Consider the following 144,179-nt stretch of genomic DNA (forward strand, 5'->3'; position numbering starts at 1 on the left):
CAGGTCTGGGTACAAGATGCAATTTGATCCAGTCACAACCAGGTGTCATTTCTGGAAACTCTGAGAAAGAGGAATGCTCTTTGTGCTGGGGTTTCTATGTCAGAAGAATGGAAGCCTGGAGGGAGTAGCTTACTCTAGTAAAGGGACAACCAGACTGAGGATAAAGTGAAAACAGAAGAAAAGAGGACCAAGAGATAGTTGGTGACATTATTTGAGCAGCTAGATCTAATTATGCCTAAAGCAGTCCTTACACTGTATTTTCCAATTTATGTGAGTATGTGTGAGAATATGTATGTAGCAGGGAGAATAAACAATGAAACAAACTTTCCTTTTTGAGTTGGATTTCTGCCCCTTAACAGCCCAAGTTTCTCAAATCAATGTGGATTGCTGGATCCCAGATTATTTTTTCTACCGAATCTGAATTTATAGACGTGGAGCCAAGGAATCTGCATTTTAAATAAGCATTCTATTTACTTCCGAAACACATTAAAGTTTGAGATCTACTGCTCCAATTTCATGGGTTAGGAAACTGAGACTAATAAAGACTAGGTGTCTTTCCCAAGATCATTCAACAGCATATATTTATTCTAGGTAGGTGGGAACAATGGGTGGGAAGACATAACAAACTAGCTGATTAGTTATAGAATCAAAACTAGAATTCAGTTACGCTCTTGTCTTCCTGGTGACTTTGATCTTCCCAAGCTTCTGCTCTAATACCTTTCTTCCCTATACCAACATATTTTTCATCTAGAATAGGAACATTGGGCAGCGTTCACAGTATATCAGTATAGGAAGTACTTTAACAATCTTAGGTCAGTGTTACTAGTATGGGTGGTCTGGAATTTGGAAACATTTCCACCAAAGCAAAGGAGAAGGGGCAGCGGAGCTAAGCAAATGCTGTCTCCAGGCAGTCCTCCCCCCTCCCCTTCCAAGTCTCAAGATTCTTGTTTTCACTAAAAATGCATGCAAGGGGACTTCCCTGTTGGTGCAGTGGTTAAGAATCCGCCTGCCAATGCAGGGGACACGGGTTCGAGCCCTGGTCCGGGAAGGTCCCACATGTCGCGGAGCAAATGAGCCTGTGGGCCACAACTACTGAGCCTGTGCTCTAGAGCCCGGGAGCCACAACTACTGAGCCCAGGTGCCTAGAGCCTGTGCTCTGCTACAAGAGAAGCCACCGCAATGAGAAGCCCACGCACCGCAACGAAGAGCAGCCCACCCACTCGCTGCAACTAGAGAAAGCCCACGCACAGCAACGAAGACCCAACGTAGCCAAAAATAAACAAATTCATTAAAAAAAAAAACGCATGCAAAACGTTGCATTCAATTCTAGTGTATGTATAACTGTTTTAATAGGAAAAGAATTTCTTCCAAAATCTTTAAGTAAAAAAATAAGTACTCCAGAAATAGTGGCCATCATTATTCTCCGGCTTTGTGTGCCCTTGGCACAGCAGCAAATCACCCAGGAGGGACTTGCTTCTACCCCACTTACATTCCAGTCAATTCATTTTCTATTCTTGTTTAGATCCCAGGATTTCTTTTCTACTAGAATCATAATGACAGCAACAACATTAACAAAAGAGGCAATTGTTAGCCTGTATTGAGTACTAGCTGTTTTGAAACCCTGGGCATTTACTCTGTAGAGGAGGTGAGTACAACTATTATCCCCATCATAAGGATGAGGAAGTTGAGGCAGAAAATTAGGAAATTTGTTCAAGGTCATACAGGCAGCTGAACCAGGATTAGAACCCAGGCAGTCAGACACCCAAGGCTGCTTTGCCTATATCTATTAATTTACTCTGAAATTCACGTCAAGTATTATGATTTGCTCATGCTGATCCTTTGTCTTCAAAACACATGGAACATATAAAACGGGTGAACTTTATTGTATAGAAATTATACCTCAAGAAAGCTGAGTAAAAAAATGACAATTTGTAGAGCGAGCTGTTGAGAATTTAAAGATTTGATTGTCCGGTGAATTGAGTGGCTGTAAGAATCTGGATGTGCCCATGGGAACAGAACCTACAAGAAACCAATCACATACCTTATGAGAGAATACCTAGTGTTTCTAAAGTTTTACAGGCGTTAATGGGAGAGGTGGGGTGTTCTTGCAGACTGCTGACTGTGGAATGGCGGGCAAGTATGCTTTCAAAGCAGGAAAGGAGCTGGGAAAACGGAGGGTTTAGTGCACTCAATTTTTTTAATTGAAAAATTAACATCATTGAGACAGTCTTAGGCACATGGATATAGGACAGACTGAGTTGTAATATACTCTGAAGGACAGTAATAAAGAATTTGGTTTTCACTAGAAACATACATAAGCTATACAAATGGGTCTCTGTAGTTCCACAGAGCCTGAGAATACAGTTTTAGGGCCCAGTACAAGATCCATCTGTTTAGCTGGCATTCCTCAATAAGGTGGAAAGATCAGGAAGTTTAGTCCCAGACAATACATATTCTGATGCCTGCTGATCTTTGTGTCTCGCATTGAATGATTTACGCATTTTAAAAATCCAATAATATGTATCAGAGAATGATACAGAAAAATTACATCTGATCAAGAAAAGATCATTGTGCATCCATGTTGCTGCAAATGGCATTATTTCGTTCTTTTTTATGGCTGAGTAATATTCTATTGTATATATGTGCCACATCTTCTTTATCCATTCATCTGCCAATGGAAATTAAGTGAAGTAAGTCAGACAGAGAAAGACATATCTTATGATGTCACTCATATGTGGAATCTAATTTTAAAAAATTATATAAATGAACTTATTTACAAAACAGAAACAGACTCACAGATTTTGAAAACAAATTTATGGTTACCAAAGGGGGAACGTGGCAGGGAGGGATAAATTAGGAGCTTGGGATTAATGTATACACACTACTATATATAAAATAGATGAACAACAAGGGCCTACTGCATAGCACAGGGAACTCTACTCAGTATTCTGTAATAACCTATATGGGAAACGAATCTGAAAAAGAATGAGTATATGTATATGTATATGTATATGTATAACTGAATCACTATGCTGTACATCTGAAATTAACACAACATTGTAAATCAACTATACTCCAATAAACTTTTTTAAAAAGTCATTAAAAAAAAGACTGTTTTGCTCTTGAAAAATAAACAGTCTAGCAAAGGAAGTGTATATAACATAAGGAGCACTCAAAATATGTGCTCCCCTTCTAAAACATCAGTTTTCTTCTCTTTCATTTATTAGTTCTGCAAATATTTATTGGGTACCCCCTATATACATGGGAAACTGTGTCCTATAAAATGGGCAGTGTTATAAAGGGCTTTGCATCACCGCTCAGATGGTTATGTGGTATCAACTAGACCCTCCTGGCTCCAGCCTTTTCCTATCCACTCTGCCACCACAGTGACCCTTCTAAAGAGATCTGATGGTGTTACCCCATCCTTACAAGCTTTAATTACCCCCTACCTCATAAAGTAGGAAACATGCGACTGACTGGGGGTCCTTAAGCTGATTTTGACCTGTAGACGTTTTCCCCCTACATGGGTTCTTTAAAATGTGGATAAGTCCTCAACATTTAAGATTTCAATTTTTCATAGCAATCTGAATCAGTAGCTTCTCTTTAAAAGCTGGAAAAGCTGACACTTGGTACCATTGGCCGTCACCATTCCATTTAGGCAGAGGATCTCTCTCCTGCTTGCCATCGTCCCAACCAATGCTTATGGTCTCAACTCCATCTGCTTTGCTCAGTTACATTCGTGCTTGGACCAAGGTAAATGTAAGAGTTTGCAATCCCTTGATGCCTAAACTCTATAGAGTATGTCTTCAAGGTCCTTCACAATTTGAAGCTCTTTGGCTTCATCCTTTGCAAAGACCCCATGTTCCAGCCACACTGAATTCCCTGTAGTCCCCTAGATGACAAGCTTTGTCATCCTTCGTGCTCTGACTCCTGCTGGACTCTGCTTGAAATACCTTCCCTCCATCTTCCTTTTCTGCCTAAAGGAATCTCATACATCCTCAAGACTTAGTTCAATTCCTCTATGGAACTTTCCTCAATCCTGCCAGAGAGTTATTTGCTTCTACCCAAGTGTTCCCATAGCACTTTGTGCCTCTACTAGCATTGCACTTCTAATAGAATTCAAAATTCAAACTTCTTTCTGCATCTGTCCAATTGGAAAATGTATTTCTTGAAAAGGAGGACTCTACCCACCTCTATATCCCCAACCCTTAATAGGGTGCCCGGCATCTAGTAGGTACACGATGAATGTTTACTGAATGAACAAAAATATGGATGAATGAATGAATGCATGCATGCGTGAATACTTCCAAGAGAATTTTTGTGTGTGTGTCACAAGATTGTGACATTTAAAATAAGGGAAGTAGTGACTCGAGACCAAATTTCAAAGTTTGATAATGATCATGACATCTTCTGATAGCAGTTCTTAAAAGTTCCTGTTCATTGTACCCTTTCCAGGAAAACAAGTCTTGAGAAAATACAGTGTATATAATATTAATAAATATATAAAGAGTGACTTAAAACTGATAGGGTGCCAAATTTTGGTGGGGGAGGGGTGGGTTAGAGGGCTGCATTCAGAGAGTGGATGGTGAAAGAAATCACAGCATGTCTCCCTTTAAGCTGTGGTCTCTCTGGCAGCGTTTACCCTGAGAAGTGGAACATTTGGGCCACACAGTGGCAGGAAGAAATCTGTTAGCTGGAGGCGATCATGTGGACACAAGTCACTATGAATATATCAGGTTTTAGAGCTGTGTACCATAGTTCTCCACTTTGGGGCACAAGGTAGGCTGCTCTATTTGGCCTTGTTGGGATGATTCCATGGAGCCATGTCATCAGTCTTGGACAATGAGTTGTGAGTCCAAATGATGTGTGTCACTTCTGGCCGCAGCATTTAAATACCAGTATGAGACTCTCCAGAGTGATCTTTATTTTTACCATAGCAACATGAAACATTCAAGGTGGCAACTGTTCCATCTGCCTGCGACCCTAAATGAGGAGACATGGAACAGACCAGTAGACCTGCAGTGGACTCATCGCATAACCAAGAAGACAACCTTTGCCATTACAGGTCACTAAAAATTGGAATTGTTTGTTACTCTGGCATAACATAGCCTATCCTGATGAATACAATAGATTTGCTCTGTTTTGCAGCAGGTGGTAGAACTAAGACTAATGGCTGGAAGTATTAGGAAGACCGATTCCGTGCAATTTAAGACAAAGATGTCATAAAGTGTACAAAAATGGAATTAACTACTTAGGATGTTATTCATTCACACAGTGTACACTGAACTCTACTCTGTGATAAGTATTCTGTAGATAAAATCCTTGCCTCTATGGAGGTAAGTGGTGAGTTTCCCTTCACTCAAGATGTTTGTATTGATGTCCCTAAAGTTTTCACTGAACAAATCAACTTTAAAGATGCCTTCCAACCTGGAACTTCAGGATGTCTATTTCCTCCGGTCTAAAAAGGAAAAAAAAAAATCTATTTAAAAAAATATTCCTTTGACTCAAACCATTTACTGATCTGCTGAGTTGTCTTTTCACATTATAATGTCATTTTCCCAGCAAGTAAGTGCCTTGCAGGCCAATACTGTTTTATTCTTCCTTTGCATCTTTCTCATACTATTTAGTAGGTAATATTTTACTGTCTGTTCTCCTAGGAAGATAATGAGCTTTTGACACTAGCTATTATTATTGACCAATTGATATGTTTCAGATTTAGTTGTCTTTCAACCATTTAAATTAGGTTTGGACTTGTTAAAAAAAAAAAAACTAGGAGCACAAATGTATTACCCTAATAACTTTCAGGCAAGATGATTTTTCCTTCTGAAAAAAAGCCTTAGCCCTGTACTATTGAATTTGTGGCCAATTACAATATTTCATTAACTTCTTAATCCAGTAAGTATTTAACGTATTCCTACTATGTGCCAGGGGGCAGGGTTTACATAGAGTTTACCAAGATATGTTATTTCATGCACTGTACCCATCATTACATCATTCTATATTATAACAGTGCCTATGAGTTCTCTGTATAAGACTATTTCCCCAGGGGAAAGCAAATTCAAAAGGTTGGGGCAAAACGTTCCCTTGGTTTAATGCAGATGACCATATCACACCTTAAATTCTGGGGGCTTGGTTGATAATTTGGAGTAGTAGATGAGTACATAAGAGTGTGTAAGGGAGGAGAAACAATCCTTTTTTTATATTTCGATTTCTGCTAAGCTTCATTTCAGGCTTTCAGAATTGGAGAATCAGCTGCCTGCTTCAAGAAATTGCTAATAAGCAGTAATTAAAGACTGAGAATTTATTCTTTCCATTCCAAACCTGATGTCATTCCCAGATGGAGATATTGGTACTAGTTAGGCAATTCAGCATTTTGGTAAATGAAGGCAGGAGGATTTGGTGTCTCTTGGACCCTGTGGAGACAGAAAGTGGTCCAGGAAGGAAAACTTGTGTTTTATTTTGTTTTGCCCATTGCAATCATTTATACCTCTTTGCTTTAGAACCAGAAGCTGAAGTGGGCACCTGTGTCTTAAAAAAAAAAAAAAAAAAAAAAAAACGAGGGGCTAGTTCTCTTAAAGAATACTAATGCATAAACTTTCTACATTCTTATGTGTTTAGAATTGTCGACTCTGCATAAAATGACAATCAACTGAAAAAGATAGATAAATTCCAGTGAATTCAATACCCATTGATAGAAAAGAACAGGCATATCAGAAACCAGAGTGAATACAGGCAGTATTATCCTTTATTTGAAAACCACACAAAAATACAGCACAGTTGATGTGCTGTCACCAGGACTTGAAAGTAGAATCAACCACTGTGCAAAAGGTAAAACAAGAGGGCACAGATATCAGGATTTTCCCAGCGTGCTTTATTCATAGACATCTGACAGAAGAGGACCTAACAGAGCTTTGAGGAAAAACTGAATTTTCAGCCCACTGCCACTTTCCAGGAACTTCACTGCAAAACAGTGCTCTTTTGCGCTGGCGAGATGGAGATTTTAGCAATCTCCGTCCTGCTCCCATAGTTTCCTGCTCTCTAAATACAATTATTTATGGGGTCTTCATAAGAGAGCGAGCCTTGTGTAAAAGGAACTCAAAGTGCAGCTTCTAAAAATACACCGAGGCGCCTCTACCGTCCTTATTGTTACAAACGGACGTTTTGCAGTTCGAGCTTAACGACTACACACACACACACACACACACACACACACACACACACACACACACGTACGAAGAGAGAAAGTAAAGACTGTGTTTTTTCTTTCTGCGATTCTCTTAACTTTGAGTAAACAGTAGTAATTTCCTATTGTCATACTCAGTGCGCATTTCCCAAAGCCAACACAACACAAAAGACCTGTGAGCTCCCTTAGAGCTGGGGGTAAGAACGGCAAGAAAAGAAAGCAAAGTTGACCGAGTTCCAGTTTCTCCTTAGCCTGGGGTCCTGAATCTCCAGTCACCCAGACCTTGCAGAGGTGTCTGGAGTTTCACTCCCGTTTTGGAAAGGTTTCCTCGCCCCTTCTCCTCTCCGAGTCCGCTGTCATTTAATCCTCCTCACTTGCCCTTTTTGCTTCCCGCTTTTTGGAGAAATTGGACCTCAGTTTACGCGTCTTTTGCCAATGGGTTGAAAAGAAGTACAGCTGCCGACGGGAGGATATTAAATAAATGAGCAGGGGCGCGGCGTGGGGGGTCTGCAAGAGGGTCCCCGCCTCCTCCTTCCGCCACGTGCTCCGCGGTTGGGGTGCAGCGCTCCTGGATGGGGTGCTGAGCGGGGCGAGTGTGGGGTGAAGAGAGGTGCACCGAGCAGGCTGGAAGGGAAGGAGGCCCTCTAGGAAAGATCGTCTCGACCGAACACTGACGAGAGAAAAAAGCTGGCCCACATGCCCCTAGTGGGGAGCGATCCACCCCACGGAGGCTGGCTTGGGGCGGGGGGTGGGGGTGCGTCGGGGCCTCTCACCTGACTTCCTCCTCCGCTGGCACACAGCTACAATCATCCCCTTCCCGCTCCCCGCTCCCCAACCCCCCAGCCAAAAAAAAAGCCCAGCCAAACAACGAACAACAAGAGGAAGCCGCAGGCGGCTGGAGGAGGGGTGCGCGCGCTGGGGGCCCGGGAGAGGTGAGGGGGGGTGGTTGGCGGGCGTCAAGAACCGCGCCGCGCACCGCCACGCGCTCCCCCAGGCGCCCACACTTACCCTCGCGGCCGAGGGTCCGGTCTCCGGCGCCGATCGCAGCGCGCGCCCCTCGTCCGCCCGCGCCCCTCCGGCCCGCTGCCCCCCACACCCGGGCCGGCGCGCTGGGAGGGAGCCTAGGAGCGGCGGCGGCGGCGGCGGCGACTCGGGCTCGGCTCGGCTCGGGCTCCAGCGCGCCCAGTGTCGCCGGCGGTCGCCAAGGCTCCACCGCCAGGGGGAGAAGCCAGGGTGGGTGCCGGGGAGGCGGGCCGGGCCCTCGCCGCCCCGCCGGCCACCTCGCGCCGCACACGCTCCTCGGAGGCGGCGGGCGGCGGCGGCGGCTACGCGGGGTCCGCCGAGCCCCCGGGCGCCGCGTGCCCGGCCCGGGAGCTGTGGCTGGATGCGCGCCCGGGTTGCTGCGGGCTCCCGCGGGGGGCGCCCCGGCTGCCCCGGTGCGCCTCCAGACTGCGGGCGCCGAGACCGCCGAGCAGAGAGCGACTCCCGCCGGCCCCTTCCCCCTCCCGCCCCCGCCGCCGCCCCCTCCCTCCCCCCGTTAACATCTCCTCCCTCCCCCCCCTTCCTTCCCTCGGCCCCGCGCGCTCGCTAGCTCGCTCCTCGCCTCTCTCTCCCCTTTAAACGCCCACTTCGGATGGGAAAAGAAGACAACTTAAAGTCAAGTTGCAATTAACTTCCGCGGCAGCCGCAGCTCCGGCGGCGGCGGCACCAGAGGCAGAAGCCGCCGCCTCGGAAGTCCGACGCCGCCGCGCCCGCCCGGGAAGCCGCGCCTGGTCTCGGGCCGTGCTCGACAGCCACCGCCGCCCCCAACGCCCATGCCTGAGTGAGTTCTGCTCCTTTGCCTCTCTCTCTCTCTCTCTCTCTCTCTCTCTCTCTCTCTCTTTTTCCTTTTTGGCCCCTACTCCTGCCCTTTTATCTCTGTCTTTCTTTTTTCGGAATCGATCTAAACTTCACCGTAGCGCCCACCCACCCACCCGCGGTGCCCGTCGTTGGGGCGACTCGGCTCCCCTCTCGTGGGCGCCCGGGGACAGGGGTCTTCCGAGCCCCTTCTCTCGCTCGCGGCCGGATCCGGAGGGGTGGCCGGGAGAGTGAGGGAGAGCACCCGGGACGGGAGACTTGAAGATGCCATTCGTTTTTTCTCGGGGTGTGGACACCCTCACACACACCTGCCCGACAGACCCCGGCTGAACAAGCTCCTTCAGGTCATGGGTATAGAACCCCTTTGGGAAGAGAAAAGGGGGATCGAAAAGACCGAAGGAAGCACACGAGGAAAGGGAGACCCTCTCTGTGCGCCCCGGGGCCGGGCTGGCAGAAAGGTGCCGGGCGGAGTAGGCTGGGGAGTGGAAACGTTCCCCCGCAGGATCGCAAGTTAAGCTCAGCATCCTTCCCCGGTCCATCTGCGCCTTCCTCCGCCCCCCGCCGGCGCGGCTGGTTGGGAGCAGTGGTGGAGAGGGGCCTGAGAAGTTTGTGTCAACTCCTCCATCCCGGGAGCCACTCGGGCCCCGGGGTGCTCAAGTTGGAGCCGGGAGTTTGAAAGGGGCGGCAGTCCGCGTTTCGAGCCCTCGCCGGTTGTAATGAGGTCGGTCCTGAAGGCGCTGCTGGAGGGAATGTGGGTTTGGAGTTGGGCTGGAGGCCGGAAGAGGTGCTGCCCTCTTTGCAGGGACAGAGACATCACAGGTGCGGCCTCGGGGTCCGCGCCGTGTCTCCCTCCTGCGGCCCCGACCCGAGCGTGGCGGCCTTCTCTGAGCGCTCCACTACCGAGGCTCCCGAGGCGGCGGAGCGTGGGTTTGGACCACCACGGTGAGAAGGACAAAGCAGGCGGGTGGCAGGTCCGGGGAGTGACAGGCGCGTACCGGGGAAATCCACCGAGCTGGACTCTTGGGGGCGACCCCAGAAGGTGGAGAGGGGCTTAGGGCTCGTGCTGGAGATTTTGGCCCTGACCTTAATTAGAGCGTAGCAAATTTCACTTACAAGCGTCAACCACCGGATCGCCTCTCAAAAGTGCCCTGGTTGGCAGCTTGGACCTCTGCGCCTTTCCTGGGCGAACTTTCTCAGCAGCATTCCGGATTTCCAGGCAAATGCTGTTAAGACTTGGACTCCACATGGTTGTAAAGAGATAGAAAAGCGAAAGACGTCCTGTTCTCAGGAGAGAACCTTTCTGCCCCGACTGGCTGGGGTTCCATCCTGGGAGGCCAGGGGACCAGAGTTTCCCAAGAGGACAGAAGAGGGGGTAAGAATGAGTAAAATGCGACTTGCTGGGTGTCAGGATTTGTCCTAAGCAGTCCCTGAAATCTACAGTGTTTGTGCTGCTGACAGAGTAACTCATCCCGCTGAAACTTTCTTGAAATTTACACCCAATCGAAAGTGGATTTTTCTGAGTTGTCAGGAATTAAGATTTATTCTGTCGTCAGAAGTAGCTGGGGGAAAAAAAAATAAGTAAGACTGGAGAAAGCCAAGGTTGAGGTGTTTGCTCTAAAAACCTTTAATCTGCTGTGTGGTACTCGTGCTATGATTTAGCAGCGGTCCTTTATTTCTATTGCATATTATTTTAGTAGAACAGCAGTACATTCGTATACTGGCTGCTCCAGTCTGCTGGCAAACATTAGCATTCAGGCTTACATTTTTGACAAATGTGCAGACAGGAATAGCATGAATAGGCATCTTAAATATTAACAACCTAAGCATCTGTTGTGGAACAATTTTAATATATTTACTCTGTTTTTCTCACATTGTTAGAAAAGGTTATAATAAGCGCATAATTTCAACTTTAGTTAGCAGGAGTAACTGGCTGTATCTTTCACTACCTCTCCAAGTGTTTAACACAATCACCAGACATAAATACTTTAACTAACTCGGTTAGGCACATTATTAAATACACTTTAGACAATGTGTATTCTATATAAAATGTAACAGTAGCAAAATATGTATCCTATTTGTGCACATTTTAAATGACTATACATTTTATAAATATACCAGGCATGTTTATTCTTCATCTCCATTTGACACTTATTACTTCATATGTTTCCTAATGGAAACAATATTTTAAATGTAGAGTCGTTCAGTCATATGTAATACATAATATGTAAACAGTAGCTATAAAATACAAAGCATTGTTAAATTTGAGTATGGCTACATGTAACAAGATTATACAAGAGAAATAAGAATCACTGCACAATTTTGTATTCCTTTCTAAATAATGAATACAAATGATGGATGAAAAAAGAACAAATAGGGATTTCCTTCCTAAAGTACTAGTGCCCTAAAATGTGTGGGGGGTGGGTATGGGGGGACAATGGGGGGATGAAGGGAGGAAGCAGGAAAAAAAAAAAAAAGATCAGCAGAGAAAGAAGACTTAAAGAACTTCCAAAAGTCTGAATAGTTATTTCCAGAATCAATGCATTCTTCATTTTCCCACAAGCTGAAATATGTAATAAATAATAGTTCTTTGTATGTAAAAGTATTCCAAAGGAATGCCTTTTGTTCAGTTGTTGTAATAAATTAATATATTCTTTGGTTGATAATCTACAAAAGGAGTTCTTTTGTCTCTCAGCATCTTAAACAAGAACAACAACAAAATGAATAATGGTTTATTTCTGCAAAGAAGTCTGTTGCCAAGCTATATGAACCTGCGATTGAATAAGATGATGTGCTGAGTGATGGTTAGGCAAGTCTGCATTAAATTAGCAAAGACTGAAATATCTGGGAGAGATTTTCAATGATTTTTTTCATGTGACAGGTTGCGGATTGTAAATTAGGCCTAAAAGGTCAGGTGACAGGCACCTGTTCCTCATTATTGTTAAAACCTTTTGGTTACAAACACTGTTAAGCTAAATACAACATGGATATACAGCAGGGACTCTATAAAGCACTCTGGTGGTTTTTCATCTGCTCTGTAAATTTCCAAAAGGGCCATACACAGATATGCCCTTTACACAAACACATCTTTTCTTCTAAGACGTGTTGTCTCAGATGACTCTTGTGTCATGTTCGTACTTGGGAGTGATGAAGTATATAAAATAAATGCATATGACCGAATCGATCTTCAGACTCTGTCTGGACCTGTTGTAGTCAGATGCAAAAATGTTGGGTGTTTTTGCATTTGACTTTTACAGTCCACTGATTAATGATCAGAATTTGTTCAGGTTTTAAATAGAAACCTCCCCAAATTACCTTTTATACTTTTTAGATAAGGTAAGTTCTCATCTTAAATGATGCCAGGAGATATTTTGCTTTGTGCTTATGTATAAGGAGAATATGAGTTGCTCTATACTGTCAGAGCTTTGTGGTATATAGAAAATGGGAAGAAAACCACATTTTACATGAATGCTGTCAGGAGGGGTATCATCATTTGCTCTTCCTACTTTCCACTTCTCTCAGGGGAGTTCAGTAATATTTTGATTAGAATTAAAGAATGTGATCGGATTTTTATGAATGGTTTACCTTTAGATATTTCAGAGAGCAGAATAAGCACACACATTGAACAGGCCTAAGTAGCACAAGGTTGCAAAATATGAAAGGTGCCAGCTGCTTTTAATTAGCAAAAGAGGAGGATTTTGAGTAAATTCGGTAACTGAGATGATTAAATTCTCTATTTAAATATGTTCTTTGTCTTTTTTGGTTTTGTATAGTTTCTGCTTATTATACTAAGTAGTCATTTTTAGCATTTGTGATCAGATTACAGACCAGTCATCCTTCTTGCGTTTCCAGTTGGTTTCCAAAGTCCAAAACTCTGGGATGCTTTTAACAAATTGGTTTACATTTTGACAGAACAGAGTTAAGTTAATTAATAGATCAGGCACGAAAATCCTCCACGGTAGGGTGTCTTTTCTGGTAAAATGAAAGTTATGTTTCAGCACGATGAGCATCAGGCTTCAGTAATCTGTTCCTCGTGTGGAATGAACACTTCCTACTTCAAGCTAGCAGGCACCTACTGTTTATTTACGCTGCATTAAACTGACAGCTCAGCAATCAGAGGAAAAATATTACTTACCTTCCTGAAGTAAATACCGGTTTATAGGTTAGTGCACGTATTTATATTCCTGTCACCACTAAATAACGGCTCTGTCTCCATTTTAATATCTACCTGTACTATAATCCAGGGCTTTAGACTCTTTCTGGTTGGGGGTAGGGGTCGAGAGGAGTTTTCTTATCATTTCCCAGTGGCTAAAGTTTTAAAAAGAGTCATTTTATCTTCTCATTTTTGTCCTGCGAGAATCAGTTGAAAGAAATATTATACATTTTTCCTTTGCATACTTCAACTATAATATCCAAATCCCCAAAGAATCCACATGCCACTTAAAATAGTCATCTTAGAGCAACCTCAAGACAAATATGTTCAGACACATTCAAGTGTACGTTTGCTAAATTAAACTCTCTACAAAACTCCAAAGAGATAACTTCAACTATTTGATTTCTTAGATAATAACTTTGACAAAGTGTCTTCTATTCCAAGCCATAGATGGAATGCTTCAGTTTTTAATGGAGGTCTGCAAATATGAGTATAAAGTGGGACACATTGATTGATTGATTGATTGATTAACACTGTTAACTTTCCTCTGAAAATATTCTTGCCTCCTTTGTCTTTTTGTTTAATCTGCCAACCTTGAATTTCAAATTTTTTACAGTACTAAATGCATTTGTTGTTTTTCTTTTTAAGTTGAAAGCCCATTCTCTTTGGAGACCCCTAGAAACTTCAAAATACTGTTAAAGTTGAATTCCAAAACTTATTATTAACTTGAGAAAGTGCTCGTTTTCAAGTATGCTCTGTAAGTAGCTCTTACACTCATCCTGTACACACGGTTGTTAATCTCTAATCACATATTCCATTGACATCAGAGCAGAATGTGGTCTTAATACAGCATGTAAATCAAATCTGTTACACAAGGTTCTTCTCTTTCTCTCCCAAAGAAAAAGTGTCTACTATGGTAATTTATATATCATTCCTAAGTGTTATTCTCAATGGTAAGTCTCTTTCAACTTGATGTCTTCATAGAGTGTGATCAACACATTAACACACATTATTTAGTACTTTTGAACTTATGCCAACGGTACCTTTTGCTGTTTATTTTTTTAAAGTCTTTTTTAAGATCAGATATTTCATTTCAGAGTAAATAGATACAGATTGTGTGTATATATATTCAGGGTGAGATTTAGTAGCGTAGCATTTCTCCAGCATATTGGCCTATTTTTATTCTTTCAAGTTATTCTGTATCACTTCCACAGTTGTTGCTGTCTGAAGGTTCGTAAATAGAAATTCTCATCACCTCTTTCAAAGGGCTCTCAAGGATGTAATTTAGCTTATGCGGTGATCCAGTTTAGTTATGAGAGATGAAAATTAGTTAACCGGTACCCCAGCATTTATGTCCCTAGATTCAGCTGAAATTTATTCAGTCCAGTTATTTGATATTTGGTAGTGAAGTGTCTTGTAATCAAACATTAAGAGTTGGTTCAGTTTCCAGTGGAGAAACGACCTTGCTGGATAAAACATTTAACTGTGCAATATTTTATTACACTCGTCACTCATTTGAGAGCCTGCTTATTGTGGCACGAGTTGTTGCTGCACCTTAGGGGTGCAGGTCCCCCAAATGAAGCTGAGATGCTTGCAGAAGAAGCAGGTGTCAGGCTGCACTTGGTCCTGCCTTTGCTAGGATGTCTGTGGACCTGCATTTCCCTCCACCCCTTCCTCGACACCCCTTCCCCCCAGGTGTGCCGGAAATGGAGGGCGTTGTACCCGGTGAAGTGGGTGGACCCTACCCAGAGCTATGACCTGATTTGTGACGTACCCTCAGAACTGCAGTAATGGTCCAGCTGCTTCACAGGCAACTGGGAACCACTTCATTTGGGGATGCTTCTGCCTTGCTAGCAGTGCCAGAGAGAACTTCGTCATTGTCACCTCGTCAAAGACTACTTCTTGAGAGCTCTCTTGTAGGGCTAGATTCGGAGAGCAGCCTCTGATATTTGGAGGGTAAGTGGCAGAAAAGTTCCATATGGGGAATCAGGGCTATAGCCACAGGGAGAGACCAGCATTTAGTGTCCAGGGGAGGTTTCTGTGTTGGGATGTTGCTTTTTCTCAGCGAGAGATGATTTGGGACCAGATACCAACAGAAATTCTGCAGTGTGAATTCTACTCTGGGTGGTGAAATGTGGTAGAAAGCTCCCAGGAGAAATTACTAGATCTTCTTTCCCTGAGATATTTAAAGAAAAGGTAGTCAGTAATCTGTGAGAGGGGGAACTCTTCAGATGCAGTTTTCCAGGAAGCTGGGCATATAGTAGAGTTGATTGCTAGAGGTTCTTTTCTAGTCTTACTCAATGGTTTCTGATATGCCGTTAAGAGCATGCAAAAGACAATTTGGCCTTTTAATGTTTATAATGTTAAGGACTTTAAGGTAAAAGAGGTTTTCTGTTGTAGATATTTTATTGTAATAAATACTATAAATAAAATAGAACCTAGTATATGCAGATATCTTTTAAACTTGAGATAGTCTTGAATATAGTGTATCCATAATTAGCTGTTTGATGTTGAATGCAATTGAGTTTTCCTGTTCCAGTGAACCAGACAATGGAAATCACTGGGGATTAACAACAGGGCTATGTGATCATTCTTGATATAGCAGACCTTTTTTTCCTGTTCACTGATAAAAATATTTTATCAGTAAAGAAAGCACTCAGTTCAAATGCTTACAGTTTTAAATTTTAAAAGAATATCTAGAATTAATAATCCAAGTGTTTCTCACTATATTTTCACCAACTGAAATAAATGATACCTAGATGTTCTAATAGTAGACAGATATCTCCAGGCTGTGAGAGGTTGGAACAATATTTGAATAACTGTGCTTTAACTTTTTTTTGTTAGAGGTGGGCTGTCTTTGGGGTGGTTTAAGAGGACTCAAAAACAATTTAGAACATTATCTTAAAAGTTTAAAAATGACAGTCTTACTTTGTAAGGAGTCATTGTATTTTAATAATACTCTACACATATTAGTGTTTTTGGAGCAGTAGACAGTTAATTACAGCCTTTTCTGAGACATGTTAACTGTATATTAACAGTCATGTTAAAAAAGAATGATGTATACTCTTACATACAAGCTGCTGCTTGCTAGACTCTTTTCAAAATAGTCTTTTAGAATGTATGGAGTCAGATTTTGGGTCCAGAATTATCAGAGTGTTTTCTACTAAAGCAACTTATTTTAAAACTTTTCACTGGGATGTAAGATTTTCAATTTTCTTCTGCTTCTTTTTTTTTTTCCTTTGTAATTAGCATTGGCTTGATCACTTTTGCCAGTGGCTTTAGAAATCAGTGTCCCTCAGTAGTTTTAGCCTTCCCACATTGTATTTTGAGATGCCTACATTTTTGTTTTGTGATGACTTTGGCCAACATAAGCCATTAAAAGCTTATTGAGTTGATTTAGCACCTCTTAGTACTACTCTTTGTGGAATCGTTTTAGTCACTGTTTCTTGAGCCAAGCTATGTTTTCTTACAATTCTCTGTAACCTGATATTTAAGATACATTTGAGCAATTGATCATAGCAGCAGTTCTAAGAATATTTTATTTTCCAAATCTAAAGCCTGGGTTTTTGCTTTGGCTTCTGGTATGGCAGAACAATGCGTGACTGAAACTAGTGAGGTTTAAAGCTGGACTGAGCCTGCCTTAGACAATTCTATCAAATTGGTTAACTATTTGAACTCCCTTGGTTAACCTGGATATGTTGACCATGTAACCTTGTAATACAGCACCTAAAAATGCACCAGGATTCCCACTTTACAAATCTTTAGGTGCTGCCCTTATTTATTTCTACAAGGTATTCAACTACAAGAAAAAAATTCAATGTAAGGTATAGAAAACAGTCTGTGTTATAGAAAACAGTAGAAGCTTCGCACTTAGCATTCTGTCTTGCGTGGAGAGCACTCGTTAAAGATTTGCTAAATTAATAATAAAATAGTGAATTTAGCTTGTGCTGATATGGTTTAATGGGAAAAGACTTTCCTCTCTAATTTTCTGTTTTTACTGGGGTTATCTGCACACTTAATCTACACATGCCCGTGTTCTGGATAATTGAGTGTTTTTTTTCTCTCTGTGCTCTGTCATTTTGGACAGTAGCACTGGGGTTTGTTTTATCCTCACTGACCTTGAGGATGAGGCAAAGTCTGTCTGATTAGGTTCATGGTCCTTTGGTGTTCAGTTATGGTAACAACCTATTCTGGTATAAGCACAGAGCACTCCCTGGAGGTCCTTGCAGTTAGGCTACCATGTAATGGTTTTTCTGATATTCTGGGGCCAAAAATACTATGTGGCCCAAGTCTGATTGACCTCTATCTGTTCTTTTCTACAATAATGATTTTTTTCAGGACCCCACTGGATAAATATCCGCCATGATTAATTGCATAAATAGATTTTTTTAATTGTAGCTGTATCCATTATTTTAAAATGTTTTGAGAGTTAGGGTATTTATATTAATGAAGATTTCACTCCATTCCTTAAGGGTTGTGTTAGGTGCATCTAAAACATTCTGAAAATTCTGGCCATTCTAGGAAAGTTATCTTTAAAAAAGACACTTCCTCTTTAAATTGATTTTCATGTGTGTGGCTCTTTACAGGACAGTGTTAGTTACACAAAGAAAAGTATTCCTGAAGCAGTACACTGCTGTGTGACCTATTCCATTATCATGCACATTCTGTCTCTTTAAAAGCAGTCTCCTCTATTTGCCCTATTAATTGTTGATATGTTGCCATCCACGAGACAAAAATTAGAGCTGTAATTAAATAATCATGTGATGCTCCTTTAGTGCCAGTGAGAGCAAACTCATTTTTCCAGGCCCTGATGGTCACTGATTATTGTATTACTACTGGCTTGTTTTATTTTTTTTTAATGATTCTCTATCTGTAGATTACCTAACTACTGTCCTTTGCAAAATTAAAGAACATAGAGAACATTCAGCCAGTTAATTGGCTGGAGGTCCTCAGGGATGTAAGGTAGACATACCTTTTTCTGCCTTTGGTCACCTGGTAGGTTCTTTGGGGAGGCTATATCAGTGGTGTGGTTGCCTGCCATTTCATTTACATTGGTGTTTTGGCTGGGTTGGAGGCATATGGGGAATGCCAGGAGAATTACAAAAGGAGCCGGGTATTAAAATTCAGAAATGATTAAAATTGAAATAAAAGGATGCTGCTTCTTTGCCAGTACTCTGGCAGTCATAATGACACATAGAGATTAGTTTCCACCTTCATCTTTTCCTTCTTTTTCATTTCCTCTTGTTTATTGTTAACACATTTTCCTTATGTCTGTCTCCCGTCTCTGTATCTTTTTGCACTACTGTGCATTCCTAGTTCTCCCTCTTTCCTTAAGCATGGAGAAGCCTACTTAACCTTATTATAACAATAACAGAATAGGTTATTAATATTTAATATGCACATGATTAAAATTTCTCTCCCTTAAACATAGGTCAGCTGTATTATTATTAACTGGCATGTAATTTTTCATTTAAAATATTCTTATTCTGCCCTTGCTGTTTCTGAAATGTAGTCTACGTTACTAGTGATTTAATACATAATGTTTAGAAAACTGTGGTCGGCTAGTGAGAAAAGAACTTACCAGTCATGGATAATCAATTATGCATGAATTCAGATGTAACAGATGGAATCTGGTGAGTTAAAGTTTCCCTTTGCCTTAGTGGTTTTTTTTTTTTTTTAATTTGTTTGTTTGACACCTGTCTCATATATAGATAAACATCTAATGTAGCATGTGACAAATTTCCTTATACATCTCTACATTCTCTTTAAAGTGAACTTGATTTTTTAAATTGAATTTAAGGGCAGAGAATTTCTTTTTTTGTGTGTGGTCTTAAAGATGATCAGATTCTTTTCCAGCACTTTGTAGGTACAGAACCGGGTTCTGCTTGGCTTATGAAGGGTAACTCTTCTAGTTGGTAGAGGAAGAAGCAAGACCTGAATCTAGGCTTCCTACCTTTTCTCCACTTCTTTTCCCACTATGTCATTTATCCTTTTTTTGTAGGAGTTGCCTAATGATAGAACACTATTACACTAACTCTGGGTTTTAAAGACTTTCTGATGAAAATTGTGGTTGTCTAGTTTTAAGTTGTGTGACATTCTCTTGTATGACATGCAAATAGTATCTGTGAATGTATATATCATGTTATGCTATATGTATATCATACGTACATTTATTCATACTAGGTTGTTGGCCAAACAGTTGGATTTTTCAAATCTATTGAGAATGCCCCAAGATTTGGCTTATATCTGAAACTACAGCATATGCCAGCCACAAAGATGCCTTTACCCTAGCTTGCAGTGTTGTAAATTCTTAGTGACAAAACCCCTTTGTGCAAAGTGAACCTAAAAGTTATTTTTGAGAGTCTTGTTACCTCCACAGAGAGATAAGTTTAATTTTCATTAAATATGATATGAATGTGTAGTATTTTTTTCAGTTGCAGAAGTAATAAAACAGTGGGTATTGTCCATCTTTAAAGCAATTACAGTCTCAAAACAGTTACAACCTGGTCCCCATCAAAATTTTTCATAAATATGCTGTTTGTTTCTCTTCCAAGTGTATTTATATATAGATAAAAAAATACAAATGAAAATAGTCTTTACAGAATAAACAAAAATAAATGATTAAAAAATAGCCTGAAGGCTCACTAGTTCTGTTTTTAAAATTATACTGCAGCATTATTTATCAACTTTTTGCTTCATATCAGCTGGAAAGTTGCACGTGTATTTATAGTCCACGTTAGTTATCTAATGAATTAAATTCCACAATAAACACACTAATAAAGAAGGCCACACCTGCAAAATAGGTAACTGGATATGCTCTAGCTACAGTTATGCTGTGAAACTGTTTTTTAGTATTTTATTTAGGCTTTTTTACCCAATAAATATGTAATTTTACTTTGGCTTTACTATGTAATCATATTCCTTAGTCATGCATCAGAAAAATACATATATATAGGAATGAACTTCAATGAGATACAATTTATATATGAATTTCCAGTACATTAAAAAAACTCCATCATTAATATAAAAGTCCCTAATATAAAATCAGTAAGAATAGATGATACAAAACAGAATATCAGACAATATACTGTAAAAATAAAAGATGATATTACAAATTATTGCATGCAGAAATAAATACTTCAATTGTAATTACTATCACAAAAAAGTGACTGATAAAAATAAATTTGAAAGCCTTTTGGACTTTTTATAACAAAAAATACACTCTTTTATTAATAAATAGGATCTAGAATCTTTATATAGAGATAGTTTATAAATTATTACATTGACTACATTTATACAGTTGTTTTACCTCTGTGGCTGGACTGCATGAAAGTGTCCTACAGATGTTCCCCTGGGATGGTCTACTGTTTCATGAGTATAGTTAATTTTTACTCATTTGAAAAATATCCAAAAAGAATGTTTGGATATTTGAATGTTGGATATTTGGAGTGTTTGGTTTTGGTCTCTCCTTCCTCTTCTTTTGCTAAGATACAAGAACATAGAAGAAAATCTGAAAAGAGAACCATTTTCTTGCATCAGAGGACCATCAGATTACCTACTTTGGGTGAGATCTTGGTCTCTCATTATCAATCCATGTTACTTATCCTTGGGTCAGGTAATCATCATATGAATTAATTATCCAGCATAGACTGGACTGTGCTGTCAGCAGGTAAGGACAAAGCAGCGGTGGGTTGGCATCAAGGAGGCAGTTGTCAGTGTGTTGTAGCTCATTGTTTTTCTGTGTGGCATGATAATATACGTCTGCCAATCTTAGGAATAGATGAAAGATTGTTTTGCTTTAGTTTTGTTGTTTTTACATTTTTTTAATTGGGGTAAAAGATATATACCATAACATATGCCATTTGGACAGTTTGTAAGTGGCCTTAATTACATTCACACTGTTGTGCACCCAGTGCCACAGTCTCTTCCAGATCTTTGCCATCATCCCAAAGAGAATGTGCTTTAGTTTTGAATTACACTTCTCCTTTGCTTCAACAAATTTCAAGCATTATAGGGGTATTTAATCATTGTCCAGGTGTGTTGCACTTGTTTCTGGTGTGGTGGCTTTTCTTCCCAGTGAACAACTCCTTTCCACTGCTTTGTGGCGACGGGCACAGCGGTACAAAATCAGATGTTGCCCTTGGCTGGTCCTCTCCCCCAAAACAATCTGAACCCGGATTCGGGTCTATTTTAACCTCAAACTCTTTTTCCCTTTAAGTAAGCCGAGAAAGATTAAAATAGCATTCACATCACTAAGAAGATTTGGTTGATATGTCTTGGCTAAATGTTGATTGGGAACAGTTCCTGTTTGACTTCATTGGAACTCAAATCCCCTAAGCTTCCTGAGAGCACTACACAGCAGCTAGGTGCCCTGCCACTAGCTCCTGGGCACGGACAACGTGAACACTTCAGTTCTGCTTAAGTGCAATGACTAAGTCTAGAAATGAGTTGAACAGTTTTCAACTGTTGCAAAGGGAATCCCACTCCAGGTTGAAATTTTCTGGGAGAAAAAGCCTGCTGGACTATGTTGAAGAAAAAAAAAGAATTAGATAAAACTGGGATGGTTCTGGCTGCAGTAAATAATAGACCGGTTTTGGAACTTTACTTCCACGTGTAATTTTGTGTTTAGTCGCTTATGTCTGTGATGATAAATCATATACTTGCACAGAATTTCTGGCACCCCCGTTAAGTCTCACGCAGGTGCCCAAATGCTAATTTGTCATGGTTCCTCAAACAGCAGACTTATATTCACCAAATCAATGATCTGATAGCTTGCCCCCTACCTTTTTTCTTGTTTGAAGCAAGTAGCTTGCCTGCACATATATTTCTTAAATTGGGCGGTGAGTGCTGGTTCCTAGAAAAGCCTTAACTTTTCCAAGTGACCCCAGGATCTTCACCTCACTTGAGGATGTCCTAGCAGGTATATTTGATTTCCTGTCTTCAAAACATTACCTAATCCAATAGATGCCAAACTTGACTGTACCCTGGAATCGCCTTGGTAACTCTCAGCCACCGCACGCCTGGCTCCTACCCGTGGCAGTGGGGTGCAGCCTGGACATCTGGGTTGTTGAAGTAGCTCGCAGGTGATAACATGCAGCAGATTTGAGGAGCCAGCGAACTAACTTCTGATCTTGCACCTGGCTTTACTGCCCAAGATTGCAAGAATCTTTCTAAGATTCTCAGCAGCATTCACTTGTAAGAGCAGTTCCTGGATTCCTTTCCCTGAGAGGGCAGGCACTGTGAGACACTCCTGGAATACAGACAGGAGTCCACTCTCAAGATGTTGACACACTTCCAATTGGGAAGGGCAGACATGTAAATATGAAATGCCACACAGAAGGACAGGGGCTGGGATGGGGCATCGAGAAGGAAGTAGCTAATAGCTGGAGGAGGCTTTGGACAGAAGAGGTACAATCAAGCTGCATGTTAAAGGATGTGGCAGAGGGAGAAGCTGGAGGGCGGGCACTCAGAAGCAATGGGGAAAAGACGAGGCAATCTGAAACTCTTAAGTCGTTTGGTGGTGATAGCTACATAACTATGTGAAGGTCTCAATAGCATTGCTTTTGGAACCTGGCCCCCTCCCTACTCAATTTTGGACCTAGGTCTAGATAGAGATGCCAGTTTTCATGGAATTATTACCATTGTGCCTTGTCAAGGTTATGCTCCACACCGACATCTATGGAAGGAAAGGTAGCTTTTTAAAAAAAGTTGTCCAATAAATTCTTGCTTTAAAAAAGATAATATTTCTGGGTGAAAGGCCCCGATAGCCCATCAGGTTCTAGAATCCAACTATAATGGCTGCTCATTTCCCTTAGCCCACTCTCTCCAAACTAGCTTAAACATTGGCCTTTCTTTGCTTAGCTTTAATACTGACCTTTGTCTATTAAAACCATAATCCAAATGACCAGTGGGTGTTTACATCCACCTTAAAGTAATTAGGAAACAACTTTTGGTCACTCTCAGTCTGACTATGTATTAGGGAAAAAACAAAAACAAAAAAACAAAACAAAAAACCTTAGGCCCCCTATTTAGAGTTCTTTATTATTTCTCCTTTGTCCCTCCGGAAACATATTCAAGCCTTTTGCTATGATTTTCTGCAGTACACCATTGTTTGTTTGGTGTTTGGATGCCCTCCCGGTTTGAGTAGGTATCTACATTAAAGCTTCCAAAAAAGCCATTTCTAATGGCAACTATGCTTATTTAACGTGGGGGTGGGAGAGAGGATGGCAAGTGATTCTGTGGTTTTTAGCTTCACCTATGAGCTATTTAAATGTTCATGGAAAGCAGCATTTGGGGTAAATGCATATTATTCCAAATGTACTCTAGGACCCTTTCACATACAGACAGGTCTAGAAAGTTGTCTTAAATCTGTGTGCAGCGGTACCCAATTCTCATTCCATGCAACCTTACAGATCTATGGGCTCATTCTAAAATGGAAAATTACTTCAATTTGGACATGATTAGAATGTCTGAAAGCCATTCAGCATCTCTAAGACTCCTCCTGGCTAGGTCCTGGATTTACTTAGTCATCTTTGATAGAAGTTCTCCAGATAAATGCTGTCCGATAGAACTTTGTGCAATGGTGGAAGTGTTCTATAATCTACACTGTCCCATAGGATAGCCACTAGTCACATGGGGCTATTGAACACTTGATATATGACTGAGGAACTAAATTGTAAATGTTATGTAATTTCAATTAATTCACATTTCAATGATATAGCCACTTTCCCCTCTGCTAACTCCATCTCACTTCCGCAATCTCTAAAAGGAATTGTCGTCGCAATTAGCAGTGGAATTTGGTTGCAAGTGACACTGTGAGCGTTTGGCTCTCATTTATTTATTCAGCATGTAAATATTGCAAGGACGCTGTACAAATCCCTGGTGATAGGGCAGTGAGCAAGACGAAGCCGCTGCTCTCATAAGGATTACAGTCTAGTGTGGGAGATATTTATTAAGCCAGTAATTATCCAAATTGTTCATTGATGATAACTGTGACAAAGGAGAATTGCCAGAGGCTATGAGAGTGTAAAATGGGGACCAGACCTTCTTGTAAGATTAGTCAGAAAGTTTAATCAAGAGTTCTGTTTATTCACTAAACGAGGAAAGCGTGAGCCGGCTTCCCCTTCCCCAAGTTCAAGGCTAGGTCAGGCTGACTGCAGGACCCAGAGCTCTCAGAGTAGGGCAGCTACCATGTGCCATGCCATGATCTCCAGAGATGTGGGGTCTATCTGATTCAGCTGCATACACACACACACACACACACACACACTGCAAACTTCTGAACTTGATCAAATAGATCCTCTCCCCAAGCTATGCAGTTGTGATGATGTCAGTCACAGATAAGATGTGAGAAGAAGGGTGCAGATGTTTACAGGATATTGCATTTCCTCTCCTATATATGTTTTGACAAAGTTGTTTGGGCTCCAGCCCCAGTTCTTTTTTCCTCTCTGCTCTTACAAATTTGTATTTGGTCCATTCAAGAAACGATGTGGAAATCAGTCCTGACATCCCAGACAGACAAAATGAGACACATGACAGCAGAACATATGGCTCAAAGAGACATCCTTATATGGCCAACACAGACCGTATTCCCAGAAATTCATATATGGAAAACACCACCTGCAGCTAAAGCCAAAAAACAAAGAGTTGACACGACAAAAAGAGCAATATGCCACGTAAAATGTGCTGTTTTAAGAGTGTGGAGAGATAGCCAACAGTATTTGAATTTAAAAATTTGAAAAAAAACCCAAAACCCACCATGTCCTTAGAAAGTGCTATGGTGGTAAGCACTGCTTTGCTAACACAGTCGCTGGCGGAGCTGCCATATCTTAAAAACGTTCAAATTCTAAATACTTTCTCTGTTTATTACAAATGTATGTGCTATTCAGAACTCTGAATGTGTTTTAATGCTTTCGGATATCTGCCTGCATATTTATCTTAATATGTTGCCATCTGAAACATGCAGTAGTCCTTTTATTATTCAACTTAAAAAAAATCTTGTCATCTGTTAAAATATTTTATCTCTGCTACCTTTGTGTAGCCAGTCGGAATGCCTTCTTCTGTGATAAAAAATTGATGCACTGTTTTAACTGTACACCCACATGTTAAATAGTTCATGTATTTGACTTGCAATATTTCATGTTCCTGAGGTTTTCTATTTTTATAGCTAGATTTATTAAGTTTAACTTTTTTTCAATACTCTCTTGCATCTTTGTTGCCAAATTTAAGATGCCTGTGTAGAATAAAATTGATGCCCCCCTATTATGATAGTTTATTTTCACATATGCCTGGAAAGGTGGCATTTTCCTAATTACCTTTCTTTTCTTCTTCTTTATTTTAGAATGAGTATTCTAAAGGGGTACATAATATATAGGAAGTTCATCAGTGTACTGTATCACTTGGAGACATAAACCTCGGTGCCATTTTACTTATGTCATTTCTTATATAGTTCCTAAATAAAGAAATTATTGCTTGGGGGAAATTAGGTATGTATATGTGATTAACAGATTTATAATTGTACTATATTGTTTTTTTTAAATAGTAAAGTCATTATTAGATATCTTTATCCTCATTTATTCTGTTCATCATTTTCCAAGGCCACGTCCATCCTTACTACACATTTTTATGTTTTATGTTTGAGAATTAGCTTATAATTCCTGGATAGAAGGTGTTATTCAGATTTAAAGATTAATATTTTAATCCCCACATCATTAGGAGGCTAAGGCAATCAGGAAACTTTTTGTCTTGTTTATTTGTGTAAATAATGGGATAACCATCATTTACAATATTTTATGCCAATGTGTCTTAATATTGATATTTTCAGTCACCCTTTTTTAGTCTCCTTTTCTCTTTGCTCAAATTTTGTTCTGCCCAACAGCTGTCTTCCTTTTCTTTCTTTCTTTTTTTAAACACTCAACTTGAGTTGCATTTGCATGGATAAATGATTTTTTGCAGTCCACTATACTTTTTCTCTATTTTTAAATTTTGCTATTGTTTATAAATTTGTACACTTGTGATGCTAGAATGCACTGTCCCTACTGAAAATCAGGCAGGTTTCAGGGAAACATGTCAGGCATCACCAGTTGGAAGCAACTATTAAAATATACATCTTGGAAATTGCTAATTTGACCTACCATATTGCAAAAATCATTGTCATTCTAAGGATAATTGAGTGTTATCCATGTTTTTCTTTTTGAATATCAAACATTAAAAAAAATAAGTTTACATACATCCATCCACAATACCAACTCTGACACCAGTGCTGTGTTTTGCCATGTTTATATATTTCCTTATTGACTGTATTTCTTATACTTTAATTAAAATACCCACCTCCATACTTCCCCACATTTCAACTTTTGAAAATATGTTATCATTTGAGCTTTTTAGGAAAGATGGCCTTATGTTTATTTTCTTGTTTTGGATGCTGGGCTTTGTGTTTTATTATCACGTTCTTTTGCCCTAGGCTTGGGTTTCTATGCGCCAAGATTCACTGTTGCCTTCCTCAATTTTCACTAACCTTTCTGGTTTTGTGGGTGAAACGTGGGTGCCATTAGAGTGATATATTTTCATTGTGTTTCTCCTAAACTTATCCTCCCTGGGAGGCCATTATTTCCTATACTTTATCTCCTGCTTTACCTTCTGCTTTCCTTAGATTTCTAATGTACACACTAAGAGTGTATTGGTAGTTCTAAAGAGCTTCATTTGCATATTTTCCTCTTATCTCAGTACTTGTGCTAACTTGTTGCTTTTTTAATGTGTAACAAAATGTTTCTCTGATTTTTCTCTTTTCCCTCCTAGTCTATTCTGAAAAATGATTCTTATAACATTTTTGTTTTTGTTTAACAATTAACTGCCTTCAGGGTTCTAAGATGTTAGTACTAAAACCTAAGCATCTCTATTTTGGGCATGACTGTAATGTTCTTCATTTTGTTAGGAACTAGATTTAATAGATTATCTAAATAAGAGGATCATACTTATGTGCTAATGACCATTTATCTACCTGGGTAATTCACCGTAGATTACAGAAGTATTTATTGCTACAACAGAGGTTCTTACCCACCCCAACTTTCTTGTCTTTCACCCGAGGTAAATTAAGAATGGTGGCATGTTTTCTTTTGTAATAACTAACTAGTCAGGTCTCTTTCAAGTGACCCAAATTTTTTTTCACTCGGCCACCGTGGGCCACGTACTTCTTCCTCCGACGTGTTCCCTGGCTCAGAAGGGACGGCGTTTTGAATCTACTAGTACAGAAAGGCTCCTACTCATCTTTTTTGATCGCTGGCTCTTAATAGTTTAGGATTCCCCCGCCTTTGAGGACAAATAGTCGCCAGAGCGTTTCAGGGACCCTGGCCTTTATTTCTCTGCAAACGCCTTATACACCTTCCGCGCTTCTCCTGAGAGCTGCACCTCCCGATGGTCCCCTTCGGCCACTTCCTTGAAGTCCCCCCTGCCTCGGTGCTCGGCGCCCGTCACCTGCCCACCCGGGCCGCTCTCCCGCGGGCCGGTGCGCCCTCCCCGCCTCGCCAGTCCCCCGGGTGCCCGCCTGCTACGCTCCCGACGTATTCCTTTCGGTGGCTTTTGTGGCGCGCTGGTGGGGTGGTTAGTTTCCCCCGGCCCTCGACCTCTCCTCCCCATCACTTTCCTCCCCCGACACCCCCCGCCGGCCCTGTCCCTCCTCCCGCCCCGCAACCGCGCACACCTGCCCCCGCCGCCTGCGCGCCCGGCGGCCGCGGCCCGGGCAGCGCCCCCCCCCCCGGCTCCTCCTCCCCGCGCGCCCTCCCCGCGCGCGGCGCCCTGTTATTCTGGGTATTGTGTGTAATAAACGTCGGGCCGCCTCACTCTAATCAAGCTCATTACAAATTCTTGCGCGCCCGGGGCCGGAAATCGTGCGCTCCCCCCTCCCCGCACTCATTCACTAGTTACTTGTCTCGCTGCTTTTCTAACTCGCCGCCCCCGCCCCCTCCCCCAATCCCGGCCCTCCAGCCCGGGTTTTAATCCCCATCCCTTTTCCGCCTGCTCCGTGCACCCTGCCCCCCCGCCCCGCGCCGCCTTCCTCCTCCTCTCCCGCCCCCTCCCCCTCCGCCGCCGCCGCCACTCGCTAGCTCGCTCGCTCCCGCTCCCCGGACGCGGCGGCGGCGGCGGCGGCGGAGCCGGCCCCGCTGGGGAAGGGCTCGGGGCGGCGGCGGCGGGCGGCCTGGAGGAGGCTGCGTGCTCGGGGCTGGGGCTGCGAGCGGGGTGACTGTGTATTAAAATGAGGAGGAGGAAGAAGAGGCAGCCACAGCGGCGGCGGCGGCGGCAGCAGCAGCAGCGGCGGCGGCAGCAGCGGCGCGGAGGGCTGCAGCGCGGCCGGACGCGCGGAGCCGAGCGGGGCGCGGCGGCGGCCACCGCGCCCGGGAGGAGTCCGCTCCGAATTTGATGGGGGCAGCGCCGGCGGCGAGGGGGAGAGCGGAGCGGCCCCGTCCGGGGACCCGCGCCCGCCAGCACGCACACACACCGCCGCGCGCGCGCCGCTCCCGGGGCCACCCGGCGACCGCCGGCCTCGTCGCCACCGCAGCAGCCGTGGCCGCCCTCTAGCCCGCCCGGGGGCCCAGGCGACTCCGAGGGGGCGCCTGCCACCCCCCCACCCACCCCCTCCGCTTTCGGGAAACTCCTGCTCAGTTGTGTCGGGGTTTCTGTCTTCCTTTTTCCCCAAGTCCTAGTGCCATTGTGGAGCTCGTTGTTTATTTACCTCGGACTCCGGCTGAGTGAGAACTCGGCGACTTTTTGGGGGGAGGGGGTGGGGAGTCGGTGGCGGCGGAGGCGGCTGGGGTGCCTTCCGATCCCCCCTCCCCTCCCCCCAGCCCTCTTTCTCGGCCTCACTCTCTCGGCTCCCCAGACGCTCGCAGCCCCGCGTCCATGGGCAGGGAGGGGGTCCTCGGGGCTGTCGTCAGCGAGGGCCGAATCAAAAGTGGCATTTTAATGCCTTGCCGGGGCTTTTTCCGCGACCTCCTGCCCCCCACCCTCGCGGCCCCCCGGTAGATGCCCTGGTCGGGGGCGCGAGGCTGTGGGAAGAAAGTTGAAGGTTTGTTACTATCAGGCGCAATTGTTGGGGAGGAGGAGGGGGCGGGGGCGATCGGAGGGGAAGAGAGCCGGCCTTCCTCTCCCTGCGTTCTCCGGGGTGCCTGGAGAATAAGATTACAAGTGACAGCCAGAAGTAGACTTTCTGTCCTCACACCGAAGAACCCCAGCGAGCAGGAGGGAGGGAGGGAAGCGAGGGGAACCTTTCTTGCCTTTCTGGAGACCTTGTCCGCAGTGATTTTTTTTTTTTTTCTTTTTAAGAGAATCCCCAGTCACCACCTCGCCTCCCCAGCACCGCCACAGTGTACTGCTCTTAAGGGGTTTTGCTTTGTTTTTACGATTCTCCCCCCGCAACGAATCACTTGTCAGATCAATTTTATCTTCTCTCTCCTCCCACTCTCCCCTCCTCCCCCATCGAAAACCCCATTCTCTGAGGTTAGACATTTTACAAACCATATATGTTGTTTTTCGAATTGTGTGTTTTTTTTTTTAACCCTTCTCTCCCATGGCTACTCTTCCAGACGTTTATCGGCCCTTCCCCCGCTTAGGGGGGCGGGGGTGAGGGAAGAGAAAAATAATACAATTTAAGGGGAAGTCGCCTTCAGGTCTGCTGCTTTTTTTTTTTTTTTAATTAAAAAAAAAAAGGACGTAGAAAACATCATACTTGAACTTCTCTTCAAGAACCCGGGCTGCAAAGGAAACCTCCTTTGTTTTTGTTATTTATATGCTGTCAAGTTTTGAAGTGGTGAGTTTCAGGTCGGTTTTGCTAATTTCACTCAGTAAAACTGCAGTGTTTCTGTTTCTAGATAGTACTTTGCTTCTTTGTCTCTTTAAAGGGTCACAGTGAAAGCTTGGCCTGGATCGTGCCGGCCATATGGAATGGATAAGGGCACAATCTCTTAAAATGTGATTATGAGGTTCTGTGGGCCGAGGGAGGCGATCCAGCACGGAACTCATTGAAAAGGCTCCCACGCTGCAAAAAATAGGTTCTTGAAACCGGAATTTCGGGCTTTGCTTTTTCTTTTCAAAGGAAATAATTGCTGTGTCTGAGTTCACTGTTTATTTCGTTGATTATCATATATGGACTTCGTTTATGGACAGGGAAATGGGGTTTTGAGAAAGTAGCCTGCTTTCAATGCGCCAGCCAGACGTTGCAGTAAAATGGGTTGTTTAAATGTGTAACTTAAAAGAAACTCTTCAGCCTGGCATCTGTTGAGACTGTAGTTAGTTCCCGTGCTGTCAGTCCAGCGGGCCCCGTGGAGGTTGCTCTTTGCAATTCCAAACTCAGGTTTGGTGAACTTTAGCCTTGGGCGTAGAGTTTAAATGAGTAAATTGGGCGTTTTATGTGCATGTAATTTTGCTTTATAATGTAGAGCTTTTTACAAGATGACTGAGTTTGATAGCTGCTTATAGGTGGGTATTCATTCGAAGGACAATTTTGCATGACCTATATGACGTTTTGATTGTCAATACATTAACTAAATTATCATCTAACACTTTACTGTACAGTTCATAACGCTGTTAAGCCTCATGACTACTTAATATGTTTTGTAGCATTAACTTTGATGCTTTTATCTACTACCCCCTCTTTTTTTTTTTTTTTTTTTTTTTTGCTCTTAAGTTGCCCCGCGGGTTAAGTATTTTCTTTTCAAGTCATATGTTTTAAAATTCATCTTCCGCTTTAGGGTAAGGCAGCCAATTTCAGGAGAAGCAGTTCTGTACTGTAACCCATATGAAGCATTATAAAGCGTGTTTTGAAGAAGTTAATAATCACCACTAATTTTGGCTTTAGACTACAGTTTAATATTAGTGGAAAAGAGTAATCTTGATAAAAAAGTGGTTAAAACAGGCACATTTATTGTTAATGAACCTCATAACCAAAAACAGATGGGACCTCGATCAACGGTAGACCTTTGGTCTCAGTGTGCCACCCTGGAGTACAAGGATAAATAGCCATTATTTCTCTAACTTTATAGTTCTTCCATTGACATTCTTAAGGTTGCTTTTAAACCTACAGATTATCATTGCTCTCCCCTCCCCATCACCTCTTTCCTTGATTATAATGGACAAAGTAATCTACAGTTAAACAGGGTGAAAAAAAAATGCTTACAGAAAGGCCATGCTAATAATACAAGCTGGCTTTCAAATCTGGATCTGAGTAGCTTCTTCAGTATAGTGTGTGTGTGTGTGTGTGTGTGTATATATATATGTATATGTATATTTTTTTAAGGGAAAGATATGTCGAATTACCAGACAGCTGGAGAAAAGTGATAATTGTCATATTGTCTCTGTTTTTTCTATATATGCTCCCCTCTCCCTTAGTGTCGGTGAACTCAGTACTTCAGGTATCATGAAAGTTCATAAAAGAATTCTACTCATCTGTTCGTATTAATGCTAGTTAAAACTGTATTTTAGAAGTGAGTTTGATAATGTACTACCTACTTTATTATAAACAGTATGAAAATTGATGTCCAGTGTATAATACAACTGAAAATAATTATCTGTTAATTTTTTCTGAAGTTAATTGAGATGTTGACTTTGCATGCTGAGATTATTTTTGAACACTGTCAATTGTGTTTTACCGAAATTATCAAGATTTTTTTCAAAGTGAGTTTAGCGCTTCTATCTAATGTGTGTATTATGAAATATTTTCAGAATTTTTGCTATTTAAATTGTTAACAGCATTCTATTACTAAAGGACCCCTAAATATTAACCCTAAGACACGTGAGTTCTAACACTTCAGTACCAGGGCTATTTGGAGAAATCCTCCACTTCTATCCATTTGCTTAGGGGTGGAATGATTCAATCACATGTTTGAGACAAGACTTGACTAAATCTTTAAAACAGGTCATGTAACTCTTGATACTTTGACAGTAGAGAAGTTTTTCTACAAATTAAATGTAAAGCCAATAGTTTCAAAAGCAGAAGTTTGCTATCTTCCTTTGAGGTGGTGTGTATGTATGTAGATATATTTTCTTCATGAGAATTAAATTGCATATAAAAATATAAGCAAAGACATCAGATCTAACTAATATTTTCGACTGTGATAATCTTTCCATCTTTGATTAAAGTGTTGTTATTGTGTTCTGTATTAAGTTTCTAATTTTTAAAAATTGGGACTACATAAATACAATTTGTTATTTTCTCTTTAGCTATACTTGTAAGTTCTTGTTCTAAAAGTAAGCCCATTCCCCCTGCACCTCTCTCCTCAGTTAGTTTTGCTGGTAGGTGACAAATTACCTTTTTGTTCATGTGTGTTGGTACAATTTCCGCAAATTATTCTGTTACCTTGAACGGAAATATAATGATGTGATCTAGAAATAGAGTAACGTCTGCATTATATTATATGTCCAGTTAAGCAATCTTACAAATGAGAGAGAAGCATCCAGGGATAAAACATTTACATGGCGTTATAATACAGAGAGAGAGAGAGAGATGTGGAGACCCCCACCCAATTATAACATGTCTTCTTCTTTTTAAATTCTGGCAGGTGATCTTTAGAGAGTAACTGAGTATGGATCATTTGAACGAAGCAACTCAGGGGAAAGAACATTCAGAAATGTCTAACAATGTGAGCGATCCGAAGGGTCCACCAGCCAAGATTGCCCGCCTGGAACAGAACGGGAGCCCACTAGGAAGAGGAAGGCTTGGGAGCACAGGTGCAAAAATGCAGGGAGTGCCTTTAAAACACTCGGGCCATCTGATGAAAAGCAACCTTAGGAAAGGTAAATACTTTCGATCCAAATCCTGGAAGGCTGCAAGCCCTGTGTTCACCCAAGGCCACTTGGTGTCGGGGTGGAGAGGCAGAAGGCTTCTTTGTTACGTTCTTTTCCTTGATTCTCTTTCTGATCTAGTTACATTTCTGGCTGTAGGTTCAGCCACGTTTGAAAGTGTAGGCTCCGTGCCTGAGCCAGAGCATCTTACTCCCCCATAGACTGGAGTCTTTGGATGTTGTGGACAATAAGAACTGAATTAAATGTCATTGTCTCAGTTACACAAGGCTTCCATTGAGAAGATGTTATTGTAGTAGAGCATACAGAGGTGGCTATTGCTGAAACTAACCCTGATTATGCAGAAGACATGTGGGACTTCCCTAGTGGTCCAGTGCCTGAGACTCACGCTCCCAGTGCAGGGGGCCCAGGTTCGATCCCTGGTCAGGGAGCTAGATCCCACATGCTGCAACTAAGGCCCGACACAGCTAAATAAATAAATAAATACTAAAAAAAGAAAAAAAAAGAATAAGACATTTCAATTGTTTGAGGACCAACCTAGCTTTTTCATACGATTACTGGTTGTAAGGCAGTTTCACAGATAATGAAAGTCTTCTGCAATATGATATAAAAGTTTTGTGATGGTTTTTTTTGGTGGTTTGTTTTCTTCAGAGCAAATTCATTATTTAGTAGCGAAAAACCTGATGATTCTAGTGTCTCCCTTTTGCTGTAATTGGGTATTTTTGATAAAAGAAGGGCAGATCTAGACAAGTTTATAAGGAGAGGGTATGTAACTGTGTGATTCCTTTCTACCAATTTTATATTCCATTGATGCAGTTGAATAACTTTGCGTTCAGCACTGTTGTTTCTATAAATCATTGCCTATCCTGGGCGTAATGTGTGGGCCTTAGAAGGTCTTTATTTGTCTCCGAATAACTGTGTATAGGATTCAGATTTTCCTTACATTTGCTAAAGCAGAGGATAAAAATGCCATCTTGTAGCAACCAAGAATATTAAGTAGATAAAGTTAGCAGGCAGAGGAATTTCATTGTGTTTGATGCATAACATTTATCATACAATCATTTATTTTTTCCTTGGTTTGGCGAAAACAAAGAATATATTGATCCTGAAATGAACAGACACAGCAGTCCGTATTGTTAGATCTTTATCTATTAAAAATGGAAAAACAGCACTTCAGCAAATTCTTTGGCCTCTTCTCATGATTACCCTATTTATTGATTGTTTGCCAAGAATGTATGCATCTTAAGAAAGCCAGGGTAAGAGCATTAAAAATATAATTTATTACGGCTTTTTCAAACAGAGTGCATTAATATTGTACTGCGAAGCACTGGGGCTCTATAAAAAAGACTTTCTGACGCCTGCAAACATGTAAGTTCCATAAATTCCTAAATAGGAGATTTCAGCTGTCTCTGGTATTATGTGATATTTGCACAGCAAACTTTAATGCCAGGACAGTTTTAGACAAGGATTCTACAGACTTCACTGCTCCTTATGGCAGACGTGCTGTTTACACAGGCTCATAAACCTTCAGCAAAAGCTCCTAAGACTGCCTTCAGGTTTAAATCATGGGGTATTTTTAGCAGTCAGCAGTGACCAGCGCACTCCCCTTTCCATGCTGGAAGGTTATGAAGTTGGTGGAGTTGGAAGCCTCATCCAGCACTTACACAAATAATCAGACAGTTCAGAGAAGTCCCCTGTTCAGCTTGACTCCCAGCATCCGGCGGACAATGTGACAGTTTGCTGGAAGGTTTAGCAGCTAGATTGGGAATTAAAGGCTACTGTTGTCGCTTTATCAGTAGCCACCTTAATGACCTTACAGGGCCCCTCTAAATAAAGTCCAAAACAACTCTCATATATTTCAACAGTTCGAAAAACCTACAGTTAATTTCATAGGTCTCAGGAGAAGCAAAGCGCAGAACAGGTCTGTATCATTCTATAAGAGGAGAAATCAATGTGTATGTTTTTGTTGTGTTAGTAACCCAGTTCTTTGAAGACCTCAGGACAGGGGGAGGAGAAACCAAAGTACAGTAATTTCACTTCCTGCTCAAGTGCTTTTTTTTTTTTAAGCATTGCATTCATAGTGCCATTTTAAAAATGCAGTTTAATTGTAGAAGTTTCTCTGCTTACTTCAAGCAACAAAATTCCTACAGCCTTTTGGTGGTGGTGGTAGTATTTTTTTAAATCTTTTTCAAGTGCAGGGTTTCTGTTTGACATGTGCTAGGTAAAAAGGCGGGCCGGGATGAGAAAGCACACCTTAAGCAAAGGGGTTGGAGGTTTTTGTTTATTTGTTTAGAAGGTTTTGCCAAAGTGCCTTCCAGCCAAGGAAGAAATCACCAGTTTGCACACCGCTGTTGTTGCTGTGGTCTCCCCCGTCTCTTTCTGATCCCTGATGGGTTCTCTCTCTGGTATAAAACAGCCGAATGAGTGACATGAATATTGGCAAGCTCCACAGCTTGTTTTTCCTCCCTAGCCTGTTGGGTCCCTTCAAATGAGTTTGCGAGCCTTTCTAAGTAAACCTAAAGGGGTTTATTTGTCAGAGCTAGAATCTCTTGTGAACAGTTCACTGAAGCTGTGGGGTAGATGCACACGTAGAAAAATGTAGCTGCTTTTACTGCCGGCTTTGTTCAGCAGCAGCAAGCAAAGAGGGCGTTTTTAAAGGGCATCCCTAGTGTCAGGAGGAAATCCTGATTTTTATCTCTGCTTGGCAGGCACTCGACACCTTCAGAAGTTGGTTGGATTCTGTGAGTCCAAAGGGCAGAGCTTATAGAGGCATTCATGTGAGAGCACTAATTGGGGATCCTGGGTGCCCTGTTAAAGTAACCCTAGTCACCATTTATGCTAAAGATGATACCTCCTGGCAGCTTGCCACAGTACAGTTCAGATGCATCTGCTTTTAACCCTTTTCCGTTTATCACTGGAAGTCTGACAGTGCGCTGCATAAACACCTCGAGTACTACCACGTTCCGTGATTTCTGTTTCTAGAAGCCTCTTTGCTAACAGTGGTGTGGCCTGTGTTTATTAATCATCTGGCTACTGAGTTATTACGTGCGATTACAGTAAATAAAGAGAGAACACCTCAAGTCTGTGCAGATTCCTGTATCCTAAGACGCCCTGATGAGGCCAGTTTCCTTTCCTCTCATTTTTATCCCATTTGCTATAGCAAAGATTGTTCATTTTAAAGACGTGGTTACTGTGATATCTTTTTAGTCGGGTAGATTAAATGAGTAGCCATCAGAGTAAAATCTTATTCATCTACAGTATGCACGTATTGAAATCATGTATTTTGAACATCAGTTTGGTTAAGTTTTGTGTTTCTTCTATGGACTCGTTAAAGTCAAGGTCTTAAAAAGGGAGGAAAATGCTAATAATTTTATCATCAAATATAATTTGTTTGGATACAGACAATGAACATTTAATGTTAACAAAAGTGTGTAGCAAGCCCAAAGGTGGGTTCTTTTGAGGACAAGTGTAGCGAATTGCGTTTGCATACCGGGTACCACTCACAGCAGGTCAGACGAGACCCTGGCTCCCCTCTCATCAGCCTTATGATTTGATCAGAAAGGTAGTTCTGCATTAACTGATGTGGGGAAACGCACTGTTAAAATTAAAGCAGAGCCCAAGTTACCTCAGGACCAAGTTCACATTCTGTTTCAATATTTCTCTTACAACTTAAAAAAATAAAAATAAAGGCAGGTGTATGTGTGTGTGTGTGTGTGTGCACGCCTGGATCTCTGTGCCCTGTCTGCCTTGGAAACACAGCCGCCCCTTCTCTCACTGTGTTGAAGATTTATTTTCACGGCTTCGTTTTTCCTCCCCCCAGACTGTATTTCTGAAGATCGTTGGTTTGCGTCTCTTTTTCTCTGTGTCCTTGATAGGAACCATGCTACCGGTTTTCTGCGTGGTGGAACATTATGAAAATGCCATTGAGTATGATTGCAAGGAGGAACATGCAGAATTTGTGTTGGTGAGGAAGGATATGCTTTTCAACCAGCTGATTGAAATGGCCTTGCTGTCTCTGGGTTATTCGCATAGCTCTGCTGCCCAGGCCAAAGGTAAATAATGCAGACGTGGGGTTGGAAAAATTGCTTGGCATCCTTTGTTTACCTTGCAGAGAAAGCAACTGAATATTTTCATTCAAAGAACTGTAGCCTGTGTGTTACATGGGTTCCTTCTAGACTGTGGCTTTAAAAAAAAATTGGCTTAATTCAGTTTGGTTTAGTTAACACACATTTTGCTCATGTGGAATGTCGAGGTAGATTTTTTTTTTTTAAATTACTTCAGCTGAATCATTAGTATGCTTATTGACCTTAATAATCTGCTCCACTGAGGACCCACAAGGAAGTGAGGAACGTATTTGAGCAGATGGACTGTTGAGAGTCAATTTGCATTTATGACTGAATATCTAGTTCTGTTTCTTTTATTCTGTTTCTGATGGTTTTATGGGCTGTAAAGTATTTTTCAGTGCTGATTCCCATTGCAGTAGAGAATCTTATCTAAATCGTAAAGCCATTTAGAACTGGTTCAGCTATGTCTTATTAGAACTTCCTGCAAGTTAGGAAAATGTGGCCTCTGCCTAGGTTTTATTGATGGGGTTTTATTTCCAAAATAATAAACAACCCCACCGTCATTTACATAATTTCACAATTTGGAAAGCTAAGCTGTGAATATTTTCATTGACCTGCCTTTTTAGAGGGAAGGGAATCATTCACACAAATAACAATATTGCTTGTGGTGGGGGCAATTAAAAAAGAAAAAGAACAAACCTTCTACTAGGTATGTTATCTGAAGGGTAAAATAGTTAGTGACATATTCTCTTTATCTGGAATAGGGCTAATCCAGGTTGGAAAGTGGAATCCAGTCCCACTGTCTTATGTGACTGATGCCCCTGATGCTACGGTAGCAGATATGCTTCAAGACGTGTATCATGTGGTCACACTGAAAATTCAGTTACACAGGTGAGTCAGGACAGCAACTCTAGGGCAGAACATTCTACTTACCTGATCATCTGAAATAAAGCATCTCTGGTCACCCTTCAGTTGTGATTTACTCTGTGTTTCAGAAAGGTTAACCCAAATTGATTTTGTTACCTTACCCCTTCTGCTTTATTTTCCTAACTTCAATCTATCATTAAAAAGCAACCTTCCCCCCAAATGCATCGATCTGTGCGGGTTATCAGACGACGAGACTTTGTATGTGCAGTGGATTAAATGATGCATTACAAGAAGGCATTTTACATAAAGTTTACTTAAGAGAAAAATATTTTTGCATATCATGAACAGTGCCATCTGTGTACATTTTGTTAAAGAATGCCTTATTCGCTATTGCCGAGCTCTTCTTCATTTATGTATATATATTTTTTTTACCATTTGAACTTGTATGAACAGAGTCCTGAAAGGAAAGTGTTCCCACGTTCCCGTTTTTCACCATGGCTCGTGAGAAAGCAGCACACCTTAAATTGTCTTCCCAAGCACATCAGAGCAGGAAGGTAGAAGTAACGTGAAAAAATAGCCACCACAGGCAGCTGATGTATAATTCATGCATCGATACAGCAGATGTGTTGTATAAAGTAATTAACTAATCGGAACAATCAGGAGACCGAGAGCAATCTCCAGATGCATCTGTTTGATGCGCAAAATGAAATCTGTCTGTCTTAAAGGAACGTTCTGCAGCAGGATGCGATCTGGTCATAATCCCCTTTCTAATCTGTGTCTCCAATAGTTGCCCCAAACTAGAAGACCTGCCTCCGGAACAGTGGTCCCACACCACCGTCAGGAACGCACTGAAGGACTTACTGAAGGATATGAATCAGAGTTCCTTGGCCAAGGAGTGCCCCCTCTCACAGGTACTTGGCATTGCCTGTCCTAAATGATAGGACATTGTGGGCAGTCCTAGTTGGAGGTGTAATAGGGTTCCATAGTCTAAGGCAACTGGCATCGGAAGCAAGAATCTCCCCAAAAGGCAAAGTGACTTCACCGCTGGTGATTTTCAAAAATATGCCCTATTCGTCCTGAACAGAGCCTTTACACTTTTTCTCCCTTGGGGAAAAGAGCGGAGGAAAAACAGCTCAGCAGAACTCTACACTAGCTCGATTGTAGATTCCTCCTCTTGAGTGCTCTGAGCTTGGAAGCTACATTGTCCTGAGAGCCTTTATTTAAGGGAATAAAGGTGGTATAACTTCCAGGCACCCCTAGGTGAGTGGGAAGGGCACTGGAAGTGTTAATGTTCAAAACTGCACCATGCTACCTCAATAAAACAAGAGTATAGTATAGTTTTTGGATACTTTGTTCATTACCAAAAAAAAAAAGAAGAAGAAGAAATAGCATTAGTAAAAAAAAATTTTTTTACGTAAGAACAGAAATCTCTTCCCTGTAACTAAAGGTTAAATAGTTATTATTCATCAGGATTTTGTCACCAGTTTTATGGCATTGGTTTACCGCACCCGCCCCCACCGCCCCAGCTTTTTCTTTTTTTTTAGTGGGATCATATGTTTTCCTCTGAGACGCCTGTCATACCATCAGGGATTTTTGAAATGAGACAAAGATTTATTATTATTGTACTCGAGTTTTTAGAGTGAATTTTGGTAGAGGGGCAATTAAAACTCTACTGAGAGATTGCCTCTGTTTCTAAATGTAAAGCCAAACATCACTTTTGATGATGCAGAGCTGATTTCATATAAAAAAGAAAGGATGCTGTGAACCTGCTCTTCATGGGTTGCTCGTGTGGTCACGACGTAACTGTCGTAATGCCATCTCTCAGTGCCCACACCAGTGAAGGTCACGCCACCATAGAGTATAGCTGAAGTGCTGGTCTGACTAGATTTTTACTAAATTTTTAACGTTTTTTCTTACAATACAAGTTTAAAATGTAAGTGTGAATGTTAGTCTGTCAGTCATTTGGACTTGGAACTGTATGAGTGCTGTAAACATTTCTGCAACTGAGATAGTCTCAAAATGTGTTTCTAATGTGATGGCCGTGAAGATACATGGGTACCTTAGGAAGGAAGGTTGTGGCCTTTTGTGCTGCTGTTTCATGGAACCTCCATGCATTGCAGGTTTGCTGCGTTACAGTCAACAGCTTTACTTTGTTATTTGTTAGCAATTATAGGGATGAAGCAAATGAATTAAGTTTCAATTAATGATGGCTTTTTATATTCTTTTAAGGTAAGCTATGGCCACAGGTAAAATATTCTCTGGTGTTAAGTGTCCGTTTCTTGAAAATCAGAGCAAAGTCTTTTTGTCATTTTAGCTGATCTTCTCTTTCTCTCTCTCTCACCCTTGGAGTAGGCAGGATGTGAATTTATAACCATCGAATAAAAGTAATTTAAATTAATTAAACACAGTTAAATCAATAGGATGATATAATGAAGCAGGTGACTCTTACCTCTGGGGCTTTGGATTTTGCAGACAACTCCAGATAGTTTGTCACTTGGTTTCAGCATTTGAAAATTTGAAATGTCCTAGAATTAAAGGCTGGTTTGTTTGTTTGTTTGTTTGTTTAACTCAGCGTTAAAATACGTATAAATACCCAGTATAGGAATCTCATGTATCTTGATGTTACTAAGTGTCCCATTGATTTGGGAAGGCAGAGATTTAAGCCATTTACTGTGAGCCGGAGAAGAGGATGCTAGTATAAGTATTTATTGAAACAGGCAGTGAGAACTCATTGTTAAATGACATCAACATTCAACCAATAAACTCTACCTCACTATAGCTTATAAATACAATTGTGAGTTTACTTAACGTTATCATGGGAAATGAATTGAATACAAACTATTATAATGTTAAACAGAATTGACAAAATGAAATTCAGGACTTGGTTTTGGAGTCAGACATGGGTGAATTTCCATAGAGAGGCCTCGAGAGGAACATGTGGGCCTGGGTAGCTGGGGACCCTGCTGTCATCCTTAAGTGGTGAAACTAGGCTGTAACTTCAACATCAGTTGTAATTACAATCTTCCTTTCTTTAAAAAAAAAAAGTATACATCGTTCAGCAGTGGCAGCAAACATTTGAAATTAATTTAGTATTTAATATTATGAAAAAGTGCAACTTGTTCTCTAAATGAGGGGGTTATTTTATATTCTGCTGCATCATCTTCTATTTCTCTAGAATGAATTCCTGAATCTGATACTCAATTCGGAATGTTTTAATTATGGACTATTTTCCATTTGCTTCTTTATTTTCTCTTCTGTCAGAAGTTATTAGTTAGAGGAAATGCAGACACTCTAAGGCCTCAGCCCCAAATATATGATGAGCTTGGTAAAACTGCTCTTTTTTTCCTCCCTGGTGAGATTTGGTGATGAAGATGCTGTGGTGAAAAATGCCTAGCAAATAAATACGGCCTCAGTCTTGTACAAAATGGGACCTAACACCAAGAAATGCTACAGCTTAAGACTTTTTCCCCTCCCGTGGAGTTTTGATTCATTCACGTGAGAACTTTTAGCATACAATTCAGCACGCCCATTTTGCTGTACATTAAGGGTTTTGTTTTGTTTAATATGGTAAAATAGCCCAGTCTTGAATATAGCCATTGGGTCCCTTAATGATATGCTGAGCAGAATGTCCACCCTGTGGGCAAGGAGATTCCCTTTACTGAGGAGTGGCCAGGAGGAAAGGGGAGGGGCAGCCCCAGGAATTTGCCTGCGGTGTCTGGCAGGCCACGCCTCCAGTGCTCCCAGGAGGATTGTCCCCTACTTGCAAAGAGCAAGTCCAGTTTGCACTTCGAATCTTAGAACTAGAAGATGTTATCTTTCCCAGAGATTAAAGTCAAAATGCTGGTTAGTGACTGACCCCAAAGTCCTTTCCCAAGGATGCGTTTTAACGTGTTGATTTTAAAATGAAGACTTAGGTTTTCCTGCAGTAATGTTTTCTTGGATAATCTGCAAGGTTTTCTCTAGCCACAGAAATTCCATTAAGTGTGGGTGGGGTTTGATTTATAACTCAGACCTTTATTTCTGTGACTGATTCCCTATCATAAATCTGCCCAAATAGATTGACATCCATTTATTGTTTTTTCTACCACGTGTTTATTTTTGTAAACTGTTCTAAGGCATAAGAAACCCTTAGCTCATTATGGATCTGAGGTTGGGCGCTGTGTTGTTACTCTTGCTTTTTTCAGTGGATGTGGTTAGGTAAGGTGGGTGTTGTATTCTGACCTGCAAGTAAGGAAGGGAGAATAAAGTCTGACGTGCGGATAAGAAAGCTTATGGTCATGGGAACTTGGAGGGTATGGATTTGGAAGGTAAATTGGGATTTGAAAAAGTAAATATTTTGATGTACAATAAAAAAACATTTCATTTTGATTTAAGTTTCCCCTGAAGTTTTAGAAATTGAACTTGAACATTAGATAAATATATATACATTCAGTACAAGGATAGATTCATTTTGTTAAAAGTATCATAAGTAAAAGGTCAGTTATTACTTCTGCCAGACTAGCGTCTTCCTTCTAAAAATGTTTAGGTCACATATTCCTAAGGGATTTTAATCTGATATATGTGCATTTTTACCACCCTTCCCCACCACACACACATTCACATTTGTGTACACAAACACACTCACGCTCACACATCACCACTTTCATATTTTTAAGGTGCCGGTTCTTTCTGTTTCATTTCTCACCTGGGAAAAGGAGTTCCAAGCCCGAGTCCTCATAAAGTGAGAACTGTCATTTTTATTTTCAAGTAGCAAAAGATATATAAAATGAATTTAAATTTGAACATTCCAGTTACAAGTAACATGGAGAAAAATGATATTTTGGTTTTCCTTTTTCTGACAGCATCTAAGGATGTAGAATGTGTCAGACTTTTCATTAGGTATTGGCAAAACAGGCGAAAAAAGCAGCCACCTTGCCCTGCTGAAGCTTGGCGTTTTACCATGCCCATTCTCTGAAACTTGACAATCATTTCCATAGACATTAATAAACCCCTGTGTTCAGCTGGTTTTCGGTCTGTATTATACAAAGCACCAATTTTAAAAATCCCTATCTGTTAGGCTGTAGATATATATATATTTTTTAACTGTACTTTATATTATTTTTTTCATAATTTTTGGACCAAAATGACGTTTCTAAAAAAATTCCAATAAACATTAATAATCACATTTTCTCCAGAGAATATCCAACATCAGTATTCAAATATTGTATTTCACATGAGAGTCTAACCTATGAAATTTATTCACATATTCACATATTTATTCATTCAAAAATATGTATTGACAGTCTTCTGTGTGACAGGCATTCTATTTCCTATGGAGTAATAAGGGTGACACATCTTAGTAGTTGAAATAATAGTAAGTTTCATTTAGTACTTTTACAGTATCAAGAGTGTGTCTATCACCCTGTGTGGTATATGGTTTTATATCCCCATTTTCAGTTGAGGAACCCGAGCCATGGAATGTTTAATCAAGTCCCATGATTACGGAGCAGGTGAAGCAGAGGGGCGAGAATTCATACCCAGACCCTGTGAGCTTAATCAAGTATTCTCGGATGGATGGATGGAAGGAAAGATAGATAGATAGATAGATAGAGACAGAGGCCTTTTTAAAAAACCTTTCTCCAACTAATTTGATGTTTTATAAAATACATTTCTCTGAAATACTGATAACTACTTACAGTTTTCCAACTGTATTTATTCTTACTGCTGAAATTTTTCTTTAACGTATGTTTTGTTTTTGTATCTTTGATTCTGTCACTCTTACATTGACTCGCTTTAAAAATACCGTCATGCCCCTAATTTATAGTATTCGAGTGTGATTGAGACCACGGGGACTGATTCCTGGGATAATCTGGTATTTGGTAGGTTCCAAAAAGTTTGACTGTAAGAACTCTGTTGGCAGTCACTTCTCCCCGTCCTTACATCCTGTCTGGATCAGTAGGTATAATTGCGCTAATAGCCCTTTGTTTTGACCCCCAAGGCAATGTTAGATATTTACATGGGAAACAGTGGGCAATTTCTGTAGTCTATGTGAAAATATAGACCTTAGTCATTCACTGGCCCAATGTGATGACCAAGGGTATAACTGGCAGCTCTATTTAAAGTTTCCTGTTTGAGATGTGCTTGTAGGATTTTGTACCTGCCCCTTCCTAGCATAATATTGTAAATATTGTAAATCTTGTCATTAAATATCATATATTTTGAGGAAAAGCTCCACGTAGGAGCTTTTCTTTCCTCTTTTAAATGATAAAACTTTTCCCAGTTTTTACCGTACTGTCCAAGGTTATGAATATCTGCTTTGCCAGGCATGGAAGTACTTGATACTAATTGGATTTTATTACCACTTTCAGCGATTGTATTAATGGCGAGATCCATAAAGGAAATGGTAAACCAGTCTTATGGGCAGTTGTGTGAATTGCTAAACTTACATCAGATTACTTTTTCTGTCTCCCTTTTTTGAACCAGTTATTACTTCACTCTAGTACCTCTTTAAAATTAGACAGTGAGATATTGTTCTGTGTTAATAATGTAATACGTAGCATCTACAATAGACGTGTCCTCCAAATTACAAATTTGCTTTTTTGTGTCTCATCTATCAGGCTCATTTTTAGCCGGTTTATATACATAAGGGTTTTACTGTAGCTTGACATTAGTTCCCTGTAACCTTTCAAAAAAGCCAAACTTAATAAAGCATCTAACTTCAAATGGATTGATCTCAGATATTTTATGGCCACTATCTTTTCACAAGAATAAAACATAAAAGAGTTTAAGCCATGCCAATTTAGAGGGTGCTTTGACAATGTGTAAGCACTTCATTTTCACTTAATAGATTTTTACCTATGCTTTGTTTTAGATCTGAACAGGTTTCCTCTGACCTCAAAATCACTAATGCAAGGAAAATTACCATATCATGAGTGCATTTCCCCTATTTTTTTCTGATTTGCAGAATAATAAATACTGCCAAGGCTTAGGAGTAGACATGGCCTGAGAGAAAGCCTATTAAATGCTAGTTTGTAATTTTTTAAAAAAGTTAACCAAATCATGCTAATCAATCAGATTTTTTTACTCAAACAGCTAGTTTTAAAGTGCTTTTGGAGTGTCTTTTGTCGGAATGACTACGTAAATTTCAAGTTGGGCTTTATCTGGATTTGCTTTTTAAACCTGTTTTATTTCATGGCAGATTTTGGTCCCAAACAAACTCATAAACAAACAAACAGAAAACCCTAAATTCAGAATAATCAAAACAGATACTACACGCACCAGATTTTTTCCTCTTTCTTTGGAAACTGCTGGATTGTAAGGTGCTCTGAGTATTAAAAAACATAACAGAGCCTTTAACATAACAGGAGAGAGCGTCAGCCAGGCTCCGCAGTTCATTGCCAATTGAAATAAGGAACGCTCTTGCTGTTGGGACTTTTAAATCTAGACTTAAAAGTTATTTGTTCTGCTTAGCATTTTTAAAACGGTTCTATTAGGAATTGTATGTGCTTTAGTTTTAATTTTAACTCATAATGATTGTAAAGCACCCTGGGATCCTTGCATGAAGGGCGCTACAGAAATGTAAGATTGTAGTGGGTTCTAATATGCAGTATTATTATGGGGTGCTGGAGTTCCATTATGGACAATTCAGGAGGCTACAGAATTCCGCATTGTAGAGGAGGTGGCTGACTTGAGAATCTTTTTCTTTTCTCTCATTCTTACTCTAAAACTTCATCCTCTTTAGTCATCATCTTTTTCTTTCTCCTTTTCAAAAGACTATTCTCTTGTATGGCAATATTTCCCCATGAAAATGCTAATCTAATTTAGTTTACTCAAAGAGGTTAAAGAGGCAAATGATGTTGAAAGTTAAGAACGATTAAAGCTTTAATTGTTAGCACCGTTTGAGATCACATTCTTATCTAGATGACAAGACAGGGTATTTCCTCATTGGGTACCACCCGACTGTGCCAGGCTTGTCCCATTTTACTATCAATCCAGCATTTATTCCTATGCAACTGAAAAACGTGGAGCAAACCAAAACGAGTATTAACTTTATGAAACATCACGATAAATATTTCCCCAAATGTGTTGAATCTCCTCGATTATGTTAACATAGGGCAGAGCGCGATCTCATTTTCTTTTTATTTCTTAACGGAACTATCCTTGGAAGTGATATATTTCATCAGCAACTCTTTGCCGTCACATAATTAGTAAGCTAATAGCATTCGTTCCATGGGAGTCAAGAATGTGAGCTCTGTCGTTACCGCTCTGTAAACTCAGGCGAGTGACTCTCCATGCCTCATTTTTTAAATCTATAAAGTAGCAAGATAATAGTACCAACTTTTCAGGATTGTTAGGAGAATTACATGAGTTAATACTTGTAAAGCATTTAGAACAGCCCTCAGTTCTAAAGTACAGTATAACGTTACTTGTTTTTCTACAGCGTGGGGATTGAGAGTTTGAAATGGCACTTGTGGGTCTAAGAAACTTTGTTGCTAACATAGAAGATTTTGATACAAGTGTCACTTTTTATGGAAACAACCAAGAACTTTTCATTTGTGAAAAAATTAAAGGGCCGTTTTATAACTAACTCATTCTAACCTTTAAGGAATGCTTTTAGTGCCATCCTTAGAATCAGTATAAAGGTCTGATGCATCTTAAAATGCAAGTGGGAGAAGACTCAAGCATGATGCTTTAAATAAGCACATTTGAAAGTTAAGCAGATGTGGTATCTTAGACTGGACAGTGTCAAAGATGCCTGGTGTGGACTGTCCTCTGGATGTGAGTTTTCCCAGTGTTCCTTCCTTTAACTACCCTCCACCCCCCACTCCCTACATCCAAAGCTCTGTCCCTCCTTTATGCCCCCCCAATAGCACTTTCCACTTTGTTTTGTAATTATCTGTGGACTAACTCCGTTCTCTGAGATCACTGTAATTGATGGTCACAAAGGGACTAAGTTTTATTCATCATTACATTCAGAGATCTGACACATAGTAGGATCTCAGGCATATTTGTCAAACCTAAACAGCCTCATAGAATTTTCATCATGTTTATTTCGTGAGCCTATAAACTATGTCAGTAGTTTTGTTAGTAGTATTTTATATGTAGTCTTATCTGTAATATCCTACTTTACAAAATATTTTTCCTATTACACTTAATTCTGAATTTTTAATTTACCTTACCAAGAGCAAATTACTTCTACATTTTCCTCTAAGAAAACCTACTGATATTCCAAGCTGTCCCATATTTTTGCTTATATTGTTAATGTTCTTGAGTATATGTACAAAACTTCTATGTTTGTAAGCAGAACAATAGTCTTGGGAGGTACAAGGGACCCAGAGATCTAAAAACTGCTATAAAAGACCTAATTACACGTCACTGTTAAGCACACTCTTTAACAACATATTTCCGTGCACATGTAAAATTTTTCTCTTATAATCAACTATGTATTTCAGCTTGGCTAATAGGTTTCATTTTGTCTCAATTGCATTATATTTGAGATCCATGCTTTTTTACTATTAGTCTATTTATTTATGTTTGTCTATTTCTCATTTTTTAAGAAAAATATAAAGCGGGGGGAATGCCAATAGCAGAATCAAATGATTTATAGACCAAGATGCTGACACTGCCAAGCTGGAAATGCCAGCAGTTAGTACCACCCCGTGTTAGCTCACAATGTCCCTCCCTCAGCTGAGGTTCCAGAGGCCCCATTTGGCATTGGAGACTCCGTTTGGGGCTATAAACATATAATGAGTAAAAGTCAGCGGTGTGAAGGTCCAGAATCACCTGAATTTGGAGAGAGCTGCAAGTGGAGATAAGTGTTGAGCCATTCCAGAACAGGCCTCAGGGGCTTGGTTTGTCCACCCTTCTGCAGGAGTACCAGCTCAGCCTGGCTCTCATGCCCCCGGTGATGGACTGAGCTCCTTACTTCATGACGGACAGCCCGTCCAGCACATTTTTTTACCATTTCACCATAACTCCCAAAGAGGTGATTACCAGTATATGGCATTTTCCTAAACTGTAAAGCATTTTCATAATACTGATAGAGGTGAGCTAGGTTAATTTGATTTTTCTCTATGACCTCATCTAGAGGTGACATTGGTTTATATTTATTTAGTAGACGTGGGAAATCTCGGCTAACAGCTAACAACTAATAAAACACAGAAATCAAGGACATGGTTTAGCCCTCAGTCTCCTGTGAAATCTTGAATCAGATCTGGGTGTGATCTGCTGCCCACGCAGTGGGCTCCCAAGGGTCTGTGCAGACCCAGAATTTCCAAGCCTCTTTGGGGGAGTATGTATGTGGGGAGAGCTTCCATGGTTTCATGAGACTCCCAAAGAAAGTCTTTGGCCCCATAAAGCTAAAAAGCAGTCCTACTTTTCTCCCCAGTTTTTAAGCAGTGTGGCTTAAAAATCTAATAACGTTCATACAAGGAAGGAAGGCATATAAAATCTGTGAAGAGTTACAGAGTCTAATTCTAGTATTTACTTTTGGAAAAATGGATTGTTCAGACTACTTTAGTTCTTTTTTTCACTCTGTGGCTTGAAGTTTCTCAAAATGCTTTATTTAGGACCTCTGGAATTTAATACAAATTTGGTGTCTTTTTCTGCTATTTCTAAGTACAGATATGAGAAATCTTAATCTCCATAGAGAATGGGAGATTTAACCACACAAGGGCCATCAGAGAAAGAAGAAGCAAGCATTCCCAGTTCTCAAGATTTAGAATCTTAGGAAATGATTTTTGCTATAAAATCAAATAAAACTCATTAGATTTATCTAATGAAAAACTTGTGAAAATTCTATTTGGAGTAGCGTAATGTTTAATTTAATGATAGTATATTTTTAATAATCATATTATAAGCAAGATACTGAGGGACTCCAACCTTCCTAAAAAAATAAAACTGTAGTTGGGGATGTCTGCACAGTGAGTGGATGATGGGTATAACAATCGCATCTTCTTTAGTCACTAAAGGAGACCCTGTAGGACCTGTGTCTGGGAATGCCTACAGATCTCATAGAATCTTCAAGCTGTTAGAAGGGACCTTGCAGATTATCTAGCTCCTTGCAGATTATCTAGTTCATTTCCCTTCATATTGCAGATGAGCAAACCTAAGCCTCTATGTGCAGTTAGTTTGAAATATTACATGCCCTTAGTAACAGTATGCTTTTTAGCAAATATTTTCTAATTTAAGCTCTTTACCAACGTATTCGATTCCTTTGAATAAGAAGGTTTCAGTAGCGTTAAGAACGATCTAGACGGATACTTATACAAAAAGATAGAATAGAGAATCTGGTCAAAAGATATTATCTGGGCCTTATGTAAAATTACTTTAATTATGCGGAAAAGCCATACGAACTGTGAGCCAGCATTTCCTTTAAACATGATGAATTGGCTATTTAAACCATTACATAAAATTCCTGTGCTTCGAAACGGTCACATTTTCATCTTTAGGAAATGTAGTAAGAGAATTAAAACAGAATTGCCCAGGTTCTCTTTGTGCTTCCTTTTGTATTCCTTTGGAGCTTTGTACCGAGTTTCTATTTTTAGCACGATACAAGGGTGACTCTGTGTGACGATGCCATTTTCAGGCACCGGGATTGATCAAGATGGCAAGAGCCATAACTATGACAACTGGAGTTTAAGTAAAATTTAGAAGTGATTAGTCTCTTCTCAACAAATCGAGATGCCGAGTATGCCCCAGTTGTATCTCCCAAGAGAATAGCTTAGAAAGCAATAAAGGATCCAGAGGGAAAGATTTGGGGAACATAAGCTAACATCACAAACAGAATATGACACTTAGAAATCCTGCCATTTGCTTCCCATAAATTGAAACCCGATTCCCGTCCTCCCCTCCCCACCCCTCCCTCAATACCAGATGGGGACTACCTGTGAATTTTCAACAAATTCGTTCCATGTCACCATCTCCGATGATGCCTTGTTTGTAGTATTTGATATCCTTTGGGATGAAAAGAAAACCCCATTTACTGAGAATCCCTATTAAAACAGTGTTTGAATGTGGAGTTGATTCCATTTGATCTGAAGTTAAAATTTGACCTTTAAGTTTCCCACGCGCATCTAAAAACCTGCTGTGAAAATTCAGGCCATAGGCAGGCCGGACCTAGAGAAAGGGGAGGGCCAGCCGAGTGTGTGAAGTTACACTTGTCAAAAAATAAAAATGTGAAAGAATAGAGAGCCAGCAGTTTGACAGATTGTTCAGTAAATGCTCATTTTATTGAAAATTATAAAAAGGTGCTTAATGTCTCTGTGCCATTAATACAATACATAAAAAGGTTACTGTCAAGATTAGTGTTCCAACCCTGAAAATTAACTGCGGGGCTTTATAAAGCATCACTGTGTGTCGCCTGAGAAGTTAAAGGTTTCTGTATATACATTCTGCACGCACGGACATTTATTTCGGAAAACAATTATTTTAGACTTTATGCCAAAGACATTAGCAGTGATGTGCTTTCATTTAAGACGTGGATGTACCAGATATATATTACAGACAAGGTAGAACCATGAAAAATCGCCTTACAGAATTAAACCTGTGCAAGATGATTTCCCTTGTGTCTCTGGAGTATTCCGATTCAAAACATACATTCCTTCCTACAGAACAAGATATTCAGATTCCTTAGTTGAAATTAATTAGCATTCAGAAACCAGATAGCATGTTTTTGGGTATTCATGAGATCTCTGTTTGAAAAAAAAATGTTTTTAACTTGTAGAAATGTGTTGCAACACACAGATGGGAAGAAAAAGGAAAAAAAAATCTCTTTAGCAAGCACTGTGTGTAAAAGGAATATTACATTTTGCACACTCCTGATTGCTCTGTGTAAACAGTTTTTGACATCTGTCTTTATAGTTTTCGAGGAGAGGAAGACTTTGTTAAAAGAATCATTTTTATACAGCAGTCCCCATTTCAGTCTTGCTTTACCTGTATTATGAAAGCAGATGGTCTGCATGTCTTTTGAATATTTATAACTATCAAAAACAATCTCTTGCTATTCACCCTTAGGCTTATGAGATGTCAGGACTGTTCTGGTTGAAAAAAAATCATCTTGGGTGTTTACAGAAAGAGGATTACATTAAGCTGAAATGACTATACATTTTCCAGTTTAATATTTGTCCATCAGCTGTTTAATCGTATTTAGATAATTGTGTAAATAAGATGTTGTAGCTTTTGCCCTCTCTGCTGATGGAGCCTGAAAGCTTTAAACTTGGGTGAACCACCATTTTGTAGAGGCTCTGGCACCTCTTCCCACCTCAGTCAGACCATCCACAAGTCTTTAGTAAGTTTTGATCATGATATCATAGCCCTGTTTAAAAAAAAAAAAAAAATTGTGCATGGAGAGCCTGTATGGAGATCACATGAACGCTAGGGACCTGCTGGCTTCCGGTACAGGCTGTGTAGTTTATTAGAGTGAACTGTAATATGCAAATAGGGTCCAGCGCTCCAATTACCCTTTAAAGATGGCATGGCTTTCTCTTTCTTCTCCATGAGCACGCAGCGCTTTGAGGGTATTTTGGAAAACTTTTGGTATAGTCGGGGTTAACTGGTTTTTTGACTGGAAGCTGAGCAATCAGAGATAACAGATTTTGCTGTGGTTGGTTGATTTGGCAGAAAAGCATGAACAGTTTTGGTTTAAATGATTGAATAACCTGATTAGCATTGTTTGGGGGTGGGTTTTTTTGTTGATGTTAAAGGCACAGCAAAGCAATTTTAAGGGTAATCAGATCACTGCCTTTTCCCCAGTTGATGAACCTTTTTTTCAGAAGGCCTCACCTCTCCCCACAACCTCTTCCTTGGCTCCTAAGATGACCAAGGAGAAAAATAAAAAAAACTCTCTTCCTTCGGTTTTCTAAATGTGTTATAAATACATACTTAACAGTGTACGTCCTATTCTAGCGGGGGGTTGACAGGATAGAGTATTTTGAAAAAATTATGTAACCTCCACCAAATTCCTTATGGGTTTGGGGGTTGTTTTTTGTTTTTCAAACGCGGAGACCTGCAGTATTTGAGAGCAAAGGTTCAGAATGTTCTAACCATATCAAAGTCAGGCTGTAGAAAAATTCCACCCTTACCTTTTCACAATTAGAAAGGTTATAAATAATGTATTTGGCTGAAAAGGAAGCTCAGCCTGTGGCAGATGGTATCATTCTAGAGAACCAGGGTTTCTGTGAAGATGGCATTCTTTCAGATCGGAACTCGAGCAGACTCTCAGAAAGAGCCGGAGCTCCTCATAGGGCGCAGACATGTGCTTTATGGATCTTAGAAAAGCTTACAACTTGGCTCCTAGGACGAGAATATTGTGTCACACTGGGGTTAGGAGACCCACAGCCAATTTCTGCCGACTTCCAAACTGTATTTCCTGACGCTGGAAGCTGGGGCCTCTTCCTTGGTTTGTGTTCCTGGGTAGCATTTGAACTTGGGATTTAAACCGAAGGAGTTTTATCAGCCTGGTTATTTTAGTCCCTGAACGTGGATGCTTTCCCCAGACTGGCCACCAAATAAGAAGACTTGCCAGGCAAGTCGTGCCCTTTTCCCGGTGCTTTGGAAAAGCTCGTATAAATAGACACCCGGAGATCTGGGAGAACACGAGCACCGAGCTCCGTGACTTCCAAGACATCTGTGAGGAAGTAACTTCAAAAACCTGGAAGGGAGCTCTTGCAAATTCAAGAACAAAGGTTTCTCAAACTCTTTGAGTTCAAGCTTGACAGCTAAAACTGATGGATCGAAAAGATTCCCTGTGACAATTAATCTAACCTTACCTTTGACCTTTAAGAAAACGAAGAGAGAGGAGGACTTTCTGGTAGCCTGCAGTAATGACTTATTTCAGTGGCCTTTTATCGATCACCAAATAGGTGCCCAGCCCTGTGATAGGTCCAGGCTGTATGGAGATAAGCCCCAAGGCTCACCCACCTAGTAGGAAATAAACAGCGTGACAGGTGCCATAGAGGTTCTATGTACAGGATGTTTGGGCTGTCAGGAAGAGCCTTGCAGGAGTCCGCACTGAAATTGTATCCTAGGTGAGCAGCTGTTAGCTAGAGATGGAAGAGAGCGTGGATCAAATAAGTCAGAGGAGTGGTGTGTATCTTCCTGTTGTCAGCTACCACCTGGTACCTACTGGCCAGCTTTGGAAGATACCACCAAATTGGAATATTGAAACAAATGGAAATGCTCTTTTTCATTGATGTTTTCCCTTGTTATCCCTTGACCCGACTTGTCACTGAATCATTTAATTTGTATCCTCTTTGTTCTTTCATGAGAAAATTTCTTTGACTTAAAATACATCATTTGAAAATTGTATCTAAGACTCATATGTTATTTAAAGCATAGTCTTTCGACTGATCTGAAATGTGATCACATAATAAAAGCCAATGAAGAGGGAGGCGGAGGGTTGTCATAGTAATTAACTTCTCTTAAGTCCATACTCCGTATGTTCCAGGCTCTGTGCTAATTGTATCACATTCATTGTTTTATTTATTGGCAGTCCAAGTGGAGATAGTATGTCTCTTCAAGTCATTATTTTTCTAGTGACTTGGTCAGTTCTAGGCACATAGCAGGAGTTCCATAGATAGTTGCTGGATGAATGAAAAAAAAAATGTCCATATGAACAGGTTCTCAGAACAGCCCCAAGAGGTGACTGCTGCTGACATTCCCGTTTAGTACTGGGAATTGTCGTAGTGGTCAATTAATCTGACCGAGGTCACACTACCAGTGTGTGATACATCTTGGACTTGAATGCAGGTTTAGCTCATTCTGCTTCATCAAATGAACATTCAGTGTGTATTTAATACATGCCAGGCATTTGGGCTGGAAAGTAATACAGAGCCCCAGACCTGCATGGACTCATAGCTTAGTGAGTAATCTTTTTAGTTAGTAATCTTTTTAAACTACATAGTATCTCCTTTTGGTTGACAGAAGAATCCCAAGTTCTTTCTCAGAAACATGGATCTTCATTTACCTACCCCCTATCCATCCTCAGCCCATAGGAAGGTGTTATCAATCTTGACTTTCTCTTCTTTGTATTATCAAAACAAGAGGTGTTTCTTTATGATTTTCCAAATTTAAGATAACAGGACTGAATGTGATCTTTCAAATACCATGTGCCCCCCCCCGCCAAGATTCTGAAATCTCTCTTCCCTGCCTTTAAAACTCATAGACCTAGTTAGATGCCATGCCTAAGCCTTCAACGGGGATTTTACCACAGGGAAAACAAATGTCTCATGCGGTGGCTGTCTGAGCAGTTTAGTTGGACATATCACTGCATATTGTTCCAGTAAAAATAGAGGTGACCCCAAGTTACCTGAATTATGGACTATTTCCCGGCCCCCTAAAAGCACAGAAAGAGAGAGAATCTAGAAAGTTGCTTTGGCATGCATCATAACCTGTGGATTAGCCTTTTGACTTATGTCTCACTTAGGCTAATATTTACGTTATTCAGAGTTTCCCTAAGCCCGCACCACTCTGACAGAGTAGAAAGCATCCAGAAAGTCACTTAAGGACAGAGCCTACCAATTTAGGGTTAAACGAGGGCAGGGGGAAGCTTTGATGAACACGCACATATGGATATTATTTTCCACATATGGGTAATAATGAACTACATAGCACTGTTACATATGGGCTCTAGTTTTATAAAAATATTTCAGATGTTTTTTTTTCTTTTTCCCACACATTGTATATTTTTCTTCTTCCCCCACCCCCATATATTTTCCACTCTTGCTCTACTGAATCACATTAAATTGAAATGATCTGTTTACATGTCTCTTCCTAATAGACGGTAAACTTCTTGTAGGCAGAGGCTGTATCTTATCTGCCCTTGTATCCCTAGTACCAGCCAGGGACGTAGTAGGTGTGCAGCAAAGAGCAAATTTCATAGATGGAACCATTGGCAAAGTCAGGTAGCCTGGACATTTGTCAAAAACCTCAGCAAAATTTTGATATTTCAGACTTTTCTGAAAACTAAGACATAAGCTACATCTAAAATTTACATGTACTATTATGTTAACATTTAAGAATCTGCCAGCATGTCTAAGTTGAAGAGTAATAATTTTTAAAAAATTGGACCAAAGTAGAAGAACATGGGCTCTCACCCATTTGCAGAATCACAGTGATCCATCAGCCATCTCAGTAGTTTTCTTAGTGTCTGACTTTATTGATCCATCATTAATAGAGTAAGTGTGATTGAAGCTGACGGATTGTTAACTGGATCAGGTAATCTTCTGGGTCTGGTTTTGGCAACATTGCTAAGTATCTTTTTGTACCTTGGACTGAGGTACTCTCTTAGTCTGGATTAATGGCAGAGTATCATGAGCACATTAAGAATGTCTTTTTAGAGAAATGTAAAAATGACTATCCAGTAGAAAGTGTCAAAAAAAAAAAAAGATATCATAGTGCCTCTTAGGAAAGATAGCCATGTTTTACATCAATAATGGAACTCCAGCTTATCCTTCATTGGAAGTTCTTCAAAGATCCCCAAGGTTTACACATTACGGGAATGTGTGCACATTACAAAATTAACACTGATGACGGATGCCAGGAGAATCAATGATAATCAAAAAAGCTCTACATTAGAAGTAGCTTAAAGAAGATAACGATGTAAAAATACTTTTGTCCCCAAACTGGATTTTCTGGTTGTTCCCCGCCTTCTGTAAACCGTTTCACCATAGACCACCTGAAGTCTGAAATGTAAGTTCTCATGTTTCTACACATAGGAGTGGAGGACAGATTGGCTCTGCAAAGTCTAACTATTCCTACGACTCAATTGGAAATTAATTTAGCCACTACTAGAGAATATGAGTGTTGTGGCTGGAAATAACCATGATCAAGTCACTGAAATGACCAGAACCAAAATTTCCTGGGAAGAAAATACTTTTCTTTGTTGAAAATGGGTTTTTAAAAAAAAGACAAAACTAGTAATACATCAAAATCATTGTCTTTCTTCATTTTTCTATGTTAAGCTGTTGACTCAATTTTCCAAGCTTTTGTTATTAGAAGCAGGATGAAGACAAGTGACAAAATAGGGCGTTTTCTTTTTTGTAGTATCCTTGAGAGATGAGTCACCATGAAATGCATATTTTTAAAAATGATATGGTTAGTTTGAAATTCAAAACCCAAGCTTTACTATATATGAAGCTAGCAATAAGATAGCAGCATATTTGTTTCTTCTGTTAGAGGATCTTTGTGAATAGTTTTTCTCTTCTTAAATGTGGTCAGTCAGCCTTGCAACAGTGTTAATTTACCTCCAAGTGAAACCCAAATACTATGAGTGGAAAGTGCAAGGGGTGTTTCCCAAACTTTAGTGGGCACGCAAATCCCCGGGGATCTGATTAACATGCAGGTGCTGCTTGACCAGGTCTGGGGTAGGGCCCAATATTCTGCATTTCTAATAAGCTTCCAGATGATGCTGATATTATGGTCCCTGGGCCATCCTGGGAGTTGCAAGGATGGAGAATTTAGTCACCAAACCATAAAGTGGCATTTATTTATGAATTACAATCAGAAAGTCACCTCCAAGTATTTGGATATATTGGGATCGGTGGAAGTTTGAAGTTTGTCCGCCCAGGAACAGATGACATTGGTGGAGGTCCCATACATACTAGAGCAAAGTCTGTGGGTGTGATCATTTTATACCAGTCTCAGTGGACTGTTGCTTTCTACTTAAATAAAGCATTTGATGCTCTACTTATTGACTTTGAAGAAGTCATGGCTTTAGGCTACAAGTGTGAAACAAAAATGTATTGGTACTCAGTTGATGAAAAAAAGTTACAGTTTCCACAATTGAAATCATGTCCATGTTCTGTCTTGTGCCGCTGTGTATTACAACTGTTTCCACCCCCCTCTTCATGCAGAGTATGATTTCTTCCATTGTGAACAGCACTTACTATGCAAATGTCTCAGCAGCAAAATGTCAAGAATTTGGAAGGTGGTACAAACATTTCAAGAAGACAAAAGATATGATGGGTAAGCAGAAAACCGTTGCAGCGGTGGCTACATACCATTACGTGTCATTTGGGGGTTTATCCAAGTTGCATGTAAAGCCAGGTCTTGTGATTGCCCAATTAGAGATCAATTTAGAATGTTTCTTAGAGGGTGGGGAGTGGGTCTGAGTATAATGAGATAATTAAATTCAATAAATGTTTGTGTTTAAATCAGCCCAACTGACTTGGTTGTCAGACATGCAGGAGATGGAGGCGAGGTGGGGGGGGGGAGCTGTCATTTTTTTAACATCTCAGTGAAGACCTAACCAGGCCTTGAATAACTAATACTGGCTGTGGGTTCTCTCAGAGATAAATCATGCTTTTATGTTCTTTTGAGTTTTGTTTGAGAGAAAGGGAAAGTGCCAATTTTTACACCCAATTTTTGAGGATATTCAATTGTATTTATAGTCTCCACAGTTGAGATCAAGTGATGTTTACAGCTATAGTCTCCAGCCCCCCAAGATAGGCACTTTGGTGAGCATACTGCTTTACCATCCGTAACCAAAGAACCATTGCATCATTCCTAGACTCTCAATGCCATGGCATCCTATCTTAACATGTAACTTTAGGTCAATATTTGTTACACAGGAAATACATTAAAATTATCTGCAGTGTGAAGTGACAGATAAAAGTTGTGTGTTGTACCCTAGCATTTAGATTATGTCATTTCTCCCTGTTGAGTTTGTTAGTGTTCGTTAAAGCAAACACTGTGATTAAGGTTAATGTTTTAATTTCTATTAAGGTTTTCTTTCTTGTACCTTCCAAATAAAATGTTTTAAAATAATATAGGAATGGGATGTTTAATATGCATAGCATTACATTGTGTTTTAAGTCTATTTCTGTTTACTTCCATTACATTCATTTAGTAAAACAATAATAACTTCTCCTGAAGATTTTAAGAGGCAAGAGAACCTGAATTTTGAGCCTGTTTTAGCTTTTAATATTTGAAGCAAAACCATCCATCTACCAAAACAGATTCTTTGCCGTTTATAGCTTAGAGCTGTAATGAAGACAATGCATCATTTTTTGGAATAATTGCTTGAATTACTATTCCCTATGAATGGCCCACTTGGGCTGATATCACTGGTAGAAATGGAAGGTTTCTTCCCCAATGCTTAGTTATATTTTGCATATATCAGTGACTATAACAATATGATAAGTTCCTCTAAATGTAAAGCCTGAATATTTAATAAAAAGAGAAATGATGATTAAAATCAACCCAGAGTCCACACATGGGAAGCATGGTGTACTATTTATTTATTTATTGGCTGCACCACACGGCTTGTGGGATCTTAGTTCCCCAACCAGGGATCAAACCCGGACCCCACAGCAGTGAAAGTGTGGAGTCTTAACCACTGGACCGCCAGGGAATTCCCATGGTGTACTATTTAGAAAGACTCACCTACTGACCATCCTACTGACCAATAGTATTGGTCACTTACTATTCACTCTCAGCCAGTCCACGTGAGGGATCTAGCCAAGGGAGAAACGTTCGTCCTGTGTGGGTGGTAATAAATTGCAAGATGGTGACAGTATCACCATTGCATCAGAGTGACTCCCTACCCCTTCCTTGAAAGATTGTCATAGCATCTGGTGATGGTCACAGCTTCTTCAAGAAGCATTTGGGTCTTAGCAACACTGGGTATGCTGGCTTGCAATACATTAAGTCCTTTGCTTCATTCTAAGAAATATTTGCAGCTATACCCGTCATCTAACATGATAGTTAGAATTCAGCAAAATGGGACGTATAAGATACCCAGCCCAGTGTTCAGCATGCACTCAGTTATCATTACTGATCATTATGACCACTTTTATTATTTATTATATTGATTACTTTTTTATATTAACGGCTAGGTTAAAATTGAACATAAGTAACATTTGTGTACTCTTTTTTTCTTGCAAACTTTTTGTCTAGAGTAATAACAGTAAATGTATATATTATGAGAAAATACTTGCATATTTCTTTTTTCTACAGTTGCATATGATCTTTTCCTAGCTCCACTCACTCTTTCTAGTTGCCGTTAAGCAAATAGTGTTCTTCTAGAAGCTATTTGTTTTTGGGGGGCCACATGCACCACGTGGCTTGTGGGATGTTAGGTCCCCGACCAGGGATTGAACCCAGGTCCTCAGCAGTGAAAACGCCAAGTCCTAACCACTGGACTGCCAGGGAATTCCCTAGAAGCTATTTTAAAATAAATGTTGCCTTATAAGAAGTAAGAGTGAATAATCGTTTGACCCCCAAACTAGTCACATAGAATTTGAAAATAATTGATTTCTGGCCTTCCATCTAAACCACGTTATAAAACTAGAAAGTGTTACGTGCCTTTCAAAGTTTGTGCCATGGTGCAGAGGACAAAAGTAAAAACATAGCCAGTTGCATTCCATCTTGAGATGTTCTTAGTTTCCTTGGACCTTGGGTGTGCCCTGTGCCTTCTGTCTATATTAGGGAATGATCAGAGATCCTTATCAATGCAGATCATTGTTGACTCAATGTGATTTTCCTTCTTGTCCACTTCAGTTGAAATGGATAGTCTCTCTGAACTATCCCAGCAAGGTGCCAACCACGTCAACTTTGGCCAGCAGCCGGTCCCAGGGAACACCGCGGAGCAGCCCCCGTCCCCCGCGCAGCTCTCCCACAGCAGCCAGCCCTCTGTCCGGACCCCTCTTCCCAACCTGCACCCTGGGCTCGTGTCAACGCCCATCAGTCCTCAGTTGGTCAACCAGCAGCTGGTGATGGCTCAGCTGCTGAACCAGCAGTATGCAGTGAACAGACTTCTAGCCCAGCAGTCCTTAAACCAACAGTACTTGAACCACCCTCCCCCTGTTAGTAGATCTATGAATAAGCCTTTGGAGCAACAGGTTTCCACCAACACAGAGGTGTCTTCCGAAATCTACCAGTGGGTACGTGATGAACTGAAACGGGCAGGAATCTCCCAGGCAGTATTTGCACGTGTGGCTTTTAACAGAACTCAGGTCAGTTTTGTTTTATGTGTAAATGGTTCCTCTCTCTCTTTTTCTCTTCCTTCTTTAATCCCATCTATACTAATGTTTATGCTCTGACTTTGTACTAACATTTCTTTCCTTCTCTCCCTGTGGTCATATTGTCTGTACCTGGGGGTGCCTACATTTTATCATTTCTCTGCTTATCGTAAACCTCTTGTACCAAGAGAAAGCTGCGTACAAATCGATCCTGAGTCAGGGGCCTTGAAAGAATAAATATCGAAAATATTTCAAATTGATATTACCTATGCTTTTATATAATGGAATTATAGACTGTTAGTAGCAGATTGAGAAAGGTTTCAGGACTTGGTCAAGGCCATTTCATTGGTAGGGCTCCAGGCTTCTAGCCCATCATCCACCTTTCCTAGACCAGGGATTAGCAGACCTTTTCGGTAATAGGCCAGATAGTAAGTATTTTAGTCTTTGAGGGCCCTAGCAACCATAGACAGAAATGCGTAAAACTATTTACAAAACAGACCCTGGGGTAGGCTTGGCCTTGGAGGCCTTAGCTTGAGACATCTCACTGAGATTTGCATATACACCTTGTGTTCACACCTTTGTCCTCCTGGGCAAATTCCTGTGAAGATATTATCAGCAAGGAAGATATTTAGCAGGGTATGGAGAAAGGGTGATTTACAGGAGAAGACCTAAGATAAAGACCTCTGAAAAGCCCTAAGGAAATTGATTCCATTAAACACTGAAAGAGAGGACTTTTTAAAAATGTCGTTTTTGGGAAACTAGTATGATATATACATGGTGTTTATTACACACACACACACCCTCCCCAGAAAAATCCCAGAAGAGCATGTAGCTTTGATTAGAATGAGAACATTATGTCCTTTTAACTTTCTTGTTTTACCACTGTTCTTTCTTTTGTCAATTTTTTTTTTTTGGCCTGACTCACACTTTCCTGTCGTATTTAAGTTATTTTGTTTATTACATGATTATAAGAATAAAATCTGGGGGCTTCCCTGGTGGCGCAGTGGCTGAGAGTCCGCCTGCCGATGCAGGGGACACGGATTCGTGTTCCGGTCCAGGAGGATCCCATGTGCCGCGGAGCGGCTGGGCCCGTGAGCCATGGCCGCTGAGCCTGCGCGTCCGGAGCCTGTGCTCCACAACAGGAGAGGCCACAACAGTGAGAGGCCTGCGTACCGCAAAAAAAAAAAAAAAAAAAAGAATAAAATCCGGGTACAAAAATATCTAGTATTAATTCCTTGCTGGCAGTTTCCATACTTAGGAGAATCCCAGCTGTGACTTATTTTTGATTTGCCTTTACTGGATTGAAACTTAGGAGGCGTTACAAAGCCTTTAACTCAGTGTTTGTTTTCAGTTTCTTTAACTTTTTTGTACATCATCTGTCTGTGTTTAAAAGGGTGGTTGCAAAGTTATTTCTCAGGTTAAAATTGTATGGTTTTACCTAGTTTTATTAATATATCTTTACAACTTAAAAATGTGTTCATTATTAGCTGGTAAATTTAATATGACACCCCTATTCAGTTGGAGGGTCATTATTTTTAAAAAATTTTAAAAATGAATGGATGAAAGAATCAAGTCAGCCTTCTAGCTACTCCTGTTTCTGGCAGCATCCTTTATTTTTGTAAATAGCAGTAACTACCAGTAGTTCTCAGTACTGGGCAAAAACCTGGCAGGTCTCTGCATAAAAGTTGCTTGTTGAACTGAATTGAAAGCCCACAAAGACAACATTGACATGGACACAAATGACTCACAGATTCAGTGGAAAGCATTTTGGAAATTGAGCAAATTGTTATTTCTTAAAGGACCAAGGCAAGTGTGTTTTATGTAGTAAAGAGAGTCCAGCTGAAGGTGAAAAGAGTAAGGTCACCACCCATCAGTGTGTTTTTTCTTCTGTGGGGCTGTAATGTCCCAGGCATCACCCTGGAGAGTGACCATTTGTTCTCCTTGGGTTTTCACGTGGACGGATTCCACAGATATCAATAGGATTTGTTACTGGAAAAAAGACAGAGTTCTCTATTTTATACCCTATCAATCTCTTCGAAAAGATGGTTATCTCTGTGGTTAACATCGAAAACAGTGACTTAATGTTTTCAAGGGAGAGAGGAGAATGAAACCCGGGTGCAGCTTGATATCCATCTCTTTATTAATAATAGCCAGTTGAGAAAGAGTCATTACCGAAGAATTGTCTGGAGCCCCGGATGACAGAGGGGTGGTTTGGTTTTAAACCTGTATAGAGGTAATTGGGACTCCTCCATTGAAGTGGATGATGGGCCATGTTTGAAGCTGTCTGATTTCAGTGAGTCATTTTCTATGTATATTTAAGAGTTCACTTTTGGGGAATTCGCTTTGGAACATGCAAGCATGCATGTCTTTTCGGTGGTCATACCAAAACGCCACGCACACTCACGCGTACACACACAGCTGCATTTATTTTAATGATTATACATTCATATGAGTGTATGTCGTATGTTTATTTCAAACTGTATACATTTCAATAAAAGCAGGTGCATCGTGAGAGTGTATGGTGTGAGTGTGGAGGATGAAAATACACATGCTAATGCATATGTATAGAGCGGGAGCTCTGCAGAGTTAAACCGCACAGACACATTTGTGTGTACTTATTACAGAGTGCAATTCGGGCTCCAGGTTTTAAAAAAAATAAATGTAAAATATGTACATACAAATGCAAAGTTCTCTGATGTGATCGGATAAAGACACTGGCATCCTATAAACAGTATGTTAAAACATTCATGTAATAGATAATGCTGTTGTGAATTGAGAATATCGACAGCTCTGTATAACTTTAAAATCCTGGGTCTCATCTTTCAACTCTTCATTGGAGAATTTTCTCATCAGCTGAATTGGGTCTCCTGAACTAAAACATATCCCTCTCTTTTAAGACATTCCGGTATCGCTATTTTTTTTAAAAAGTCGAAAACAAAAGAAAACAAAAAGATGAAAACAAAGTCTACCTTTTCTGAAAGTTTGTGATGAAATTTATATAATTCCTTGTTTTAAGGATGTTTCCCCCTTCTGAATTGATGGGCATATGTTCTTTAATTGCTACGGAAGGTACCAGCTTTTAGCATCTGTCATTCATTCAGTTATGCCTACTTGATGTCTTTTTAATGGAAACCCATGGCTAAAATTAATTGCTGAAGCTTCTAGATTTATACTTTTCAATTCACTCCTCTGTATTATTGCTACTTAAAGGTCGTGATAGAAAAAAATATATTCTTTAGTGCTCCCCCCTCTTTTTAAAATAAATCCCATAGTTTAACTCTGATCCTATTCTGTGGCTTTTCCCCTTTTTCCTCCCCCCTCCTCTTGTCTTTGGCACACTTTATTTTCCAGTAAAATAAAGAATGAAGATGGATTATTCAAAACTGATAACAGTAATGGACCATCATGTAATGTTTTATTGAATTTGAGTTCTGTAAATTATGTGGTGGAGAGAAATTTGCCTGCTTAAGTATAACAGAAATTGCTACTGTGTTCCTATAATTCTTCACAGTGTAATTTAAGAAAAGTCCACTCTCCATATCACTATTGAATAAAAGGTAAAAAGGTGCTATTACCCCAACGTGACAGCTCTTGTTTGGCCTCCCAACCGACAGAGATAAATGTGTCTGCTTATAACTTGCTTGGCCTGAGTCCAAGGTAGGAGGTGGAGTTTGAAACTTTCACCTGGACGTGTGATTAAAAATTCACCAAACAAGAGGCAGGTAGCCTTGAAGAATCTTCTACATGTTTTATTTTTAGAGGGAGGTTTCATCAAATCATATTTTCCTTCTGAGGGCTTTGAAGTTCCACGAAGCTGATAAAAATCTGTTTGAATCAGTGATTATGTTCAAAGAGGAGACAAACGGGAGGCCAGACAGGCTTTTTGTTCATATTGGCAGTCTCTTTCGCTTATCTGCTGTTTTAAAGAATTCATAATTAGCTTTTGGAAGTACTGATAATATTTATTGAAGGTTTTTCTTTCTTTTCCAATACTAATGAATTTTACTTGTAAACTCTTTCTGGAATGTAAAAAAGGTTTAGGAATTCATCAGCAAGTTCACTCTTTAATTGAAAACATTAGAAATCTCACAACCACTGTGGAATGGCGATGCAGAATAATTTTACGTTTTCATGTATAGAGCACATATTGAACAATTTGAAGATGTGAAGTGCCATGAAAGCAGCTTCTCGTTTCCCATAAAATTGATATCCATGAGGTACTGGTAACATACTACATAATATACAAAATCGCAAGTTCTTTTTGGAAACATAAATGACTAATGATTTTGTTTAATTCAGCAAATTTATTGAGCACCTATGGGGCATAATATTGGTAAATATTTTAATCCTGGTATTTCAGTGATAGCAAGGATGGTACATGATGACCTTGACATGTTATTTTTTAGCGTGAAGAAAAGTTTTTGGTAAGAGATCTCTCTTACTATCCACCATGGGGGATTACTACAAATGACCTTGACCTAACTTGGCAAGGCTTAACTGGATTTTCAGTCATGGGAAATGGGAAACAAGGGCCACATACATCTTGAATCCATAAATGTAGCTACTCAAATAACAACAACCCAAACAGGATCAAAACATGCATTCCCATATCTGGATTCTAATGCCAGTCATTTCGCATCCAGAATTTTCTCAAGTGACATCATTCTCTTTAAAAAAGTAATTAACACATTCTAATCAAAACATTTTCTAATAATATTTTCAAGCATTTCCACCAGGGGGCACTCCCCTCATTGAAAGCCTGGGCCAAAAAAAAAAAAAAACCCCACAAAAACCCGAAGGTTTGTAAAACACCTGAGACTGTCTTCACTGTCTGCTTTCGAGCTCTGTGAGTGTCCCAGGATTTGAAATATCAGTCTAGACCTTCAACACATCCCAGGCAGAAAACCTGCACTCGCTCTAGTTAGAATAATTAAGTGGAATAAAATGCTTTGCCCGGAAAACATTTCATATGCTCAAATGGGACGTCATGCTAACGTCAAAATATGAGTAGAGAAATTGCTAAATTCTCTCCCAAGTGACCTTCTATCTGTTACTTTAAGCCATACAGGAATGACTCAGTCTCATGTTAGCAAGACTTGATATCATTATGTATTTTTTCATGTGTTGGCTTTCTCACTGTAGTTCTCTGCTATCTCGGGAAACATTTCTAACGGAAAGAGATGACATTTTGTTATCTGAGATCTCTGAATGTCTAATTTCAAATTTCCCAAATATAATAACATCTGTTCATAGGATCTCTTTTGACCTAAAGTGTTTTGGTTTTTTTTATTGAAGTATAGTTGATTTACAATGTTATGTTAGCTTCAGGTGTACAGCACAGTAATTCAGTTTATATATTCTTATATATATTTTTTTTTCAGATTCTTTTCCCTTATAGGTTATTACAAAATATTGAGTATAGTTCCCTAGGCTATACAGTAGGTCCTTGTTGATTATCTATTTTATGTCTGTTGATAGTAGTGTGTATGTGCTAATCCCACACTCCTGTTTTATCCCTGCCCCCCTTCCTCTTTGGTAACCATAAGTCTGTTTTCTGTGTCTGTGTGTCTATTTCTGTTTTGTAAATAAGTTCATTTGTATCATTTTTTTTAGATTCCGCATGTAAGTGATACATGATACTTGTCTTTCTCTGTCAGACTTATTTCACTCAGTAAGATAATCTCTAGGTCCATCCATGTTGCTGCAAAAATTTTTTTTTTAATTACTGAACAATTAGTGTAGATAAATGTCTTACAGAGTGCCACATAACTTTTCACTGAAGGCTCACCTTGAGTACATTATTAATTACCATTAAAATTTTCCCATGGGGAGCATATCTTGTTGTTAAGTTCCTGTCACCTATTTGGAATTTTTTCCTCCTATGGTCTGAATACACATAATCCATTTAGTAAATATTTATCAAACACTTACGTGGCAGGCATTGTGCTGGGATGACAAGAATATTAGACTATTTTACTCAAGGAATTTATAATGTATTTATGTGTACTGTATGTTTCTATCTCTTTCTGTAGTTAAGATATATTGCTTTGTGAAATACATCTTTTAATATCTTTAAAAATTTGTTATCCCCATTTGATGGGGAAGAGTTTAGAGCAAGGGCTATTTTTTTTACACCTAATTTCAAACATTGTTTCTGAGACCTGTATTTCTTGGTTTCAACATGACACATCAAAAACGCAGTCAATCTAATTAGTTGGCCTTGTGCAAATTAAATAGCTGGGTGATTGACTGCCTGTTTGACTGAATTTTAGTTAAATTGACTGGATGTTTTGCTCATGTATAAACACAGTTGCAACATTACTTGTCAGTATTACAAATGAAAGGACAAGTACCCTTCATTTTTCAGTCACATTTCTTAGGGTGAAACTGGCTTCCCTTGCATAGACCAAATGAGAAACTAGAATGTACTCTTAAGCCCCCAAGCCTATTGGAGGATCTTTTTTAATAGCAGCCTATATAGGTCATTTTTGAAGTGGACACTGCTTTTATATTGTCTGTACCCAACTGTTATCTTGGGGCAATATGCTACATTTTCCTTGAGGAATTGGGAACAAAGCCAGGTTTGCACTTCTAGGAAACCATGAAAAAACCCCAATGTTATAACGTTGGGGCTTGGTTGTTTTGACATGACACTTTACCTCCCTTTCCCAAATGTACCCTGTTGCCATTTCTGCAGGGTTATTAGAAAGTGAAATTTGCAAATGATATACAGATCTCCACAACATTTTATTCTGAGCCATATTGTGATAAACTAAAATGTAGAAAGCAAACATGTCTTGTCATTCCAGGCATTTTTTCATGGAGAAGGTTGAAGAGGTAAGGCCTGCTCAGTCCTTATCAAATGGGCAGAAAATGTTTCTAATCCTTGTATTTCATATAAGCCCTTAAACAAAATTGTGGAGAAACACCCATTTTTAAAATGCATTCTTCCAAAAATTAAAGAAGTAGATAACAATTCTCTGTTATTTGGGGAGGAATACCATAAAGAAGTTTACTAATGGTTTGTGAATTTCTTCTAGCACTATTAAAAATGTTTATTCCTCAAGAAATTTGATTATTACAGAATTTGATAATATTTTTCTTGGCATGCTACGATGGATTTTTGCAGTGTGGAAAAGGGGTTATGTATTTCAAATTTAAAGGATGGTTTCTGAAGTTCATATTTTCAACCTGTTACTCAGAGGTATATTGAATAGCAAGCAGTATAGTTTCCTTAAGCGGTAAATAGAATCACTTGTCATTGACTCCAATAATTTGAAAACCAAGGAATAATGTAAAATATTGCCTGCAAAAACATAGCATAAATCTTAGGTGATGCTTTAGTGATATTCTTTTTCCTAGTATGTTACAATTCATTTTCGAGTATTTTCTTTGTAAATCCTACTTCTCTCGAAATGGCTTTGTATCTTTACATATTGGGCTGTTGGCATTCCACTGCCTTTGTCTTGGCAGCTTGAGAACTATACAGTTCAGTGCTGTCGTATTATGAGCATTTCATTTATTCTTAACTTGCCTCAATCCTCTCTGTGAAAGATTTCATGGCAAGTTAAGCTACTCAAAAGAAGGAGACCAATTAGGCAGTTGCAGTTTATGTTATATGTAAAGCAGACGCTTAATAAAATTAGGAATACAATTGAGGCTCTCTTCTCTACCACTTCAATTGTAACTAATATATTCCTATGTGGAATTAATGCTTCTGACTGTTCATTTTCTGAACAGAGCGGAGAAGAAAAGGAAAGGATCACCGCGGGCTGGGCAGAGCATGGGGGCAAGCTCACCCTGTGCCTTTCATTCCCTGCAGGGCTTGCTTTCAGAAATCCTACGAAAGGAAGAGGACCCCAAGACTGCATCCCAGTCTTTGCTGGTAAACCTTCGGGCTATGCAGAATTTCTTGCAGTTACCGGAAGCTGAGAGAGATCGAATTTACCAGGATGAAAGGGAAAGGAGCTTGAATGCAGCCTCAGCGATGGGTCCTGCCCCCCTGATAAGCACACCGCCCAGCCGCCCTCCCCAGGTGAAGTCTCTTTTTCCTCCTCACCTTTCTGCTTTTTGTTTTTGTTTTTTTAAAAAAAAAGTCTAAAGAAGAATCTCAACAAGCATGAGAAAGGTAGATGGATAGGGCTTTTTTTTTTTTTTAAATAGTAATTCATAGACCTGCTTGAGGAGAATTTGGTCCCAGCTCACTGATTCTGATATAAAAACAAGCAGCTACTAATTAGATGGAAAAAAATTGCTTTGTGTTGCTTCTTTTGGGGGGTTCTTTGGGGGTGAAAAGTCATCTTTAAATGGGATATTTGGCTCTACTACTATTAAGTAAAAAGGTATTTTAAACTCAATAGGAAAAAAAAGTAATGAAGTCCATTTTATCCCTGCGCGTTTTAGAACCACCATTTGAATAGTAAATAAATAAAAATAAATAATTCCATTTGTATTTATGCTTTCCAATACCAACTGCAGCTGGTACCAGTTACACATCATCTCGTTTGTAATCTTTCATAATTAAGTTTAATACAATCCTTGAAGGCAGCTTTAAATGGGGCTGATAAGGAATTCCATCCCATCCATATTCCCAGAAATGGGCACATTTTCTATTTTCCAAATTTTTGCACTTTTTAGAAAGGACAAAAGTCACCTGCCAGGTAATTTTGTGTATGCGCATCAGTATTTTTTTTTAATCAAGTTTAAAAGGTAGCCTCGTAACTATTATAAGAATTGAGAAGTTAATTTTCAGTACAACTATTAGATACAAATTTGAGAGGGGATTAGATGTAAGATCCACAAGCAAATATATTTCTTACACATTTAATTTGTGGCCTGTGCAACTCAACAATGAGGTCAGCTAAAACGATGGAAAGTAAATATGGAATACTAATTAAAAGTGCTTATGTAACATAATGTCATAATGAAATTATCTCTTAATGTTAATTTCATCAATAGTAAAAAATGGTCATCCATTTCCAAGTATAGAGATAAAACTCACTCAACACTAAAAATGAAACTGCCATAGATACTCCATAAATAAGAAATAGACATAATATACAGCCACTTGTGGAGGGTCTTAAACTGCATATTGTAATGTTCTGAAATGATTATTGTTTAGAAACATCCCAAAGGTCCATTTTCTCCGTTTTATTCAATGAAAATCAATTAAGTCTTGATGTCTATAGGAGCAGACAATAAGGAAGGCATTGCTGTAATTTTAAGAAAGACATTTTTCTCTAGCAGAGAAGAATGGCACCCAAATACATGCATACATATCCATTTGCCGACACACACACTTACTGAATTTGATCTGTTAAGCCTTCAATACAATATTTCTTACCAAAAAGAATGAGGAACTGTTTATATACATATATGACTTTTGTAAGAGTGATTGAACAAAAAATGCTTGGACTTGATTGAACACTGAGTTTGTGGTGTTTAGAGTTATCATATGTACCATCATTAGTTAATTTTGCTGTTGCAGTCATCATTGGAAGGCCTCTGGGCAGAGTTATTTTACTTATCACTTAATCATGCAATACTAACCAAAGAAGGGCTTACTTAAGACCAGTGTGAATTTAAGCGTTGAGCTTCTTCTTCTTTTTTTTGTTTTAATCTATCCAAATATTTGACTTAGTAGTTCCTTAATATAGCTTTTGTTTTCTAATTTTTCTAGGACTTTAATGCTTTTATTTGTTTTCCAGATATGATTCTGCTTTCCTTACTCATCAAGTTTTTTGTTTTTTGTTTTTTTAGCCAAAATTACGTTAATTCTTAATTGTGATATTTATTTTTGTATACTATTAAGATACTCTGGGTTGCTTTCCTATATGTATGTCTAAAGACTATACCTGCTGATAAGTTGGGATAGAAAATATAATTTATTTTGGCCTGAATTACTGATAAACTGGTTGAGCCACCCTCAGCTGTATGTGTTTGTTCTCAAGAGGGGGTTGAGACCAAGCCTTTAGCTGGGATATTTAGCCAATGATGAATGTGCTTAGATACTGTAGATTCTTAGTGAAGCTCTTTCATAGAAAAAAAGTTTCTATTAACACAATATTATTGGCCATCTAACCACATTCTGAAATGATTATCTGATATGTGTGAATAATTTTATTTCACTGCTTCATAGAGAATCCCTTTGCATTCCTTAATTTTATCATAACAGCTCACAACCGGTTTGTTCACCTTTTACCCTTTGACAGTGATTCAGTGAATTAAATTTTAGGGAACTTTTAATGTACTAAATGTATTATCAATGTAAAATGAGTACTTAGGATTTGGAAAAACAGGTTATAGAGCAGTTGAGTTAGTACTGTTTTGCAGCAGTTGAAATCCAGTGCTTAACCTGGAACCAATATACCACACATAAGGTTTTCATGTGCTTATTTACAAATGACTAAAATGGAAGAGGAATAAAGGAGGAGACCACAGGTATAGAAAAGGACTGCAGGAAAAAAAAATTTTATATTTTTCCAGAGAGGAATCTGTGTGAAATCACTGTGCGTTTCATTCCCCCCCCGTCCCCGCCCCTTCCAAATGAAGATATTTGAAATCTGTTTTGAGATTAGTCTTTGGCTTGGGTTGGACCAGAACAGGATTTCTTTCTAATGCTTGTTGAAGGCAGAGGTCCCTTGTGGCTCACTGAAGACCCAGGACACCTTTAGGCCTGAGAGACTGGATTATCTTCTAGCTTCTCTGAAGAGTTTAGGTCGTATGGAAGATGATTGGGATGTCCCTGGGTCCTTCCAGACCAAGGACCTAAACCACTGAGGAACTCAGGTTATAAATCATCTTCAAGAAGGGGCTTCCTTCAGGCCCCGGGTGTTATTTTTAGGAGAACCTCACCAGGGAAAACCTAGACCAGCCTCAGGAAGCTCTTGGCTGGCTCTGCCTTGGCGAGATGGCTCCTGTGCACTCCTGTCCCTCAGGCTTCGGTAGGGGTAGCCACACCAGGAGCTTTGTCTTCTGGCTGGGTCAGTAGGCTCCAGGCCAGACCTGTTTGTTGAAAGCATATTTTCACAATGTACATGCTCTAATTCAAGAAATATGAATACCTTGCACTTGACAATGATTCAGTTTTCTCAGCACCTTCACATGCATGAATTCATGGAATCATTATACCAACCTTTTGGTACGAGAAAAATGAGAAAAGTCAAATACTTAGTTTTCAAATCCCCTACTCAGTCTGATGCTCTTTCCCCTACCTCAAGCCACGTCCTCAGAAGACAGACATTTTAGAAAGGAGAAAATGAAACTCAAGGACTCTTTCTGTTTGTCAGAGAGGATGAGAAGTTTTCTTGTTAGGTTAGAAAGAGGAACACATGTGAAATATTCTTCTGATAGAATACATTGAATATTTGACAAATGGTCCACTTTGGAAGACTTTAGACAGTTGGGCATTTCTGAGATTGTAGAGAAACAAGCCCTTTCCAAACTTTGGTAGTAGGAGTATCTGGGAGAAACCAATCCCTCCAGAGCTCCAAGGCCTTAAAGATTTCTTTTCTGACTATCACTTAGCAAATTTTCCAGATGAGTTTACAAGATGAATCTTATTAATAGTAATTAATTATTATTTTCTGGAAGTTGTCTATTGCACTAAACATAGCCATTTTAAGTTGATGGTTTCTGTTTAGGTGTGCACTTATTATGGATTTATTTGTGTGTTTTAAGATGTGTGACTTTTGGAGTTAAATTAGCAATTTCTGTCTTCATAAGGACCATTTGAAAGCCTATAATTATCAAGTTATAACTTTTACATGAATTATATAATATTTTTTCTTTTTTTAACATCTCTTTATGGCATTCTTTGGTTTCTTCTGAAGATGGGACATTTTATAACAATGTTTTAGAAAATGTACAAAGTTTATATCAATAGAAGCGATATATAATTAATCTGGTAGCTGCACACTTATGTATCTTTACAACACATTCTTCTATAGTATAATGAAACATAGGTTCAGTTATGGGCAGGAACTTCACACTTGATAAAAGTTTTATTTGTTATGAATCCCTTGACCAGCTTTATTTTAAGATCACGTATGTGCTTGGAAAACGCTTCTCATTAATGGTCATCTTTTAAAAGCTAGAGGACTTTTGAAAGTCCAGATCTGGAAAATAACTAATATTGTTTCTACAAAAGGAAGAAAAGTGTAAAAAAATAGAACCATGATACTCAAACAGTGTTAATATATAAAAATATGAAAATGGGGACTGTTTTCTATCACCAATAGGAATTCCTCAAAATAGCACGGATATTTTAAACTAATGATAAAACCATTCCCTACTAAAAATTAGACATTCATGAGCTAGATTTAGCAAAGGACCACCAAAAAGCACGTCTTAAAAAATAATAAGAATTTTCCCAAATAAAGAAGTCCTATATAACATCATACCCTCAGTGTATTGCAGTGATTTCTAAGATAAGCATTGGTGTTAGACTTAAGTTCAGTTCTCAGCCTTGCCCCATGGACAAATTACTTAACCTCTCTGTTAGCTTCTCAATTTAAAAATGGGGCAGTAATGTGACATTACCTACTCAGGGCTATTATGCAGGTTAATGTATGTTAACACAAGGCCCAGCTCATAATAAACAACTGGTAAATGTGAGTCTCTCTTATTATCATAATTATTATTAAAACTACATAAAACTTTAATTGCATATGGGCATGCCCTCACATATGTGTGCAGTATGAGCTTGCAGGCAATTCCACTTGCATCAAGGAAGAGCACACATGCCAATCAGGACCACAGTAGAGTCCATTTTGTGTAGCCTGTATGTAGTACATATACAGTACATATGTAGTATATATAGTTCATTTTGTAGTATGGGTTGATGAATTCAGCAGCGGTAAAAGAGCAAAAAATTCTCATGGAAAATCTGTGTTCTACTGAACAATTGTAGTGAAATAGAAAGCACACCCTAGTGCTACACCCTCTCCCCATGTGGGAGGGTAAATAGCAGAAGCTCCAATTCTTAACTACTTCCCTGGCGCCACCATAATGATGGAGTGGTACACGCTACCTTGATAAATGCTATTCAGAAAGCAACTGCATTTATTTTACCTCCTGTGCTATTTGCAGAGAAGAGCTGAAGAGTAGTTTGTTTTGCCTGCAATGAACTACTTTATGAATTTTAATGTGTGATATAATATTAAAAGCTAAACCAGGATTAAAGAAGATTTTTTTTGAGCTAAGCTAAAATAGTACTTAGTAGAGTGAGGTATAAAAGATTTTTGTTTCCATTTTTACCTGGGGAAAAATTTCAGCTTTCATATTTTTGAAAAGCTGTCCAAGTCAGTTCCCCTTAAGCAATACCTTGTGTTTAGAGAAAAATGTGGTTCCAGAATTCTAATAGCTTATCTCTAATATTAAAGATGCATATCTGAGCCAACAAGATGATAAGGAAGAGCTTTTCTAAATATTTTTTAAATGAGTAATACAGTTTCTTAATATTTTTAAAACTTGTTGCTCTCACTTTTTTTTTTTTTTTTTTTTTTTTTTTTTTGCGGTACGCGGGCCTCTCACTGTTGTGGCCTCTCCCATTGCGGAGCACAGGCTCCGGATGCGCAGGCTCAGCGGCCATGGTTCACGGGCCCAGCCGCTCCGCGCGGCATGTGGGATCTTCCCGGACCGGGGCACAAACCCATGTCCTCTGCATCGGCAGGCGGACTCTCAACCACTGCACCACCAGGGAAGCCCTCTCACTTTTTTTTTTTTTTAAGAACTTTTAAAAAGTACTTTTAAAAAAAAAAAGTACTTTTCAACTTTTGATTGTGTTGGCTACTAGATTTTATTTTTATGATTTAAAATGTTTGCTTTTTGGTTCAAGTTGTAATTGCTTTATTAAAAAAAGAAAAATTAAACCAAAGACATTTTTAGAAACAAAATCACAGGGTTGAAACAAATGATTATAACCCACCTCGAAGATAAATTCTTAAACATCATTTTTACAAAAGAATGAAAATGATTTTCAAAACACACTGAGACACCAAGTTTCCAAAGCCTGCCCTCTTAACTGTTGCTAAGCAGATGATACCAAGGAACTGTTTCTTCCAATGCCCTGAACTTCATGCCTCCATTTCCATAACATTCAATGTTCAAAGTGATTGAAATGGCTTTTCTTTTCTCTTTCATTTAAGCAGTGAAAAAAATAGGTATTAAAAGGGACCCCATGTGGTGATCAAATCTATCCTTCTGCCTCAAAGCAAGACCACCCCAGAGCAAAGTTGCGAATCTCAGCAAAGCAACTTTGTAGGCAATTTATGGTAATGCATTAACTCTTCTGGCTCCTAAAGTGGTGTTTAGCAGATTACTGCTTCAAAGCCCTGTGTCTGAGCCTAGTGGCCCCCAGTCCTTAGGATGCCTCCGTGAGTTAGTGCCCTTGCTTACTGGAGTGCAGAGCTGGCAGGGGAAGGCTGGAAATCCAGCCTCTGCTCTTGACGTTTCTGTCTGCGGATTATGCTTTAGGAGAGGCCAATGAGGCCAGCCAGTGGGTCCCTCATCCTGCCTCATCTTCTGTGTCCTCACTGGGGGCCTGTGGTCCAACCATTTCCCTGCATTATCCTTTCTGTGCTCCCAAGGGTAGTGTCCAGGTGGGAGAGTCTAGCTGCATTCTCCAGAGGTGAGTTATTTTGCTCACCAGCTAGAAGTTACGAGTCAGAAAGCACGTTGTAAAGGAGACTCAGCTTTACTCTCTAAGTGCAGGGAATTAAATGGCTTAGGATAACCTCTGCCCCTCTTTTGATACCAGATATTTGGGGGCAGGGTGAAATAAACATTAAAAGACTTACTGTATGACTGGGAAGGTATGTCATTTAGTGCCCCAAAATCACTTGTTTATCTTAAAATGAGCTTCATTTTCTATTGTTCTTAGTGGATGAGAGAAATGGTCCAAGATCGTAAGTTTCTAGAGAAGGAAAACCTGGATTCTGTAAAGGACCCTAAGAAACGTGGTCCTTGATGAATCACTTTGCCGGGAGAAATGTGGTCCTACATCTGGACAACTTTTTATTTATGTTTTCATCAGTTTCCCAATAAAAAGCAGCTACATGGTTCATATGTGAATTTCCCAGGCTGGTTGGTTCCTATAAATGCTCAATAAAGATCAAATTTTTATTTTAAAGTTTTAAAGATTGTTTTTAAGTTTTGAAGATTAATCATGGTATCAATAAATTTTGAGGTTGATTTTCCCCCTAAATTTTGTGGCATTTTTCTGCAGCTATCTGCTTATCATTATTACCAAAGGCATTGATATTAATTTCTCACTCAAGATTATACATTTTGAATATATTATTAAGTCACTGTGTATATATTTTGTGTAACTTGCAGTCATGTTCTATTAAATATTGTGAAACATTTTCTTATTGTCTGGTTCCACCAGTCAAAAGGAAAGAGTTATATACAGCGGTGCCAGGAAATGATGAAAATAATTATACAGAACAGCTTGGACATGCATGTGTAAAATGCAACCAGCCTTTATGATAATTAAGCAAGGCACTCTACCTGTTTCATGGATGGATAGAAGATTTAAATGTGCAGCTCTACAAATGGCTTTGTTATGGAAGATTTTTTAAATGAGACATAAGAGGAAAAGGCATTAAAAAAAAGAGTCTAAAATTAAAAAGGCCATAGTATGTAATAGCTATTAGTGATGCAATTGTCTCTTAGGCATTGGGTACCCAGCGAAGATACAGCACTGTGCATTATGATTTTAATTGTGAATTTCCTTTGTGAGAATTGCAGTGGAAGGTAATTGGGAAAAAATTAGTTTAGGGTTTTCAAGTCTTTGAAACTATTCCGTTTTCCAGAAAACTTACCTTATGGCATTATAATTCCTGGTTGTCAGCTGGCAGTTGCTGTCGTATTACAGCTGCAGTCACCTGTGACAATATGACTTCCTTAAGCAATCTGATATCCAGCTAAGAACTCATGTTGAATGACCACATTGTTGATCACCTTGATCATAAAAGGAGCAACAGTGTCCAGTTTGGATGCCGAGCCTGAGAAAATTCAAAACAGTTTGGCCAGTGGAAAATGACAAGCATGTTCAAAATGTTTTGTAGGTGAAAACCGCTACCATTGCCACTGAGAGGAATGGGAAACCAGAGAACAATACCATGAACATTAATGCTTCCATTTACGACGAGATTCAGCAGGAAATGAAGCGCGCTAAAGTTTCCCAAGCTCTGTTTGCAAAGGTGGCAGCAACCAAAAGCCAGGTAAGAGCCTCTGTTAGGCATGGAGAATGTTTATCTGCGATGCCTGTGAAAGTTCATTCGAAGGGGTGTCTATTTGCAAGTTGAACTTGCATCCCTGAGAGGTCACGGTTTCCAGGATTATTGACAGAGCTCATGATGAAACAGAGTGTTCAGATTCAGGGAACAGAGACACTTGGTTGTGTTTCCTCCAACATCTACTGTCCAGACCACAGATTTCTCAGGAAATCCCTGAGTCAGTTAATAGTTGTTTCCAGAGGAGTACTGTAATGTATAGGAGGTTTCTCCATCTGGTCTATTGTAATGGAACAAATAACCTGAATTATTATTATTTCATTAGTACTTAGGTGACCTTGATTTCCATCCTAAAATACTACGAGCATTGTAGTTTTTTTCTGTTCCAACTCAGGCATCTACAGCTGTTAGGTGTGCTTATTAAAACAAACTGACACACACACACACACACAGCTTTGCAAAATAATGATTTTAGTTTATATATATATATATATATATATATATGAGACACACAAATTTAATTACAATTAGAAAAATTGTCTAAATCTTTTGAATTATAAATGAATCAAATTGAATGGGAAAAGTGACAAATCCCTACAAGACATCCCTACAAGATAATGCAGTCTTTTTGTCATATATTGATAATTTATGTTCATCAGAAGTAGAGTCATCTATATGAACAAGCTCACGGTTATCTACTAACCCTTGTTCAAGGCCAGGAATACTTTTTAAAGGACCAGAAGAATACTGGTCTTATCCAGTGTAAGTCTTGTCCCCTTTGCAGAAAGATCTGATAACACTATCAAAGTGAGATTGAGAGGCAATCAAGGAAATTTTAGACAAATGTATTTCATTATCGTTAATGAACTCTCCTTTGTAAAACAGCCTGGCTGCTGTCAGCCTCTGATAAAATTATGCAGTCCTGAGACTATTTACAATATGATGTATTTACAATACAGTACTTTCATTATTAGGTTTTTCTGAAATTTCACTCCAGCAACATTAATAGTGGTCCTTGATAGGAATTTTGCTTGAGAAAAGGTTGTTCTTGTTTAAGTTATAGGCTGGCTGGAAATACGTAAGGGATATCTTGGAAATGTTATATAAAAATGATTAAACTCAAGCTGTGGACTGTAAAAATTATAGCTTTATAGGCCACATGCCTGCGTACCCTTCAATCACTGTCAAAGTGATAATTTCTACAATAATATGTTTCTTTTATTGTGAGATTCTAAACATCAAGTGCTGTTTAAACATTAAACTGAATTGTTTATGTTAGTGCCATACTCGGCGTGTCATACATCAGGCCACCGTAATCTCTCATGGAATGTAAAATTCTGTCATGAATCATGGCTTGTATATCGGAAATTACTGTAATTTTGATTGGAAATTACAGGGCTCTTGAAATGTTTCTAATTATGATAGAATGTCAGAGCCGCTTCAAACCTGTGTGCTTCTTCAGATGTCTTCATTTACATGCCAAGACTAGGCATTAAGGAGAAATGTCCTGTTCGCACGTCGCCCCTCACCCACCCACCCTGCACCTTCTTCTTTTGGCTATTTAGTCTAATTAGGATGAGGATCTCATATTTCAACATAGTTTATCCTGCTTTTCTTTCTGATTCTGCATCTCTTCTGACCTTTCCAATTAAATTATCAAGAATAACAGACTGTCTTCTTACAAGGCCAAACACTTTCCCCCAATCTCCAGAATAGATAAACAGAGAAACGACACATGCATTATTGTGATAAGGGGCAGCCTTAAAACCAACAAACAAAAATAGAATATTAAAACTTTTGGGGAAGTTGGCATCTGTCATATAATCACCACCACCCTCCCTCTCCTTTCTGACGAGAGCATAGCTCCTTCTGGCTAGCAGTGTTTTTGCTACCTTCATTCTTTCTTTCTTTTAAATGATATCCCCAATTCTCCCCTCCTGGGCTGAGTTCTGATTTTGGAGCTATTCAGACAGTGGCGGCAATGGGTTGATAATGTCATGTGAGTGATGTTCTAGGGGTTTTTTAAACATCTTTGCTCTTTGGACTCCTGTCCTACAAAGCTCCCCGTGAGTCACTTTCAAAGATGTCAGTTGCCAACTGTGTATCTGCCATGACGGTGTGTTCCCCAGAACCCCCAAAGCCGCTAGCTCATCTCCTCATTACTGGATGAAAGAGATTCCAAGGGGCCAATTGTAGACTACTGGGGTCCAGCAGACTGTTAACTTTCATCCCCTCACATAGTTTTTCCTAACTACTAATTTACTGGAACTTCATTAAAAAACGTTTCTGTACCTTTCTCTTAGCTGTTCAGTTTAGATGTTAGTACTGCCCTCTTTATGAAAATCTAAAAGTTGATGATTACTGAAAAATAAGACGGTCCAAAAACTGTATATATCCCTAAGAGAAGAGATCTGACTTAACAAGGGCAGGTAGTCCATTGACTTAAGTTCTTTTGACCTGCCATGATTTTTTGTGAAGGAAATAGAAAAACTAGAAAACAAACCAAAACCCCCCAAAAAATCTTCAAATCCGACGTACCTTTCCCATGGTCAGAATTCTTAACTTGCGCAAGAGTTGTTTATGCCTTGGAGATAGGTGCCAAGGCTTGTCAGCATGGGCAGAGGTCCTCCCAAATGAAGCACGTGTACAGAGGAATGTGCTGGAGCCATTTTATCTCAACCGGTCCAGCCCCATCTGCTTCTGTATCTCGCCCTGATTCTCTATGTTGGCCTAACATTCAGTACCTTTTTTTTAGTGCTAGACCCTGTCATGCATTATATATTATCTGCATTTAGTTCTCAATAACCCTGTGGGCTTGATTTCCTCATTTTATGCGAGGGTTACTTGACTAAAAAGTAGGAGAGCCAAACCCAAATTCTGCATCTCTGCATCACTATTTTAGTGTCTCCTCAGGGTTCCAGGCGGCTTCAGGACCAAAGGAAAGAGGAATTAGGGATGCTGGACTAATTGATAGTGGAATGGGAGGGGCTTTCCTTTCTTCACTGACATATTCATGGAATATGGGTTCTTGCCAACATAGGGCCCTTAGAAGCCAAGCTTTTTTTTTTTTTTTTTTTGCAGTACGCGGGCGTCTCACTGTTGTGGCCTCTCCCGTTGCGGAGCACAGGCTCCGGACGCGCAGGCTCAGCGGCCATGGCTCACGGGCCCAGCCGCTCCGCGGCATGTGGGATCTTCCCGGACCGGGGCACGAACCCGTGTCCCCTGCATTGGCAGGCGGACTCTCAACCACTGCACCACCAGGGAAGCCCAGAAGCCAAGCTTTTTCATGTCTGTTTGGGGTTGGGGTGTAGGGAAGGGTACATGGTGGAGGACTCAAAGGACGCTATGGTCCAGGCTGAGTCACTGCTGTTCTGGTATTGGGAAATGATTTAACCTTTTTGAGCCCAAGATTTCTTTTAACATGGGAGGAGGTCCCATGCTGTCATGCATGCAGAAGAGCTTTTAGATTTACGGCACTGTAACACAAATAGATAATGTCTTACAATGTGCTAAGCAAAAGACTCAGACCTGCACACAGAGTGACTTATTTATTATCTATTTATGTATCTCAGATACTTTTTATTTTACAAGGTAAAGCTTTAGGTAAATCCCCTGAATGGCAGGCAGCAGAATTATTTTGAAAAGATAGTACAGCCCCAGAATGTGGTGGAACCAGACGTGTAGCTGTGGTCTGCAGTGACTAATGCACAAAGTATTTTCAGGAAAAGAAACCAACTTTTCAGATGCCACCATTTCGCATGTATTATACTTTCTCTTCGATGAGTGATAGAAATGAGATTGTTTTTAACGTTAATAGAAATGTCTGTGTAAAGTATGCAACTACAAACTGAAGGTAGGCTACTTTTTGTGCTTGGGTAGGAAAGCAGGCTAATGCAAACTTTAAAAAGATGATACGCTTTAAACATAATGTGAATAGCTACAAATGAATACACTGTATATTGTGGGTATTCAAACAAGCAGCCGTTTTTCCAAGTGAATCATATTAGAATTTTATCAAACATTTAGTCTGATAGCATTCAAATAATTATGAGAGCAGAATTCACTAATTTTACTGTTTAAAAAAAAATAGTTGATTTGGGTAATAACCATTACGGTATCAAGGTTCAGTTACTGTTCAGTGGTTATAGTGTTTTCATATGGGAGACGGAAATGGAATTTTTTCCTTAATGGTGGCAGATGTTGGAATCTAATTTTATCCCACAGCAAACCTCCTGAGAGCTCTGAGACTTAAGGTGTATGTCCAGCAAGGGGACATTAGCAGTGCCGTAGGCCTTGCCTTGTACATCGAATTGTTACATTGATTTTCATGTTTGCAGAGGTGGAGCTTGCAGATACAGTAATGCAGTCAGAATAAAGGGCTTTTCCAGAGCGGTTGCATCCCCACTTGCGCTTAGAAAATGATTTCGCTCTAGTGCTTTATTGAACAGGGTATTTCTTTTAGGTAAAGCAGCTAGATGATGGAAATTCTATTTGACTGAACATGCTTTTCTATAGAATCTTTTGCAGTCTCTACCTACCAGTCCTGTAGTTACTGGACTCTTTGGCTGCAACAACTTCGACTGCTTGATAGGTGTGGTTTTTTTGCACTAAAAAAAAGAATTTCTGCCTCTGTGAAGATAGCACGACCAGTAGAAGAGACCGAATAATTCGAAGCCTTTTGCTTTCTTCCATCTACTTTTCAGACACTTTTGTCATTGAGATTCAAGACCTCTAGGATGGGAGAGAGAGGGGAGAGTGAAGGAGAAAGAAGAAAGCTTTAGTGCTCTTTGGGCTTGTAGGTAAAAAAAAGAAAAAAGCATCTTCAGATTTAGTAATTCTTAGATGGTGATTGGAATGCCTTAAATACGAGTAAGACATGATATGTCACAAATCATTAGAGGTAGAAATAGGGCTAAGAATGCCATTTTCATTGCTGGTTATAGGAATCTACAGTGATAAAATCCAGGAAAAAAAAAATCACAGTACCACGACTGCATTCTGTATTCTAGCATGTCAGCAAAGGCATCTTTTATTTTCTTAGCATCAAATTACACTTCACGGAAACTACACTTTGAAGCCCTGTGCTGATTCATTTTTTTTGGAATGTTCACATAACAGACTTCACTGCAACACGATTTTACCTGTGTAGCCTCCTGTTTCAGATCCACAGGAGGCCCCTACAGATTTGCGAGTCACGGTTCCGGTTATTTCTGGTGCCACATGCTTTTCTAGCAGCCTGTGGGAAGATCTTTACATCGTGTCCTCAGAGCCCCTTCTCTTGGGCTAATAGAGTTGCCTTCAGCCAGCATCTAAGAAGAGAACTGCCTCTTCATACATTTTCCATCTAGTGCCTTATTTTATTTTACTTTATTCATTTATTTATTTTTCTTTTACTGGGCGGGAGGAGGACGTGGGGAGATACAGGTTAGGTTTCCCTGGATCAGCTTCTGGGAAGAAGGAAGAGGCCAAAGGAATGCTTGAAGGGAGAAGAGAAGTAAGACAGCCCAGTGTGTAGCATCTCAGGACCTGCCTGTATTCAGGTTTACCTACATTTGGGGAGGGCCCGGTGCTGCCTTCTTGATAGGGACGTGGAGACCCGTCCATCTCCTATTTAAGGTGTTCTGTGGGAGCCATCTCTAAAAATCCCTTCTGTCTAAATATTGGGAATCCATATTGGATTCAGTTTTCTGCAGTGTAGACCTATCTTTATGTCTCTAGTGGTTGCTCAACAGGACTTTTGAAATTAATGGCTTTAAATACATAAACATTGACATAATCTAGCACTTTAAAGGTACATGATTGTATGTTATACAGTGTTTTAAGAACTAAATTTGTGAATCTGAATACGAGCCCTTTCCACATTTCTGTGTTATAAAAACAAGCATATGTTTTAATTAATCTAGGGTTTGATCAAGGAGGTTCAGAATTATTAAATAGAACACGTACTTGCCGATCATAGTTTTGGCTAAAAAAAAATCACGTAAAGGGGTGTTTTTCCCCCAGGCACTTGATATTGTCTATTGCGGCAAGTCGAACCGAAGCTTCTTGGTTATCTTATTGCCACCTTCAAATTTTTAAAAAATTTCTTTTCCTCTAAAATTTAAAATTTGATAACTAGAGTGATAGAAATTCATCTTCCTAATTCTCCCATTTAATAAGTTCACTGTAACAAGTATAGTCATAACTCATTAAGCCCAGTTTCTCCATCTTTCAAAAAATGTCATAGGAAAATATTAGTCAAGATTTGAAAAGAAGCAATTTGTGAATATTGAGCCAACTCTCTAAAGAGGATCATCATGTGAGGAAGTTCCGGGAAGGTGACCACAGGAGTGGTCCACTTTGAAGCAGCCCAGTTTAATGCATTCTAAAGCATGAGTATAGCAAGTACATATTCGTAGAATCTGCTTTAATCTAAGGCCACCTTTTGTCCTAAAATGTAGTATAAGTTGAAAAGTGTGGACCCACAATATCCTACGAAAGTTCCTCTTTTCGGAAGCCCTTCTAGAATCATCTTTGACAATTGAAGAGTTAAAGTTCTTCAGGATAGGATCCAGTATCTACAAAATGGGAGTAGGGAAGAGACCAAACCCATGGGGTTTTAACTCTTAAATAGGAATGAATTTCAAAACGGAATGTCATTCAGTTAAACTTCACACATAATTATAACACTGATTTCGTTCTTTCACAAACTACCAAGTGAAAAGACAAAGTGTTTCTCAGAAGTCTCAAGAGTTGTCTTTTATGGTTTGGGTAGTAAAGGTAGGTTTTATTTTAGCTTTATCTTCTTTTTCCCTCATATGAGGAATGAAAATAAAAGCCCCGTGAAATGAATGAGCTCTAAAAATGCATTTATGCAAAATGACAATAGAAAAATAGCTCTGGAGGAAACTGCACTGTTAAACTTTCACATCAGTAAAAGATACTAAAAGAGGGATGGTAGAACTTATGTTGGTAATAGGAGTCTGATGTAGAATTTTTTGGCCTTGCAAGACCTGCACCTTAAAAAGTAACCTTTGAGATTATTCATTTTTATAACTATAGCTGTTACGCTTTTGCACATGCAGTTCTTTTGCGTGACAAAATGACACAACTAAATCATAGACCACCCATTTATATATATAAAATATACATATTGAAAATGTTTTTTATATATATTTATATTTATAAACATATTTATATATATAAATATAAATACATATAAATATAAATAAATAAATATGTTTATATTTATATATCATATATAAATATAAAATATGTATATTATATATATATAATATATATGTATTTTAGAGATTAATAGTAATATAGCCACTTTATAATTTATCATTAAATACCTTGTAAAAATATAAGCTCCAATCTGCTGGTGGCGTCGCCATACAATTGCTAAATTGATGAAGTTGTCCTTTTTCTAAGACTTAATCTACTTCTGTTGTCTGGTCATAGAGAATCTGTTCTCCTTTGATTTCTTGCTTCAACCATTCCAGTGGCCTTTTGTGTAATTTTTTTTTTTTTAAAACAATCCCCTTTTCAACCCGTATGCCTCAGGAATTGGGTTGAAACACACTGTTTCATAAACCGCCAGCCTCCTCGGCTGCCTCGGTGCCTCTGATTCTGTAAATCAGATCATAGACAGCATGCTGTCGTATAATAAGGTGTCTGATCCTTATTACCAGTTTGTTGATGCACAGGCTCCTTCAAATTGACCATTGCAACACATGGTTTCCCCTGAAACTAGCTGTGATAATTAGCGTGGTTCTAATGAGACAGAATGTCACTGATCTTGTGCTGAACTGTCGAGTCTTGATGCTACGGATGGGAACTGTCAGAGCCTGCCATCTGTGACAGCGCTTGGCGTATTCCGGTGGCAAGGTAGAGCATGCTCAATAGACTAGTTTCAAACAAATGGCCCTTTTCTTGACGAGAGCTCTGTGTTCTGTTCAACTCAAGAATGTTTGCCCCAACTTCAGCCTATGCCAAAACCCATTTTGAGATCCAAAGGGGAAGAAATATTTAAACCTCTGTTATACGTTACAAAAGAGAGGACTCTTTTGTTTAGCAGGTGAATTTTAAGTGGCATTCCTTCCCTTGGGTTTTTTTTTTTTTTTTTTTTTGCCTCTCCCAGTGGACCCATATAGTCAGTAAGGCAGTCCTGGAAGAGCCTTTCCCCCAATTTTCAAATTGCCTTGTTTAAAAGAGATTTGTTAGGGAGTTGGGCTGGCTCATCATGATGGAGCAGTCAGATTTAGCAGAGAGAGGGGAAACGAAAGGAATAGTTGAGAGTGTGTCTAGGAATACACAAGTTGAATAGCAGAATGAAGATGGACAGGAAGTTAGATCTGTAGGCTCCAGAGAGAAGTGGAGATTTTTTTTTTTTTTTTTTTTTTTTTTTTTGCGCTAGAGTACAAGTCCAGCACTGCTTATCATTCCAAAATATGCTTTGTTGCTTTTTATTTCCTCTTCTCTGGCAGACCACACAGGGCTTGTTCTGAAGAACATTTTCACTAATCTGATCAGGCAGCCAAATACGCCGGGAAAACTGCTTTAATGATCCCACTAATTACCTCAAGTCAATATGAACTGTATTATTAGACTGAGGGAAAATATTCCATTAGGTCTCCCCCTTGGGAGTTCCTCCGCTTTGTGATGTCACCGAAGCCTTCACCCTCTCGCTTGTAATTAATTTTATTTACACACGCAGGCACGCACAAGGTCACACCTGCACAACCGGCGCTGGCCAGGGAGCTTGTGGCACTCGGGCTTAATCAGATCTGTCATAATTACCATTCTGCATGTTTCTGACACACGCTGTGAAATATTTCAATTTAACTGCCGCTACCAGCACAACCAGATGTAGTGCGAGTGTGGCTGCATTGGAAATATTATTCCTCAGGATAAACTCTCTCCTCCTCCTCTTTTCCTTCCTCCCCCCCCCCGCCCCCAATTTACAGCTAATGTAGCACAGAAGCTGATGGGTCCTGTAAATCTTGAATGCAGCGCTAGATTGATAACAGGCGATTAGACAGTTTAACCACAAACAGCTTGTTCATTTTTCACAAATGAAAACCACATGTGGTGTAACTAAAATTTCAGGCCCTTTTTTTTTTTTTTCAGAGTTGGGGTCTGTATGTGTGTGTGTTGGAGATGTGCTTAAATAAAAATAAAATGCAGTGGAATGAAGTATCTAGAAAAATGGAGAAGTTGCCTAGTTTTTCTCCAGGTGATTTTATCAAAACCATCATCAAATTCCATGTTTTCACTTTTGCCAAAACTCGAATGGAAAAAAGATGGTACTCTCCGTTTCCTTTTTCTTTTATTTTCTTTTATTTTTCTTTTATTTTCTTTCTCTCTCTCTCTCTCTCTCTTTTTTCTGTATGAGAGGGATAATATCCTTGGAGTCTCTGCCTTTTTTATTTTGTCAGTGTTAAGCCATTTATTTGAACATAAATTTTGAAAGAATTTCTACAGTGGGCATATGCAGTTTTTTAATGGACGGTTTCCCTTATTTTTGTTAATGAAAAATTGTTAGTTTAGGCGTGCTGGTCATATCCCAGACAATCCCAAAACAAAAATGGACCCAATCAAAAAATTTATTTCCTAGAGAGGTGTGTTAATCTGCAGAATCAGTTTGAAAGGTAGAGTTGAAAACCAGTGAATTCTGTTGCTGCAGACATAGTGGAGGTAACCTGGCAGAAAGTGCAGGTGCAGGGTAACCATATAAGGCCAAAGTTATCACCAGTCTCAGAAGAATTTAGCCATAAGAAAAAGTATTGGAGCCATACGAAAGCAAATAAACTGGTGGAAAACTAAAATTAAGAGAGGAAAAAGGAATAGGATCAGTGGTGATTTAGAATCGTACCTCTAAAGAAGGCTCGCAACCATACACTTTAGAGAACACTTAAAACGTAGATCAAGGTAATTAAGTGTCTTTTAATGCCAAATAAAATACACTCTCTCTTTTTATCTTTATTTTTGTTTCACTACTAAAGTTATGAGCCTCATTTGGAAGCTTCCTAAAGTTCTATGGTGATTCCTATTACTGATAAGAGGTACCGTTCCCCATAGAAGAGCAGATTTTTCCCCTTTATTTCCTTTCCTTAACTATTTTTCCCCTCTTCCTTATTTCTTCACATTAAAAAAAAAAACTTCCAGTTTTTCACTGTTTGCTTAGTGTTTGCTCCATAATATCTTCCAACTTTGAAATCTAGCATTTTTCTGCCTATTCATACTTTCTTCTGGCCTAATATCACTTTAGCGGAAAAGAAGGTATTTTCTTTTTAGTTAGAATCCCTCTTCCATCTCAGCTGCTAAGCAGTTTACATGGTTAATACCAAATTATTAGGTCAGTTTCTTCGAACAGTTTTAATCTACCTTTATAATCATTTTGCAAGATACAGTTATTGTGGAAGATTTGATTCAAGCCTCACATTACCTGTCACATCACTGCTGTGTACAGATATAACCTCCGAATCCTTCTTAGCACAGAAGTGAAAGCACCCAGTACTAATCAGTGAGATCCACCCACAATGGCTTGCTGTCACTTTTTATTTAGGATTCCCAAGAAGAGGTTTGACACATATAGTTGTATGGGGATGAGTCCAAGAAATAAGAAAAGTAGAGGTTAAAAAAAAGTACAGCTTATGACTTCATTGCTCCTGCCCTTGCTTTAATGACCCTGAAGATTTTGCATAGCTACTTCAGGATACGTTAGTCAGCATGCAAATTGAATCACATTTTGCAGTCCTTGGTAACACTCGCCACTTAAAGGAAGCTTGCCTTGTTTTTTTTGCAAGTGAAAGATTTCATTTATAACCTGAAAAATCATCCCTAGCTTTCCACATTTGCAGACTTTAGTTTTCATGTGTTAGGATTTCTTTGTGTCTAAGTACACCTGTAGATACAAAAGGGAAGAGGAAAGAGAACCAAAAACAAAAAAAAAAAGAATTGCTGTTTAGGGATGTTGGGGTATGTGTGAGGTTTGAGAATATTCAATATTTTGAGTATGATGGAAGAGCATGTCTTTCTACTAAATTTAATGAGACTACAAGAATCTCATTATTCAAGGAAAATATTGTAATTTTCTTTATGGACCCTGCTGGGTCCCCGTCTAACGAAAGGACAGTTTTCATGTATCTGTTAGCAAGTGCCGGTGAAGATTTGGTTGAAAAGGAATTTATAAACTTGATCCTGCCTTTCAGCTCAGTTCACCTTCTTCAGCCACTCTGCAGTCGCTCTTCTCCACTGCCCTCAGATCCTTAGGAAAATGTACAGGAAGGAGAATTAGTTTCTTTGAATACTTTCTGCTGTTTTCTTTTGGACCCACTGTCTGCATTTTTCATCAGCATTGTCGAAGTCATCAATATCGTCTGTTAGTGTAGCTCACATTTTTATTCCAAGCTGAAAGGAAGGGGAGGGCATGGTTCCTGATTATCTACATGAGAAATAGGATTGTCCATAAAGTCACACGTGGTTTATATAACAACTTGTACATAAACTGCATCTTTCAGAGAAAGCATTGAGGATTGGCAGAGAGTGGGGGGTGGGGGTCCCCATTTCCTGTCTACCATGTTGTGGATTTCCCTGAGCAAGTTGCTTGACCTTTCAGGCTTCTAACTTTCCCTTCAGGAAGGTGACATAGATTGGGTCGGACTCTGTAATGTCCCAGGCAGTTCCAGGTTCTGTGAGTTTGTTGCTGAAACAGGTTCACAAGTGTGAAAAAGGATGCTATTTTGACTGAAGGTCCCGCTGACAGGTGTGTTAGTCTGGGAATGAGTCATAAAGGAGGCAAGGTTTTGAATAATGGAAGGGCTTAGTTTGTGGGGACAAAGTGCTATTTTGAGGTCTGTAGCCCAAAAGGGTTATTTATGTGTGGCATATAGTGCGGAGAACTGATTGTTTGGAATCCAGGGTATGAACTCCATGTTATACAGTGTGAGATGAGCTCAAGTTTGATATGATCTCATCTGAGACTTGTTGCTAGAAAACTGGAAGATCCCCCTCTCTCATCAGGGACCTAGCAAAGTCAGGACACTATAGAGAGGAGGTGAGCTTCATTCAGTTGGGCATGGGCTTGGCTTACTATGTGGTGAGGTAGTGGTTGCCAACACCATATGACTTAGAGATTGCTCAAGAGTTTCCCCCTTTAACATGTCTTTTTTGGGTTTTTCACTGATGCCTGAAAGTCCACCTTTAACTTCTCATTTTGGGGGATTAATGCAAGTTCTTCAGGGGCAGGATAGCACATCAAAGAGGAAAAAACAGACTCAGTCTGTGAGAAATCACAGGTTTGGAAGAGGTTCGTGAAATGGAGAGTAAGCCAGGAGGAGGAAGCAGGGAATGGCTGCTGATGTGAAGGAACATCCTGAAGCCCATATTTGCAGTTTGTAACTTGGTACCTGTAGCAAGCGTTTAATAGCTGCTGAGGAGTGCCCGTCCCCAAGTGTGTCCTTTAAATGTTTACCCATTTTACTTCTGGTACCAACACTAGGCTGCTTGTCAGGGTGTTACTTGGCTGGTACATTGATGGAGTATTTGGTGGCTTAAATGAAATGCAGATTAGGTAAAAATAAATTACTTTCAATACGGTCAAGAAAGTGAAGGCTATAAATAAAATATACATTCACAAACAGACAAATGCTATTAGGAAATCCAGCTCAGTCCATGCCAAGCTGTTACTGTCTAAATTGCCTTCTTTCTTCCGAGCTTCCAATTAATTTTTGCTTGTGTGTTTGGAGATTGGGGGAAGGGTAATAGCCTAATGGGTAATGATTTTATTTTAGTATTTTGATTAAAGAGACTAAATAACTTGGACCCTGGGTAACCATAAGGACTAAAGCCTTATCCATCAAGCTTAATTTCTAGGCAGAAAATTGTGTTTATATTTTTGGATAAACTTAGCATTGCATTATGTATAATATAAAGTGATGAGATGGTTATGTGCTCATTTTCTACCTATCCCCACTTCCTTTACCCTCTTTCCTACTCACTTTCTTTTCTTTCTTTAATCCTTTGACTAGCTTCCTTCTGCCCTGTTCTCACATCTTAAAGGCATGTCCTTTGTGACCATATGCTCTTTGAAGAGGTGATGAGAGGAAAGACCAACCATTGTTTGATTTGTAAGCCTTCCCCCCTCTACCTCCAGCCCCCAACAGCAAGCACCTGCCTTAATTCCATTCCTTTCCCCGCCTCCATCCTGTATCTGCCCTGCTACTTTATCCTCTTCTATTTGGGAAACCCAGGTGTCTTTGGAAAATTGATAGTGTTCCTCTCCTGGCACATACAGACATTTCTCAAAGGATACTCTACTAATCTTGCTTACCTTTATAGTTATTGGGGTGGTATGACGTTAGTTAACTAAGTCAGAGTATGGATGCTTTCTTTATTCAGAGGTGGTAAACCCATTTACTGAGTTTGTAACAGGACCAGGGAAAAACAGTGAGGTATATATATGTGCTAGTGCAGTTGTCAATCAGGAAATTTCAAGCTGTAAAACTGTTGTTTTATGAACAAAAGCTCATCCAGAACTGAAATACGTAAATGGGCTAAAAGTCTTCCCCCATTCTGATTGACTTGAGGATTGGTTGGGGGCGGGGTGTTCTCATCAACACCCCACCCTATGTACACACACAGCCAGGGTACTGCTGAAACACCCCTGGTGGAAAGCTGGGCCTCCTCAGGACACAGTCTGGGAACCATTAACTAGTGATTAACTGTTTCCCTCCAACCCATCTCTAAGAGGCATGGTCCTTTAGTGGCAAAAAGCAAACAAACAAACAAACAGGATAAGCAGATCTGTTCCAAGAACTTATAAATACCAAAGTTTTGTAATCTACTAGGAGCTTATATAAGATAGTTCTGGAATAATATTTGAAATATATATGTGTATGTATCTATGTATGTATACAGACACATATATACTGGAGGGGGCACCCTCTTCAGGAGTTCTTAACCTCTGTCCCATCTTCCCCCAGGGGGTCCATGCATGAACTTGAATAGAATAAAAACACTTTATTTTCACTAATGTCTTACTGAAATTTGACATTTTATTTAATTATCAATATAGGCAACAAGTCGCAGTAGTATTAGCAATACCTATGAATTTGTCACCAATAAAAATCACAAATATTTTCCTATCACATTTTTATTGCAGATATCTCAAAATACTATTTTTTTGCTCATCACTCCAAAATTACGGTAGTTATTAGATCTGTTCCTAGATCTTGCTATTTGGTACGTTAATAAAGAAGCACATATATTACTGTATGATACAGTTTGGATGACTGTATTTCAGTACAGTTGGTTTTCTTCGTAATTTTATGCATTTTATTTCAGGCACATAGAAACATTGTTCTCACAACAGTGGGCTTTACCAGACTGCCAGAAGGGTCCATGGTGCAAAAGAGATGAGACCAATGATTAGATAAGTTGTGTGTTGGAAGAAAAAATGATATGTTTTTTTAACACGTTAGCTGAGGAATTCTTGAATTTGCCTGGGAAAGAATTGTTATTTGTTTATTACTTTTTCGATGCTTATTTTTTCAAGTGCCCTTCACTCCAGAGCATGTAAGCAGGGTTTATGATCAGATCATTGCAATGACATTTCAAACAACAACAAAAACCTTACAGGCAACTTTCTCCAGCATTCGAGGAGAGAGTACCTTTGCCCTTAGGCTAGAAACTTTTTGCCAGTTAAACTACACCTTTGCTATCAGCTTACACATGAAGTTCAAGCTGTTCTTACCTCACTGGACAGTAAGTGCTGGGAGAAATAATTCCCTATTATGTCTGTCCCCGCATCTCTTAGCCTCACAGTAGATGCCACGTAGATGGCACTTTGTAGTTTTTTGTAGAAGGGTGGAATGATTCAAAAGCAAATTCATCTGATCACAAGTTTGCCCTCACAAAAGTGGGCATATTCCTAAGGTAGTCCCAGCGGGGGACCCTGTGCTCAGAAAGACAGGATAGGGCCAGACTCCACCCCTGTCCTTCTGCCCCAGGCCCCTCTCTGGACTTGCCCTCCCCAGTGTAACACAGGACCAGTGGTTGTGAGGTGCAACTGCCGGCCTGAGTGGCCCCAGCCTCCCTTGTCTCCTTTCATTGGTAAATTTCTAACCTGGCCATTATCACTGGGACCCCCCACGATGCTTCTAGAAATATTTACGCTTTCTTTTTTTAAAGCCTACTTCTGAATCCCAAAATTTGAGTCACTCAGTTAAGCCGACTTCTGATGAGTCGGTTTGCATAATGAGTAAAATGATGTGGTTTTTGGCCACAAAATGGGTGTTACTTTATCAGCAAAATCATAAGCAACTTGGGAGCTTGTAATGACCCTGCCCGCTTGATTGTTCCTCTAAGATATGAGTCCCATAACTTATACAATCCCGAATTGCCTTCCCCTGGTTTTAAAAATTCTTTTGTTATCTCTCCTAGAATATCATAGAGGGAAGATTTAAATTTTTAATTCCCAGCCCCTCAATATGCATAATGGAAAGTATAGCTCATCTGAGGAGATATCTGCAATATTGAAAAGTTTTATATAAATCAATTAAAAATGCAGTGGCAGAAATATTTGTTTAAATTAACCTGACAATAAATTATTTTTGTCAGCAAACAAACCAGTGTATCGAGTCAATCATAACCTAAAAATTATTCATTTTATACGTTCATATTTTTATAGTTTTTTTTTTGCACGTGGCATGGACAGGTATTCGGCAACAGTTTTTCTTAGTGATCATCATAATTTGAAGAGAAAAATAAAGATTGTAAATTTTTCATAGTGACTTAAGAATGCAACATGATAAGAAATTTGCTTCATAATATTACAGTATAAGAGCACATATTTATTGGGGTCAAGGGATTTGGGAAAAGGTAAGTTTCCCAGAAAGCTTCTGCTTTAAACAGTCTAATGTATTTGCCTTTGATAGAAGCCTTTAATAGTGCTTCTCTGCCTCTTACACCTACTAGGCCCAGCTCGCTTTGAATCTTATTCCTTTGAAATGCAACATTATTATGAATGTAAGTTGTTGGACTTTGCTGCAATACACAATGCCCTCAGGAATTGTAGAGGTGTATACAGTTTTTTGCCACTAACTAAATGTCCCAGACTGTGCCATTTTTCTGTTTTCCTCTGATCCCCCCCAGCTTACTGCTGCTTCAGTGTTGCAGGAAATCTTTTGCTATATTTTTACACTCACTCATTCAAGTGTGAGCCTTAAAGCGTCTCCAAGCCCCTTGGGTGAAGGAAAGTGTAGAGTATGCTGTTCAGGGGGCTCTTTGCATTGACATTTGTTTATGATAAATGTAACTCAGGTAACAGAGATGGGGGTGGATTGGAATAAAGAAACCCATCAGCCTTAGTTCGTGGAAGAAATGCTGAGGGCCTGAACCAGAGCAGTAGGAATGGAAAAGAAGGAACAAATTCAAGACGCCTTCTGAAGGAGTAGAATTGACAGGAATTCATGATTGTTCGCTTATGGAGGAAGCAAAGAAGAAAAATCATATTTTTTAATTGAAGCCGTTTGTTATGTTTTTTTTTAATTAAAAAACAGTACTAGCCAATCTAGAAAAAAATTTTTAATGCAAGCATAAAGGAGGAAAAAACATAAATAACCATAATCCTAATTAACTAGCGATAACCTGATTTTGTTCTTTGCATACACACATACGTGTATGTGTGTATGCATGTACGTATACATATGTATGTATACACATATACGTGCATACACGTGTGTGTGCATATATATGCCTTTCATTCATTCATATGCTATACCCACTTTTTAATTCCCTATTGAGGTATATTTAAGTAACACTGTGAGTGGTGGTAACATTACCCCCACTTTACAGAGGAGAAAATTCAGGTCTAGAGAACTCAAGGAACTTGACCAAGGTTACAGGGCTAGTCAGTAGTAGAATAGGTGTTAAAATGAAAATCCAGGCTTTCTTAACAAATAGATATTAGAAGTACATTTTAAAGAGAAGATGAAGTCACAGTAATTAAGTTGCATCCTCAAGAAAGTATGGTAAAAAGCAATGACGAAAGAATGGATTTCAAAGCAACTAGTCTATTTTTCCTAGCATATTGCTAATTCATCTTTTTTTTTAAATTATTCTTCCCACTCGAAATACTGCCCATTCTTAAAAGCCAAACCAACATGACTCTACATCAGCAAAGACTTCCTTGACCACCCCAGTGGATCTCTTCTTCCTCTCCTCTTGTTTCCCACTGGACGTCTGCCCCTCACTGACCTTCACTGCATACTGCTTTGCTCTAGTAGTTATTTTTGAATGTCGCCTCTTCCCAGATGTACTGTGAGCCATTTAAGGGAAATGCTTTTGGTTAAGTCCATCAGACCTTTTTGTAGTTATCACGGACCAGACACTGGGCTAAACGTATCCTATTTCATTTGTACCAGCCACAGTCTTGTGAGATGAGTACCATTATTATCTGCACTTTGTAGAGGAAGATCTGGGGCTCAGAGAGGTAATTTGCTCAAGGTTGCATACGTAAATGCCTATAACAGGATGTAACCCTGGACTGGTATACTGAGGTGGTTGAGAGTAGCTGGAAGGACCGTTAGTATTCGGGTGGGCAGAAAAAAAGGGGACAGCGCTTTCCTGTTCGAGAGAACAGTATAGAGTGGAATGTGGGGAAGTGGGCAACAGTTAACAAATGGTCCGATGAATTAGGACCTAAGTGTGATTGAAGGAACCTTCAGTGACCTCTAGGGAGGGTGACCTTTTTCTCTGTCTTGGGAAGCTTTGAAGGTCATTTTGAGCAGTAGGATAACTTTGGGTAGTTTGAAAGCAAAGACCACAGCAGTGGTTTTCATCCCAGCCTCCCTTTTCCAAGGGCATCTCAAAGAGGACGAAGGGGATTCAAGAAAGCTTAATTAAACCTGTGTATTTACCTGTCAGGAAGTTCCACAGGCCAAGTCAAGCATCGTATTTATTTGCTTCTTGTAGGGATCACAACTCTCTATGATAACCCTTGTCTTCTCATTCTTCCCCAAAACTCTAGTCGTCATTGGTATACACTTTCCCCTAAGTTAGGAAAAGGAGTGATTACTTAAAGGCTGTTTTGTTCAGAAATTAAGATAATTGTCCATTGGACATAATTAAAAAGAGTGTTTGGTACCTAAGAGCATCATTCAAGGAAAATGTACCCCAGCGCTGACAAGTCAGTGGTGGGTAGAATGGAAAGGAGAAGACGATTCTTTATGGTAGAAACAGAGGTGAAAATCGATGCAAGTGTTACAGCATGAACCTTGGGGATACGGTGTTTTCTGTCTTTTAATGACACTTGCTATGAAGAGTGAGGAGAGAATAAGAACTTAAGATTTTTTTGTTAAACAGATGTGGTATTTTATTTTTTATTTCTTTGGATTTTTTTAAACTGAAGTATAGTTAATTTACAATGTTGTGTTTCAAGTGTACAGCAGAGTGATTCAGTTTAATATCTATATATCTATTCTTTTTTCAGATTCTTTTCCCTTATAGGTTATTACAAGATATTAAGTAGAGTTCCCTGTGCTATACAGTAGGTCCTTGTTGGTTATCTATTTTGTATATAGGAGTGTGTGCATGTTAATCTCAAACTCCTAATTTATCCCTCCCCTCCCTTAAGATTTTTAAGACAGAGAGTATAAATGTTCAACAAGAGCCAAACCATATCACTGAAACTTACGTAATGTCAAAAGTACATCCTGGGGCTTCGCTGGTGGCGCAGTGGTTGAGAGTCTGCCTGCCGATGCAGGGGACATGGGTTCATGCCCCAGTCCGGGAAGATCCCACATGCCGTGGAGCGGCTGGGCCCGTGAGCCATGGCCGCTGAGCCTGTGCGTCCGGAGCCTGTGCTCCGCAATGGGAGAGGCCACAACAGTGAGAGGCCTGCGTACCGCAAAAACAACAACAACAAAAAATCCTGGATTGAGAGGGAAAAACAAATTCTTTTTCAAAGTCTGTATTCAGGTATTGGACATGTAAGCCAGATTTTTATTTGTTTCATTTAAACTTTGAAGAAACCATCCTGAAAGCAGCTTTGAAGCCTATGAAAAAATAATCTTTAAATTAGATATCTTCCAAATATACTTTTTTAAAAGTAAAATGAAGGCTTTCTTTGGAAATCCTCTGTTTCAGTCAAATTAAGAGATTATCTTCTTGCCAGCTAGTTTAATATGTTGTCTAGAATTTCATAGTTTTATCTTCAGTCCTCCTTTTACTCCTTCTCAGATTCTTCTTGAAAATATTCTTTAAAACTTCCCTGACAGTCTTAAGTGAGAACCATTTTTATGTTTTTATCTACCCTGGCCATCTGATAATCTTGTTACGCACCAAACAATCTATAGGAAAAGAAAACACCATATTTATGTGTTCCCTAAAGTCAGTGGCTTTGAGAAGGTAAAAAAGAGGTGAACAATCAAACCACAGGAAACAAATGATGTCTTTTTTTTTTTTTTTTTTTGGCTTGGTTAAATTTTAAGCAAAATTGAAAAATAAAAATCATTTACCAGTGATTCTGAATATTCCTTCTAAATTCAGTAAATTTTAATGTGAGCTTCCCCTAGATTGTAGAAACATTTCTTTTCACAAATGCCAAACCTCCAGAAACTCTGCTAGATGCACTTAACCTCTTAAAGACAAAGTGGCAAAAATTTACTCAAGTGAGAAATTCATGGGTAGCCATTTTATGTCCTATTACTACCACAGTATGGAAACCCACAGATTTTTGGCTAAGATATTGAGTCCCTTAAATAAACTATAGAGTCTGGAGAGAGTTTAAAACAGTAACAGTTTAGACGTTTAAAATAGTAATAATTTAAAAAACTAGTATGATTGGGTTTTTTTTCCCCCAGCAAAAATACAAGCATCAGAAACCACACCTTGAAAATAAAATATATTTGGGGATACACACACATATACATATTTTCCATTTAAGTATGTTTCTTTTTAAAACCCATCTTTGAATAAAGTGAGTATAATATGCTACTTTTCGAATGGCAAATGCATTTATTGCTGCGCCTCTATTCAAATTTATTTCCCATGTTTTCTTGAATCCAACCAATGTTAACTTAGCAGGAAAAAGTTACTTGTAGTGCCTGCTGAAATTCTCTTTACACAAAGTAGATATTAGTAAACTGGAAAGGAAGATTCATGTATTTCCTGCTAATTCCATAGAGAACATGTATCTTTATTAATGTTAATGGCAGGGACCTCTCATTATGTTATAGAATAATCTGCTTTAGCAAAGGTTTTTCTCCTCAAGAACTTCATAACATTTAAAGGTTAATATGTTAGGTAAAGAACAATATCTTAAGATAAGCGTTTTTATTACAGGACATGAGGGGATGGTTTTTATTAAATTATATGATGATTTGAATGGGGAGAAAAAAGTGCATCGCTTCTTTGCCCTCAACTTTAATGCCTTTAATCAAATAATGACCTTCTGGAAAATAGTTAATTTTCAGCATTTGGAAAGATCAATACCACTTTGCCACCAAAAAATGACCCAGACGATGAAATCTGATGTATTTAAAGTATCATTTCACCCTTTTAACCTAGTAAATAATTGAAAATGCTTTCAGTAGTGCTTTGCCTCTGTTTTGTTTCTCACTGTTCAAAGTATTATGATTGTTCTTGAAAAAAAAGGTTTAAAGTTGTGTGAAGGAAGGAAGGATGCAGGCCTCACACCCAGAAGTGGGATTGTACCCCCATCAGGCCTTGTGTGTCTCTGCATTAGGGGCATGGAGGAAGTAATATGTATTAATACTATATTTGAGGCAGAGTGTACATAAAGCACAAAAAAGTGTGAAAATGGAACCCTTCTGGAACATTCAGGGGGTGGTTTAAAACACCATTAGTCACTTTGCATCTTTTGTGATATCTTTCAACCTTTATGTTGGGGTAGGTAAAAGATTCAGTAGTTCTGACAATTAGAACCCATTTCCCCCCCCCCCAGCTTATAGAACATTTATATGAAATTACCCACGAGCTCAGATAGCTTTGTAAATTAAAAAAAAAAATTGCCCTCTATTAGCATGTTTGTGGGCAAATTAAAAACTGTCTTCATTAGCATAAGTAACAGATTCTTTTAAAAGTAGAAAATTATTTGCTGAATGATAAATTGCTAGCTCTCTAGTTAGTTGTTGTTGAAAATGTACTCATTCAAAATGCCTGGTGTAGTTTAGTTTACAGTACTGAAATTTTTGTGTGTGAGAAGTACTATTTAATGGATTATGTACTTAATCCTGTTCCTAATACTTGCTAAAATGTAATTCATGCTTTCCACTAGAATGTTTGTATCAAATACCTCCCTATTTAGATTGATTTCTTTTAATATCATATATTATTATACTATATGCCCCAGAGATTGGAACAAAATACTCCTGCAAATAACACATGAAAGATGAGGGTAAGGGGTGGGAGAATAAATACAGACTGTGAAATGTTTTGCTTTTTAGAATTCAAATTACCCATTCTGGTTTTTTTTTAATGTTTTTTCCTTCTTAGTTGCAGGGAGAATTATTTGTCATTTTCTTTCTCTTTTTATAGCTCTTGGGCTTAAAATGTATATGTACATAACAATAATATATACATATCTGTATATTGTATTAAGTGACTTTTTTTTTTTTCTCTCAGAGAAGACTGAAGTCTCTTTTCCCCTGGAAAACTAGTTGTGTTACGTGCTCCCAGCTCTGTCACAGACCAGGCCTTGTAAGGGTTCTCTTTTTATGTGTGTGAGGAAGCCTAGGTACAATAAATTCATTCGTGAAATGAGGTTGCTTTCCTGACTCAGTTAAAAATCACTGTGCACCCCTTATCTGTTAAAATGATAGAAGCAGCGAATTGACTTGAATTAACTGTTCTAAAAAGAGTGGAGTGGAAATCAGAGATTGAGTTTGGGTGGAAATTAAGCAGCTGAGAGATGAAGGTGCCAGAATTTTTATTTCAATGTGGTACAACAAGATTCTGTCGGTAAAGCACATCATTAGAATATTGAGTTTAGAACTGCTAATTTTTCCTTTAAAATGAGCATACAGTCATGTGTTTCATGGACCATGATAAATTGCCATTGTGTTGTCATTGAGTTTGTTTTGCTTTTTTTCAGTACTGGTTTGGCAGTCGTTCTGCATTTTCTCTTTTCCTTTTTCTCCCCCTCTGATCTTCCATGTCTTTCATAGATTCCCTAACCAAAACCAGTCCAAAGAATGTTATTGATTTCATACAGTCTGAGGTTTAGCATCTTCACCATTTTCTTGCTTACAGTGGCAAGACATTTACAGATGGTTCTCGGTTCCTATAAAGTACATAACAGTATTTCCTTTGTGGCAGATGGATTCAAGACTTTTAGTTCTCAATAAATGTAGGTTTACAATACATAACTTTACAGGATTTGTGTTGTCTATAACAGGTTTGAACATATTATCTCAGAATTCATCTGCATGGCATTTTCAGCTTGTTCAGGGTCCATGCCAGTTTTTTTTAAGTAATAGGGGAAGTGCTGTGATTGATAGCAACAGCTCAAGGCGTGATTTTGAATAGAAACAAAGGGTTTAGAACAGAAGGTGTCAGATTAAACTTTGTCAGTTTGAAAAGTAGGAACATCCTGAAAGTTTTACTTATTTATTTACATGTGGCTACTGTTTATTTTTGCCCTCTTTATATTCAGCGTAATGTTGCAAATTTACTCCATTTAAAGTTTAGGTTGCTCCTTGTGCCATTTTAGTTTTCTGCGAATAGATCAGTCTCATTATTTTAAGGCTGTTAGTCTCCTGTCTTTTCTACTGTTCAGAACAGTTGTGATCTAATTTAATTGTCAGAGCAGTTCCCTACCCCCGCCTATGGTCTTATGATATTTTAAGTCCCAGAGACCTGGCTTAAAAGGTAATTATGTTCACATTTTGCAACAAAGTGCAGCACCTTATTCACCTCCTCCACCCAGTAAATCTATGCGTGTATCATTTAAAAAACCAATCTAGTACATGGGGAAATCATTATTTTTATTTGTTACATATTACCAGTATTCTGACATATCATTGTCTTTATTTGCCCTAATAATACGGCTTATGGAGAAGTGACCTAGGAAAAGGTATTGGGGAATTAGAAAGCATTTGGCTTTTTTCATCACTTTCTGCAAAGCATAGATCAGATTACTGTCATCATTAATAGAGTCTCGATCGATAGGATTTGAGGGTGTCAGAATATTCCGACGTGTTTAAGTGGTATTATAATAAATTGATCTTCTTTTTGCCAGTGTAAATTGGGAATGAGCCAGTTGATTTCTCTGCTGACAAAGAACTAGCCTGTCAGAATATCTGTTTTCCGTTATTTGTTGAGGGCGACGCACAGCACACCGCCCCTCCCCCCATTTTTGTTTTTTGGAATACCCTTGTAGAACTAACAGTTCCCAGCTGCACGCACCGTTAAATATTTTTCTAAGAAGCATCTGATTTCAGTCTCTTAAAATCATCACGTCTCTTGAAAGGCTAGCGGAGACATGCTTCAGATTTATAATTCATCACATTATTTTTAGATAAGGAATTAGAAGTATTATTTAAGGGCAGAGGTTAATAGCAAACTACTGGAAATGTTATGTTAGTCATGCGCAATTAATAAAAATAAGAATCCGTCTCATAAGTATAGAGACAAAGAAGTGACAATATGAGCAAAATATTTGTTGAATGAGTCAGGGCTCTTTTTCTGAAATATTTGTGAAACCAGCATGAGTGTGATTGTTTAGGAATTAACTATCATTATTAGCCATTTTAAAAGAACTAATGATTTTCTTTTCCAAAGAACATCTGTGATCCACATGTTTGGTTTTTTTTTCACATATATGCAAGTGCTAACTGATCTCTGTGTTACTTTTAAAAGTTTCTAAAAGGATTCGAAAAATTATTGGAGTTCTTCAGCTTTCTCTGAGAAGATTTCCTTACGAGTCGTTCTTAATTTAACTTTTAGCAATTTTTAGTTACAAGCATTTATTGCTAAGAAAAAAAAGACATGCTCAATGTTAAGCACTTATTGCAATAGTATAATTCTAGCTAAGTAAAGGGAAAAAAAACTAGTCTGTTCTTGATGAACCTTCTAACATCTCTTGAATGGTAAATAAAATTGTAGCAATTTGCTGTGTTTAGGCATAGGGGCCTGTCAATTGCTATAGCTGAAGAATGGAGACAGGGGTGGGGGGGGTAATCTTAACCATAGTTAATATTCAAGCCTTCAGGAAGACAGATCTAAAACCTGCCCTTCATCAAAACATAGAGGTAAAGTGTAAAGAAATAGCTTAGATGTAGGAAAATACAAAATATTTTCATGGCTTAATCGAGAGAGCAAATATTTGTCAGTAAGAGCTAAATAAACATCTCTGGGGCACCATATGCAAGTGGGTCTCAAATATTTCAAATACTCAAATACAGTTTTGTAGTTAATGTTCTATTCACATAAATAGAGCTAAAATGTGACATGTCACCATATGATTCCAGAAAGAAGCATAGAACTGCCATGGTTAGAAGAGAAGCACGTTCGGTGACACTGTCATCACAGTTACTTTTATTTTTTATTGAGCTAATATTCTTTCAGGTAAATCTTCAGTTTACTGTCTGTTCTCTTAGCCTGGAATTATGCATTCAGTAGCATCAAATGAGTGCATGATTACATGACCGTCTGTAGGTTAATTATTTGTTTAATTAAACAACATGTTGAATGGAGAATCAAAGGCCTCTTAGTTAGGGTTAAGGCTGGTAGATGTCATGAGGTTTAGCAGCTGTCACCCTTGACTGGGTGGTAGGTGTGCCTTGGGAAGCTAGTGTTATCAGTCTCCATCTTTCCTTTTAAAATGTTTCAAATAGGCCATTTCAGGGAGAATAGGCCTTGCTTCTTCCCACTGTATATTACAGTTAGAAGAGAATTTCTCCAGTGGTTCAGTTTGAGAAGAAGGAAAGGAAAGTCACACCATTTTCTGATGTCACCCAGAAGTAACAACAACAAAAAAGCAACTCCCTTTGGCCAGTTCTAAAAATCAGATACTAAACTGTACTCTTTCCATTCCCATCCAACTAATTTACTTAGAATTTCCAAGAAACCCCTTTGTCTTAGGTCGAGTTCCCTAAAACAGAGGCTAAGATAAGGAATCAGGGGCTCATGATTTGGTGAAGGACCCGGCAGGCATTCAGGAGAACAAGAAAGAGGGAGAGGTCAGGAAAGAACGTGGTCTCAGGTAAAGTCCGTATTGATGGGGAAAGGCAATGAGAAGGTTGGGGAGGGCCATCTCTGGCCATCTCTAAAGGATAGAGTGAGTCGTCACTGTGGGGCAAGAGGGTGGATCAGCCAGTCGCTGGCCACCCCAGGGTGAAGGGGCTAGTAAGGGGTAGAGTAAGCATCCGGGCATCTCCAGGTGTGATGGCTCCAAGACATTTCTCCAGAAAAGAGTATGGTTGTAGGCCAACAACAGGCAGCACGGCAGCTGGGGCTGGTTGCCTTGGCTGGTGAAGGGGGTGTGGGTGGGACCTCTTCCCTCTTCCTGTCCACCCCACTGCAATCCACCCCATTGCTTAGTGTCCATCGTGGCGGCCAAGATAAAGAAGGTTTGAGATGATGATTAGAGAATGTGAGACATGAGAATGTGAGACAGCGTACTCTGTCGGACCACTCGGTTCTTGAGAATCTGAGGATCAGAAACTGGGCCTTAGGAGGCATCAGAGAGGTTCAGGTTTTGGCATTCGTTGGACATTTCCTCGTCTCTTAGCCCAGGAATTCTATTAAAATGCTCACTTGATGAACCATGTGTGTACATAGCAGCAGGGAGGACTCTGAGGTGTCTTTCTGCAAAGTTCTGTCTTGGAGAATTCTTCTAATGCTCATTCTAAATACAGTGCCTTACCTTGGACAACATTCTTGCTCACATTAACTGCACACGTCCTTTCTCTCCCTTTCCTGCACACTTACACACACACATGTTCACACAGAGTTGCCTTTCTAATACAAAAAAAAAAGAGCCCTCTTCCGCGATAGCCACAGCTATTATCTCTTAACAGGTTAAAAAAATTTTTTTTAACAGATTGGGGTGTTTTTATTTTTTATTTTATCTTTATTAATTATTTATTTTTAGCTGCGTTGGGTCTTCGTTGCTGCACATGGGCTTTCTCTAGTTGCAGCGAGCAGGGGCTACTCTTCCTTGCGGTGCGCGGGCTTCTCATTGCGGTGGCTTCTCTTGTTGTGGAGCACGGGCTCTAGGCGTGCGGGCTTCAGTAGTTGTGGCACATGGGCTCAGTAGTCGTGGCGCACGGGCTTAGTTGCTCCGCGGCATGTGAGATCTTCCAGGGCTCTAACCCGTGTCCGCTGCGTTGGCAGGCGGATTCTTAACCACTGCGCCACCGGGGAAGGTCCTGGAGTGTTTTTAGCTTGTGAAAAAGGTTAACTTCACAGGGTCCTTCCTTTTTAGCTCCTAATGGAAAATGTCAGCCGACCCCCCTTCACCTCCCCCTGCCATCAGTCTGAACTGACCTGTTATGCCCTTGTCTCTAAGGGGTGGCTGTGTGAGCTATTACGCTGGAAAGAAGATCCTTCTCCAGAAAACAGGACCCTGTGGGAGAACCTCTCCATGATCCGAAGGTTCCTCAGTCTCCCTCAGCCTGAACGCGATGCCATTTATGAACAGGAGAGCAACGCGGTGCATCACCATGGCGACCGGCCGCCCCACATCATCCACGTGCCCGCAGAGCAGATTCAGGTTCGTTTACCTTGGCCAATTCAATATAACACACGGTAAATAGAGGTTTAAACTTAGCAGGGAAACGAACGTTTCTCTTCTTTCCGCCAGTCTAAACATAGGCTTCTGAGCAAGAGATAACAATACACTGCCATCTCACTCAGGGGGAGAAAAGGGAAATGAACACACGTGTTCCAACATGTGTATTGTGTTCCTCTCCTCTCATCTCCCCTCCCCCAAAGCGGTGGAACCCCCTTCTACACTTATTTGGCAAGTCTGTCTGTGTTAGAATTGGGTTGTTTTGTTGTGTGAGAGCTTAAGAATTTTGTTGTCGCTTTTGAAAAATCAGAATTTTTAGAACGCCACCTCTTTTTTTAATGAGTACCAATACTGTCCCCAAGGAAAGGCATGACTGCTGTTTCTGTACAGGAAGTTTATTGGATCACAACTGTATGCCTTGGATTCTGTCCAAAAGAGAGGAGGGGAGGGAAACTAAATTGGCTTCTGGCTTCTGACTCCCTGGCCCTGCCTTCACTTTGTAGCTCTATCCTCACAGCCTTAGGGAGCACAGGTTAGGGGTGAGTCACGTTTGTCTGTCTTTCCTTTAGAGCCCCTCTCCCAAGACCCCTGGGAAAGGAGAGTCTAGAGGCGTTTTCTTGCCAGGCCTGCCAACCCCTGCACCGTGGCGTGGTGCTGCTCCTCAGGTGAGCAGGCACAAGTTACCTATGCCAGCAAGACAGGGACACACAGAGAGGGTGGTGCAAAGACCTGCTCTCTTGGTCAGGATGCTCAACCTTGCAAAGGCCATGCTAACCGCGGCATTGGCCGAAGATCACTGTGCCGGCAGAGTCAGCCTCGGGCTCAGCTTGTCTCGTCCCGCGACCTGTCTCCACTCATCCACTAAGTGGATCCACTAAATTCATCCCCACTGAATTCAGATTGGGAAGCTCTGGGTCCAGGTCGTTGTTAGCCTCCATTGCTTAGGAAGTGTGTTGAAATTGAACTTGAGCTGTACAAATTATTTGTGTTAAATCTAAGGGGACGCTTTAGCTATCCCCTTTCAGGGGAAATGCCATTGCCTTCCAGAGTCCTAAAACTCTATGCTCTCTTTGTTGAATCACCTGCATATTATTTCTTGGTATTGCTATTGGGGGGAGGGGCCGCGGGAAGGGGAGGAATACACACACACACACACACACACACATATGTACACAATAATAGCATTATCCACCCACTAAGGGAAAAAAAAACCTTTGACTATATATTAAAGATAAATTGAAAAAGAGAATCCCTTAGGATATCAAGCACTAAAATAATCGTGAAAGCCTGAAAAATTTACTGTTTAGCAAAAACAGAAACAAAAAAGACATGTGTTAAGTTAAAAAAAATAGTACTTGTTTGAAAATGTAAATCGTTTTTAATAAAATTGCTTCTTAGGGGGATTAAGGAAATGTTTAGGGCACAGTACAAACGTTCTAGTATTTTGGGCTTCCTCGGGTTGATTTGCTTTGCTGATAAGAACCTTGGATATGGAATGTATATATTATGTGCATGTGTCACACGTTTGTTATGTATGATTGTGTATGGAAATTACAGCATATATACAGATACTAATTATGAAAAAGTGTCTGTATACACTACATTTAAATCCTAATCACATATGAGTTTAGTATAGACAAAACAATTTGCTAGCCGTTGTGGGATGGATGGAACCTTTACTTTTCGGTAAGAAACAAACTTGCAGTGTCAGCCCAGTGCAATTTGGTAAGAAATCTGTGTGTCTGTTAGATTGAAACTGTGTAGTAGGACATTCACACGTGACAATCTCAAAAACCCTTTGGATTCACAAGGGCTATGCTGCAGAAGAGCAGAGGCTTACCCATTTTATTTGCAACGAAAATAAGACTTTGTATGTGTATGCTTGCTCAACGTTTTACCCATCCAATGAACTGGGACAAAACACACGTTTCCTTCCCCAAGTCTCCACAGCTCACCTTTCGAAAATGCCTTTGAAATCCTTACTTCCCAATCTTCATTTAAAATCTTTGTCAATTACTGACATAATTTGCTTTGCTGTCTTCGCCTCTGATGCGTATCCTTCTGGTGAGGTTTATGGCTCACATTTTCAGAGCGCCGAGTTCCAGCCACCGTGAGCTAGCCTAACCTCTGACGAGGAAGCCCAGGAGCCCCCCAAGCCCTCTTAATTCCTCCCTTCCTGGTGATCATTTTGACTTTCTTCCTAGTACTGTGGGCCCTTTAGCTGGCTTGCCTTTTCGCCCAGGATCCCTGTCCCCGTCCCGGTCCAGGCAGGCGCATGTGGGATCCTTGACCACGTGCTCGCTCGTTGGGAGGCCGCATGCGCAGTGGGAGAGGCCGCAGCGCAGTGGCCGATCCTGCGTGCACGGTGGCCAAGCGCGCCGCTGACCTTGTACTTGTTTCTTCCCTGCAGCAACCGCAGGCACAGCCGCAGCCGGCGCCGCCCCCCGCGCAGGCGCAGGTGCAGCAGCCTCCGGCCGGGCCCCGGCTACCCCCGCGGCAGCCCACCGTGGCCGCGCCCGCCGAGGCGGAGGACGAGAGCCGGCAGAAGGCGCGGCCGCGGACCAAGATCTCGGTGGAGGCGCTGGGCATCCTGCAGAGCTTCATCCAGGACGTGGGCCTGTACCCGGACGAGGAGGCCATCCAGACTCTGTCCGCTCAGCTGGACCTGCCCAAGTACACCATCATCAAGTTCTTTCAGAACCAGCGGTACTATCTCAAACATCACGGCAAGCTGAAGGACAACTCTGGCCTGGAGGTGGACGTGGCCGAGTACAAGGAAGAGGAGTTGCTTAAGGATTTGGAGGAGAGTGTCCAAGACAAAAATGCTAACACCCTTTTCTCAGTGAAACTAGAAGACGAGCTGGCGGTGGAAGGGAACACAGACATTAACGCCGACGTCAAAGACTGAGATGAAAGTCTTCTTTTCCTCCATCATCACCAGTGAAATTGACTAACGACACGGAAGGTCCACTCTGTACTCGCTCAGCAAACCTTGTTGTCCATTGTTTGGCCAATGAATCTTCAGAAACTTGCACAAACAGGAAAGTCGAGAAAGGATGATTCAGACTGCACTAAGCGTTTTGCTCTCTTTTACAAACTGCTTGGCAGCCCCAGGTGAAGCATCGGATTGTTTGGTATTAAAAATGAAAATTTGTGTTCATGGAACACACCCAGGTGTGTACCCCGTAAGCATGATACCAGTGATTTTTTTTTTTAATTATTATTCTGGAGCCTCAAACAAGCATTATAACTTCTGTGATTATTATTTCCTTCCTTTAATTATTTCTGTAATACTTCACACTGATCTTTGGAAACTCGCCCCTGGTTTTAAAAAAAAAAAAGAAAAAAAGAGTTTGTTACTCTATTGTATGTTACAAAAGAACTATAGACTGTGGAATGCAGTTTAAAGATGACATATGCCAACAAATGCCTTGTATTATATGGCACTGCCGTAATTCAAATTTGTTTTTATTTTGGAAATAAAAGTTCACTGTATTTTTTTTTCATTCTCATTGTTACATGATTTTTTAAAAAATGAAAAGAAAATGTGAAACACTGTTTAGTCCTCATTATTTATTTGTAGATCCTGCAGCATCATGTTGTAATTAATTTTTTGGAAGTTTCCGTTAAATGTAAAATTGCTTCTCTTGTTACCATACTGATTCTTTTCTATTTATAAATGTATTTTGATGGGCAGTAAAACAAAGTGTCTTAAAAGTTTTAAATAGATAAAATGTGCTTTACACAGTTGCCTATAAAAAGTGCTCTATGTTATCCAAGCAATTCATACTATAAGCTTCACTCTTATTGTTGTATGCAATTTTTACTATCATGCAAATAAGCTTAGGTAAATAAAACTAATAGATCACCTTAGAAAATTATGCAATTAATGTGAAAATAATTGATGTTTGCAATGTGTCTTCCTTTGGTTTACAATCAATTTTAAAGCTACATCTGTATAAAATTTCTGTATAAAGGTGTTATTTCTTTTTTATGAGTTTATGGCTATGAAAACACCAGCTATTTTGTTACAGCTGGCTGTTTTTATAAGTATCACAATTTTCTTTATGCAGAAATGTTCTGATTAGGAGTGGTTATTGACTGTAACTACACAATTAAAATTGTTTGTATGGTATGACATGGTAGGGTTTGTCTGCTTATGTGAAGTAACTTACAGAGTCCAAGATGGCCCTCTCAATTAGATGCATGTTAATACTTCCTTGATGATATTGAAAAAGAGCAGTTGAAAAGTCACTTGAAACACTGTATATTTAAATCACAAACATGCTCCCTTTTTAAGTTTAACAATGAAGACGATAACCTGTTTTTGGTTAACATATTAATAAACAGAGATAGGAGGATGGTCAAAAGACTCGCCAACAAAGACATCAGTTCAGTCTCTAGCAGATAGGTGCTTAAAATGGATTCATCTGCATTTACTTCACAATACTTCCATCATGGCGACACTTTTTTTAAGCTGATGTATGAATATTTTTAAAGGCCATTAATAGTAACATAAGTAGGGGAAAAAATGGACCTTCTGTTTAAAAACTCCTTAGTAAGCAATGTATTTTTTTTAAGTTGTAAATGGAATATAACTTAATAACTCTGAGCTCATTTGGTTGTGTATGTCATAACTATAAGACCTCCATGAAGAAAATAAGAATAACATGCCTGGAATTGAAACACGCACTTCAAAATTCTTGCAGCATGAAACTCAGTAAAACTCCAAGATATAAAGTGAGGTGTGCTAATGGTCATGAAAAGGATTGGGGCCAGTGTTGCAGTTTTTGGTTATTTTTTTTTCACATTCACTTTATCTTTTGCTGCTGCTTTTTAAGATTTCCTGCTTGATAGCAGGTGTATGTTTTCCTTTGCTTCTGAAATCGCCCACTCTCTTCCTGCCCATCTTTTCCCTGGGCCCTGATGAGCCCCATCGGTGGGCAACTGGACTGCTTTAATGCTGAATTTAAGAAAATAAAATGGGATCACTGAAAACTCCCAATTCAGCTTTCAAAGTTACTATTTACTTTTGAAGCACAGCTGACTACTTCAAAGGCACCTGGTTTGCTGTAAACTTAAAATTACATTGGAAAAGTTTTCAATTCTTTTCATTAAATGAGAGAAAAACTTTTAAATATTCTTGCTTATTACTAGGGTTCAGAAAATAAGCAAAAGAAATTTGAGTTAAAATAGAAAGTAGATAGTGTGTATTAAAAATAATAATTAAATAGAATAATATGCCAGGAAGCTTAAAGAAAAACAACCTACCTTCTTTCTTTTCTCTGAGTTTAAAGGGAAAACCTAGAGCAGAGGGTAGGTTTTGTTTTTTTTTTTTTTTCCTACACCAGCACAACACCTCATACAAGGTGTCAGATTTAATAACATTTAGAAGGAGAATTTGGGTTGCGAATAAGATTTTCTCATTCCCAGTAACCTCCTAACTTCTTTGGAAATAACATTTTCAATGAGTTGCTGAGTGTGTGTAAGAAATCAACATGACAATACTAATAAAATTCTCACTTAGGCCCTTTAACTCAAGCAGCATAATCTTGCCAATATGACTTTTTAAACCAAAAAAAGAAGAAGCACATGTGTATAAACAATGACGGTCATGATGGAGTGAGCAAAATTGTTTTCAGGGAAGATGGCACATTTTGCAAGAGGTTTGTCTGGGGAACCTTCCACATGGCTCCCCCAACGTCATATATTGCTTATACCAGTCCCAGTGTTGCCAGAGACTATGGTAAAATTCCTTGAACAAACTTCACTGTGTGCATGTATTTCAGAGACTTTTAAAAGATGGGCATGACATAGCGCTTCGTGCTGTTAAGACCTTAGCAGAGTCAGGTAGTTTACGGGTACTATTCAACCTTGTGCATCTGAATCTGTCATGGATTCCTTCCCTCAGCACTTTGCCACTAATTTGTATTACACTCTGTGGCCATATAATACTTGCACATTATGCAAAAAATAATGTTGATAGTATCTCCTTGGCACATAACATGCAGAGATGACACATAACGTTTGAAAACCAAGGTAACTGATATGTGTGCCCTAGTTGCGTGGCACTAGGTTACAAAGCCTGTACATATTATATATAAAATGTGTATTGATTAACATTTAGTCCTAAGGAATTCTGAGCTTAAAAGAAGTGGTTTTTTTCTGCATTAGTGATATCTATATCTAACTGTGCTTATCTAAAATATATAGCTTGAGTAGAAAACATTTTCCAATTGTTCAAGATTGAATGAAAATGACAATCTCATACATTCCATTATTCAATTCTGCCCTATTCCATATTGTTATCATTGGCTGATATTAAGGTCCTTGACTGTCACGATATTATCAATAAAAGGTATTCTGAACTGCCTGGTGATATTTTCAAAAAGAGCAATTAAAATGTGTATACCTACCCTATTATATAGCCAATAGAAATTGGACTGTTGTGCTAAAGCAAGCCAGAATTTGTATGATAGTGTGAAAACCAATAGAGGTCCAAAAATACTAATCCTATCTAAAATATCAGAAGATACTGATACTGTAGTTAACCTTACAAATAAATATTTTTTGCTTTTTAAGGGAGCATATCATGGATTCAGCATTTCTGAGACAATCCGTTTAATGTAAATACTAAATACTTGCATGTCTTTCGACAAACGCTAAACTACATCTGTTAACATGCACATTTTTGATGAAATATGAAGTACCCTCATTTAAGAAATGTGATAGAAAGTATATGTCCAGAATACCATTACCTGTTTAACAATACCACATGTTAAGTAAAAATAGTTTGGAATTCATGTTTAAATGATGAACAACATTTTAAGCCTTCCTTACATTACCCTCCTTATGTGGATTATACGTATTTCCAAGTTTAATTTTATCAAAATAATTCTACAAAAATCCCATTTTGGTTTCTTGCCCTGTATCAAGGTTGTATATTAAGTCACCTTCTTCTGTCAACTATTTCAACTGCTAATATCCCTCTTATGATCAAAAGCACATGACTAGGGCCCTGTTCTCTCTCATACTAGTTGATGAGGTGGTGGGTGAGGAAAAACAGAGCAGTACATTATTTTTGTTGCCTTGCAAAGAAAATACAGAGAAACTCTAAAGTGACATTTTGCACTGAGTTAAGTATTGCCCATTATTATTTTACTCTTAGTTGCATTTTTTACTGTTATTGAATATTTGCATTTTATGGTATTCAGATAAGTTTTCATGACAGTGACAGTCTCTTTCCATGACCTTATGCCCCCACCCCCGCAAAGAAAATATGTCCCATGGGCTGCTTTGATTTTCCACTCACAGGAGAACCATCAGTAGCTGTTAAATGAGAACGCTGAGAAAGTTCAAATATTTAAGTGTGTGCATTAATTCACTGAGCCTGTGGCAATGTGATACAAACTAAGCATTTGTTCAGCACACAAACCTGTCCAACAGCCTCTTTCACCTACTCCACCTTTGTTTCCAATTTTAATTTCCAAATATTTGTTCTATCAGATCTCATACCAAGGCTTTCTACCTTCTGAGGCCCCTCCCTAGCATTTCCCTCAAATATGCTTAAAATGATAATAGCAGCAGCATTGGTAGAATGCTTCGTTTTACAAGGCACTGCCACACCATCTCTGTTCCACTATGAGTACTTAAGGCAGTCACAAGGGAGGGGAAAGTCAAACAGGGTAACTGATTTGTTCAGCTGTTAAGGTGGTCATATTTGTTTCAAACCCAAGTCTTCTATCTACAAATTTCTATCTCTGTTTACTGCTTAATAAGAGCTTTTTCAAATGCAGAAAATATAGAAACAATTAAATGCAATTCGATATTGTCAGAAAGAGTGTAATGTATCTTACTAATATGAAAAAGTCCATCACTAAGTAACTGAAATCAAGTGCATAAAATATGAACCCCAAAACTCTGCTGTAAAATCCATATACACCGATTATTTTAAACATACATTTTATTATAGGAATTTCCGAATACACCCAAAAAAGTAGAGAGAATAGTATTTATAATGCACCCGCAAGGATTCATCACCCAGTTCAACCATTGTAACACTTTTCCATTAATAAATACTTTGTGAAACTTGCTAAAATTTTGATGAAACGTATGAAAATATCAAAACTATTCGATGGGTTTTGCCCATAATGACATGACATCGTCTTGCTTTTGCAAAGTAATGAATTTTTTGGTTTCTAAAGAAAATATTAAAATGAAGTTTTCCTCGGAGCTCTCTGAGAATTTTCAAAAAGCCAGTTTTAGAGAACTTTTGAGAATTCCACAAATATTTGTAACAAAAAAAGAGAGGCAAACCAGCCGCTCTTTATTTATAAACAATACGTGCTTTCATATCACTGTTGAAACTAAAGTACATAATTTTCAGTTATGCATAATACAATATGTAATTAAGCAACATTCCATGGTGGATTAAAGAATTAAAAGCTTCAGGTGCAGAAAAGAATTTGTTGGCATTTTCTTTTTCAAGGTGGTATTTTGAGATGTTACTTTTCATTTTCCTTTGACATCTTATACACAAATAAATAGAAACAGGTGAGAAGCAGAGAAACAAAGAATTGGCTTTACTACAATGGACCTGAAAAACAGAGTGAGGTAGAGTATTTGCAATGTGCCCATGAAGGCAAAATTTAAAAGGACAGAAAAATCTTCTTAGCCTGGGGAGAAAAAAAAAAATCTCTTAATAGGAGCATGTGCTCCAAGAAATAGAAATAACATACAAAGTTAACTGCATTTGGTAATTCCTATATTTCAAACTACATTAAATTAACACACACTCCAATTGATACAGTCCAGTAAGCTTATTTTTCAAGTGAAGAACTGAATCTAATTAATAATTCTATGCTAGAAACACTGAAGTTCATAGAGGCGTTTGGCATGTATTCTATTTTTAAAAAAGGGTAATACATCAAATAAAATCAAACCACTCAAATGTCAGAATGTGTCAAGATGATTCTGAAAATAAATTATTCTACTGAATATCTAAGAAAAAAAATAACATAGAGGTGAAACTCTGCATCTAGCATCAGTAGAACTTTCTACCTAGTATCCGCAGTTTTTCGTGCAATGCTTTATCTACAGTTACAGTCGGCCATATATGAACAAGTTCAACATTTTTTGTTTATATTACTCAAAGAAATATGCACTTGTGAGCAAATAAATGAATGAATGAGATCAGACCATTTAGAAGAAGTGTTGGGATATGGTATGGAATGAAACCCGTATCCCATGGACAATCCTCTTGGCGGTGGGTTTTTTTTATTAATTAATATATTTTTAATTGAAGTATAGTTGATTTACAATGTGTTAATTTCTGCTTTACAGAAAAGTGATTCAGTTATACATATATACATATATATACACATTATTTTATATATGTATATATTCTTTTCCCTTATGGTTTATCATAGGATATTGAATATAGTTCCCTGTGCTATACAGTAGGACCTTGTTGTTTATCCTTTCTATATATAAAAGCTTATATCGGACTTCCCTGGTGGCACAGTGGTTGAGAGTCCGCCTGCCGATGCAGGGGACGCGGGTTCGTACCCCGGTCTGGGAAGATCCCACACGCCGCGGAGCGGCTGGGCCCGTGAGCCATGGCCGCTGAGCCTGCGCATCCGGAGCCTGTGCTCCGCAACGGGAGAGGCCACAACAGTGAGAGGCCCGCGTACCGCAAAAAAAAAAAAAAAAAAAAAAAAGCTTATATCTGCTAAACCCAACCTCCCACTCCATCCATCCCTTCCCCAACCCGCTCCCGCTCTGCAGCCACCTATGTCCGTGAGTCTGTTTCTTGGTGGTGCATTTTAAATTGATGTTTGTACAGAGGATTTGTTAGCCTTTAACATCTCATGGTCCTGCTGAAATATGGCATTGTTGTATTTGTTTGTGTGTTTTTTTATACCCTATCTTATTACAAAAGGAATTTGCTAAGATGCTCATATATACTATACTGACATAGGATAAAAAAGAAAAGAGAACAAAATTAATCCAGAATTTGGATAGAAAATAACACAAAATGAAAGGTATGTTTGACACACTGAAATACATATCCTGAGAGCCTATACAATTTATTAGAGTGGGCTACTAAAATTGTAACAGCTTTATTGAGGTATAATTGATATACAATAAAATATACATATGTAAAGTGTACAATTTGATAAGTTTTGACATGTATGTCAAATAAAATTATGGCACACACAACTGAGAACATAACACACCCAACATTCCAGTAGTTTCCTTGTGCCCTTTTGTAATATTCCCTCACCCTCACCCCTCCCATCCTCATCTGTCACTGTCCCCATGAAACCACTGATTTGCTTTCTGTCAGTATAGATCAGCTTGTATATTCTAGAATTTTATACAAATAAAATAATTCAGAATGGACTCACTTTTTTCTGGCTTCTTTCACTAAGCATGATTATTTTAAGATTCATCCATGTTCATTCCATTTATTATTGTGAAATATAACCTTTTTCAGCTGTAGCACAGTTTGTTCATCCATTAAGCATTTGATGGATATTTGGGTTGTTGCCAGTTTTTGACTGTTATGGATAAAGATGCTATGAGCATTTATATGCATACCTTTGTATAGACATATATTTCATCTCTCTTGGGGAAATTCCTAGGAGTAAAGTAACATCTCATATCATAGGTATTAGTTTAACTTTATAAGAAAGTGAGAAACTATTTTCCAAAGGACTTTACTGTTTTACATTCCCAACAGCAGTGCATGAGGGTTCCTGTTGCTTCACATTCTTGCCATCACATGATATGGTCAGTGTTTTTAATTTTAAACATTCTCATAGGTGTGTCGTGATATCTCATCATGATTGTAAATTGCATTCCTGTAATGAATTGCATTTCTCTAATTGAATATCTTTTCATATGATTTGGTATTCATATATCTTCCTTTAAGAAGTGTCTGTTCTTTTACCCATTCTTATTGGGTTTGTTTCCTTATTATTGAGTTTTGAGAGTCCTTTATATATTATGGTTGCAAGTCATTTGTCAGATATATGATTTGCAAGTATTTCCTGTCAGTCTACGTTTTATATTTTCATTCTCTTAACAGTGTCCTTTAAACAACATAAAGAAGTTCTTGAATTTGGTGAAGTCCAATTTAACAAATTTTTTCTTTTGTAGTTCTTCCTTTCAGTGTTGTATGTAAGTAATATTTGCCTAATACAAGGTCACAAAACTTTTCTCCTATCTTTTCTTTTAGAAGCTTTGTAGTTTTAGGATTTACATTTAAATCCATGACCCATTTTGAGTTAATTTTTGTATATGATACAAAGTATTAAGTTATGCAACAAAACTATTTTTTCTTTTCTTTTTCTTAAAAGATGTATTTCCAATTACAACAGTACCATTTGTTGAAAAGACTATTCTCTCTCCATTGAATTGCTTTTGCATCTTTGTCAAAAATCAGTTGGCCATATATGTGTGTGTCACTTCTGGACTTTCTATTTTGTTTTGTTGCTCTATCAAACTTTCCACCAAGACCACACTGTCTCTATTACCATAGCTCTACAATAGTCTACAGGTAATCTACATCTTCTAACTTTATTCTTCTTCAAAGTCAATTTGATGATTCCAGGTCTTTTCATTTTCCTGTGAATTTTAGGTTCAGTTTGTCAATTTCTACAAAAAATCATATGCTGGATTTCGATTGGAATTGCTTTAGCTCTATAGATCATTTGGGGAAGAATTGGCATTTTAACAACATTGACTCTTTAGACCCACGAACAAGATACAACTCTTCATTTATGCAGGTCTTCTTTTATTTCTCTCAGCAATGTTTACAGTTTTCATTGTATAGTTCTAGCACATTTGTCAGATTTATCCCTAAATAATTTTATATTTTTTATTTCATTGCATATGATGTTCTTTAAAATTTTGACTTCCAATTATTTATTCCTGGTATAGAGAAACACAATTGATTTTTTGTATATTGATCTTTTATCCTGCAACCTAGCCTAAACTCAATAGCTTTTTAATAGATTCTGTCAGATTTTCTACATAAACCAAACTGTTGTCTACAAATAAAGACAGTAGTAGCTGTAGTTTTTGCCTTAGCATTCACTGTTTTATCCTTACTTACCACAAGGGTGACAGCTTTAACACTCAACTCCTGAGTAGCTTGTCAGGCTATGCCACAAAATTCTATTTGACCAAAGTAAATTTGAGATGTGGAACAAGAGTAGGAGGAGGACTGTGCCAAAAAATAACCCAAGGGGAAGAAAAGGAGATCTAGGAGAAGGAAGAGGGACACAGAAAGAGGATGGTAAATATGTTGGAATGGAAATAGGAAGACTTTGGCTGGTAAGTGAGATTACTCAAAGGGAAAGTATATCTTCTGCATATTTCCCTGTAATGAGTAGAAAGAAAATCAGGAACCACATGGCAAACTGACCTCTTTTAGTCATTCTAGAAACACTGCCTATTTTTAAATTTAGGGTTTCTAATAAGTGCTCTAGTTTTGGATAAATAAAATATTTTTATATATAATATCAGAGGGGATCAAACAACAGAATCAATGTGCTAAATCAGTGATTGGCAAACTATGATATGTGGGTCAAGTTTGTTCTGCTACCTGTATTGTAAATAAAGTTTTATTGCAACATAATAAGGCCCATTCTTTTATGTATTATCTCTGGCTGCTTTTGTGCTCAACAGTAGAATTAGAGTGGTTGGGAAAGAGACCACATGGCTCCCAAGCCTAAAATATTTACTCTCTGGCCCTTTGTAGACAATGTTTCTCACCCTCTGCCCTAGGACATTAAGCTGTGCCTAGGTTTACAAAGGTCAGGAATTAAAGCAACTTTCTGGACAATTTGTGTCAAAACAAAATAATCGTTTTAGTGTTTTTCAGAAGAGTTGGAACCTATATTAACTAGAAAACTCTTTTGTTCTCAATTCCACGTTTCACTTGATGTGTATGAAGAACCTAATTCTTTCCTTCTACTAATTATCTCATTGGGCTACACAAGAGCACAAGACCAGAGATGCTACACCCTGTTACTCACCAGTAACTGTTCCATAAATTTAGAAAATTATTGACTAGAAATTTCACCCCTTCTTGATAAACTCAAGAAGTGTTAATATTCTTGGCAAAATTGTTTTTGTGCTAATTGCCATATCCATCTGCTCTGTGAGATGTATTAGACTGTGAGAACATTTGCTCTCTCCTGCAGTCCGTGCTTCCTGGCCCCGCAGAAAGCTAGACCTGTCTTATTTCCACCCTGAGAAGGACACACCACTGACAACCATAAACTTTTCCTTTGGGAATCTGAGATTCAGTTGGCACTGCCCTTGGCTTGATGGCCCTTAGGGAAATCATTCTGTCTAGAGAGGGTTCTGTTGAAGTAAACCAATACAACAGGAGTTTAAATGATTTCTGCTTACATAGAGAACCTCCCCTATTTCAGAAAAGCTCCCATATTTCTATAGATTTGATGGTTGGGTACCAGGTCTTGGAGAAATGTTCTACTCACCACTGGAGAACACAGGAGGAACAAAGGCTCCTGACCTCATCCCTCTTAACTCTTGGGCTTATGAAACCTGTAGAGACTGAGTAATGCTGTCAGTGTGTCTAGAGGAAAGAAGCCTCAGGTACAAATCTGTCTGGACTGGACCCAATATTTTATTTATTTATTTATTTATTTATTTACTTATCTATTTATTTATTTATTGCTAAAAAAACCCTGTCACAACAGCCTATGGGTTAAAAAAAAATGCGGAGAAACTTAAGAAAGAAAAACTTAAATATTTATCCAAAAACAGCAACAAGCTCCTGCCATTACAGTGTTCCTCATGAACCTTATTGCAACACTATATTAGACATTTATCCCAGAACTTACGTATATGCAGTTCAATGTCCTACAATGAAACAAACAACATGATTTCACAGATCAAGTGTGAAAAGACACCTTTCTCTGCAAACCAACAGAAAAAATCTGAATAGAATTTCATTTAACAAAATTTTATACTCTCCTTACTATGGGCCAGGTAGTGTAAGTTTAAAATCACCATTGCCAGAGAGGAAAACTAGAGCAGGAGTTTCCACATGCTTGTCTCTCCATGGGTACTTATGTAAAATTGAGTTTCCACTGGACCAGAGGGAGTTGAGAAAAATGAAAAAAAAAAAAAAAAAGAAAGAAAATGAAGGTAAAATTTTTTATAATGCTATATTATACATTTTAAAGAACTGCAACTTCTTCTGAGATGTTTTGTTTCTTGGTGGTAAAACATCTCTTTGGTGAAAAGAAAATGGTGATAAATTATGTGAGGACCCATCCTTTTTTTACTGTCTTTGATTTTTACCATCTTGGTGTCATGCAATGAATAGAAAGCAATCTTATTGAGACTACATTTTAAAATCCTTCATTTTCTTTTGTTTTACATATCCATGAAATCCAAAACCTAAGAACCTTTGAATTTAATCATAAGTTCTCAAGTCTTTTGGTCTCAGGACTTTTTTATACTTGTAAATGTTATTGAGACTTCCACTTCCATGAAAATAAAGTAGAGACACTTTTTCTTATTCCTCCTGCTGTGTACAACTAACCCCCCTGGACATTATATATAAAACAAACACTGAAAGACTCCAAAAGATGGCAAGAAGGCAGACCAGCTAGGGGCCCCACAACCCAAGGAACAACATAGTGACAAGTTCCCCAAATTTCCTTTTTGCCTCATACATCCCAAACTTGGAGTTGAAGAAGCCAGCAACCCAGAAATGCCAATGGACACAAACCAAAGAAATCCCCAAAAGCCTACCTTCTCCAGACAAAGGAAAAGAAAAAGGGCAGTCTAGCAAGACAGAAAACTTTTAGGCAATAACTGACTTACTCCAGACATACAACACAGAAAACACTGTGCCCTACCCCTACTCAGGCCAGCAAAGCTGAATGGAGAGTCTAGATTTCCACTCTCAAGAGACTGTAACAATTGCCCCAGCCTCGCCAGGGGGGGGTGGTGTCAGAGGTGGTCAAGAGGACAATCAAGAATTTCATCACTGCCCAATGGTTACAAAACCATTCCATACCCCATCATGGAGGCCACTTATGGAACAATAACAAGGTACTCCTACTTCTCCCAGCCAGGGAGATATTCCTGGAGTCCTACTAGGGAGCAGGAACTCCCCATCCTCGATGAGGAGAACACATCCAGATGTCAATAAAAGCCAAGTGCGGAAGCAGTCTTAGTGCATTCTCTCTATTAAATGTTCTATTTGTCATGTTTTCTTTTTATGAAACTACATTTTAAAATCTATCCAACAAATATGTATTGAATAACTACTGTTTTATTTTGGATTCCCATGAAAGCAGATGCTAGGACTTAGACTTGGTTTCCAGCAGTGTATTTTGGGAGAAGGAGCTGTCAAAGTGAGACACTGAAGGGGGAAAACCCAGTGAAGTGTGTGTTAACCAGTGGATTACAAGGAGAACAACTAGGAATGAGTTCCATTAGAGACTCAGAGAAACCATGTAGAATGAAGCTCAGGATTGTCCCCTGAGTGATGGGAAGGCTGAGGTAGTTATCCACTGATTTCCACCTCTCACTGGTGCTAAGTTGCATTTGGGTCTGTTTAATCTACATCACTATGGTAGCTATTCTTAACATAATTTTATTGGCAAAGTGTTTTCAAACACAGCAGGAAATTCCAGGACTACTAGTAACGTGATTGGGGGGGAACAGGCTAACAGAACATATTCCAGATAGCTACTTACCTGAGAACATAAATAAACCATATATTGATTACAGCCATGACTTTCATAACGTGGTCCAGAGAGCAATGCCGCTCTGGGTGCTTTCAGGAGAGTCATTCACCGTGAAATTTAAGAGCAATGGATTGGGATACCCCAGCTCCTGACATGAGATTCTGTTAACAGGGAAAGTATGGCACATTCAAGAAAGATTTTTTTTTTTCATTCTTGAAAACTCCATATTAGAGGCTACTAATATGCATATCAAAGCCCCAACCCTGCATATCATTATATCTTCCAGGACATCTTATGACATGTGAAAAAAAAATCATGAATAGAAAAGCCTGAAATGAGGAAAATACTACCATAACATAGAGAAATATTTCTCTCTAGGAAACCCATCTCAAATCTTTATTTCTGAGAATGTTTCATGGCTGCTTAATTGTTTGTAAAATCTTACCCAAATATGAAGTTCCCTTTCCTACTGGCTAGAATAGATAAGGTACAGGCAGGGTGGAATGGAAATTCTATTCACAAACCAAAGTACATTATCCACATGACTCCCCAAACAATAAACTTCTAATGTATGAAATATTTCTTTCAAATTTTTCAACTGATGATAAATATACAAAACAAGTTCACTTTCATTACAAACATATGCTGGAAAAGTATCTTTACCAATGGTACTGAGGCATCATATTGACCTGATTTTAATCTATTCCAGTGAACATTTCCATACTTAGAACATTTGTTTCACTCAAATAGAAATTGCTGATTAGATGACAATGCAAGAAACTAAGGAGAACTAAATTTGAGAAAATCAAAATTATACAAAGTATATCTTCAGATGTAATGGAATTAAACTAGAAATAGGTAACAGAAAGATAACAGGAAAATCTCCAAACACTAACAAATTAAACAATATACTTCTAAATAATCCATGGGTCAATGAGGAAGTAGCAAAGGATATTAGAAAATATTATGAAGTGAACAAAAATTCAAATATAACATGTCAAAACTTGTAGAAGCAGCTAAAGCAATGCTTAGAAGGAAATTTATAACATGAAATACTTACATTTTAAAAGAAAGACAGTATGAAAGAAATAGCTTGAGTTACCACCTTTAGAAACTAAAAAAAAAAAAAGAAGAGAAAAATGAACCCAACTGAGTAGAAGGAAGAAAATAATAAGAAGCAGCAAACAAAACAGAAAAGAAATAGATGAAATAAATAAAACCAAAACCTGAATCTTTAAAAATATCAATAAAATATTTTTAAGTCTAACAAGAATGACAAAGAAAAAAAGACAAAAATTACCCATATCAGGAATAAAGGAGATGATATCACTACTGGCACAGCAGGTAAAAGGATAATAAAGAAATATTATGAACAACTCTGTTCACATAAATTCTACAACCAAGGTGAAATGGACCAATTCCTCAAAATTGACAAACTGCTAAAGCTCACCCATGATGAAATAGATAACATAAATAGTCCTATAATTATTAAAGAAAATGAATTCAGAGTTTAAAAAAATTATAAAAAGAAATTTGCAGGCTCAGGTGATTTCACTGATAAATTTGACCAAGCATTAAATAATACTAAATTTACACAATCACTTCCACAAAATAGTCGAGGGGGAGATAATTCTCAACTCAATTTATGAAGCTAGCATTATCTCATACAAATCCAAGACATTAAAAGAAAACTACGCACAAATATCTCCCAAGAATATAGACAAAAAAATCCTCAAAAAATAGAAAATTGAGCCCAGCATTATGTCAAAAGAATAATGTATCATGAACAGGCAGAGCTTATCCAGAGATTGCAAAGCTGCTTCAAAATGTGGGAATCAATCAATGCAATCCACCACATTAACAATGTAAAGAGGAAATCCACATGGTCTTATCAATATGCAGAAAAATTTTGAAAAAATCCTACTCTTAGCAAACTACTAATAGAAAGTAACTTCCACAATTTGATAAGGGGCCTCTACCAAAAAGTCTAAAACTAACATCATTCTTAATATTGAAAGGATGAATGCTTTCCCCCTACTATCAGGAAAAGGCAAGGATGTCCTTTCTCATCACCCTTATTTTTTGCAATAAGGCAAGAAAAAGAAATAAAAGCCATAGAATTTAGAAAGAGAGAAATTAAACTGTCCCTACTTGCAAATAACATAATATTTTAATGTAGAAAATTCCAAAGAATTTACTAAAAACCTTCTAGAAATAATAAGTGAGTTTAGCAAGGCCACAGGAACTAAAGTGAACAAATAAAAATCCAATTTCTGTAAACAAGTAATCCAATATTGGAAAAAGAAATTTTAGAAAGCAAGATCATTTACAACAGTGTTAAACAGATGAGATGATCTGGGACTTTCTCTTGGCCAGTACAGTCAGACACAATCTGAACAGAAGACACTGATGGGATAAACTTCTGCTTTGCTTCCTTTTTCCTTTTTTTCAGACAGTTCTATTCCTGTTCTTTGAAGGCAGACACTTTTGGGGGAGCTGAGAAAGCTCAGTGAATAATGTAAAACAGAAGAAACAAAGATTTAGAGAGCCTTCACTGGCTTTTTAAAAGATGGTACCAAATGGTCCAGCCATCTCACTCCTAGATATTCACCCAAGGGAAATGAAAGCATTATTCACATAAAGACTTGTGAACAAATGTTCATAGCTGTTTTATTCATAATTGTCCTAAGCTTTAAACAACCTAAATGGCTGTCAATTGGTGAATGGACAAAAAAATCGTGTCACATCCGTACTATGGAATACTACTCAGAAATAAGAAGGAATGAATTACTGATATATACTACAGGGTGGATGAATTGCAAAAACATTATACTGAATGAAAGAAGCCTGACACAAAAGAGTATATACCATTTGGTTCCATTTATATGTATTTCTACAACAGGAAAATTCAATATACAGTGACAGAAAACAGATTAGTGGTTACCTGAGGCAGCGGGTTGGGGGGGATTGAGTATAATGGGGCATGAGGGGTGAAGGAGGTGTTCTATCAACTGTGCTTGCTAGGTAAATAAAGTTGTCAAAACTTATTGAAATTGATCTACTTCAAATGGGTGATTTTTAACATAGGTCAATTATATCTTATTACTGTTGACTAAAAAGAAAATGGACAACCAGTTTTCTTTACTGTCTTCTACCAACCTTAGGGTTTTCTTCCTTTCTTTCCTTTCTCCTTTTTTCCTTTCTCCTTTTTTCCTTTCTCCTTTTTTCTTTCTTTCTTTCTTTCTTTCTTTCTTTCTTTCTTTCTTTCTTTCTTTCTTCCTTCCTTCCTTCCTTCCTTCTCTCCTTCCTTCCTTCCTTTCTTCCTCTTCTCTATCTCTTTTATCTTTTCTATTTTTTTCAACTCAGAACCCCCTCAAACTACAGGTGGTTCCACTCACCTTGCAATAATAAAGAAAGCAATACCCTCTGGTATTTCATATTCCAGGAATATGAAAAGGAATATGAAATGGATCTGACAGCTGGCTGCAACTATTTGGAGTCAGGTATGATGAAAACATATGCAGTCAACTGGTTGAAAGTATGAATCAGATCTGTTCATGTATTTCTAAAACAAGCTCAAGTTCAGTTAAAAAATGGTGGAGAGATTCCCAGCAGTGATACTGGTGGCAGAAGGCAAAGCTCTTAATGTCCAAAGACTGCAGGGAAAGAGGAATGTTTTGGAGGCAAGGGTAGTTATTGCCTACGGCAACGATACTGATCGAACCATCCTAACAGAAAAAACTAAGAAAGATAGCACTTCCTCTTAATATCAGATCTGGCCTTACCACCATGATGAAAGGAAATGAGAGGGAGAATTTCTCTTCTGGGACACTAAGGTCATAAATATGACTTTTTAACTTTTGCTTTATATGGTTCCAATGTTTGAAATCTAATTTCTATCTTAACATAAATTTTATTTAGGAATGAGGAATTGTTCCTTGAGAGAAGAAAACCTCTGCTTGGTTCATTAGGATAATAGTCCTCCTTTATTTTTTTTTAACCATAGATATCAGGACACTTCCAAAGGACAACACATAGAACAGCTAAAACTGCAATCAAAGAAATTGTTTTGACATCACTGAAAACAGAAATTTAACTAATGTAAACTTTTTCCATTTTTCAACAAATTTTATTTGAAGGAACAATCTAAACCCCATTTCTCCATCTAAAGTTCAGTAGCAGAGAGGAACCAGTAAGATTGTATCAGCACATCCAGGTGAGTGCACAAATCAATTTGGCCTTGACAGGACCGGCTATGAATGTGGGTCATGATGATAAGGTCAGGAGTGTTCTTTTCTAGTTCAGTGGACAAAGCCACATAGTGGTTGAATGGTTTGGCTAAACATCTTAAGGGAGTAGGCACAAGGGATACATACAAGTGTGTGTGTGATTGTTTCCTGCTCCCACAGGCTAATGACTACTTCTTGAAGCAACAGTCACTGAAATGTGACGGGGAATGTCCATTTATTTATGGTACCTACACCCCACTAAGAAGAGCCAAAAGTTTGATAATCAAAGAATGACCTAGGGCCTCCCTGGTGGCGCAGTGGTTGAGAGTCCGCCTGCCGATGCAGGGGATACGGGTTCGTGCCCCGGTCTGGGAGGATCCCATATGCCGCGGAGCGGCTGGGCCCGTGAGCCATGGCCGCTGGGCCTGCGCGTCCGGAGCCTGTGCTCCGCAGCGGGGGAGGCCACAACAGTGAGAGGCCCGCATACCGCAAAAAAAAAAAAAAAAAAAAAAAAAAAAAAAGAATGACCTAAAAAGGACAGAATGACACTAGCAGATGACATTAGCAGAATGATACTATTTCCTAGAAAAAGAGAAAAATTTCATTTCTGTGCAAAAATTATTTTTTAATTATAAAAACATATTGACAAAAAAAAGTGATTTTGAAAGATAAAAGCCTAATGTTATCACCTTAATAGGATTGTTTTCAATTTTGTGCATTTCCTTACTATTGGTCCATAAGAATGAAGATGTCTTTCCTTTATTAAAGTCTAGCTTACTTATAATTTTGTTTTATGATTTTGTCATTTAGCAATAATTTTCATGAGGTCTAGAAATATTATTTTTAAAGGATTTTCTTAGCTGGAAACAGGCATATGGATCATTTAATCTAGGCTTCCCTAATGTGCTTTATCTGGATTTTAATAGTTGGTAACCTGAAAAAGGATTCCATGATTAAATAAGTTGGCTGACTTCTGATAATGGCCACATAGACTTGAGAAATGGCTGTTGATATGACATATTTTTAAACCTGTTTGGATTATAGGCCCCTTTTGAAAAGCAGCAACTCATAGGATTTGTGTTTCCCATAAGTTGTTCTTTACAAAACATTATTTAAATAAATTTCTCTATCAGGAAACTGAGGCACAGAGACATTAATTAAGACTCAACATTATGCAGTTAATTTGTGACAGAATCTAGGCCAGAATTTAGACATAAGTTTCCAAAAATAAAACTTCAACCAAAATCTCCTTGACTATTTTGACTGAAATATTGCCACACTGCCACCAAAGATTCTCAGTTATTGACAATTCCACAAATATATTCTCTATCATCATGTCTTCCTGTTGAGTCATTGGTATAAACAGAAGCCCTCCTTTTCACCTTAGAACAAAACAAGGTGTTGAAGCCTGGGGGGTAGTTATTGAAGGAGTGTCCCAGGGCCCTAGAACCTAGTGATGGATTAAGCAAATCTATGCCTAAATACATACAGAACTGAGCAAATTGTTCATAAGTCCCACATGTTGGGAAACAAAAGAATGTCGTTAAGAAATTACACCAGGAAATTTTTGAGCAAAAAGTTTCTCTTTTTTTGCTGTTATTTCTAAATGTCCTAAAATAAAACTATTAAAAATTTCTGCACTAGACCATAGTTCACAAGGAAAGGAACTGTCTTAGTGAAAGAACACTTTTTTCTTAGCCCTGTAATGCTTTAATTTTGATTCTGAAATTCTACACAATACTCGGTCTGCTTGCCAGAATTGATTGATGAAATCCCACTATATTATGAAAGAACGTATTCTTGGCATCACATAGAGTTCTTTATTAAACATTCTATTCGCTTACATACTGAAGTTATTTGAAGGCTACTCTATTAGTAATAGCTTAGTTCAAAGCACTGCTCCCTAAGGCATATGGTTAAGGTTACTTCTGCTTGTTAAAAAAAAAAAAAAAAAAGCATCCCCGCCCCCATTCTCAGGGTGGCAGCTGACATTCCAAAGGTAAATTTGTATTTCTTTTCACTAAAACTGGATCCCTTTGTAATGCTAATATAACAAAGACCTCCTCGGTTTGTAGAGGCCAATGACATTTCAGGAACCCAAAGTTCTTGTTCTTGCCCTGTCTGCCCAGACTGGAACGTTCTTCCACTTTCAAAATCTCCTCTGAGTATCTCTGGGAATCCCCAGAGGGCTGATCTTTACCTGGCAGGTACTGGTACACCAGTGATTTACAGCAGGCTTCTGGTCTAATTGACTGCTGTCAAGTTAAGTATTTTGCATTGATACCCATGTATGTGCTGACAAACTAGGCAGTGTGCTCTGGACAACTGTGTGTCAAGTACCCACTCCCAAATGTCACTCCTGCCAAGGTGTGACTTTTTGACACCTTGAAAAAGTCTGTCTTCTATGCTCCCAGAGCTACTGGTCTTTGATGTGTCATAGCAGACTGCAAAGGAAGGGAGAACGGCTCTTGACATTGCCATGGAGAACTCCATGCCACGATGTCACCTACACCTGAAGCAGACTTGCTTCTTCCCAGAGCTTCACCAAGTCCCTCATGAAAGTACATGAAGATCTCATTGTAGCTCTCAGACACTTCACCTGACCAACCCATTCCTAGCCCCGAGAGCAGGGTAAGTCTTAAATGCGTCATCACCTCTTCCAGAGCACCATCTCCTCTCTGCATTTTCTGGACTCTATTATCATCTAAATTCTTCCCTTCTCAACTAGTCACAAAGTGAAGATGTCCTTGAATTTCAGTGGCTGCCACCTGAGGCTCATGGTGCCTTGGGAGTGAGTGTTGTTCTCACCAGTTGCCACCTGGATCCCAAGTCAAATCAGAAAAATACCCCTTTACACTTATTAAAAAGCATCAGCCCCTGGGGGGATAAATGGGCACATCGGTGTATATATAAAAAGACTTGCATAAGTGACAAGGGAGAGTGTGGAGGGGTGGGAAGGTTGTGATGAAGCCATCTGGAGCATTTACATTGAAATAGCTGTTTCTTGGATATTTCATGAAAGCATTGCCTGTTGACAACATAGACTGTTCTATCTGTACTGAGAAATGACTTCCTTCTTAACTCCACATAGAAAAAAAAATGCATCGGTGTCTTTTAATTTTGTTTTAAATGGCAGTAATTTAAGTCACAGAATAATTCCTTCAGACTTAGGGTTGCCACGAAAAATCTGACCTTTGATATTTCCAGTTTTAAAACAATGGATTCTATAAAAGAATGAAAACACTGAGTGCTGACAGCCATGGTCAGGGGAAAACTTGAATGATGTTGGTCAAGTTTTATTCCAAAAAGCTCCTTTAAACAATCAGATATGATTCAGCCTTTCAAATAAGTTATGAAGTTTCAATCAGTGGAGGTGGAATATTTCCAAGATTAAAAAATGGTAATAATCTAAAACTGATTTCACATATTAAATCAATGTATCCACATAACTATGACATCTAATGTGACTTTTGCTCTGATTTTTTGAAGTTACCGTGCTAAAAGAAATACACAAAGAGTTAAAACACAGCCATGTAATACAGTAAATAATTTTAATTTTTATTGGGAATTTTCTTCAGTATAAGCATATAGTATGATTGCAGCTCTAAAACATACTGTTTTATAAATAACAATAATAGTCAGTTTCTCTGGTTTGATTTGGACACCAACTCCAGTAACCTTTATGAAGAGGACAAGGGCTTGACCGTGTGGGTTAAGAGCAAGTGAGGGTGAGGAAATATCTCAGAGGTTCAATCCACAAGACATGGTGTTTGGTTGGACGTGGGTAACCATGAAGAGAGCTAGGTTAACATAATTTCCATGCTTTGGAAGCAAGGTGGGTTGTACTGCCATTTACCAAGGCAGGCAACCTGGGGTGTAGTGGGTGTGAAATGACTTCAAATCCATTTGTTTATAGCAAAAAATGAACTTGTAAAATTTTTTTTTTTACCACCAAAAAGCAAAAGACATATATTATAAGCCCAGATGTAGCAGAGAGAGTGATGCTAAATCTTCTGCATCAGGGGTGTTCCCTTCAATGGCTCCATTTCGCCTAGATCCCAGAACAATCCAGTGTTCTATTGTGGTCCCCGCTCTCATTCAGTGTGGAATAGTTGTTATCTAATGATTTTATGTTTGATCCCATACTGCTCATCTGAATTTCTTTCCGACCAGGTTTCTTATCTGATTTCTGGTTCCCGTCAATGAGAGAGAGAGAGCTATCATCATATCAGTGACTGCTCTGGCTTCCAGAAGCATTGTTTAGATTCACCTGAAAGTCTGATTTCTTCCATCCTTTTTTTTCTAGTGGCTGCCGCAGTGCCTTTTATCCCCAGATTGTCTGTAAAACAAGTGCTGCGGCTCAAACTTCCTTTTCTGAGCGGTTCCCTGATTGTAAAGTTGTTTTGATATAAAACAACTTTCATGGCACCTGTGATTGCCCAGCAGCACTCAGGAGCTCAGCTGCTGGGGGCCGCTGCTGGGGGCTTGGGGATAAGAACATATGAAGAAGCAAGTGTGGCAGGGGACCGTTAACCTGTAAACACCCAGAGATTGTGAGAACTCTCTACGGTGTTCGATCTGGACAAGGTGATTCTTGGCTGATCTAAATAGCTCTCCGATGACCTTGGGGCATTAGCTCCTGTGTGGACAAGTGGTGCGAACCATGCAGTGGCTGGAAGAAAAGCTCATCTTGCCAGCCACCACTGGAGCCTTCTTCCATAGCAATGTGCTTTAGCAAGAGGGACTTTAAATTTCACCCGCAGCTGGACGTCAGCTCCTGATTGGCTAAACTGACTCTCTGGAGCACCAACTCAAGGAAAGTTTCACCTCAGTTAAATTTGGGCTTTATTCCTGTCCTCTCCCCTTTGCCTGGAGCAATTGTGTAATTAGTCTATCATTGGTTTGGAGTGTGTTATTTCTTTATTGGTTTATTAAGTAAGAGACATTATCCTGTATGCTACTGGCTTGTGGAATTCTTACAATTCTCACAGTCAACCTGTGTTAACTAAAATATTGTCAAAGACAGTCTCAGTCTCTGAGCATAATTTTCCCCAAAACAAAACACAACCCAAAAGAGGAAGATCATGAGGGAGGAAGCTGAGGAAGTGGTTCTGGACATCATGAAGTTAAGATGTCGTAGGTCCAGTTGGCAGTGATATACGTGCATCTGGACTACAAGAGAAGTCAGAGAGTTGACAGGGATTTGTGTGGTCCATCGGCAGAATTAGGAGTTGAAATATTGAGAAAGGATATGAGGGTATATTGATAAAGAAAAGAAGAGGTTAACAGAAGAGCCTTGAAGAAGTCAGAGCTTTCAGAATCAGGAAGAGAAAGCAAAGCCTGAGAGAAGGAAGAATGTTCCAGAAGCAGGAGAAAAACTAGGAGAACCTGGTGTGATAGAAGCTGACAGAATTTCAAGAACAAAGAAAGAGTGGGTATTGGTGTTTTGACCCTTAAGCATCTGGTTCCCCTGTGCCTTTCCCTTTGTGGTGAGTGGTGTGGGTCAGAGGAATTGCCTGTTTTCTACGAGGATCCCAAAGGGGCCAGCTGCATCCTCCTCTTGTCCTGGGAAGACAGATCTAGCTGGGCCAGTGGGGACAATCTCTTCCATGACTTACAATGTTTTAAAAATTTATTTTATTGAAGTATAGTTGATTTACAATGTTGTGTTGGTTGGTTTATGGTGTACAGCAAGGTGATTCAGTTTTTCATATTCTTTTCCATTATGGTTTATCACAGGATACTGAATATAGTTCAGTTTTTCATATTCTTTTCCATTATGGTTTATCACAGGATACTGAATATAGTTCCCTGTGCTATACAGTAGGACCTTGTTATTCATTCATTCTATATATAATAGTTTGCATCTGCCAGTCCCAAACTCACAGTTCATCTATCCCCCATCCACCCACCCCCTTGGCAACCACAAGTCTGTTCTCTATGTCTGTGAGTTTGTTTCTGTTTCATAGATATGTTCATTTGTGCCATATTTTACTTTCCACATATAAATATCATATGATATTTTTCTTTCTCTTTCTGACTTACTTCACTTAATATGACAATCTCTAGGTCCATCCATGTCACTGCAAATGGCATTATTTTGTTCTTTTTTATGGCTGAGTAGTATTCCATGGTATATATGTACCACATTTTGTTTATCTGTTCATCTGTCAATGGACATTTAGACTGCTTCCATATCTTGGCTATTGTAAGTAGTTCTGCTATGAACATAGGGTGCATGTATCTTTTCAAATTAAAGTTTTTTCTGGACATATGCCCAGGAGTGGGATTGCTGGATGGATCATATGGCAACTTTATTTTTAGTTTTTTGAGGAAACTCTATACTGTTTTCTACAGTCCTATACCAATTTACATTCCCATCAACAGTGTAGGAGGGTTCCCTTTTCTCCACATCCTCTCCAGGATTTATTATTTGAAGTCTTTGATGATGGCCATTCTGACTGTCTCTGACTGAGGTGTTACCTCATTGTAGTTTTGATTTGCATTTCTCTAATAATTAGCAATGTTGGGAATCTTTTCACATGTCTTCTTTGGAGAAATACATGACTTACGACTTTTAATGTGAACAACAAGAATGCAGGGAGCAGTCAGAGTTAACACATCATGATGGTGGTGTGGACAAGGCTGTACCTGGTGAGTGAACATAGTGGTCGTTCTTTTACCCAGTTCTCTTGTCCCTCCTGACTGTGCAATTTCCTATTCATTTTTCCAATAAATTCACTTTTACTTAAGATAAATAGCTAATGTAGAGTTAAAATGGGTTATGCCTAAAAAGATAATCTAAAATAGTTTCATTGTATAGATTCAGATTCAGTAATATTAAAATTACTCAAATTCACAGAGTTTATTTTGGCATAAATGGAATTCATGTCTCTTAACTTCCAGGCTAAGACACTGTTTTTTGTTTTGTTTTATTTTGTTTTATTGTGGTAAAATACACATCACATAAAATTCACCATCTTAACCAATTTTAAGTGTACAGTTCAGTAGTGCTAAGTACATTCACATTGTTGTAAACCAATCACTAGGACCCTTTTCATCTTAAGCTAAGTTGCTTTCCAATGTACCACTGGTGGTACATGACCACCCCAAATCAATCTACCTTCCCAGCCTCCCTTGCAGCTAGGTCTGGCCAATGGGATGTGAGAAGGTGCAGCTTGTGCAGCCTCCAGGTTGTAGTCTTGAGAAGAAAGAACATGTCCTTTTTTTCCCCCTCTTTTCCACTTGAAATTAATGTGGACCATAAGCCATTCTCATGAAGCCAATACCTAGGGATGAAGGTTGAACAAACATGAAGAACACCATGGACAACTTCATGAAGCAGAGCTGCTATGAGAGTTCCAACTATTATACATAAAAAAATTCCAACAGTATTTAAGCTACTTTTTTGGGGGGGGAAGTGTTTCTCTTAGAGAAGCTGAACCAATTGTACTTTATACAGCCAGCCTGACTTGTATTTGCCTTCCTCTTCTCAAACACCACATGAAAAAATACAAGGGATTTGCCTTCTTTCCTACTGAAATGTTGAGTAGGCGGAGATTCACATTTATTATCCTTGGACCCAAAATCCAAGAAGAATGACTTTTAGTTTATCCTGTTAGCAAGGTCAAGTTGATGGAGACACACATGCATATAATGCTGCAGTTCAGTGGTTAGGGGGAAGCTTGGAGGACATTGATTTGGGGCAATGTGTTTGAAGTGGGACCTTTGTACAAAAACAGCTTACCAAATAAATTAAGGGAAAAAAATAACCGTCTTTTTTATTCAGATGTATTTCTGGAAAATAAGTGTGTGCAGGTGGGGTGAGGGATGAGCAACAAGAATACTGCACAAACATTTTAACGTATTCTTACACGTGTGAAAACTAGGAATATTCACTCAGGAGTTGATGGTTCCACCAGGTGGTAAAATGCTGGATAAAGAATTCAGGAAAGAATGTTTAAGGTTTATATTTAGCAAACGATGGAGAGCACTATAAACGTATTCGTTCTAATTCACAAAAGTCTATAATTCTTATGAAACATGCATTTTATATAAAGATGAATTATAATGTTGTACATTTTCTTCTAGAGGCATCTTGGCTAGATAAATCAATCATGTACTACTTGGAAAACAAAGCTGCTTAATTTTTCCCCCAGTAACAGTGTATTCAATATAGATGCTCAGTACATTAAAATCACATGTCTATGAATCAGACTTAGGTACAAATCCTGACTCAACCACTTGCTAGTGTATGATTTGAAAAAAGTTACCTAAATTTTCTGAGCCTCAGTTTCCTCACCTGAAATTGCAGGTAATCATATTGGTACTAGAGGGTTGATATGATGGTTAGGGAATATAATTATGTAAAATGCTGAGCATGTTAACAACTGCTCCGTGAATTGTGCTTTTTGTTATTATTATCGCTATTTCTAAATGATAATTTCATTACAATAAAGCTTAATTGCTGTGAGTCCCCTCTCTCATGTTTCCTCTTTTTGGATTTTCTTGACCCTGGTGATTCCATGTTTTTCAATATGAATATTGCATTTTAAATTAGAAAAATCTCAATTAAAAATGTAAAGGGAATTTCTACTTGAATTAAAATCAGGTTGAATATTTTCTTAAAAGAGGAGAGACAGAGAGACAGAGAATCCAATTCATATAGAAAAATGCAGAAAACAAAGGAATATAAAAGAAATTATAAATAACAGGAAGCAAAAAAGTAAGATCCTTAGTACTTTGTCAGTGCCCAATAAATATTAGGTATCACTAGTGTGAAGTATTATTATTGAAAAACTGTGCATCAACATAAATAGAGATAAGTTTTTGGAAATGCAAGGAATAATATACAAAACATTATTTTACCAAACAACTTAACCCATTCAGCCTTAAACGGACAATGCAAGTAAAAAGTAAATAATGATGTATGGGATCCATGCAATATAATTTCTATAATTGAATAGAGTTAATGTTATATATGCATTAATCTTTAGACCTTTCAGAAAATACAATTGCTTTAGGCAACTATAGAACATGTATAAAATATATGAATCAGAGGATCTTTACTACTTCTAAAAAGCCAAACTTATACAGGCTCTGAATTTCAATGCAGAGAAAATAGAAATTCGTTGAAGTTAAAAATTTAAAGCCCCACCTACTGAAAAAATGTAAAAACAACTTTTGTGCTAAAGAGGGAAAAAAAAGTACAATTTCAAAAATACTTAGAAAACAGTGGTGACAACACTGTGTATTTGTAACCGTGCACTGTGGTCAAAGGTATACTCAGAGGAAAATTCATATATTTTCATTTTTAAATAAAAAGGAATTTAGGAAGACAAACAGCTGTTTAATGCAAGGGCGAGGGAAGTTCGCTGAGACCCTAAATATCTTTAATCAGATAACATTCACTTTAATCAGATAATGTGTATCCTGTATCTGTCATTTTATGACTAGAAAATCATATTGGTTTCCAATGAGATTTACTTTGAATTTATTGTATATGCTCATCATGGGTTGGCTGCAGGTCTGTGCCCTGACTCCCATTTCCAAGATGGTGAAGCAGACCTTAAGGAGACAGATCACAGCACAGGAAAAAGAGAGCATGTCAGAAGCCATGCAGTGGTTCTTAAAAGTTCTGTTCAGTGGTGGTGCATGGATCTTCTGCTCATGTATCATGACAGAAACTGACTTCAATAGAGCATGAATGTATAATTCAACCACGAGAAAGGACAGCAAATATTTTGAACAATAATACAATCTTACCATGGTCTTCTATCTTGGTCACAAATATTTTCTTCCTTCCCTTGTGCATGCAAAATACACTCAGTCGCTCCCTAAAGGAGAGAACATGGAAGTCTCCTCCTATCAAAGTGTCAGACTCAAAAATCCAGAATTCTTGTGCTAGTCTCTACCCCTGTTCTGTATGTGGCTTCTTTTGATCTGGAGATTATGAATGAAAAAGGAATCAGTGACAGGATAACCATAATAAGCACAGTCTTTTGGAAAAGGAGTGAGTGGGAAGTCCATGGAAGCCACTGATCCATCCATAACAATGGTGAAAGCCCACTAGACATGCTAGCCAGGACCCTGACCCGTGGCACTAGAAAATATTCCTTGTGTAAGTCCTGGTTCAGCCCCTGCAGTAGATGCCCAGTCCAATATTCTCCATGGCTCTTGGTTCTGTCTCTGGGAGGTCCTTTCCTTTCCATCTTCCCCATTGGCTACATATACCTACCTTGGGGAACTGGTTCTCCTTGGGGGCTGAGAAGCTCTCTTGACCTGCTTCTTGGCTATAGAAACAGGAGGATATGAGTGTAATCTTCCTGAGGTTGGGGTGGAGGGAGCAGAACATATTTTTTACAATAATACAGTGTACCACATATGATTTACAGGTGTTGAAACCTTCCATGGAAAACCAGTTCCACTGGCTTGGGGCCATACTTGGATTCCCTTTAGAACATGTGTTTCAGGTTCTAAGTTTTTGGCTTTCTAGTGAGCTTACAACTTGCCTTAGAAAGAAGCTCTTTGGTTAATCAGCTTACCCTCCGGTACACCCACATAGTTACGCTGACTTGGTGTTATTAAATCTCAATTGAGTCAGGAGCTCCTAGGAATTTATTCCCCGCTTCTGCACCTGTCCATCAAGTCAGAGGACACTGAAATGTATCAAGATATGATGCTCTTCTTGCCTTTTGCTGCAACAGCCTTGGAATAGTCTACCTGCAATGAAAAAGGGGCTCCCACTGAGGCACCGCAGTCTTTTCCTTAACTTAGTCCTAAACCTATCCCTCAAAATTAGGAAATATGAGTGACGGTTTTAGAATGAAAAAAAGATATTTCCTTCACATTTCCTTCACATTACATTTTTTTCATTGTCGTTGTGTATTTGTCGTTGTGAGTTGCTTCGTGGTTTCATGTTTCAATTTGATTCAAAATTTACCTTTTGTTTTCAAAATAGAAATACAGTTGACCAATTAAAACAAGGGGAGTTTGCAGAGATCTACCTTTACATGGATATTTTTCAGTAGCTACACACTACAGTACTACAAGATCTTGTCGGTTGAATCCACAGATGCAGAACCCAGGATATGAAGGGCCCACTGTAAGTTATACTTGTTTTTTCCATTGCTCAGAGAGCCGGCACCCCTAACCCCCATGTTGTTCAAGACTCAACTGCATATTTATTATCTTTTCTGGTTATAAAAGTAGAGCTGCTCATTTAAAAAAAATTAACAGTATGAAATTGACAAGCCCTGACCTGGTCACCTCACCCACTGGGAAGTAGAAATTTCCATCTGGACACCTAACATATGGAAGAGAGGCAGGTGGATGCCATAATCCAAAGATGGGCCCCATGCTTGCAGCCAGCGGTTCTTATTTAACCAAGTCCAGTTCATCACCAGCTAATTGGCAACACTCAGGGATGTTGCTTTCTTAATATGAGACACAGGTATGTGCAATGTTCTGTCTTTAGAAGACCTTCCCCTTTTTCTCTAGTGGGGCTCCTGTTCCCCAGAGCCTAGACTCTGTAACTGGATTTCACCTTCGCCAGTAAAATTTCTCCACTCTGCACTCAATCTCTGAACTCTTATTTTTTTTATTTTCTTCAACAAAAACGTTTTTATGATCTGCTTGATAATTTCAACGTCTGCTTCCTATCATTACCAGTACATGATTTTTCCTATTTTTGTTTTCTTTTTTTTTTTTTTTTTTTTTTTTGCAGTACGTGGGCCTCTCACTGTTGTGGCCTCTCCCGTTGTGGAGCACAGGCTCTGGACATGCAGGCTCAGAAGCCATGGCTCACGGGCCTTGCTGCTCCGCAGCATGTGGGATCTTCCTGGACTGGGGCACGAACCCGTGTCCCCTGCATCGGCAGGCAGACTCTCAACCACTGCGCCACAAGGGAAGCTCTGTTTTCATTATTTTATATGTTCTTTTTCAAATTTGAATTTTTAGGAGTATTATCCTTTTGTGAAATATGTTCCAAGCTTCTCTCCAAGTTGTTGATTTGTTTATTGTGTTATTTTGTCATATAAAAATTCAACTTTAAAAAGTCAAAACTTCTAATTCTTTTATTATTTATGATTTTGGTGTCACAAATTATACTATATTTTCCTTACTCTTTGTCCCTTTTTCTTTTTTTATCAACTTTAGGGGAAAAGTTTAAAACTTGCACTTAATACATCTGTAATTCCATTTTATTTATAAGAATGTCCACTTCATATGTGTAGCTGTAATTTTATTTGGTAGAGGAAAGTTTATGATTTTTATATTTTCTCTGTCAAATATAACTTTTTTAATATAAAATGACCTTTCAAGACAAGCAACTCCTTTATCTGTAGCACTGAATTCTACTTTGTCTAATATTGACCCCTCAACATTGTTTCCTTTGACTAGCATTCATTAAATATATTTTTACCTGTACTTTCATGCTTAATAGCACACTTTGTGTCAGTTTCTGATGTGCATCATTGTGGGTATATAGCTGGATTTTGTTTCTGACCCAGTAAAAAATCTTGGCTTTTCATGTGGAGATTTAATTTATTTATAATTTTTGTTAGTACTTAAATATTGACTTTTAAATCTATCACCTTATTTTGTACAATCTATTTTATGCTTTCTCATTTTTCCACTCTTTTCTTACTTTTATTATATAAGTTATGTTTTCATATTTCATCATTTCCCAGGTATGTACAGATAGGTTCTGATTTTAATTCTATCATTGGTTATATTTAATAGTTTCAAAATATATATTTAAACTATTTTTCACTAATCTTCAAAAATCTTAGTGAAACAGCAAATTTTGAGTTTCTCCCCACCCCTTCATAAGTAAAAGAGTTCAGTACACCTCCTGCCCTATACCTCACTTCTCAATCTTTCTTAATATAATCTGGGGTTTTAGATGCCCATTATTATAGTTACTTTTTCAGTTACTATATATCTTCTATTTTGAACACAATTCTTGACAATTATAATTATTTAATAGCTAGTTTTTAATAATATCATAATGCTTTATATTTATTGATACAGTTATTGGCAGTGCTTACTATATCTTGTATCCGTTTCCTTCTTTCCCTGAGCTTTTTGTTTCTTCACTAAGTGATTTGGAAAATATCATTATTTTTTTCCAAGAAGGACATGTGGTTGGTATATTTTAAGAACTTTTGGATCTCTGAGACTGTCTTGGCTCTGGATAAAATCTTCAAGTCAGAATGTTTTCTCCAAATTCAGTATATATTCCTTTACTAATATCTTCCATTTAGTGCTGTAGAAGAGAAGTCTAAGGCTGTTTTTATTTTTGTTCTCAAGTAATTTTTAGGTAGAGTACCTGTTTATTATCAGCACATAACTGTTTTTCATATATTTTATATATATATATATATATATATAAAATGATATATGATGATTTTTGTGTTAGCATGTAATAAATTCATAATTCAAAAATGGCACCAGGGTGTGTTAGCTATTTCTGTGTAAAAAATTACCCCCAAATTTAGAAGCTTAAAACAACAAACATTTGTTATCAGTTCTGTGGGCCAGAATCCAGTAGAGGCTTAGCTGGGTAATTTTGACTCAGTGTCACTGGTGAGGTTGCAGCCTAGCTGTCATCTAGGGTTGTAGGCGGCTGAAGGCTTGCCTGAGGCAGGAGGATTTGCTTATTAGATAGCTAGCTCACTCATGGCTGCTGGTTGTTGACTGGAAGCCGTAGTTCCTTTCTGGGTGTCATCAGGATGCCTCAGTACCCTACCACGGGAACTTCCATGCAGGGCATCTGACTTCCCCCAAAACAAGTGATGGGGGGGGGGTTGGGAGAGAGAGAGAGAAAACAAGAAACTGTGGTGCCTTTTATATCCTAGTCTCTAAGTCACACACTGCCCTTTCCACCTTATTTTATTTATTTTTTAGAAGCATGCCAGTAAATCTGGTCCACAGTGAAGGGAAAGGGAAGTAAGATCCACCTCTTGAAGGGAGGATTATAAGAGAAGACATTTATTTTTGAATTACCACACAGAATAAGCTGGTTGTGGGTACGGTTTCAGTGATATTTTTTTCCCCCAGCAAATTATTAGCCTATGATTTCTGAGTTTTATTTAGTTTGTAATTTTCTTTTTCACTAATATCTTTGGCATTTTCTTCCATTGTATTTCTTTAGCTTTTCTTCATGAATTCTAATTACTCTATAGTATTTCTTTCAGCTTTCTATTCTGTATAGCTATATCTCTTTTGTAACTTTCACATCTGTGTTTTTTTCCTTTGCACTCTGGTTAGGGATCCCAAGTTTGTACTTGACATAAATTCTGCTCCTTTTGACCTCCAATAGCATCTTAAATCATGCTCTTGTTACCAACCAGGGTTCTTGGCCTCCTTAATCAATAGAAATTGATCAGAGACCAGACAAGAAATTCAGGCAAGGCTTTATTGGAACCCCTGCTGAAGCAGGAGATTGTGGAGAAAAGGGAACCCTCTTGCACTGTTGGTGGGAATGTAAATTGATACAGCCACTGTGGAGAACAGTATGGAGGTTCCTTAAAAAACTAAAAATAGAACTACCATACGACCCAGCAATCCAACTACTGGGCATATACCCTGAGAAAACCATAATTCAAAAAGAGTCATGTACCACAATGTTCATTGCAGCTCTATTTACAATAGCCAGGACGTGGAAGCAACCTAAGTGTCCATCAACAGATGAATGGATAAAGAAGATGTGGCACATATATACAATGGAATATTACTCAGCCATAAAAAGAAATGAAATTGAGTTATTCATAGTGAGGTGGATGGACCTAGAGTCTGTAATACACAGTGAAGTAAGTCAGAAAGAAAAAAACAAATACCGTGTGCTAACACATATATATGGAATCTAAAAAAAAATAAAAATAAAAAAAAATAAAAGGAGTGGTTCTGAAGAACCTAGGGGCAGGACAGGAATAAAGACACAGACGTAGAGAATGGACTTGAAGACAGGGGAAGGGGGAAGGGTAAGCTGGAACGAAGTGAAAGAGTGGCGTGGACATATATACACTACCAAATGTCAAATAGATAGGTAGTGGGAAGCAGCCGCATAGCACAGGGAGATCACCTCGGTGCTTTGTGACCACCTAGAGGTGTGGGATAGGGAGGGTGGGAGGGAGACGCAAGAGGGAGGGGATATGGGGATATATGCATACATATAGCTGATTCACTTTGTTGTACAGCAGAAACTAACACACCATTGTAAAGCAATTATACTTCAATAAAGATGTTAAAAAAAAAAAAAGAACAAACAACACGTTCCCATCTTGCTTGCTCCCTGAGGAGGAGCAAGCTGGTTCCTTATATGGGGTGAGGGGAGGGGTGTGTCCAGGGGTTGGGCAGGAGGCGTGGCTTAGGTGGTTTGCCCACCCCTTTGGTGGTGCTGAGCGCAGGGGGCATGTGCAGTATCCTGCTTTTGCTCCCAACACCCTGTTTTTGCTCCCTGCTCTTCAGAAGTTGCAGTTGGGTTTTGGTCTTTTTGTATCTTGTTATCCATAATTTGCCCCAGCTGCATATGCACGCAGTTAATTTTAGTCCCTTATAGTTCCTTTGTATTTTGTTGCTTGAGGAGACGTTTGTCCAGGTGCAAGCCCTGCAGCAAAGGGTCCCAGGTCCCATGTCCCATCCCGTCTCACTATTATTTTCTTAATTTATCTTCAGTCCGTCCACATCTAGTTTTAGCTCTTAATGTTGCCTTTTCATGACAACTTGTTGGCTTTCTTCCTCGGTTATTCTCACCATACACATTTCAGCTCCTCCTCATTGAAGTAATTTTTCCTTGTATCAGTTGAAGATGCCAAGGAGTTTCATGAAATTTTCTTCTGAACTAGCAGTTGATAATTTTCATAATTAGACTCCTCCTCTGAACTTTCCATATTGGCGTTATTTCTTCATAGGCTTAAAGGTCCTTTCTTTTCACTTTTGTTATAACCTTGGCGTATGTCAACAAACAAGATGTGTGGCTTCCCTTGGTTCCGTCCACTTGCATAATGGTGACATTTTTTACTTATGACAACTAGAGGGCAAGTTGATGAGTTTACTCCAAGTTCAATACCTACCTTCTAGAAGGCACCCATCTGTTGCAGCTCTGCCTTATTGAGAGGCATCTACTATTGCTACTCTCTGGCTTTATGATGCTGTCAACAGGCAGAAATCCTGAAATATACCTATATACTCATTGATACACGTTTCCCAGCATTCTGCTTATCTCTGTGTTCCTGACTTAGAGAGGTTGTTTTGGGGGCTACATTCTTTCCTAGGATTAGAGGCATTTCCACCAGCATCCTGTTTGTTTTATCTGTTTTCATTCTGGGTATAGCTGTCTCTGTAGTGGTGTAAAATATTTGGTATTGAAGAAAAAGACTGAGCATCCTTCAGAGGCAACATCTCTAGTGCAAAGAACAGCTTCTAATTTTCTGCTTGGGGAAGATCTTGGATTCTGAGGAGACAGACAGTGGGAGAACATACAGTATCTTTTTTTTTCCCCAAGTGGTTCTGTTTCACAGGGGTGACAGTTAGGCATTTCATGACATGAAACTTAAATAGTTTCGTTTTTGCTCAGCCTTTTTGTCTTATAGTTAACATTGAGTCCTTTCAGATTCTTGCCTTAAATTGCTCATAAATCAAAGTTCTTAGAATTGCTGTGAATTTTTGTTGTTTTCTGGTCTTTACCATTATTTTCATTGAAAATTAGATGAAGTTTTATTGTGGTGACCAACCAGGATGGCATTTTAACCTGGAAATTTCTCTTGGTACTATTTATATTAACAAAAAGGAAATACTTTGAATGCTCAGCAATAGGGAATAAACAAAAAATAATTATGGCATATGTCTGTGAAAGAACACTTTGTAGTCTTCAGAAACCATATTGTTGAAGCACATTTACTGGCATAGGGAAATGCCCACAACTTATCATTTGGTAAAAAAAAAAAAATTACAAAACAGTATATACAATGTGATTCCAATTTCATATAACAGCAAAGAAGGGAAAACAAAATACAAGAAAGATCTATAATATAACATTCACAGAGGTTCTCCAGACAGTAGAATTCCAGGTAACTTCTATGCTTTATTTTGAAGGTGTTTTCTTTATTTTAAAATTTTCTGTTAAAATAAGTATTACTTATTAAACTAAGGAGAACAATTTTTCAATTAGCAGTTTATAGCTACAAGTTAATTTATCTGCAAAGGTGTTATCTTTAAGGATTTATATTATATACATGGTGGTTTTGGAGTGGGAAGGGAAATGTATTCTCAGGTATAAAAAAAAATTTATCTTAATAGCAGATATGTGAAAACCACAGTGTTCTATGTTTAATGTAACACTCATTAGGTACGGATTTATTGTCCTTCAGAGTAATTGATATATAAATATTACAACATACGTGGGTACACACACACACACACACACAGACATGTGTGTGTGTCTTCTAAAATTGATTGAAGTTATCTGATGGCCACTTTAATAGGATACTGGTACCTTTCATCCATGAGAGGACAATAAGGAAGATTAATCTATGACCCAGTGGTTCTCAAAGTGTCATCCCTGGACCATCAACCTCAGCATCACTTGGGCTCATATTACAAATGCAAATCCTCAAGCTTCCCCTCAAGACTAGACCTACTGAATTCAAAACTGTGTTTTGAGAAACCCTCCAGATGATTCTGATATATACATATTTGAAAGTCACAGCTATGGATGTTAATTAATGTCCTTTGAAGTGAGCATTATCAAACAGACAGAAGCCTTTTATAGGTATGGTCATGAAGAACCCTGCACTCTGAGAGGCAGAAGCATCTCTGATACGCAGCTGGATAACTGTTCAGAAGACATGATCTATCACAAGTGTCTGATTGAAAAATAGGAAAGTGAGAGCTTGATCTTATTTCTTCTGTGGCTCTGGTGTTCCACATCTATTTATTGTGGAAAATAACAAATAAAAATATCGTGTATACTATAAACTTCTTGTGAACACATCAGTTTAACTTGTACACCATTATTATGTGAGAATTGGCAGAGGTCCAGAAATAGGCTACCCTGTGGTTTGGTGGAAATGATTTGCCATCTCTCCACCCCGGGGATGCTGATGTTGGGTGCTGACGTTGATGAGCCATGTCTAAGGTCATCTGTTGGACCACAGTGCATAGTGGCGAGTAAAGACTGAAGGTCCTAGAGCTCAGAGACCTGGAATCAGGCTGGCCCTTCCTAGTCTTTCTTTTCATACATGGTTGACATGATGGAGGGGCCTGGGTCACTTTTCTGGGGAAGCCGGACTGAGAGGATTTGACACATCTGCTGTAGACTTTTAGGAAAGAGCTTTCTTCCACTTTCTTACTTGTGGTGCCCTGTGCTGGCAAGAGGGCTGGTAATGATGTATGTGATGGGGATATGGTATGGGTGTGGGTCCAAGTGAATGGGACCAAGAAGGGCACTTGCCTTAGACTGACAGGTAGACCAGGTACCGGGAGTCCTTTTCTTCTTAGTAGGGTTGCCAGATTTAGCAATAACCAAACAAAACCAACAAAAACACCCGGTGCCCAGGTAGATTTGTATGTTGGATAAACAACAAATAATTTTTACTACAAATATATTTATGCAATATTTGGGACTTACTGTATAGTATATTGTATACATTATTTTGGTATAAAATATTTAATATGTATAATATTTAGTATGTTATTACAGTACAGTTAATATTTCATTATATTGTATGTCTGTATGTCTTTATGTCTGTATGTCTTTTCTCACTCCGTGGATCTTTTGGGGTTTATGGATTATAGTTTATATCTCTAGGATGCAATATTTGGGACACACTTACTTTAAAAGATGATCTGTGTATCTAAAATTCAAATGTAACTGGGTGTCCTATATTTTATCTGGCAACCCTCCTAGGTAAACTTGGCTAGATAGGAGACTCCATTAGGATTTGGGACAAAAGCCCTACGAGGAAAACAAAGCTTTTGCCTGAATGATACCCTCCTTCAAGAAGCTGCTTTGAATTTGGGTGTCAGTGTTCCTGTACCCCAGTGTTCCTGTACCCCATCCTGACACCATCTCAATACAACTCACAAAGAGTGGCTATATACCTGACTGGCTATATATTTAATTCATTTTTATTTCCTTGAATAATTTCAAATTTCAAATTTCTCAAGCATGTTAAAAAGGGGTGGCGGGGGCAGTGTGGGGGGAGCATGGTCCTTTGTCATGACCCATGATTAATTTCTTTTGAGAAATATATTTTCCTGGTTCACTCACAGCAGAAAACACCATCTCATTTCCTCTGAGTATGATTTCCAAACAGAAGTAACAGCTTTACTGATCAATGGGTCCGTCTCTAGGACCAGCAGCCACATTCAACCAGGAGCTCAGAAAAACAGTTGTGATTCATACTTGGTTTTCACATTCCTGTCTCAACAGCAGTTTAGGAGACCAATTTTGTTACCAAAATTTTTTTCAATAAGAGGAAAGGCCATTTTCTAAAAAAGCCAAGTCTGAAGCTCATCCAAGAAGGTTAAAGGAATTTACTTTGTGTCCTCCAACTTGGTCTGTTTGTCAGTCTGGGAGCAGGGTTCTGTGCAAAGGCTTTGCGTGCTGCTGGCTTTCAGCTGGGGAAGTTGTGTATGAGCTACTGCTCCTCTCCCAGGTGAGAACAGGTGTACACCACTTTAAATTTCCCGTGGATCTGATTGCATCATTTGTTATATTATCCAACATAATGACATGAAATACGTAAATAATAAAATGCCAGTTGCCTGCTAGAAATTTAAAGTGGCAGGTCCTCTTTCTTCCATGGGAGAGCATGTTGTCAGTTGATGGAGCTTTCACCGCTGAAAAATGATGATCAAGCTGAAGGGAGCCACAGGGGAAAGCTTGCTCCTCCGGCTGATGAAGCGAGTACAAAAAAGAACAGCAGGGCATCACCCTTTCTCCACTCTATGCAACTGCCATATCTTCCCGCAGTTATCAGGTGCTTGACAAAACAGGTTAGCTTGGAGCAGCATTTAAATCATAAGACAATGGAAGGAGTGTGTTCAAAGGTCAAATGCTCCAGTTTCCACTGTATGTGTGTGTGTATATATATATATAGTCACTCTTGCTTGCTTTTTATCCAAGTGTCAACTTGATGTAAATGTTTGTGTTGGGTAGAATCCACAGCACAAATGCAAAGCAGAATAGCTTGACTAAAGATTTCCCATGGATTTGGAAACTCAAGGCAAAACTCTCCCAACCTTTCCACATACAGTTTGTCTCATTACCTAGGTTCCTTAAAATCCAAGAATGTTCCCCTAAACTTGAGTAACGTTATCAAGCAGGTTTCCATCCACATCATAAACAAAAGGAACTACAATTTTTTATTCAGTTGGATTCAACACCAGTGCATCGACCACCCATTCTGGAAGCTTTGTGTGAGGTGCAAGGAATTTAATAGTGAGTAAAATATGGTTTCTTCTGGAGGCCTCACAGGAGACATAAACAGTGTGGTGAAGGACTTAACAGGGGATCTGGCTCTGGAACATTGCTGGTGTGTGTTGGGTAAGGAATGGATGCCAGCATTGTACACAGCTATGTGACTTGCCAGCTCCAAGTATTACTGCTTATGAATTACGAATGCATTTTGATGGTACTCTGCTAATTTGCCTAGAGGAAGGAAAGTGAGAGCTATAGGAACAGAAAAATCTCCCAGATGGGTGAGACACTGATGACCGCAATGCTAGGTAAGTTGCAATTCTGCATGGATATGGTAGGAGCAAACTTTATGTACTTATAGTGTGACTTTTTGGGACAATGTTTTGGATGGTATACTGACTATAACTATTCTGACTTAAAATATGTCATTTGCAACAAAAGTGAAAATGAGTTTTTGAGATACTATTCAGAACTATCCTTGTGTTTTATGTTTGCTTTTGGTTTCATATATGTTAGCTTCCCGTCTGTGCTTTGTCTGTACTCTTCCCTTCCCTCCAGTTTCAACTTGTTTTCTCTTAGCCATAGGAGTGAAAATATATTGCAAACTGATGATGGCTTAAAAGTGTGAATTGTCATGAAATGACAGTTCTTTACCTCTAAATTCCTTTTTAAAAAACAAAGGTATAGTTTTTAGCTAGCGCTTTTTAACCATTGGTGCAGAAGTAACCACTGAAGACTGACTTACCAAATGTCTAATGAAATGTCAATAGTATTTCCCTTAAAATAGAATAGTTATACAAAATTCCATTTTAGTTATATGCATATGTGTCTCATCTCACTTATGTGTGGTTTTGCAAGCATGGATTTTACCTTATACCTCTATGAATCCTCTATAGTACCTTGAACACAATAGATGCTCACTAAACATAACTGGTTAAATGAATAAATGAATAATTC

General features: G+C 38.9%; 1 protein-coding gene across 2 annotated transcripts; it reads left to right on the forward strand.

Annotated features, from left to right (window-relative positions):
- The first annotated feature begins 8,823 nt into the window (after positions 1 to 8,823).
- SATB1 (SATB homeobox 1) lies at positions 8,824 to 106,960 on the forward strand. 2 transcript variants are annotated; one of them, XM_082625013.1, is made up of 11 exons: positions 8,824 to 9,005; positions 32,738 to 32,972; positions 36,854 to 37,030; positions 37,807 to 37,933; positions 38,697 to 38,820; positions 56,740 to 56,851; positions 59,387 to 59,841; positions 67,670 to 67,882; positions 75,918 to 76,073; positions 102,604 to 102,807; positions 105,236 to 106,960. In XM_082625013.1, the coding sequence occupies exons 2-11, from the start codon at positions 32,762 to 32,764 to the stop codon at positions 105,731 to 105,733; spliced, it is 2,277 nt and encodes a 758-aa protein (XP_082481139.1). In that variant the 5' UTR covers positions 8,824 to 9,005; positions 32,738 to 32,761; the 3' UTR covers positions 105,734 to 106,960. The 2 variants fall into 2 exon arrangements, with proteins under 2 accessions (XP_082481139.1, XP_082481138.1); XM_082625012.1 differs by lacking the exon at positions 8,824 to 9,005 and adding an exon at positions 28,389 to 29,991.
- The last annotated feature ends 37,219 nt before the right edge of the window (positions 106,961 to 144,179 follow it).

Source organism: Mesoplodon mirus, assembly GCF_964341445.2.
Source record: "Mesoplodon mirus genome assembly, chromosome: 6".
In the NCBI taxonomy this organism is placed as follows: domain Eukaryota; kingdom Metazoa; phylum Chordata; class Mammalia; order Artiodactyla; family Ziphiidae; genus Mesoplodon; species Mesoplodon mirus.

What these genes read in the sequence shown, in the direction of transcription:
- SATB1 (XM_082625013.1), top strand. Translation starts at nt 32,762, where the DNA reads ATGGATCATTTGAACGAAGCAACTCAGGGGAAAGAACATTCAGAAATG. An exon ending in GAAAAGCAACCTTAGGAAAG is followed by an intron (nt 32,973 to 36,853) that starts GTAAATACTTTC and finishes TGTCCTTGATAG; the next exon opens with GAACCATGCTACCGGTTTTC. An exon ending in AGGAGTGCCCCCTCTCACAG is followed by an intron (nt 38,821 to 56,739) that starts GTACTTGGCATT and finishes CTCTTCATGCAG; the next exon opens with AGTATGATTTCTTCCATTGT.